This window comes from Ischnura elegans, chromosome 13, assembly GCF_921293095.1.
Source record: "Ischnura elegans chromosome 13, ioIscEleg1.1, whole genome shotgun sequence".
In the NCBI taxonomy this organism is placed as follows: Eukaryota; Metazoa; Arthropoda; class Insecta; order Odonata; family Coenagrionidae; genus Ischnura; species Ischnura elegans.
In genome coordinates, this window is record NC_060258.1 from 30857 (window position 1) to 168215 (window position 137359).

The 137359-nt window shown below is 40.0% G+C and overlaps 2 protein-coding genes and 1 long non-coding RNA gene across 3 annotated transcripts; 1 reads left to right on the top strand and 2 right to left on the bottom strand.

Annotated features, from left to right (window-relative positions):
• Positions 1 to 30641: 30641 nt before the first annotated feature.
• On the bottom strand, positions 30642 to 53112 carry LOC124170356 (zinc finger protein 37-like). The gene is made up of 8 exons (XM_046549079.1): positions 53020 to 53112; positions 49699 to 49830; positions 43957 to 44124; positions 38455 to 38574; positions 35409 to 35525; positions 34536 to 34608; positions 32058 to 33028; positions 30642 to 30779 (listed from the first exon to the last, which is right to left on the bottom strand). The coding sequence occupies exons 1-8, from the start codon at positions 53086 to 53088 to the stop codon at positions 30642 to 30644; spliced, it is 1788 nt and encodes a 595-aa protein (XP_046405035.1). The 5' UTR covers positions 53089 to 53112.
• Positions 53113 to 53994: 882 nt separating this feature from the next.
• On the bottom strand, positions 53995 to 58760 carry LOC124170276. Its single transcript, XR_006867407.1, has 3 exons — positions 58723 to 58760; positions 58467 to 58604; positions 53995 to 54032 (listed from the first exon to the last, which is right to left on the bottom strand). It is a non-coding gene; the product is annotated as an uncharacterized LOC124170276 (long non-coding RNA).
• Positions 58761 to 60063: 1303 nt separating this feature from the next.
• LOC124170346 lies at positions 60064 to 92030 on the top strand. Its single transcript, XM_046549069.1, has 8 exons — positions 60064 to 60105; positions 60499 to 60633; positions 68610 to 69371; positions 70282 to 70449; positions 74809 to 74916; positions 76275 to 76406; positions 77919 to 78038; positions 91929 to 92030. Exons 3-8 carry the CDS (start codon positions 68829 to 68831, stop codon positions 92013 to 92015), a joined length of 1158 nt encoding a protein of 385 aa, XP_046405025.1. The 5' UTR covers positions 60064 to 60105; positions 60499 to 60633; positions 68610 to 68828; the 3' UTR covers positions 92016 to 92030.
• Positions 92031 to 137359: the final 45329 nt, after the last annotated feature.

Below are 137359 nucleotides of genomic sequence, written 5' to 3' on the forward strand. Positions count from 1 at the left end.
GGAAACTCATCACCAAACAGAAGCAATAGTTTCCCCGGCTGATTAAAGAGGCTATCGAAATAGCCAAAATACCAAGTTTCAACAGGGACGACAGCTACTCGCTCTCCAACGCCTCGAAGAAACTCTTTCCCAAACCAGCCAATTGCAATAGATTGCCGCACCTTACCATAATCAAGCCTTATATAAGACTGCAAAACATCTGCATCCGACATTTCAAACCTGAAGACGCCTGCAGCATCGCTGGCGAAACTATCGTTGAAAGAGGAATCGGCGCTGAGGGAAACTCGGAATCCAAGCTGCACCAAGAGGCTAATATTACTTGGACTGTTCTCTCCCTGTTACGGAAGCGGCTTTCTCCGCTCCTTACTTGTTGGACCACAGCCAGTAAACTGGTGGGGGACTGCGCTTTCGGATCGCTGCCTGTTTATTACTTTTGTTTTACCGCTGACATTTAACGTGTATGATCTACGTATATGTATTACTAACATTCTACGGAAGAAAACTGTACATATCAATTTTCAATTGACCCCCCTGTGGTTGTTGACTTGTGTTGTGTTGGGTTGTGAAACCAATTGAATTGGTTTGGAAGTTAGCAGAGGTTTGCGTTGTATACAACACATCCGTTAATTTTAGTGGTAAAAACAGCTTGTTTTCGGCTAACTACTAGTGATAGATGTGGCTTCTCCATATCAAGATTATAGTTATAGGAACAAAAACTACGGTAATTCCAAGCGCTCAAATTAGGGAAACTTGATTTTGCGCGCATAAAACGGGTACTTTTGGGGAAAAAATATTAAGAACTGGAAATACTATGACGCCGAAGATTTTTTGTGACACGGCGACACAGAAATGAATTCTTTCGTATGCTTTTTGTTGCATTGCAGTTGATTGCTTCGTTTAGACGCTAGAGCTCCTCAAACTCGGGTATCTTGCTTTTATACAGACAGTACATGAGCTGGAAAATGATGCACGACTCTTTGAGAATAATGGTAATAGAATACACGGATCTGGAGATCACATTATCTCCAGGTCGCTCCGTGATTAGAAAGCGGAAACTTCTGGAGCTCCTGAAGGAGAATGAAGAATGTAGCCCGAGGATGTGCAAATGGAGCATTTTATCCCCGGAAACGGTAACGAGGAGGCTGATGAAGATACATTATTCGAATCGATTGATGCAAGAGGACCGCATTCTTTCAAACACAAATGAGACCTCCACTTCTACAGAAAAGGGGGCAAAAAATTGAATGAAGTATAAGAGCAAAAATAAGCAAAAAATGGCTGTTCTCGAGCGATTGCAACTCCTCTAATCAAAGTTGAAAATAAGTCTGTTGCTCTGCCCATCCCTGCCTGTTTGTGATAGTGCCTCCATTGAAAACTTGGATTTATCATTTTGAGGCAGTGTATGGAGAAATTCCTGAGAATATTCAGAGTATTGGTATATTTTTAGTGAAAAACATTGTACCTGGGTGTAATGTGCAATCTATCCAGACATTGTCCAAGTGTAATGTTGGCAGTTTTTTATTAATACCATATTTTAACACAGAAAAATTAATTAGTTCGACAAATAAATCTACAACAGAAAGATGCTGGAGAAATTTTGTGTCCTAGAAAATAAAGGCGAGGGACCCTCAAAAAAGATTATTTTTTCCCACTGTTGACCACTAACCTTGTCTTGTCCAAAAGCATTGATTATTCAAATGTTATTGTTTTCAAACCCTACCCTATTTGAGCATAAAAATTACGTGTAGAACCATGTGGATGATAGTGCAGAAGTGGGAGCAGCAGGCGAGTTCTCTTTAGGATTAGCTGATAATTCTTACGATGGAGGGTTTGCTGTAACTGATCATGCCTCCCCCTAGATCTGCCTATGATGAGAAGTTTCGAATCCACACGAAGTTTTATTTTTGGCTAAGGTTTCAAGCCAAATAGTTTTATTAACATTGCCACACCTCGCATACAGAAATCATCTTTGGATTTAATATGTTATTGTTTCCAAACCGAACCTTGAAAATTGGATAAATCGAACAGCAAGGGACCAGTTAAAAACTTTGAATCATCCAAAAATTCGATTACAAGAGGCCCTTCATAAAAAAATCCAAAAAATTAAATTCTTCTTCCCAATCATAACTCACTCACTTATTGCCCTAGGCTTCCTTGAAAATCAGTGGGCACACACTTTTCGACTCCGAAAATATTCTGGATGGAAGCCGCACTCTATGAACAGCACTTGTCCATAACACCATCATCTTCCTCATCACCCCTAAACAAATGAGATGCATATGTTCCAATGGAAACTGTCACCACCCTAATTCCAGGTATCCCAGGGAGGATTATAATTATGAATTAATATTCCTCAAGATTTTCTAAAATAATGTTGTTATTGTAAAACTAACTGCCGAAATGGAGTGAGTATGCCAAAAACACATTTGTGGTGCGATTTTCAAAACAATCCTACAAAAATCTGTTTTTTTGTTCTACTTTGTCGCAATCCGGACCACTGTGAGCCGTTTCTATTACGAGGTTGGGATAGGGAAGGGTAAGCTTCCAGAATAAAAGGATCAGGTGTTGAAGAGGTGGATTACGTGTGTGTGAGTGTACCTGCACAAAGGGAAGAATTATATTTCATTGAGAAAGAATCTGGAAACCAGAAGAGAATGGTCGCGTTGAATTCTTTTTAAAAGAATAATTCTCGCTGTGCTAAAATTTCCGAAATAGTTCTCAGAAATAAAGTCTCACGTTTTAAAACTCACTTTCACAGGTAATTAGATTTAAATTATACACCGTTCGAAGAGTTTCATTGTCCGAGATAACCCATAAAAGTACTGAATCAATCGCAAAATATTTTTTATATGAAATTGATGATAAAATTAAAAATAATGTATTTCGGAAGAACATAATATTGCATGAGGTTTGAAGTCATCATAAACGGGGAAGGAGTTTGAAATTTCAACTATTAAAGAACATAACTGTTTGCGTATCATTTTCTTTTACATTTGTAGCAGCAAATACTGTTTCATAAACTTTTATTCGTTGTTTTAAGGAAGGACCAAAGATTCAGTATTGTGTTATAGTTTGAATGCGTGTACCACCATAGATCTTTTATACAGTAGATGGCGCTTTCCCCTAGCCCCTTACGGCCGGAGCGCGTAGCCAACATACCGCCCCCCCTTTCGTTCTCGGAGTCACGTGGTTCGGGTCAAAATTAATGGCGGCGTTTGAATTCTCTGTTGTGAATATCGTTCCCGCTCGGGTAAAAGACATGTTACTTTTACTTACAGCGCTAAAGAAGTACGTGTCTATTTTGACATTTATTTTTATTTACGTTTTGCTGTATTATATGTGAACCTTATAGCAAAATAGAGTTCATTTTAATTCAGTTTTAGGAAGAACTATAGTAAAACTGAATTAGTTTCCCCAATTATGCGCAACTGAAGCAGCCTTCAGGAACACATGTTTGGTTTCGTTTGTGTCCTTTACAGAGGTACACCTGCATCCAAAGGCTCCGTTTTTTTCGTAAATAAAGTTAGCAATAACACAAAGGTAGATTACATGGTTTGAGAAAAATGTATACACAACCATAGGCTATGAATTTCAACCACCAATCCAGTACATTAATAAGTAATCTTTCACAAATGATAGGTACTATCTTTTTTTCAATAATACGCCATTAATAGAACGTCATCGTTAAAGGAAAGACACTTCCAATGTTGCATGACTTTCAAAGCCAGAGAAGAACATTAGGAGCTTTAACCAGCTGATTATTCCTCCTATCTGGTAATTATCTCTCGTTGCACTGGGCAAATTGATGAAAATATAATTTAAGATTCCTCAGAATTTTAATTAACAAAAGTACCCACAATAGTCACAGTGTTGCAGCCAGCATTGATTTTAAGAAATTTTATACGTGAACATCTCTCGTACGTAATTCAGTTCGCATAAAATGATTAAATATCCTTCAACATGTGCTAGTAATAAATCCTTGTTTATTAAAGAAACCATTAGCAATATACGTCCGCTGGAGGTGTGATGAAAACATCGCAGATAATAAAGATGTTTTGCCGACAATGGAAAACAAGGTTTGAATACAAAAGTGAAGCTCAATTTTCACTCCATCAAAGAAGACTATAAATTTTACATTTTAAATGACCACAGTGTGTATGTCCACATATTTGGTAGAACATAGGGGAACCCGGTGCGCAACAGGGTGGCGGGGCGGAACGGGGTAATGTATCAATTTCACAGAATTCCAAAATGAGGATAGAGAGCATCCATCAAACAGAATCTACAAGAAAAAAAGGGTTTAGAAATAACATAATAGTAATTAGAAACCACACAGTCTAAACGAGATTCAGTTAGCATAGGGCAATAGAAAAAAAGAGGAACCTGAAGAAATGATTGAGGGCCCAGCCTCAGCTCACACTCAAATAATGTAGCCTAAAAATAGTCTTTACAGTTACATGCATGGAATTGGAAGCCATACTGATTCCGTAAAATACATTTTGTTCAGGTAGCCGAGTGAGTTGGAAATAGATTGAAAATAAATCTTACTTGCTCTCAATCTTGATTGATTAATTAGGTGTTCGAATATTATTTCACGAACTAAGTTATTTGTTTGATTTTATTCAAAATCTAGCTCCAGAATATGGTCCCTTAAATGTAGAAATAGGGAAGTAATAGCTGTGAATACTTCCATCGTCAATACAAGGAAAATATACTTGTTCCGTAACTTGCCGGATGCCTGAGCTACCCTACTGTCTGTAAAAAAAAGCAAGATACTCAAGTTTGAAGAGCTCTAGCGTCTAAACGAAGCAATCGATTTCAATGCAACAAAAAGCATACGAAAGAGAATATAGTTCTACGTTATATCATGTACTTTAAAAATTCTTCGGCTAAGTAGTATTTCCTGTACTTAATTTTTTCTCAAAAAAGTACCCGTTTTTTGCGCGTAAAATCAAGTTGCCCAACTTTGAGCGCTTGGCATTCCCGTAGTTTTCGTTTCTACAACTTGAAATTTTTAAATGAAGAAGCTACATCTATTACTAGCAGTTTGCCGAAAACAAATTGTTTATACCACAAAAATTAACGGAGTTGTTGTAAACAACGCAAACCTCTGCTAACTTCGAAATCAGTGAGTCAATTGAAAATTGATTGGTACTGTTGTCTTCCGTAGAATGTTAGTAATGCAAGCACATATGAAATGTATATTAAATATCAATAATAACGTCGATATCACTTATTATTTATCTAGACGTTTCTATGCGCGTACGCACGTATGACTTCGATAGACTTTCTCTTTTCTGGTGCTTTGTTTAGGGCATCCTCGTCAGGCAGGGAGAAGACGACAACAAGAGCTAAAAACAAAAATAAATATAAAAAGATATTGAATATACTGCTGACATTTAACGTGTATTATCTACGTATATACATTACTAACATTCTACGGAAGACAACAGTACCAATCAATTTTCAATTGACTCACTGGTTTCGAAGTTAGCAGAGGTTTGCGTTGTTTACAACAACTCCGTTAATTTTTGTGGTATAAACAATTTGTTTTCGGTAAACTGCTAGTAATAGATGTTGCTTCTTGATATCAAAATTGCAAGTTAAAGGAACGAAAACTACGGGAATGCCAAGCGCTCAAAGTTGGGCAACTTGATTTTACGCGCAAAAAACGGGTACTTTTTTGAGAAAAAATTAGGTACAGGAAATACTAATTAGCCGAAGAATTTTTAAAGTACATGATATAACGTAGAACTATATTCTCTTTCGTATGCTTTTTGTTGCATTGAAATCGATTGCTTCGTTTAGACGCTAGAGCTCCTCAAACTCGAGTATCTTGCTTTTTTTACAGACAGTAAATGCTTTTATTTTCTTATTAAATAGCGCATGCATTGCATTACACGTATCTTTACTCAGTAATAAATATATCCATGGCTAACACGGCTTTAATTTTAACAGGGACAAACTTTGCAGTGAAAAGAAACACAAATTCCTTTCAGGAATCTCTCATCGCAACCGAAGGCACTACGCGTATTCACCATAACGCTGACCCGAGTCACGTGATACACGACCACGCTTATGTTGACCACGCTTGCGTGACGTCATGCGCCATCTACCTATATGAAAGATCTATGTGTACCACAGTCACAATGCAATTATTTGTACAAATGACAAAAAATGCGTCCTCTTGAAAACAATATATTGCCAGCCATGGTTTCTCAGGGCAATATTTTTGCTTTTCAACTGCTTTGTAACCCTTTTGAAACACCAAAATCTCTCATGGAAATGCTGAAGAACTCAATTATCACTCATTTATACCAAAAATTTACAATATGAAGACTTTTTAACTCATTTTTAATCACCTTTTCAACTTCTTTTTGCAAAGAGTATTCGTAAGGCACCGCTTATCTACACGTTTGGAAATCCTTTTTAACGATTCGACAGGATTTTCAGACGTCATCATTCGTATTGTAACTGCTGTGTACTGAGAAGATTCATGTGTAACTGCTTTTTATAGGTTTGCAGTTCTTGTTTAATGACTCCATGTGATTTATAAACGTCCTTTTTTGTTTTTAAACTGCCTTCTACGCGCCAACAGAACATGGACAGGTTCAGTTTGATTCGTTTGGTCAAGAAAGCGAAAATTCTTTAATATATGCAATAGAAATGCATAAGCGGTTAGAGAATTTTTAAGTCAGTTAATAGAAACAGAACTCTCAAATATTCACTCGAATGAGATTAAAGAATAATTATTCTATTTTCCTTGTAGCTTAAATCGAATTTTTGGGGCAGTTTTGAAATGCGACAAGGTTATCTTCACTACGTACCCAGAATCTTGGTTGCGTAGATTAAGGTATTCAACAGCAAATTCATTGCCAATGTCGTTAATAATGGTGTTTTTTGGCGTTTCCATGTTGAATTTATTATTGCAAAAACATCAATGCTTTCAAAGAACATTTCGCACCCAAATAAAGAATTTTACGGTACTTTTTGCAAATTTTTGTCAATGGTCTTTTATATTTTCGAAAAAGCAGCATTTTGACCGTCGGTATAGTAGACCGGTCGACGTATTGTATTCCCAATCCCCGGTCAATGGTTTATGTCCATCTTTTGTGCCGTATTTCAGGACTTTATTTACGCCAAAAATGAATCCCTCCTTCGAAAATCTGTTTCTATGTCGCGGTATGGTATTGAGACAATTTCAGATACCCTGAAAGGAATTTATTGGTATGCTGCATCGGATTTTCGGGTATTTAAAATGACGGTTTTTAAAAAAATCCAAAAATGGAGGTATTTCAATCAAAAATGAACACTGAATGATCCACGCCAACCAAATAAGACCGGAGTTAAGCTCTCGATGTGGACTTTCTTGACCACCAAATTAACTCTCCTTCTACTTCCGTAAGAGTACGTATTCTGCTTGGTACTATTAAAATAGGGAAGCCATTGCGCATGTAGACGGTCGCGTGACGTGAACCGGATTTCATTTCCAACGTGCATCTTGAGAAGACTACTGGATCTTGTGGCGAACAATTTTTGTTGACAGGAAATTGCACCCAAGAAACTTAGATGTCTTTTTGCTCGGTTTCTGGCTGCAGCAATAGCTATCGCAATTGCAAAGGAAGTGTGAAGTTTTTTCGTTTTCTCAAAAATTTGGAGATAAGGAGAATTAGGATCGATGCTTGCCGAAGACAGGACGTAGTGAACGCATAAACAGGTACCATATTAATGCAGATGGTTAAACACTATTTAAAAAAAACTTTCGTTTTCATGATAAAATAGTTTATCTTTTGTCAATATTCCGTTTTCAAGATTAGTGATTGTAAAATCAGCATAAAAGGAGCAGAGTATGGTTTTCAGTCATAACGTGGGCTGTGTGAGTCATGTGCTGAAGACATAAATTTGCATCTCCCATAGTATTGTAACTGTTGCAGCACTTAATGTGGTCATTCAGAGCATTCATGAAAAATAGGAAGAATGCATTTTTTGTGTAGCTAACGCTTGACGTAGGATTCCACAAAAGATAATAACTTTAAGTTCATTTCCGGCATTTAATTAACAAACAGCTAAACGCGCGAGTGATTCATTTGTTTGAATACAGAAGATTTCATAAAATAAAATATTTGCCTTTTGTAATCACTAAGTTTATAGGTTCGTAGAAGGCAGAATGAGATGACAAGTCTGGTTCCACACGTTTAATTGTCACTAGAACAGGTACACACTCCCCCTCCAAGATGCAGAGTAAGACTCCCTGTGTCTATTCCCTCCAAGAGACTTCCTTCCGTGTCGCGTCCGTCCCGTGACCCCCTCGGCGTCTTCCTATTGGCCGGGAAAGGCCGCATGATAATGCATTTCATACGCCTTCCCACACCAAGATACTGCAACGTGTTACGGCAAAAAGAGTCGGAGGAATACGCGGAGACCAATTCCCAGGCGAGAGCAAGTTGTTAATCGGATTAGGGTGCCAGAGTCATGCACGAGGATGGATCCCACGCAAGAGGTTGCAACGTGTTATGAGTTTCAGATACTGGACCCATCACTCGAACGTGACTCTTCGATTCTTCCATTATCCCGAGAACGAAACCGAGCTGACACGAGACGGCAAGCGACTCCCTTACACCGTTGAATTTTAGAATACTGGCACATTCCAACCGATTGCTCTCCCTACTACACCTTCCCACTCCCAGAATGCAATCCTAGACCAAACGCTCCACATAATATCACCTCTCCTCCCATCTGAATTCTCTCCATCCTTACATCGATCCTTTTTACCTGCCGTACAAAAAATTCACCTCACAAGTTCCGTGCCATCCATCCGCCAATTGAATGTTTTCCTTTCTCTACTTGTTAATGCTATGTTTGCTTTTATATCGCTATTGTGTTGTCTTATTCATGAAATTGTTAAAAATATTTTGCTGTAAATTGGCATCGTGTCTGTATGAGGAAAGTTTCTTAAATAAATAAATAAATAAAAAGAACAAGATCACAATGTGGAGGTTTTCGGGGTCACTACCGCGTGGTTTCATGTCTGCGGACGACAGTTTCGCTGGCATTGTAGCAGGCTTCTTCAGGTCAATGAAGTGGAGAGCAATGCCAAAGGTAAAGTCCCCGCAGGAAACGATTGTTGGGTGTAGCGAGTCAATTGCACCTGTGGCAGAGCATATATCGAACAAACTTGCAGACCCTCCTCAAGGTGCGGCTCCAAGAACACCGAAGAGCCACAAGGAATCAACAACTGCGCCTCTCGGCCATAGCTGAGCGTGGAGTGGACCGAATCACAATCCAGACTATGAGAATGCAAATGTCATTGCCAATGAAAAGAGACACTTCCCTCAGATCATTAGAGAAGCTATGGAGATAATGAAGACACCGAAGAACCTCAATGGGGAGAATGGATACCAGCACATCCCTAACACACAGAGAAGAGTCCTCAAGAGTAAACCCGGAGAGACAGGACAGATCCGGGAGGTGAGGACCAATGAGAAGCCACCTGGGCCTCATGAACCAGCCAATGAGAAGACACCGGCATCCGACGGGGTGTATAAGAGACGGGCGATACCACGAATCTCCACTTCATTGACCTGAAGAAGCCTGCTGCAATGCCGGAAGAACTGTCGTCCGCAAAGAAGAAACTACGCGGTATGACCCCGAAAACCTCCACGTTGTGATCCTGTTCTTTTTATTTATTAATTAAGTGACTTTTGACACACAGCCATGACGCCAATTAACGGTAATTTTTTAACAATTAAAAGAATTAGACACAACACAATAACAATACCAAAACTTACAAAGAATTAACCAGTAGATAAAGTAAAACATTCAACTGGCGGACGGATGGGACGATACTTGTGAGGTGAATTTCTTGAACGACGGGTAAAAAGGATTGATGTAAGGATGGAGATAATTCAGATGGGAGGAGAGGCGATATAAAAGCGAGCGCTTGGTCCAGGATTGCATTCTGGGAATAAGAAGGTGGAGTAGGGAGAGAAAGTGGGTGGAGGGAGTCCGTATTCTGAAATTCAACAGAAAGAGGAGTTCAGGACAGTCAGAAGTCGAATTTTGGCGGCCTCAGTGGGTTTCACACAGGGCCGCAATAGTTCGCTATGCAAAATTTCACCTTCAGTCTCTAAGTCTATTCTTTGTTTGGATGGGAGCGCAGAATTGATGGGAAGTCGGACTCTGCCTCCTCTCAAAATGGCGACTCTTTCCCCGCATATTATGCTGGTAAAGTCTTATCGGGTTTCCCACCAGGTGAGTTCATTGTAGCCCCATGTTTGAATGGCTGCCTCTGCCATCGAAACGTCAGCATACAATCATCTCACCAGATGGAAAACCCATGAAAACCTCAACAGCTATTCTACTATCAGTGAATATGTTGCACTCACCTTTTTCCTCTCTCATTCTGTCTACCTAATTTGTAGTTTCTTAAAACTGCCTTATGTTACCGTTATTTTACGTGTGATATTAGGGTAATTTTCATAAATATTGTATGATGCATTGACACATGGTCCTTGTAAGCAAGGTTTTGCGTTAAACCTCGTGCAGGCAAGCCTGATATTTTTACATGGCCAGGCACTTGGCGTACTTTGACCACGATTTTATATGATAACACTCATTTTTTGTTAAAATTTATCTTTCTTTGTAGAAATTACTTCAAGGTGGTACATTCATAGTTGAGACTGATATGTCGGTACAGATTTGATACACAGCCGGTTGTGAGGCATAATTTATAGGCCATAGGTGTTGAGTTCCTATTGTCGATCGTAAAAAAATCTGCTATAATACTTCGAGCTTTGAAAAATCACACTGTATACAGTTAAAGTAAAATATAGGAATACACGAGGCCAATTTAGACCAGAATGTAAGTACTATGATGAAATCCTTGGTTTTCGAAGACTGGCGAACTTTATTCGCCAACAAGCTACATAGCTCGAGTGTTAATAGTATGTATTTGCATCCTGCCGTATATGCAACACAAAAATTCACTATTGTATCACCGAGCAGTCTGGCGCACAGGAAAATGAAAAGTCAAAGCAGCAACCCCTTTTGTTTTGTGCAAGCCGGCCAAATTGCATTGAGGGAAAATAAATAATACTCGATAATACGAGCGAAAATTCCGCACTTTCAAGGTACGTATCACGGAATCAGTAAGTTAAGGAAACGGTGTAGTTGGGTTCCAAAGAGAGAAGACATCGTAACATAAAGTACTTTCCCTGTACTTTTCCTCTCTTGCAAAAATACACAAAATATATGAATACATTACAGACATGAGAGTTTTTTACCACTAGAATTGTTAATGGCATCTGTTAATGGGTACTGGCAAGCAATTCACAAAACGCTTTTAAAGATAATACTAGAAGTAACATTGTTGTTTAACATTTTTCATACTTCTTAGGTTTTATTTTTATTTTTTTGCTTGCTTATGTTAAGTTTCCTTTCTTTGGTTTAGTTATGGGATTCGTGGGTTTTTAAACTTTTTGTTGAAGTTTAGAATAGAAAAATGTGTGGAGTCGATATGCTTCCAAATGAAAATAATGGAAAATTTCAAGTGAAATTAAAAGTTAAATAGTGAAATTTAACACTTTGCGTGCCATGGACGTGATATTACGTCCTGTAATTCTTCTGAGGATTGCCATGGACGTAATATTACGTCTTTCCATTAAGTTGGCTTTGTATGAGTGAAGCCGTTATATTTCCCCCGTGGTACTTTCCGAGTTTACCGCTTAGTAGTTCTGTTTTTTTTTTAATTCAGCTGCTCGATAGAAAAAGAGTTCATTTTATGTCTTGAGGACGAAAAGCCCTGTATAGCCACCGGCATCTTCATCTTTGGCCACTTTGTGTGAGAATTCTTTGGGCCAATCGAATCGTTCGTTGAGGGTGCATTGACCCTTTTTTGTCATTCAGGATTTTAAATTGATTTGCTTGGAACAATGCTTTTTTATGATTTCCATGCTTAAAATAGTTCAAATTGATTGTATTAAAAAATTATTATGCATGTTAATGCGGTACATCATTATGTTGCATCTATTTTATTTTTCAAAAACAGTAGGTTTTCATTGCTAAATTATATATTTTAAAATTCAACTCATTCGTAAGTAAGAACAAAGTCCATTTTTATTTAAATGAACATCGATATAAACATATTTTTGATGCTAATGTTTTAAAAAATAGACGAATATAGTAGAAAATGGCTGGATATTTCTGTAGGGCTTTAACTTTAGCAGCCGGTACCAGAAGTGTTAAAGGGGAATACATATTTAACCCAAATATCAAGGAGTTATTCCGCTATTTTTGACATTTTTTCATTGAAAGTAGCGCAATGATAAAATATATCACTCCATCGCAAGTGGGCGAAGAATAGGGTAGTTTCCTTCATCAAAGAAAACGATAGGCATTGATTGCGATTCGTTACCCACCATTAGTGTATTCATAATACACAAATTATTTGGTTTTAGGAATACCGGTTTAGACGAATGGCAAGGGTCAAATTTTATCCTCAATTGAAAAAGGCCAGATTGGCGCCCATGCGATTCCACTCCGCGTGACGTCACAGGGACCTAGTTTCAACACGAGAGGATAGGAGTTATACATCGTCTGAGGTTACCAATGCATGCATGAGGCACAGAGCTCAGGGAAACATGTCTTAATAATCACCTATTAAAACTGGCTAAGGTCGGAAAGTTTTCTTCGTTTGATAAGGTATTAATAAACCTTTTTTAAGCCAAGCGCTACCATTCAGCAAGGTACTCTGCTATCCGCTAGCATCCTGCGTCCTATCAGCGCTCAGGGCCTCGATCAAGGTCACTTCACAAGGAGAGAGGGGGAACCAGAAATGCGTCACACGGACTTTCCTACTTACGCGTCGCGTTTTTCCGCGCTTGAAAATTTTCACTTTTCATTTAATCGCGAAAAATAGATATCGTCATTTAAATATCTAAAAGCGCGAAATACGTACTCCAAGAGTAATAATCTTTCGATTTAGCCAATAAAAAAATAATAGGAAACCACCCTATTGGAGTTATGGTTGAAAATATTTTGAGATGAACCAGCAAGACACCTAATAACCCTTCTAATTGGAAATGAAAGAAATAAATTACGCGCGAAGTTCGAAAAATGTGGGGCGAATTGATTGGTTCTGTGGTTGAGATAATTCTGTTCAATTCAAGCATCTGTTAGATTCAAGCATCTGGCAATTCATCTTGCGGTCAGACTTACATTCGGTCTTAAGTAGGGTTTGCAAGTCGAAGATGATTGCCATGAAAGTAGTTCAGAAACGATATCCCACGGCTAATGACAACACCGAAGTGTTCCAGTGTGTCAATACGCTTCCAGATTATTGATATATAAATACAGCAAAAGAAACGTCGCCGCGGACGAAGGAAATATATTTCAATTTCCAAACTTCAATATACTCCTATGGTAAAATCTTTTAATCCATCCAAATCTAATAAAAAATGCCTCATAGCAGATGCAAGTTTATACTCACATTATTTCGTATCATCTCAATAGAAGAAACTATTAATCACCAGCAAAGGCTTATCCATACATTTGGGAGCGCAACTTCCACCAATAGGATAGTTTACTTCATCAAAGAAAACGAAAGGCATTGATTGCGATTCGTTACCCACCATTAGTGATATTCATAATATACAAATTATTTCGTTTTAGGAATACCGGTTTATACGAATGGCAAGGGTCAATTTTATCCTCATTTGAAAAAGGCCAGATTGGCGCCCATGCGATGCCACTCCACGTGACGTCACATGGACCTAGTTTCTATACGAGTAGATAGGAGTTTTACATCGTCTGAGATTACCAATGCATGCATGAGGCACATAGCTCACGGAAACATCTCTTAATGATACATGGTTCAAAATGGTGAGCTTTACGGCTGTCTGGGGGACATTGTATTCGTCCTTTTAATAGTTATATCAATCCAATTAGGTAAAATGGATTAAACTTTTAAAAAATTCTTAGCTATGAAGGAGGTTTTATCCCGCAAAACCCCCCCTTGCTGCGCCACTGACTTTATCTATCATCATATCAATTTTTTGCTGATGCCTGTATTCCTTTATTTCCATTTATAACCATGTAAGGAGAACCCTGGCCCAGGGGAAGAGGGGATCGGATTGTGGCCTCATCTAGGCCAGGCAAAAGAAATAAATCAGATCAATGATAACTTGCCTGTTCACTCGCTAGCAGAACATTTCGTTCCTTAACTGTTTGCTGTATGTAATTTAGAAACAGACGAAATGGCGTACCCAGGATCAAACTAGGGGGGAGGGGTGCGAGCCATGGTTTTTCAAGTTGTAGTTAAGTTTTAAGAGGGCATCGGGAAGAGAATGAAGTTGTACACAAAGACCTCAAAACAAGCTTCTTATTGGAATATGCTTCTTCCCATTGTTGGTGACATTCCCTACAAAAAACATATCTAGCATTCTTACCTATAAGTTAGTTAACGCTATGAATACTGGACTTGACACCGATACCAGAACTACCTAATGGAGTCATTTTGACTCCTAACTTACAATTGTTTATTTTTGCGGTTCATATTTGCTTCAATTGTTACAGTTGAAATTATTTTTTCTCACATGTTACATTGCTTTAACAATCAGAGAGTGCCGGCCGCTAGTTTAAAGCCCAACTGAAAAATCCAGCCATTTTTACTAAATTCGCAATTTTTTAAAACAATGGCATCAAAAATATACTTATACCAATGTGTATTTCATTATAATGGACTTTTCTTTTCATTATGAATGAGTTGAGTAACATTAATTGCAAAATTTTAAATATATATTTAAACAAGGATATCCTATTGATTTTTTAAGTGAAAAAGTTGCAGCAAATGAAGTACCGCCATAAAATGCATAATATTGTTTTTATTACGCTCAATTTGAGCTATTTACACCAGGGAAATCATAAAAAAGCATTTCCCCAAGCAAATTATCCAAAAACCCAGATGATAAAAAGGGTCGTTGCACCCTCAACGAACGGTTCTTTCCTCCAAAGAATTTTCACACGAAGTAGGCTGAGAAAAGGGTGCCCGTAGCTGCAGAGGACTTTTTGTCCTCGAGACATGAAAAAAACTCTTTTTCCATTGAGCAGTTGATTTTCGAAATGAAGGAGCCACTAATCAGTAAACTTGAAAAGTACCACGGGCGAAATATTCCTGGTACACGCAAATAAAGTCAATAGATATAGATAGAGGTAATATAATGTCCATGGCAATCCTCACTTATAGGATAAGCAGGACGTAATATTACTCCCATGGCACGCACATCATGAGGTAAATGAGTGCATTCGGCCACACTGATCGCCAACCATTGTTCACTGTCCAGTGACTGGGAAAACTAAAGTGTGAAAATCATGCACAGATAGACCACAGCCGGATAGTCAGGAGCATGCCAAACATGACGAGCCAAACGAGTGCATTTAGCCACACGGAACGTTCACCTTTGCATACTGTCCAGTGACTGAGAAGAGTGATGTGTGAAACTCATACACGGATAGACCACAGCCGGATAATCAGGGGTCTGCGATACAATACGATAAAATAATTAATATATAATCTAATATGACTGGTCCGTGCCAGGTCACATTGGGTTTTGTTACAGCGTTTTCCAAGAGTTTTCGACAATATTACCTCACTTGAACGATTTGCAGTCATATCAGATTCCATTTTTTCAATTTCTAGTAAGTATGCATGGTAAAGTTGTGACAATTTTGGTTCCATTACATGAGTGCAAGCTTTCAGGCAGCTTGAGTGGTCTTGTACCCACAAGGATAAAGGAATCGCTTCAGACATACACCGGCAAGAAGCATAATTACAATAATTGTTTAAATGAATAAATGTGGAAATCAGAATGGCCAAATCAAATCCCAGCATCGACTTCTTCGCCTTGGGAAGCAGCTGAGGCATAGGGATGCATAATCCACAAATGATAAATCATTAACCTATCGTTACTGCCATATTTACCCAGTGGGCCACCTCTTGGTTCAATTTGCCACCGTTAAGCGTACTCAGTACGCGTCCTGAACTGCTGTATCTATGAATTTATCTCTTTCGAGTAGAGTATTTTAACTTAAAACTAGGGATGTTCGGATCGGATACCTCGGATCCAAATATCCGCGGATACTGACCTTCATCGGATCCAAAGACGCGGATGACATCGGATCTGGATCCGAAATTTTTAATAATCGCTTCAGTGCCCGTAATGGTGGATATAGATTCTTTTCACGATTATATCTTCGAATGCGCCGTCGCATTCGATTGTTGTCCTGCACATGAATCGTTTTGTTTGAAAGCTCTCGCAGACGCTACGTAGGAGAATTTCAGTCGTGGAAAATAAAAAAGGCAAAATACGACTGGCACATAGAGTGACTCTTCCCAAGAGGTTGAGCAATCATCGGGGGAATCTCAGCGACAGGGATTTAAAAATGCATTTAAATCCGAAAATATGAAATCCGAAAGCTCGGCTCCGAAAATCAAGGATCCGATTCGAATCCGATAAAAATCCTGGATCCGTCCATCCCTAAAAACTGATTTCTTCGTTTTTTCAAGGAATGTTTTTTCTTTCTAATAAAATCTCATTATTTTTATGTGTTCGGGTTAAAAAAAAAATTGATGAAATTCTGTTTCAAGCCGGCGAGTTTACCAAGTTGGTCTTCAAAATCACTGCCTTTCTTCAACTGCACTATCTTCTGAACGTCAGAAAGGGTCAGCTTCTTGAGTTTGAGGTACAATATCTTCCTTAGATGTTCAAAGCCTTATCTATCTTTTCCACGCTTCATAACCTAGAGCCAGCCCCATGTGAGTTTGGTCCACATCATTAGTTCACTCAAAGGGGCCATGCGCTTCGCTCAGCATCTTTTTCTTCTATCTTGGTCGGTAATTATCAAAGATGACAGATCCTCTAAACAATGACCATGTACCAGGACTCCTTCGAGATATTTTCTTGTCTGTAGAAGGGATTCAAATAATATGCATTTCAGTACGGGAGAGTGGTGCACCTTGAACCTACGTGTGTCTAGGAATTACGATGTTCTCAGCAATATGATGTTGGTAAAAGGGATCATCTGAGCAGCACAACATAACGTCGCCGCAAGAGGTGTCTGTGAGTTTGTGTTTGTCTGGCAAGTAACACTAGTTATTTTTTAAATCAAAGGAAGAATTTCATCCCCAAAAAGTATTTATGCTTCACGATTAATGTATTCTATTACAATGGTTCCCAGTAAGCACTGAAACATAAATTATGTCTTAATGCCACTCTTTTTGGTTATGATAACATGTGTATAAATGGATCTTCAGTTAACATATAAATTGTTGTCAATTAGTTTTGCAGAAAGGTGCAACGGTGAACCTCGGTCGGAGTCTGCACTTAGTCCGCACGGGGTACCCTCACAATTCCTTCCCGAAGACTCCGATGAACTCCCTCAGTAGCACTCACATTTTCACTCCAATCACTTTTTCAGGCCTTAAATCAATTTACTCATCAAAGAAATCATCCACACAGCACTCGTAAAAATTTACAAATCTCTTATAAATTTTCTGCATTGGAGTTTGTCGTGGAAATGATCGTTAAATATTTTGAACAAAATCACTTATCTCTAAATTCGTTCCAAGTCCCTTTTCGTGGATCCACGTTTTTCCCTTGTACCTCCTGTATTTTTTCCAGCAGTACTCTCCGCGATAAAATCAACGCCTAAAATCTCTTGTTCGCAAAGTCTACACAACAGCCTACACGCTAGGAAAATTTCATTTTTAATTAAAGGGAAAACTCGAACGATGTAGTATCTCTCCTCATCTCAACTATTTCTAAAAACGGATATAGATGACGCCAAAGTGCCAAATGAATAATTGTTGTTTCTGCGGTCGTTAGGTATTATTGAGTCACAGAACCACAAGATTTATAGTTATCCAAACTCATGAACTTCCTTGCGAGATAACTATAAATCACAAAATAGTATAACCAATAGAGTACTCGTTAATAAGTGGTGGGCATCGACAGAAAGCGTGCAACTGAAGGTTTCAAACGGTTTCGACCGAAATTTGTAAGAGTTAAAAAAGAGAAATAATCCATAGGGACCTGGGTCTTCCCCAGTATAACTTGGAGGGATATGGTTGGACCGCATTGTAAGAAATGTGATGTACGAATACAAGGATCAAGAACTTTGCTATTTCCACATCTTCAGTTCTTGATCCTTGTATTCGTGTTATTATGGATTTCCACCAAGTTGCGCCCTCTACGATTAATTAAATGTGACGCATTTAAATTTTGCGCGGATTTGCATTCTAGCGGCGGATCTGCAATCAAACCTATCCAAGTGGAAGTAGAGGGAGGGTAAAAACCACATCTGTTAACACTAAAATGACCGGAGGCGGTCAATTAACGCTTCGCGATTTTATTTCGCGCACCATTTTGTTATTTTCCGACCGATAACGCTGAGATTTTTGACTTCTGATATTTCGGAACACATAACCTGAAAATGAAGTATTTTGAGTGGAAAAAATTCATGTCCGGATTAATATCAGCTTTTACCTAGAATGACAATGAGCGGTCAATTGGCCGTTATTGTATTAAATACCGTAATTTAGCTGTCTTTGCCGATCATTGGTGTCAGTTTCATCAAATATCATAGCGTACACTTTAACACACACGAATGTTACTCAAGTTTGATTCTCATTTCCTTACGTATGATTTTACAGTTTAGGTGAAGGAGAGACACAAGCAATACCATAGCATGCGTCGTCGTAAAGAGTCACCACCAACTAGCCTATGGCATTCTATGGGTAGTGATAAACAATCATTCAGCTTAAATTCATTGTTGCGTTCGTGCCGCCTGTCACATGAACGATCATGGATATTTCCAACCACCTCTCCGTCAACTTGTTCGTTTTCACTCCGCCTCGCTTTCCCTTGATCGCTGCTTCTTCTGATGGTTTCCTTAAATATTCCTCCGCTCTGCACGTTCCATAGATATCTTCTTCAACGCTCTCATTGAACGTGTTTGAAAATATTTCTGGGTCGATCGGTTCTCTCATTGTCCCTTCGCGCTTGGTCTCTAGAAGACATCTTACTGAGAGGTTTCAGTTTAATCACAGACTCAAAGGATAGATAAAATGGAATACATTCCGAAGGCTTTCTTTTCTACCTCCTTGAGATTCAAATCCGGGATTTATATATATATATATATATATATATATATATATATATATATATATATATATATATATATATATATATATATATAATCCCGCTATCATTTGGCACCCGTTAATGAGCAAGTTGCATTCAATCTGGCGTCCGAGTGTAATTTGGCGGCCGTATACCGGAAGCCGGATTACAAACGTGTAAAAATAGCTGGAATCGACTAATTACATCACGTAGACCCTATTTCCGAAAATAAGTATGGACGCCAATTTGTTAGCAATATGTGCAAATTTCGTATATTATTAGTTCGGCATAATTCCGGGCCGAGCGGCGCTGACCGCGGTGAATACCGTGTCCCCGAATATCTCCGTACAGTCTAAGCAGCAAGTGGCGTCCACTGCTTGGCAACACCGCTCTGCCTGGTTCTGCTATGAATTTCTCTCTCCCAAGCCTCTTCGAGGAGTTTTGATCCCTCGGCTGACTGCGCGTCAGCCGAGTGCGCGTCATCCCGCGCTACCGCTCCAGTTTTTACTTGGTCCAAAGTCAGTTAAAAGGACTTGCGCTCCGATAACTTCAATAACAATATTACTGCTATCACGGTATTTTAATTGGAACTTAAATAATTCTTTGGGGGGATTTGAGTAAAATAAATAAGGATTAGTGTATCAGGAAAGCCGTCTTTTCAGTATTAATATTTTGCGCAAAAAATCAAGCGAAATAATAAACGCGACTGATGTTACTATCGCCTGAGAGTATAATTGGATACCTATGTTCTTAATCATATAACCACTCGCATATTTTCTTGATTACAATAAAATAAAAGAAGGCCTAATAGCAGAGAGAGGAGGCAGGGAAGGAGAGACTAACGTCCCCGCATGTCGTACGAATCGAAGAACTAACGCTATATTTTTGGGAACGCAAAATAAGAGCGATTATCAGACGAAGGGAAGGCAGGAAGCTTGAAAAAATAAATGAAAGTCAAAGAGCAAAGGAAGGGGGCAGGGGAGGAGTGACTCATGATTTTGAGGTTCCCGTATGTCGTATGCAGCGAAAAAGCAACGCTATATTCGTGGGAACGTGAAATATGAGCGGTTCGCAGACTAAGGGAAGGCAGGACGATTGAAAAATAAAAGAAGGCCTAAGAGCAGAGGGAGGGGGAAGTAGAGGAGAGACTCGAGAGCTCGGGGTTTCCGTAGGTCATATGCGTCGAAAAACAAATGCTATATTCGTGGGAACGTGAAATATGAGCGCTTCCCAGACGAAAGGAAAGCAGGACGATTAAAAAAAATAAAGCCAAAAAGCGAGGGAAGGTGGCAGAGGAGGAGTGACTCGGGATCTCAAATCTATTTTTGTTTCGTTGGAAGGGGGCAGAGCGGGAGGACGTAGGGGAATATGTGGGTGCGTGGAAGGGGTTCCCCTAGACTGGTACAAAATATTTATTTTATTTTATGCAATGGTTTTGAGGTTTATTGGGTTTTTCATGTCCATTTTGTACAAGTACCTACGCATAATACTCACGTGTTTTGAGTGAAAAGCAAATTGGGTGAATATCAATTTAAAAATTAATGAGATACGAGAACACATTTAACACGTCGACCTTAAAAAACATTAGTGATTCATTTTATTTATATGTCAGCGTCAGAAACATGGTCTGATTATGTAGCAATTCTATATGGCGCATCTACAGTTTTATCTACTACTCTACAGGTTTGGGTGTTAGACGATTTTCGTCAGATATTCTGGAATTATGCTCCAACGAAACCACTTGTTGAATGATCTCGTCACTAACGTCATATTTTCTCTCTTAGCATTTGTATTTCGATATAAAACAATTGGCGAGAATTACAAACATTCGCTTTTTTCACTGTAACAATGGTAGTAGATCTACAACCAAAAGTAATTCCAGGGTGGCTGTGAACCGAAGTGCTTTCTTCGTGAGGCATTGGTTCTTAGTCCTTTTACTAACTCGTTCTTTGCAATAGTTAAACATTTCTTCCCACGGCTCCGCAACCCTTTGGCCAAGACTAACGCATCATATACATAAGAGAACGGAATTTATTCAGCTGGAAATAGAAATATATTTGAAAATAAGAGCCTCATTCCCTGAGGATGTCATCCGCATTTGATGATGCATCTTATTTTATTATAAGAAAATGGATTATTTGGAAAATCAAGCTGGTCTTTTTTCTAGAGCATGGTACACCAAAGGTACTAATAATCTCACTTATAGCGGATTCAATTTATTGTCGAATTTAAAGAATTTATCGTGTATAAAAAGAACACATTAGCAACATTTCACTCGTAATAATGAAAGTACTCTTGAAGATGGAACTTAAATTAGTTTTTAATTGGTTTAAGATTCCAAAGGTATACTTCTACATAGGCCTGAAAAATTCAGAAAGAATAATTTTATTACGCACGTACGGCAAATTTGATTCATTTATTTCATTTTCCCGCAGAATGTCAGTTGCAACATTCATAAGAAACATAAGCAAATAATATCAAGTAGACCTCACTATTCACCATCAGGTATTATCAACAAACTTAAAAATAATGTATTTTTTATCACATCGTGATTTTAATTATAATCAATGTTGAAAAATTCATACAAAATTAGATAAAGGGATAAGTTAAACAATAGATTGAACTGGGGGAAAATAGGATAAAATTGTCACTTTAATCCTGCTAATAGTTCCAGTTTCAAAAATTCTTATTGACCAGGTTCTACGATTGAAGTTTCGATGGCATTTAAAATGCATCTTTTGTAATCCTAGCCGGCCTACCGAAATAATTTATCTCGTCACCTTAACAGAATAACAATAGTCAATTTACTTATATCATCAATTAAGCGAGGAACTAGTAGAAATGAGTTTTTAGAAAGTAATACGGATTGAGACGTAATTTTTTCCGTCATAGGTTATCGGGCGATTGACTTCCAGGTATAGGGTCTAAGCTCAAGACTTCAAGGTCATCGGTATTCACGGGGGAGAAATGGAGCGGTGCCCTCGTTCCCTATGAATAACATCAATACATAGAGGGGTCCGCTAGTGAGTCTCAAACACAATGGCTTCATTCCCTTCCAGCAGTCGTAGGCTCTCTGCGTCTCAGGAATACAGTTTATAGTGTGCAGCAGCAGTGCAGAAGGTGATTTTGAAAGAGCCGTACGGAGTAAAAACCAACAGAACAATGGCAAAAAAAATTGGAATTCGGGTAGAAAAGTCAAGAAGATATCAAGGAAAACCATAAACCTAGAAGATAAATTGAAAGAGGTAAATTGCTTTGAAAATGGAGAGCGTCAAAGCGATATTGCGCGGAAGGTTAAACTCGCGATGTCTTATTCTGAATAAATACGAAGTTAAAACATCAGTGACCTCAGCCCCACCCACTTTAACCAAGCGCTCAGTACATATGGAAAGTTCATTTTGAATTAGTACGAAAAGGCAAGGTTGGTAATCGCTCCGAGACATTTAGTGAAAACTCCGGTTGGTTTCAGTGGTTTACGCGGCAAGCAGGTATTTTCAGTGCGGCGATATCAGGTGAATCTGCGAGTGTTGATTGCGGAGTCGACGCAATATTTTCTGATTAACTTCAAGCTGTGATTGAAAGTGGCTCCTTTCTTCCTAAACTAGTTCTTAGTGCTGACGAGACGATATTGTTTCGGAAAAAATGCAATCTCGTTCATTCATTTTCAGGGAAGGACAACTGGGTCAGATTTCAAGGCATTTAAAGACAATTTCACGTAGCTGCTAATGCCTAATGGGACTTCAAATTAAAGCCAGCTCTAATTTTACATTCACAAACTCCGCGAGCAATGAAATGGTATTCAACTTAGCAATAGCGTGGTATTTGGATGTGCGAAAAAGGGGCCTAGATGAGTATTAATTGTTTCTAGGTTGGTTTGAAAATTTGTCAACTGCCGGCAATGCGTTACGAACCCCTGAGATAGCATAGGTTAGCTCACCCGAACATCGGGAGGGAATTTCTAAAGCTCGTACGAATTTTTTTACGTGAACAAAAGTCTTTGAATGCATGCCTACTATCTTTAAAGCTATTATAAATTATAAATGTTTTTAGTAAAAAGGTTTTCTAAGACTATTAATAGGAATATATATGGTTTAGAGGAAATTCAATACCCTACGCCTATGCCACCAGGAACGCATCTCTATCTTCCCATTGTTAAAACGCTATCATATAACGCAATTTCGTATAGCGCAAAGATCCCAAGGAACTCATCCCTTGCGCTATACGAGGCATGGGTGTAATGAAGGTTATTTTCGTTTCCTTCGCAGGTAAGGTTTAAAAGTGACTGCGACACAATAATCTGTTTTGCACAAATTTTAAAAATATCACTCAGCCACTTCCTTACCGAAAGAAATGCTCTTACAAGCAGGTGATGATCTGTACCCCTTTTCCCTCTCCTTTCTCAACGATTTTCGCCAATATATTAGGTGAACGCGATTTGTTCACTTTTTTTGCTAATGATGTCCAAAGCCATTTTTTCCATAACGTTTATTGCATTGACAAATTCCTTTTCCTCAGCAGCAGAGAAATAGGAAGTCAAACCCCATCACCCTTACTTGGGCGTTGAGGTGTGTGTCATTTCCCCAGGGTTCCAGAGACATGTCGTTGTACAGTACTCCTAGGAATGCGGTAAAACAAGGCTGCCCACGAGTAGTTTTGTTCCCGATTTTACATCGTTTAAAGAATTTTCAAGACCTTCAATTGAGTAGGTTAGTCCAGCGCCCTCCTGAGTTTTCCTTGTACTTACCGCCATTATCTACAGTTGAGCAAAAAGATTACGCCGAAGGAATATTTAAGCTATTGATTAGTGAGGTTAATTTATATAATAAGTATCTCCATGTCATTTTCATTCATATTAACTATTGGGGTAACTTGGTCCATGAAGCACCAGTTACTCCAGCTATTAAGAACTTTTGGGGTAACTTGAACTCCCCTATTACAAAACCCACAGAAAGTATAAGGGTGAGAACAACATATACGTGAACAGAATCAACCTTCACGTTTTTTCTAAAGTTGTTAATAGTTTGGAATTACACACAACATTACAAAGAAATCCAGAAAATCTAACAGAGACAACAGGTCGTTGTTATGAAAAATCTCCACACTAAAATTCCACAGCAGCCCAAAATCACAAAATAGCTGCAAATGAGGTAAGGCATTTTTTTCAAGGATCAAAAGAACAAGCAGGTGTGCCAACCTGATAAACTTAAAATTACCATAAATACGCAAATAATCTACCCATGCCCCAGTTAACCCGAAGCACCTTATATCCTGAACAATGGGTATCATTTTTGGCGTTTCGTTACTTTCTTTTTTTCTTACATAGGAGGCCGTCTACTTCCTGCCTTCTTAAATGATTATATCTGATATTTATACAAACGATACATGTGGCAAATTAATTTTTAGTAAAATACGTAGTAAAATCTAAAAGTCGTTTAATGCAATGAAAGAGTAATTTCAAAAAGCGCTGGATACTGTCGAAAGTATTAAATAATTACTAGCAAGACCCCTATAGGAGTAGCAAATTACAGCTGGAGCCAATAAAAAGTAAATAAAATGAGTGAAATACAGCTTGTGAAAGGCGTTAATTCAATCTATCTATAGCGGAATATAAATAAATAGTTGTTTTTTCATATAAAAGAATTATTTTAACTCGTCCTACTGAATGGATAACCATGAAGGCAATATCGCAAAACAAAATCAAAGGCACCACGCTAAAATACAAAAGCACTTTCATAAGATAGAAGCAGAATCATCAGTTACACGTGAATAGAATCGCTTTAAATATTGTCGCCACAAAAACGTTCTTTGGGTACGTCTGGGACATTTCCCAACGCCCAGGATACGATAAAGTCCATCTTTACGAAAGGAGCAAACGTGGTAAAATGCCGTCGACGCTGATATGCCAACGAACGTACCCATTGGAATAGCTATCCGTGCACATGAAATTATTGGAATCAGCCAGCAAAATGAGCGATTTGTGAAATTTGCTTTCATTTAAATGTAATAGGATATTTAAGGCCGTTTTATAGGAGGTACTTCCTCGCGACTCCGATGGATTAATATAAGAACGGGACATCAACGAGCCGAAACATACCTTTTTTGATAAACACTTGAACCTTGCAAATGGGAGATGGAGTTTTTTCTAGCCTCTATGCTAGCGAATACGCATCGTTCAAGATGGTGAAGCCATTATTTTTCTCGGGGTATAATTGTACGACCTGTCAGAAGGATACTATCAAAATTTTCTTTCGTGATAGCTTTCACTTACACCGATGACACTCCAAAAATTGAAATTCAACACTCAGTATTAACACAGGTAATAATATATCGGAGACCAAATGAAAACGAACAAATCCGAATTTAAAACCATGCCTAATTAAAAATACTCCTCCAGGCATTCCAAAACCGAAGATTTGACTGCATTACTTCCCTAGAGGGGAAATGACGAAACACTTCCACTATATCATTTCCATCCAAGAGAGAGGTATGAAATGGTCCGAGAATGGGAAAGAGGTTACAACAAAACAAAGAAGGAAAGGAAGGGAAATCCTCTGGAGACTAACGTAGCATTGCTGAAGGATAATCTGACAGATGGGGGACAACATCTGGAGAAATTGATCTAGCCTTAAATTATCGTGAGAAGTCACGGAATCTTTTGAAAGAACTTTGCATAAGTACACTCATTTATATAATAATTCCATTTAAATTGACGTTCAATCGACACTGCACTCATTTTAGCCTCACGTAGTCACTCTTCACTCATTATCTGGAGATTACTCTCGCAATTTCCTCAGAGTTCCTTATTCAATCGTTCAAATGGAATTATTGTTGAGTTGGTCAGTAATTAGTAATCCACAATACTAACACAGACTTGCGTAAAATCCCTTTTCAGGAATTTCTGAGTACCTAATTACCCCCCTTTTCTGTAATTTTGAAGGCCGTATCGGGTGGACTTAAAGTAAATGATACGGTTTTCTCAGCTTGTTGTCTGAAAACAGCTACATTCTTAGCTAAAATTCTATTTTTCCCTTGATATTTCCGTACCAGAAGGTCTATGTGCCCCTGGCGAGTTTGCTTCCCGCATCACCTTTGCCCATTTTTAATTGATATTGTCATCCTAAACAAGATTGTGGCATACATCATCCTAAATAAAATTGATTGCATCTTTACAACACACCGTTGATAAAACCTTCCTTAATTTAATAATACTTAAGAATGCTGATTTTTGGCCAGCTTTTTGCGATTTTAGCCCACTGTGCGTCGTGTCCTTGGCTTTATAAAAACCAAGGGCTTTGAAATGCTTCTTCCTAAATGGAGTTTAATTTACTCATTTAATGCCTAATTTTGGCAAACTTTTAGAATCCTAGTTTCACGAAGTTCACTCCTATGATGACTTTAATCTTTTTTCACAGTGATATTACGTTTAGCTAACAGTAGTTAATAGTTAATTGGAAATAATTAACCCATTTAATGCAATAACAGCTATATACTACAAAAATAACAGGCAAGAGCGAGGTTTCTAAGATAGACATATTTGGCAACAGCGCAGGAAGCCAAAAAGATACCGCGGTGGTGGTAAATATACAAAATGGATTTCAAAATGATGATCAAATGTAAAAAATATACTCCGGACGCCATAATGATTGGATATGAAATGATGCCAAAATGTAATATATATATATATATATATATATATATATATATATATATATATATATATATATATATATATATATATATATATATATATATATTTTTTAATCCAGAAAATTTCAGAAAATAACGTGTTCTAAAATGCTACTTTAGTTTTGAAACACATCATGGATTATTTTTTAACTATGCAAGTGACACACATTTTATTTTACAGAAATAGTTTTTCATGTAATTGATATTTTTGGTAAAGTAAACACTAAATCTGACCGTGAAACTAATCAAAACATGAAAAACTATTCAGAACACTTCTATCCTCGTTACGTAAAAATTTGAAAGGAAAGCGAATGAGAGAGCGCAAGAAACGGGCGAACGGTCAATTGACCGCTGGCGGTCATTATAGGTATGCGTGTTGCCCCGGTCATTCTAGTGCTAACACGTGTGTTTCACTTGCAGCCAAACTGCCTCTAGTCAAGTCAAGTCAAGTCAAGGTGGGTGGTGCACCATTGTGAAATAGCAGAATGTCCCGACTAAGGACCGCTTCCTACTTCCCTTGGGTGCAGCAGGTGTTCAAGTAAAGTGTCTCCTGCAACCTCAGGTTGTAAGGAAGGAAAGTCAATGGTGGGTTTTCCCGATAGAAGTGTAAGAAGCCTGTCGTCTTTACATGAAAAGATTAACCAAAATGCCATTGAAGTCGTGCATGCATGCGATAAAAGAAAATATTTTCCTCCTCCTCTCCATGCATCAGAAATCCGCTTAACATCGATCAACACAATTACTTCATCGTTACATTTAGAAAGTTTGGATAGTGATAAAATATAAAATAATATATAAAATGTTTAACTTCTTTTTTTAAGCGATTGAATGATCTACGGCTGTTGAACAGCTTAAAGAGAACAAATTCCCCAAGGCCGTACTCTTTGGTGGGCAAAGGGGGGGTTGGGAAGTATTTGTGTGTGTATATTCGCGGAAATTTGTTCCTTTGAGCAAATCTGCAAGTTGAGTGTGTGTGCTGCACGATGGTTTCACAGTGTTTTAGCTTTATTTCCGTGTTTTACCCCCTGTCAGCCTTTTAACTTCCCACCCCTATCCCCACTATGCCCACCAAAGAGTACGGCTTTGGGGAATTGGTTCTCTTTCAATTTAACTTCTTACTTTCTTAATCCTATTCAATGAAATATAGGAAGACACATTTGACCACGTGACTACTCTGCGCTGATGCTCGCCTGTAGACGCTAATGCGTACGGCGGATACGCACAAAAATCACTGTTATTCGTTCTCTTGCAAAAACTTGCAGCTGCTTTTTGAACTAATGTCTTTATAATACTCTACCTTCTTGGCACCAACTTAGGATTCCGCGCAAATCGACGTCACTTTTTTATAGCTCAACATTTATACGATTTTTTTTCGAAAACATTTTCTCCTCTTCACTCACTCCTGCAGCAGTCATCAACATCGCTAAAAGGTTTACATCTAGATTTTATGATAGTATATTGTCCAAAATAATATAGCACTAACTGTTTTTCCGAAATAATTGGCGGAGTAAGTAGAAAAATATAAAAAATACATGATTTTCTAAAAACAGAAAAGCACATTTCCGTTAAAAATAGTGCAACAGCGACGCAATATATCTAAGTTTAATTTCTTTCATAAAAAAATAAGCATGAATTGTGGTGCTCCAGACATATTGCAACATAACTCTCATAATAAAAGAGGGTTCCAAAAAAGTCCAAAAATTATATTTTTGTCTACTTTATTCCGGATCCACACCAACGTGCAGTGCTCTCTCACACAATTTGGATTTCCCGTTGTGTTTTGCATTCCTCTCCTTTCTACTCCCTGTTGAGCCCCACCTATCGCGTCGTTACCCAGTGTCGATTCCCGACCCTTTCTTTACCACCGACACTCGCTAATCCCTTAATGGGACACCGGCAGTCTCTAAACCATTCACGCTCTCTCCCATTTTTTCTTTTCCAAATTTATTAGGTTTTTGCCTGCCCTTTCATAACCTCGCCATCTATAACGACCTATCCGCCCTCCCCTATTCAGGAATATTAATATTTTGTCAATGAAACCTGTCCACGGATAATATTTAATTGCGTTCTTTAATTGTGCCCCTTTAAGTTTCACAATGTGACTCAGTACCACGTCTTCCGACAAAATACCATTGGCGATATTAAATCTCAATTACGCCTATTTTCCAGTACCGCATTGAGGGAGGCTGCAGTAATTTGTCAAACGAATCATTATGGACGCATATTATTGGACACATATATGGACGCATGCTGAATATGAAAACCCCACCAACCTCCATTCGGTATTCGAGCATATCTCTTCTCACAATTTCGTAATAATCCGTGGTGGTTGAGTGAAAATTTTCGTGACGCTATTAACTTGAAAGCCTATTCGTTTAGTTTATGAATATATATTTATAGGGCCCAAGGCCCCCCTGAAAGTTCCCTCCATCTTCTGCCAGGCATTCAGACTTCGATCTTTGACGTACATGTGACCGTTCCAACACTTGTTTACAGCTGCATGTTGTAAAACTGTTTAAGTGATAATGGGGAAAGCCAAGCAGAAGAGAACATCGATGGATTCGTGGAGGACGCAGCTCGCCAAGCGTAAAAGAACCCCTCTTATAGGACCCTGCCGCAAGGTCCTGATACCGCATGCTGGTAGGAGAGAGACTATTCTCTCGGTCCGAGGCGAAGATCGTCTTCCATCAGCCGGAGGCGATGGAGACGGACGGAGAGTTTGGAAGTGGTAAGGGAGTGAAGGAAAAGAAGAGAGGGAACTAGAACGACCTTGAACGATGGATCTCTCGCCTCTTCCTCGCAACTCCGGGGCCCTTTATCGGCTCTTTCAGAATTAAAAGTCACTACGATTCCCTCTTATGACGTTAGCCCTCTAGTATACTTACTATATACTTTAGATCTCTGTTAATCAATCGTACATCATCATTAACTTGACATTTTCATAAAAATTACATAGAAGCACTACATGAACAAACATCTATCAGACAAACAAACATTATTTAATCATACAATTAGAATTAATGCCACATAGAAAATTATTCTTGAGCCTAAGTGCCTCAAACTTCTATCAAAAGTGATGAAATGAATGGCTTTTATATAAATGTAGCGTTACGTCGTTAAATCTTGGAGATTGTCCACGTAAGCCCAGATATAGGGAACTCCAGTCGTCGGTCACAAGGTGGTTCAGGGAAAGACTCCACAAACAAGAAATCAGGAGTCAAGAAACAATTGTCAAAATATTTACGAGTTATTTTCAATCAATATCTATCGAAAGTAGAAGTATTCAAAATCAGAATAATTACAGAGAACAACAATGATAACTAATGATCCCATAGGAAACATTACCAAACTAAGTACCAGCTGTAAAAGTTTTCTAAAATCACCCATGTCAGTCGCGCCATCCACCACGAGCGCCCGAGCAAAAGAGAGGCTTGCATACTCCACGACGTGTCAGGGTGGAGGGGAGGGATTTTGCAAAGGAGTGGAGGGGTAAAAAGGGCGATGTTCAGTCAGCTGCGCATATGCCCCTGTTGACAAGCAGCTCCGCCAATCATTAGTCATCCTATCAGGGGTAGGAGGGGGGAACAGCGTGCAGGCCGGAATTTTCTCCTTAGTCTTTTGGGTTGGAGACATCACTCGAATCAGAGGGAAATTCATTGGAAAACATGGAGGGGAGAGAGATAGTGGGCTGAGGTGTTGAGGGGAGAGAGAGTAGAGATAGGACTATGGTAATACTTCTCACTCCAAACTCCATATTGGTGCCTCGGCACCCATTTCCCCTTAATAACCAAGGAGTAGGTATTCCTCCGCAGTAGTCCTATATACGTCTTGCTCTCCACGTATGGCTGGATTCGGGGCTGGTTTTCCGGGTGCTGGGTTTCCGGATGCAGGATTTCCGGAGGTAGCATTTTCCGGAGGCTGGATTTTTAAGAGACAAGAGTTTCCAATACTGCGAGTCTCCGTGCCTTTGAGTCGAAGGGCCTTTGCGCGAAAAGTCCTTAGCGGGAGAAGTTCTGTGGATAAGTTCGGATGAGGTGCGGAGAAATTTTTGGGGGGATACCATAAATTAAGGGGAGGGGTACACTGTAAAATGTAACATAAATTTAAACACTTTACCACCATTAAAAATAGCAGTGAAAGATAATTGAATAATTTATTGATCCTTGACAATATATTAGAGTAAATTTACTTGAACATTAAGAAATTAGGTCACAGACCTAATTGAATATTATTGCATTAAATGAACATTATGAGGCATTATTCAATTTTAAACATGCAGCTATCGTAGTAATGAGAATTATTTATCTTGATGACTAATTAACACCAATTAATTAGACTACTGAGACCTAACACTGTTTTAAATGAGAAAAAACATGAATAAATTGAGAGAATGTCTCCTCACAATCAATGCAACAATAAGGCTACTTTCCTATGTACACGCTAGTGTAAGACAACGTTTCGTTTGGTAGCATTAGACTTTTCAGATTCATTGCATGAATAAAATTACTCCGCATGAGTCTGCAAATGACGGACAAGGTCGCTCCTAGAAGGCAAAGACTTTTCACATTCACCGCAGGAATAAGGTTTCTCCTTTGTATGAATCATCATGTGAAGGACAAGGTTACCCTTTTGAGAGAGAGACTTTTCACACTCATTGCATGAATATGGTTTCTCCTTCGTATGAGTCCGAATGTGACGGATAAGGTCAGCCTTTTGAGAGAAAGACTTTTCACATTCACCGCCCGATTAAGGTTTCTCCTTCGTATGAGTCCGAATGTGATCGATAAGGTGAGTCTTTCGAGAGAAAGACTTCTCGCATTCACCGCAGGAATAAGGTTTCTCCTTCGTATGAGTCCGAATGTGAAGGACAAGGTGACTCTTTTGAGAGAAAGATTTTTCACATTTAACGCAGGAATAAGGTTTCTCATTCGTATGAGTGCGAATGTGTTTGACAAGGTTACTCTTTTGAGAGAAAGACTTTTCACATTCACTGCAGGAATAAGGTTTCTCCTTCGTATGAGTCCGAATGTGATAGATAAGGTGACTCTTTTGATAGAAAGACTTTTCACATTCACCGCAGGAATAAGGTTTATCCTTCGTATGAGTGCGAATGTGTTTGACAAGGTTACTCTTTTGAGAGAAAGACTTTTCACATTCACTGCAGGAATAAGGTTTCTCCTTCGTATGAGTGCGAACGTGATTGACAAGGTGACTCTTTCGAGAGAAAGACTTTTCACATTCACCGCAAGAATAAGGTTTCTCCTTCGTATGAGTCCGAATGTGTTGGACAAGGTTACTCTTTTTAGAGAAAGACTTCTCACATTCAATGCAGGAATAAGGTTTCTCCTTCGTATGAGTGCGTACGTGACGGACAAGGCAATGCTTATTAGAAAATGACTGCTCACATTCATTGCAGGAATAAGGTTTCTTTGCTGAGTGTGAACTATCTGTGCATGATGTCCCATCTACAGTGAAGCTTTTCCTCACTTCCCTCACTTTTTTCTTCTCCCTTGTTCCTCCAAAGTTTGCCTTAAATAGCCCATTTCCGTTTTGTCTCATCCCTTTTCTTTTACATATCAGCTTATTTAAACTCTTGGAGGAGGTGGGCCGATGAGAACAATTTGTTTCTCCTCCTGAACCAAGAGTTTTGAGGGCCAAATCATTCCCAATTGTCAAATTAGCATGAATATCCACATTGCTAGAACCAAAATGAATTTTGAGGTGCTTTATGAGATCATTCTCGGCATTGAATGCATCTCCACAGTCGAAGCAACGATTTGAATTGTCATTTGATATGGCACGCTTCCCAGGATTTTTTATCATGCTAGTACTCATCTCTTTGTTTTCTCGCATGACTGCCTCATTGGAAGTCTTTCTACTGTCAGTGACCCTGAAAAACTTTATGCTGTTTGGATTGTCACAACTACTCGTTTCCCCAGCAAGAGTCATTGTTGCTCTATTTCCTATGATTTTAGACACATGCTTAGATTTTGAATGAAGCTGTCCATCATCAGGAATTGAGCATGAAGTTATTTTATCAGAAAGATGGGCACCACATTTTTCAATGTCTTTGCCCATCACCTTCCTTTCTTTCTTTAAATTTGATGCTGTATTTTTTGGTTCAAGGAGAGCAAACGAAGCTGAAGCTCTTTCAGAAGCTGGGAGATCTAGAAAAGAAATTCACTTTTTAAAATAGGTTGAGTTAGACATGTAATCTATGATTCGTTGACCTAATTTATAAAAACCATTAGACAGATATCAAAGTTGCAACTTCAAACGATCTTCTGGTTCAATGCCATACACATAACCAATGTTGCAAATGATTTTTTATACCGTTTTCCAAACATTTCTTCACTAATTGAGTGGCACTGCAGCTCAGTAAATTAAGTAAGGTATTACATAATACCCTCAAATATCTACTCCAAAAAAAGCCCCAGTGCATAATTTCACGCAAAATGGCAGTAGAGCATCCTTATAGAAAATACACCAAGCAGTTATTTGTAAAATTACATCCAAATTATTCAAACCTCTCATATCCACCCTCAATGTGGGTGATGCCCTGTACATCACTGTACAACCATGAAAAGTTTGGATGAAACTACAGCCTTGAAATCTTAGCTAACAAAAATATGTAAGCAGGGGCTGGTCACTTACTGTCCTTAATCTCCAGAACCAGAACTTATGCACACAAGGCATTGAAATTGAGTTTTGCCTATTTTTAGGTAAATCAGTATTTTTCCAATTTCACTTCTTTCATGAATATGTAATTGACCTAATAAAGCACAGTTTACATGAGCACAACAAAGTAAATTGGAAGGGTTATGTATCAAAGCAAAATTTTCCCATTATTTCAAAACTGTACCAAACCTTTTGTCCTCATTTCAACAAGTTCCACATTAAATTTGTCTATCGATACCACACAATTGACATGGGAGTTGAAATCTCACACCTTTTATTCTTCACAAGTGATTTTTGGTAATTCTTTTCTATTGACCAATCTTAATGGCAAAATTGTAAGGTAAAGTAGGGGGTGTTCCCATAGGAATACACATGACTCCAAATATTGCTATATTTCACTGAAACACGATGAAATTTTACTAGAAATTGTCGACCTGATTAAATTATCCAGCAGAACTGTGAACATGTACTAAAGAAAGTATAGAAGGATGACAAATTCACATGCAACATCCTTCACAAGTGGAGTGTCCAAAAAGCTGATCTAAGAATTTAACCAAATTTTGTTATTGTAGTCCATTGTGAGTTGTCCACGAATCAGCCCCCATATGGGGTTACATGTATAACCAATATTTTAAACTACAAATCCAGTAAAACATTTGCAGGTCAAATGTATTAATAAATAAGAGCCACTCTACAAAGGGTGAGCATTAGTCTGGTGCTTCAAGCGCCCAGTTGTCACCCAGAGTGGTGACGGTGTCGAGCTGCTCATAAAAATAAAAATTTCATCAAATTTATGGAAATATTGATGAATAACAGGCTTCTGTAAAATAAAAAGTAAAATGAAAGTAAAAAAATTTCATCACAAAATTTGATTGAATTCTGGGATCACAAAACTTGATTAAATTCTGAGATCCAGTTTTGGAACATTTGCCTGGTCAGAATTTGTTACAAGTCTTTTCTGCGAAAAGTTATTTTAAAGCACTTAAGAGCACTCACCCACTGCCTTGGTCATGGAGTCCATGGCCATTGCCTGATTCTGAATCAGTTGTCCATTTTCCGTAGAAGTAGGCTGAAAGTAAGAATAAGAATATGAATGGACAGGGAATTGCAACTAACTTAGCTGGTGATTAAATACAAATAATTCTTTGACCATATAAACTCGCATACAAGCTTATATTTTCCATGTTAACAAGAAGTAAATCAATATTTATGATAAAATCCATATTCGCTATGGATTGACAGTAAATGTACAGGAATCTGATTTTCCATCTTTTCAAAATGAAAAAAAATCATAAACAGCACTGGATACATAAGCCAATTGAGTCTGTGGTCTACACCCATTGCATTCCATTGTACGCCTTCCTTATCGACTTCCATGCTAAAATTAGTATTTATTTATTGATACATGTTTGATAAATTAATTATTAATTTCTGTATCAAACATGTATCAATAAATATTATGACATTAATTAATAATTGTGATCACCATGTGAGAGTGTACCATATGCAAGAGTAGGTATCTTGACCCTGGCTTGTTTTCCTTCCTTCTGCTCTGTGCTGATCCAAAGTGAGCAAGGTGTTTCTACTCTCACTATAAGGCCAACTGTGCCATGAATTCAGAACACTCACTCACTTAGTGAGCAAATGTGAGCAGCTAGTGCAGTTTATTGCACCCGTTTTGCTGATTAAAATGAGTGATTCATTTCGAATAATTCATGAATTCACAACACACTCTTCTGAACTTGTTCCCTGTTAATGAAGTCAGGGAAAAGTTGTTTGTTTCTCCTAAGTGCGGTTGGGAATGTTCCACAAAGGGAGGGATTGCATCACAGCAAAACTGTGCTAGACAAGGAAAGAGTGTTGACTCACCAAGTCATCGATTGCCAATGGGTCTATGGCATCCCTTTCAATTCCATCGGGAGCTGTACCATGAAGCACTTCATTCTCTTCCTTTAGGGGGTCTATGTTCTCCTCTTTTACATGAAACTAGAAGAGAATGCTGTGTGTCACTCCACAAAATACAAATAATAATAATACAAATAATTTTTCCTGCTCGTGAGGAAGATCTTTCAGCTCAGAAGATCACAGAGGTAATTGATAAGTACTCCCAGCAACTGGCCGTCTACTCTAAATGGCTTAGGAGATACAAAAAATGTACAGAGGGGAAACGCCAAAATAATCTCTTCCAAAAAAACAAAAAGCAATTCTATAGAAATTTAATGAATGCAAAAAGTAAAACGCAAACCGAATATCCCCCATGGCACAATTAACAGAATATTGGTCTAATTTATGGGAAAATACAGTGACACACGACAACAATACCGAGAAACTCAGTGAAGAATGAAACAGACTCACTGGTGTAAAAGATATGCCATCAGTCAGAATAACAAAAAACGACCTTCAGGAGGCTATTAACAAAACACTAAACTGGAAATCACCTGGCCAAGACAAACTTCAGAACTTCTCAATTAAAAAAATTCACTGCTTTGCATGCCACTATAGCAAGAATATTTTGCCATATATTACAGAAACCAATAGATACTCCTGAGTTTTTGGTTAGAGGATGCACTTTTCTTCTTCCCAAAAACGATGCAAATACAGATCCTGCAAACTACCGACCAATAACCTGCCTACCAACCATGTACAAACTACTTACTTCAACACTCACCAATAAAATCCAAACTCACCTTGATGGGCAAAAAATAATGACAGAAGAGCAAAAAGGCTGCTACAAATATTCAAAAGGATGCAAAGACCAATTAATAATAGACTCCATACTAACGCAACAGGCCCTGAAGAAACAGCGAAACTTCAGCGTAACTTATATAGACTATAAAAAAGCTTTTGACTCGACACCTCACTCTTACCTACTGGAGATTCTTAAAATATAAAAATATTCCCCAAATGTATTAGCCTTCTTTGAACTGATTATGCAAAAATGGTCAACAACAATAAAATTGAACACAATAAATGGAACGCAGCAGTCTAGAACAATATACTTCCGCAAAGGGATATTCCAAGGAGACTCCCTCAGTGCTCTATGGTTTTGTATTTGTCTAACCCTCTGAGTAAAACACTGAACTATACAGACTATGGGTACAAGACAACTACAAGCCCGAAAAACAACTATACCCTAAACCATCTGTTATACATGGATGACTTGAAACTATATGTGAACTCGCCCATACAGTTACAAAAACTGCTAACCATAACTAACAATTTCACTAAAGGCGTAAGAATGGAATTTGGTATAGACTTATGCAAATCCATTCATCTAAAGAGGGGAAAACTAACAGCCACAGATGGTTATACCCTCGATGAAAATACTTTAATAGAAACCCTTAAGGAAACCGAAAATTACCGACACCTAGGCATTGCCCAACTAATGGGCATACCCCATAAACAGTTAAAAGCTAACATAAAGAAAGGACTTAGCAGAAGAATAGAAAATATCCTGAAAACGGAACTTAACCGGCGGAATAAGGTAAAAGCCATCAATACTTTTGCAATATCAATCCTTCTCTATACCTTTGGAATTATCAAATGGTCCTCGACCGATCTTAATGAAATAAACAGAATTGTGAGAACCCTTCTTACAAAACACCGTTTGCACCACCCAAAGAGCTCCACAGAAAGAGTAATACTTCCCATACATGAAGGAGGACCTGGTATTCTTGATTCTGTACAGCTTCACTATAAGCAAATTTCTGATCTAAGATAATACTTCTATGGCAAAGGAGTCAAATCAAGCTTTTTGATATAGTATGTAAAACAGACACTCACTACACACCACTACATCTAAGCAACCATGAACTAGACATCCCGATTCAAACTAAAGAACAACTAATCGATCAATGGAAAAGTAAAGAGCTTCATGGGCACCATTCTCATCAGTTGAACATGCCATACATAGATAAAGAGGCTTCGAATGTATGGTTGAAACAAGGGAATATATATGGGGAAACAATCGGATTTATGAGGACCATTCAAGATCGCATAATATTGACGAGGAACTACAGAGAGTTCATATTAAAAGAAAACGTAACCAGCAATCAGTGCAGAAGATGCAAGAACCAATCTGAGACAATAGAGCACATTATGGGAAGTTGCACGGCCCTAGCAGCAAATGAATATAATAGTAGACATGACAATGTAGCCAAAACCATGCACCAAGAACTGGCATGAAAATATAGAATCCTGGACACCAATGAACCATACTAAAAATACCATCCACCTGATGTTATGAAAAACGAAGAGTGCAAATTATACTGGAATGCAGAAATAAAAACTGACCGAGCAATTAAAAACAATAGACCAGACATAGTTACAATAGACAAAATAAAACGGCAAACCACCCTCATAGACGTGACAATTCCCTTAAACCATAATGTACAGAAAACACAATCCACCAAAATTAACAAATATGCAGAACTTGCAGCAGAGATCAAAGCCTTGTGGAAGATGCAGTCAGTAGATATATGCCCAATAGTGATAACAACAACAGGAATCACACCGTGCGAAGTTCTACACCAGCTAAAAAAGCTAAACTTGGAGAAAACTCTACCAAAAATGCAAATATCCGTCATCCTGGACACCTGTCATATTGTCCGATGGTTCCTTTCAATAGAATAATAACGGAAGTAATAACAAAACACAGTTGAACTTTACTTGGTCCGTTCACTGTGAACAATCCTTGAAGGATAGCAAGAGGGAAAAAGGAAAATAATAATAATGATAAAAGTAAAACCTCCTCTTTTATCGCAGAATACTCATCCTGATCAAATGCAACTATGCCTGAGATTTTCGTGACCAACTTCAATGAAATTTCTAACATGATAGCTCCTTTCTGTTCAACTGAGGAATGGATTTGTAACATAACTAAACTGCGCTAAACAAGGAAAGAGTGTTCACTTACCAAGTCATCCATTGCCAATGGGTCTATGGCATCACTTTCAATTCCATCTGGAGTTGTTCCATGCAGCATTTGATTATTCTCTTCTCTTTGAGATTCTTTATTCTCCAGTAGTACATGACACTGGAAAAGAATGCAGCACAACACTCAATAAAGTCCTAATATTAATAACATATTTTTGATAATATTTGATGTAGTAGAAGTATGTATGTCCTCAACAGACTCCTAAAATCAAAAAATTTATCCATCAGTACCAAACTTTAAATGCATGAAACCACAATAAGACCAATTCTTCTATATAGAGCTGAATCAAGGATCATCGACCAAAGAACAGAAAGTTTATTATGTACCTTTTAAAATGAAGTTTTTAGAGCAGATTTTTTGGGCCCATAAAATGAAATCTGGAAAATAAAACAAAAGGGAACTCAGGCAACATTTCAACTAGCCAAACATAGTTGCTGAAACTTAAGAACCGCAGATTGCGATGGGCAGGGCAATGCTAAGATAGATAGAGGCTTTAGCAAAAAAGACTGGGAAGAAAACCCTGATGGAAGACAACCTCCAGGAAGACCCAAAAAAAGATGGAAGGATGAGGTGATGATTGATATGGAGAACGGGAATCACTGAGGAGGAGGCAGAAGATAGAAGAAATTGGAGGCAGACAATTGGTGAGGCTAAATACCATTTTGGGTATCAATGGCTATGGGAGAAAGTAAGTAGTAGTACACCCAATAATTGTCACCAACCCTGGGGTTTAACCCTTTTGCGCCGAATGCCTCACCTGTGTGGCGAGGATTTTCTTCCATAAGCAACGAATGCCACACCAGTGCGTCCTGAATGTTCTTACCCTAACCATCGAATGCCGCGCCTGTGCGGCACAGGTCAAAAAAAGTGACCCTGGCGGACACAATAGACCCACGGACGCGGTCGCCCCTCACGATCCGCCTTAGCGCGAGCCCAGTCCCATCTTTGGCCGCTCAGGTCGACCCTCTCCTATCCTCTCCATGCGGTCAACTACTGTTATTTCCATTGTGTTTTCAAAAAATATTTGTTGCTTACTTTTGAAATTCAATGCTAGAAATATATTCATCTTTTTTTGCTGACCACATGGAAATTTCAAACAAAATTCTATTGTTAATATCAACGGAGTTATAGACCAACTAGTAAATATACTAAATCCGTCTATATCAACGTTAGAACTTCGTTTAAAATTTCTGCACGCTCAGTAAAAAAACACAAAATTCATTTTGAATGTAAAAAATCGATGCGAACAATAAGTATTTGCATATATTTTGCATTAACATTTTAGCCAGTTGACCGCGAACTCGTGCTAGGAAGGGGCTTTTAATCCTTCTAGGGTCTGGGACAGAGGCCGAGGAAAGGGATCGGCGCCCTCTGAGTTGGGTCCAAAAATGGTTAGGAAGGGAACCTCTGCCTTCAGTTGACGCGAAAACGCTTCGTACAAGGGAGTAAAGAAAACTTTCAACAGGCTTGTATTGAGGAAGAATTTCCCTGAACCAAGGTCCGGCGCGAAAGGGTTAATGTTCGAACCCCACCTTTTGTATCTAAAAAAAATGCAAGACACCCAAGTTTCAGAGCATCTATCGTCTTTTAAAATGACGCAATTAATTTCAATGCAACAAACAGCATATGAAAGAATTTATTTCTACATTGGATCATTTATGTCAAAAAAAATTCTCCCCATAATACTTACTGTACTTATTTTTTCTAAATATGTACCCACCATTTTTTGAGTGTAAAATCAAGTAGCCCAAATTAGCGCTCTACATATTCCTATATTTTTTCATTCCAATAACTAGGAATTTTGATGTAAGAAATCCAGATCTATTATGAACTGATTTTAAAATAAAACTTGCTTATATCACGAAAATTAACAGATTTATTTTGAACAATGCAACTAACATCTCTGTTAACTTTGAAAATTTATCGCTACTGTTGTTTGCTGTGGAATGTCAGCAATGTAAGTGTGAAGATCATACACATTAATTGGCAGCAGCATATTCAATACTGTTTGATTATTATTCTTTTTTTGCACTTTGGTTGTCGGTTTTGCTCTGCCTAGTGAGGAAGACCAAAACAAAACAACAGGAAAGAGAGTCTCTCAAAGCTGTGCAAAGTTGCTATATCGATGCATTGTACCCTGGTAGTATATGAATTGCCCACTTGCTGCATCAGCCGAGGCGGTGGCAACTATGCACCTATTTTCTCCTCCCTCTACCACGATGGAGCTACCAGTACATGCGTAGAAACATTTAGATAAATATTAAGCGACGTTGACTTTACCAGCAATATTCAACACAAGTGTTATCAATACTAGTATTAAAATCATTGTACAGCATACATCAGTACCAATCTATTTTCAATTTATCCATTAGTTTCGATGTTAGCAAAGATTTTCATTGTTTACAACAAATCTATCAATTTTTGTCGTATAAACAATTTTTTTCCTGCAAATTTTCAACAAAAGATATGGCTTTCCTCTACCAAAATACCACGTAACTGGATAGAAAACTGTGAGAATACCAGGTGCTCAAAGTTGGGCAACTTGATTTTACACACAAAAAAACATGCATTATTTTTAGGAAAAATTAAGTATAGGAAAAACCATGGGGTGGATTTTTTTAAGTAAATTATTTGAGATAGAAATAAATTCTCTTTCGTCATTTTTTTGCATTTAAATTGACTACCTCATTTAGACCATACAGCCCCTCAAACTCAGGTATCTTGCTTTTTTTTACAAACAGTATGTAGGTTCCTGTGTACGAATACATTTGCAAGTGCACCAACAGCACCATCACCACTTCTTGCTGCTAGAATTACATAGCTGATGAATAAAGACAAATATAAATTTTTAATGATTTTCTCAAAATAAAGGTTTTCTGGCTGACATAATCCATCATGATGGGAGCTAGCCAGTTCATATTGCATTTTGTTCCTGTGGTAGACTATGAGCTTATCAAACAATACCTCATGTCTTGAAAAATATGCAGGCATGTCAGATTCTAATTTTTGATGTGGTGGCACACATGTATAGTGAAGCAGTAAACTCCTTTGTTCCATTTCATGCGTGCATGCTTTCAGTTACCTTTAGAGTTCACCAGTAAGAGAGGATTTTCAGGAGCAGTTTCAACTGCTGGATCCTTCATTGGCATTCGGTTGCTACTAGAAAGGCTTTATTCCATTACAATCAAGTATATTTGCAACCCCCTCCAAAGATGCTTTTGTCACCCAATGGTGGATAGACACTCCTAGAAAAGGAGTTCTCTTTTGGTCTACGGTCGGCAATTTTACTTTCCATGTACCCTGCAATCTTAAATCTTTACATATCTGTGGAGTTCTCCGTCCTTACCTAAAAAAATTCCCCTTCCATCATCATTTTCAAATTTCCAATATGCCTAAATATCCATTTTATTATTATTTATCATGTCTTTACAAATAATCTAGAAAAAATGTGTCTAAAGGCCTGTTTACACGGTACATTAACATGTATGGGTTAATGTCTAAATGTATGAACGCGAGAATGAACGCCAAAATGCACCATGTAACCACCCAACTTGTGCAAATGCATGCACAGAAAATAGAACCTGTTCTAATTTGGTTCATGCATTCATACATGTTCCGTTCCAGTCCACAAAAATCATTCACGCAAACGTACATTAACTCGTATGTGTTAATGTATCGTGTAAACAGGCCTTAATTTTTCTCCATTACCCAATTTTTATTGTACTACAGCCATACTCTTATTTTTATTGTTTGAGCAGAAATGGATGATTGCATCTGTTTTTGAAAAACCAAGAGCATAAAGAAACTTCGTGCCTTCATTCAAATCTGCCAAGCGTTAAATGGTCTGCCAATAGGGCACCTAACCAATCCTCAGTAATGATACACCATTTGCCATGTAATTCACAATTTTTACATTTTATACGGTTCTTCAAGCCAAAAATAATGATATTAGGCCATGAATGAAAACATTTGCATTAAAATGATTATATAACTACACATAACCACTAAATAGAGTTTCATAGTGCTTAATTTATAAAGGGAGGAGCTTAATTTCTCTTCTCGACCTTGTTGGAGAATAACTCTCTTGATGCATATGATTGGCACATGTTTCAACAGGAGTGGTTGCCAGCTTCCCCTGTTCTACTATTATCTTATAGCGGTCCTCCTCTCTAAGATGGAGAATGAGGTATGGATGATAGGTAACAGTATTTTCAGTACTATTGGCAAAAGGACAACATGAAAGGGACATACCATTGTGTAAGCAACATTCCATTGTGCACAAGCTTCACTGATGTCGTCATGTTGTTACAAATTTTGAGCAGTTGATGGACAGAATTTCAACAAATCTAACATGAAATTGTCTTCTACTGTGAAGCTAAATACAACTTTAACATTTAATTAACCTAAAGCTATTTTTTCCTTCCTATAAGCAAATCAGGACATGCTCATGAAAACATTTGCGTCATCAAGTTTTAGTTCCTATTACAAATGAAATACACATGAATTTCAATGAGAAGAAACTCCCTTGGACTGCTGCAAATTAAACCATTGCTGGCAGACAGTGCAGATCACAATGCTGATTGCCAGGGCAGTTTATCAAAGCTCATGGTACTAGGTGTTAGGCCCCCGTTGTTTATCAAGGATGGAAACACGCGGGAGAAAAGACATTAATGAACCTGCAACCGGTTGAGAGCCTCACAAAACATACTTTTCTTCTTAAAACAAAATCAACGTCTCCCACAAAAAATTCTTTCCATCCAACATTTGTAACTGTAACAGACACTCCCACTGAACACTGCAGATATCATCCCAAAAGGTGCCATGGTAAGTGAAAGATGCATTTCAAACAGTATAATTTAAATTCTGTGCACCATAGGATGAATTTAATGTGACTATTTCACAGCCATCGACATCAATTAACCTTTATCATCCTTGCAGTCCCAAAGGGGACCACCTATGGTTTCCTTTATGACCCTCCTGTCCAGGGAAGGATCCAGGATTTTGCTCTGGGGGGGGCACAAGAATAGCTAGTACTAGAAAAAGGATGCAATGATAATGGGACCGTATTAAAAATCTTGCTTATTTTTAAGGGTCTGGGGAGGGGGCCCCCATTCCCCCCCCTAGATCCACCTATGCTCCAGTCCCTTTCGGGATCAATGAGACACACTTAATTTAAAATCAGCTTATAATGAGTTTCATCACTCGAGAGTTAACTGGAGAGCCACTTATATTTTAAACCAAGGCCATTTAACATTGGCCGTTTTGTGCAACTTAAATTGAATTATGAGTAAATGGATAAGCATTTTACCTTCTATCATACAACTTATGACGCAAATGTTAAAGAAGACTCCACATAGAAATGCATTTACGTATGCCAAGCAAACCTGTTTTCATCATACAAAGGATATATGTTGATATAACAAAAGCTAAAATAATAAATCTTCCAACACAGGTTTTACCATACATGAGAATAAAACTTACCAACATATTGGCTGTGGGCAGTTGGATGTCTTGCACAGGAATGAATATTTCATTTCGTTGGACTGAGCATGCTTTCTCTAAAGTGCTTACAATCGCATCAGGAACGCAGTCCTTAGTTTCAGTAGAAGACCTCAAATTGTCATGAACTGCCCCCTCTCCTCCAATACTCTGCAAAGAGATTAACACTGATACAGAAACTCACCTACTTCAAAAATCAACAATTAAGGAATGCTGATAATCTCGAGGAAACAGGATTTTTGTAATTTTATCAATGCAATTAAATAAAAATTGAAACCTGTCTGTAAATCAATCACCCATAAACTACATGGCTGTTAGAATCAACATTGGGCAAGGAGATTCTTGGTGAAACTCAGGTCATACTATTATGGCTTTATTATAGCACCACATGGGCCATGAGAAGGCCTTCAAATCGTGTCATTCACACCAAACTCATGTTACCCCTAGAATATCTAGGTCATGCAAAGTATCTTAACTACATTCTTTTAAAGTTGCAAGCTAGTACATAAAATAGAAATTTAGGGTGACGATTTTCACAGGTAAATTACATTTATGTGCACATTCATTCAAGTGTAATTTCATGGGTTCATTTATTTGGACAATAACTAGTAAGGTGAGGTGGTGTAAGTGCAACCTCACTCAAGAAGATCGTATTTCCGTTCTCGAGGCACGTGGCGGTCATACAACATATTCTATATATTTTAAGGGAACCAGAGCCGACTACTTTGAAATATTTACCCCTCAAATTCTTGTTCCACACTCTTACAAAATCTACCCTTCAGTTCATCTCGTAGTTGATGTTGGTTGTGAGGACAGGTAACACCACAGTTCCTTCAGCATCTGCGTATCAGAGGTGCTAGGTAAGAACTATATCTTGTTTTCTATTCTTCATGGATTAGTTTTCTTGGTTACTTTAAATTTTAGAACTCGGATCATTAAATTTAGTTTAGATGGGGGGGTCGCACATTTCCCACCATATCCAATCATTCTTTCCGTACAGGGCTACAGGATTGTAGTATGGCTTAAATTTTTAGTTTTTGTCTGGCAATTCTTGAGTTAAACTTTTTTTGTATACATATTACAAATCATTGTGGACTATAGAACTAGGTTGTTTAATGAGAGTTCTCACACCAACTTTTATTTTTATGGTTGTTTTGATAAAGAAGCTTTCTTTAGTTAGTTTTCATAAAATAGTTACATCGCATTTTGCTCTCACCATAACAATTGCATCTTTTTGATTGTCATAACCTAAGTTCGATTCAGGTGAAATTGTTTATGCAAAGTTAAACTTGAGACCTTTCCTGAAGCCCTACCAAAATCAAGCTTACATTTTTAGCAGACACATTGTGTGTATTTCCTTCACTGTGTTTAAGACCTGGTAGCATATATTCAATAATTTCGTGCATATTTTGGGGGTTGCTGTCATAATATGAGCAATAATTAATATTGCATGGTGAAATGGTGCACAATTATGTGAGAAAAACACAAAAGGGCTGCCAAATAGCAACGATGACCTTCAGAAGGCACTTGACGAATTTATAATTGGAAGAATGGGGAGTAAATGTGCTAGTATGAATAAATATGCATTTAAGTTGTCTAAAAAAGTGGATTTAGAAATGGTTGCTGATCATGCTCATAGAAATAGCATAAAATACCTTTCAAAGACGACAAAAATCCTGAAGATTGCTTTTTTGGTCTAATTTCATGGCACAAATTTTCAATTAAAAAACCTCAAAGGATAGAGTATGCAAGGAAAAAAAATTCTGACCTCTTGTGATAAATGCTCAATTTGATTTGTTGCAAAAGACAATCCATGAGCTGCACGATGATAATAAACCAGAATGTATGTATAGAATCTGGACAAAACTTCATTTTCTATGTACCCAGGGAAGACAAGAGTCGTTTTCAAGAGTGCATTTCTCTCGACTCATACAATTAGTTTATTAAGTCGTTTGAGCATCATTGTTAATGGTGGAAAGTGCAAATGAAATCAAAGCCCCTCCTTTGATAGTATTCGAAGGGAAATATGCTTGGGATAGTTGGTGCACTCCCAAAAATACAGGATTGTAGTGGAGATTGGATTCTGGCTATATTCAGAGGTAAAATGTCAGATGCTCACTATATTGGGAAAATTCTGGAGATCAATGAATCAGGTGATCCTGTGGTTTGCTTTCCAAGGACATGTTGCGGGACTGAAAAAAGTTTTACCTATCCACAGAATGAGGGTTCAAGCAAAATACCTAGAGAAGACATAAAAATATTACCTAAGCCTTCAGTTGGCTGTTGAGGATAAGTTAACCATTTGCCCATCTTTCTCGGGTTAAAACCCAAATTAAAATGAACAAATCAATATTCAATGCTGAATAGTTTGAGTTGTTCCTTTAAATCTAATTTACATAAAGATATCTTGTCACATAAAAACTTGGTGCTATTTTTATCGTTAATTATTCAGCTTCTAAACACATTTGCTACTTAATAAATTAATAAACTCATAAATTAATGTATGCAATTCGAATACTGTCACCATCATTAATAAAACCAATTTCACTTAAATTTCTTAGTGTAATATCTAATTAACCAGAAGATGAAAAAAGCCAATTCCAATACCTTGGAGAAGGTATTGGAAGTCATTGGGTATATTGTCAATAGAAATTATATTACACTGCAATTCTAAAGTTGTTTATATAAACTAAGACTTAAAAGATTATTACTTTCATTGGAAGCTTTGAAGGCTACTTGTTTTTTAACATAAGATCTTAACATAAATTAATTACCACAATTAGAGAAATTCCTACTATTGAAATCAATGGTGATATGAATATAATTGATTTATTGTTGTTCTGATTTATTAAAATTGTAGATATATTGTTCATAGTAAATGCAATATAAGTTATTCGTAGATAAAAATATAATGTAATTTTGGTAGCTATGATCATTACAATAATCAATAAAGTTCCTTTAAATACAGTGCAACCTCGATATAACGACACCCCACGGTGCATTAATAAACACTCGCTATAGCGAATTGTCACTTTACCGGAGGTGGAGCAAATAATAGCCAATATACCTGTTGCGAACAGATATACAGGAACAGGAGAGGTGCGGCGACAGATAATCATCTATCCGATAAACGTAAGCATAAATCCAGACGAAAGGCGATGTTTTTTTGCATCACTTATTTTCCTTACTCAAACAACGACTTACTATTCAAACAATTTATAAGCGCCGCACTGAATAAAAATCATGGAAAGCATTGTTTCGTCAATCATTATGCCAATGCGCAACCGAGGAAGCCATTTTTCTATGCACTTAATTAGTTCATTTACGTGATCATTCTATTATTTTGGTATTTTCCACTGAAAATTCAAAAATTAACTGATAAAACAGTACATATCGCGGTTATTTAATGCCTCAAATGTTTCCATTGGTGTATGTTTATTGTTTCTGTACGTTAAGCGGCAGTGAAGTGAAATAACGCATTAAATTTGTTTCTACACGCGAAAACGGTGGAAGGTTGTATAACGTTCCTGCCTTGGAAGACTTTTTCTATCAGATAATGTAATATCTACATCATCTACGGTAAAAAGTTTGCTAAGCTTAAAAAGTGATGTGACTTAAATTGCCGTTGTTGAAAAAAGTTTCTTTTTGAGTGTTACGCTCGCGACGTATTTGAAATAATACACAGAGTTTACCACGGCACTGCAAACGAGAATTAGTTGTTCTGTGAGTTCTTCCAGCGGCCACCAGGGGATGCTCGGCTACCCACGTTACAAAAGAGAGCGCCAGTACGACTCCGACCACTGACGCGAATAGTTCACCCTTGTTAATCCGCAACGGAGAATAAATACGTCCATCCTGACAATTCACGCTGAGTATCATTGCTTCGTACATCCTACATCATCGCTAAGGCGCACTACCTACCTTTGGAGGCATCATTGCGAGAAATACCTCATACTGCAAGGGTTTTGTCGGAAAGTTGTATGTAAAAAAAGTTCCGTTTCGTCTATGTTATATGACGCGGGGAGAACTTCTAAAGATTCTTATGATCGGAGTCCTTTCTTCTACGACTTCGGGTTTACACCGCAGGCATCACCAGCAATTATGAGGGGAGATAACGCTTTGGTGCTTCGCATTAGTATAATCAACCTTCCGAACTCTTAAAATTCTCGATTCGCAATCTATTCCTGAAATACTCCGCTTTAGGCTTAGGCGTAGCCCCTTTCTCGGAAGTTCCCGCAGATTTGAGTGGGCAAAACCACCCGAAAAAAGCTCCTTCTAAGTCTTCATGGTCTGCATTCCTTGGGCGCTTTTGCTTTTTTTATTGCGAAGAGCAAATAGGAAGATAAATTAATTTCGACACTCTCATATTACTCCTTTATTATTATTTTCTCGCTTAGACGTGTTTGGTGTTTTTTGGCCGTGGTGACTGCCATCAAATGCTTTCTATTCACGCAACTCACGGACGTGCGGATATGCTGCCGACTGCTTTCTGCCGGTCGAGGAACAAAAGAAGATGAAGCATTCGCGAATGCTAGTGCCACAATATTTTCACCAAAATTAACTACTTATTTTTCGAACGACAGTTTACCACATAAATTTGAGACTGAGCACTCCATTAACTTCATTTCTAACAGATCGCTAGCAATTACAGAGGTTAAGGAGTCTTGATGAAAGTCTTCCAGTGGTGAAACCCTCGCTATGGCGAGAGCCAGCACCAAAAGGGTCTCGTAAAAACAAATTTTTTTACACGCTTATTATAGGGTCAATTGACGGTGCATCGGCTATCTCTCGTTATAGCGGGAGTGTCGCTATAGCCCGTACTCGCTTTAACGAGGTTCCACTGTAATAGACAAAACTCCAATTCCTTGGATAAGGCATTGGAAGTGGTAAGTGAATTTTTCAAGAACGGATAAACATAAGTTGGTACCATAAAAAGCAATGTAAAGCTGAATATCTGGACCAATCGCACTTAGCCCATGCGTCATGTAATGTGGAAATATATTGCACATCAGCCATGGGACTCACTTGTCCCACACACGGGGAAGGGCAATCCCTTGAGAAGGCTTTAAGAAATAATTTATAAAATTACCGCTTTACAGAGAGAGGAATGTAAATCCTAAACTCTTGTTCGGTTATTAATACATGTGTCGCGGGACAAAAGGAACGAAGTTCCTTCAACCTTCACCCAAAGGACCAGAGAAACACAGTTTTTGAACGTTCCAAAAAATACATATATTCTCAAAAAAAAACAATATCAAAAGGGCAATGAATAACAATAACTTTCAATAGTCAGTATAATAATAGTGGGGCAACTTCACCCATCAGTCAGTCAGTAGATCCTCCTCTGTCGTTGCCAACACGTGCGCACACTTGGGGGGCGGGGGAGTGGTCGGGGCAACTGCTGGCACCACACACTTTCACCTTGGGTTCGGTTCGCTGACTGCCCACACTCAACACACACCGAGAACTCACGACGGCTTGTCGTAACACACACACACACACACACACACAAACACACAAAAAATGAGCATCAAAATACAAATACGCCCTCCAGTGGCAGTTGCATGAACTAAATACCTCTGTTTACGGAACAACATGTATTTTACAATGGATCTGAGGATTTTAACAAGCCTAGAAAATGTTCCTAAGTTAGTTTAAAGTTGATATATAGTTCATATGCAATTCAAGTTCAACAGACAATAAAAAGTTCATAAATAGTATTACCTGATCAGAAGAGTCTTGATGCAGCTGTTTGCTTGAGGTACCATCAGAGCAATCATTAAACACATATCCTTCTTCATCATCGCTAATCTCATCATTTTTAACAGAAGAGCACTTGTAAGTTACTGGATCACTCTATTGGAAAGAGGAACACACTTTGATACACATTTTATTCTATTGGTGCACCAGCAAAAGTGATCATAAATGAAGCTTGAATTACAGGGTGTCTGTAGTAAACAAGTAATCCCTGATGAAGTATTCTGGCCTATTTGTAAAAAACAGAATAACTTAACTGACGAACAAGATTCAGCCAGTTAGCTTATTCTTCCTTCTAATATACTCTAATAAAAGCCTTGAGAAAAGGGAGGAACAACTTCATTGGGCACATCATGAGAATGAATAGCTTTTAAAAGTGGGGACTTCCCTATCATTGTAGTTAACTTCCAAAAAAGAACAAAGCAAAGAGCACTGAGCTTTTAAGAAGAATGCCATTATCTTGCACAAAAATAACTGAAACCTTTACATACTTATTTGCTCAAAAGCTATGCAACAGTGCTTTCAAGCGTATGAAATTGTTTCAGGTGTAAATGCAATTATTACCTATGATAAAATATAAACAACAAATGATAACTTCAACACTTAAACATATATCTCCACTCCTGACCATGGTTTCAACACTATGTCATTTTCATGCCTCATAACCTTAAAGGCAGACCAGCTACTGGAGGCCTAGTTCTCAGTGATGGATGAAGCAAGAAGAAATAGTGAATAGAATAGCTTCGGCACAAAGAGCACTCTAGTGAAAAGAGGAATCTCCACACAGCTGAGAATACTTATACAAAAATATGGAAAATATTCACCGGACACTACATTTTGAGCATATTTAAAAATGATAGCAAGATTTTAAATCGACGGCCGCATGAAAGCCATAAGTGAAAGCATTGGAAATGTGTTGCTCATGAATAATGTAGAAGGTAAAAGGGATGGAATGAGGAAATACCAAGGAAGAAAAGAGAATAGTAGGAGAAGTCTTCAAAAAAACAAAACTTGATCAGCCACAGCATGAGATATGATAGACTTATAAAGACATTAGTCAAAAAGAGAAATGGAGAGATAGATGGGAAGAAGAGAAAAGATTGCTTCTAGATGTACATATATCATTAGTTAGATTAATAAGGATTTAAAACGGAAAAAGAAAGTAAATATCTAAAGATAAGAAAAACCAATTTTAGGAAGATGCCGATACAGTTTATATGTAACTCAAGGTCAACGGACAATAAATAGTTCATAAATAGCATTACCTGTCCAGAAATTTCTTGATGTATCAGTTTGCTTGAGGCACCATCAGTGCAATCACAGAGTCTATTTCCTTCTTTTTCATCGCTAATATCATCTTCTTTAAGAGATGGGCACTTGTATGTTACCAGATTACTCTATTGGAAAGAGGAACCTACATTGATACCTATTATAATCAATTGGTACAAGAAGCAAAAGTGATCATGAAGAATGCTTTAATCACAGGATGTCAGTCGAAAAAAAATTATTACCAATGAACGATTCCTGCCTCTAAGTAGAAATAGATTTACTTAATCAACCAACAACATTCTTATTGTTTCAATATAATCTAACAAAATTCTTGGTAAGAAGAAGGAACCTATTTATTGGGAAAATCTTGAGAATAAATAGCTCTTAAAATTGTGCAGTTTCCCTTGCATTATACTTAATCTTTCTAAAAGTATGAATTATTGAAACTATCCTTTAGAATGTAGTTTCTTTTTTTAAATATTGGTTCCATATAATGCTATTTATTCATGATTTGGTAATATAGTTGTCATTAAGTAAGTTCCGTCTAAATATTATCAACGGAAGGTTATGCCATTGGCACCGTAGCAGACGAAAATATCATACCATGGAACATGAACGTAGGATTCAAATGCAAATGTCATATTAGAGGAACAAGTTGGGAAATTGTAATAAAAGTATGGAGCTGGGTGTAATTAAAAGAAGTGTAATGACGAGGAAGTAAATAAATTGTGATTGGGTGAAATACATATGTATAAGTTGTGCATACCAAGTGAGAGAAAATGATAATATTGCGGAAAACCTCATACTTATTAACAAATATCTTCTTTTATCGTCAAGGGAATCAATGGCTGATGATGAACTGAAATATAGTTGCCTGTTACAAATGAAAGAAACTCATACAGTTGTGGCAAACTTCATACTTAAATAAAAAGATCTTATTTCTATGCCGAGAGAAACGCCAAATTGATGATTGAGTGAAATAACAGTCGCCTATTCAGAGTGATATAAAGTGATAACATTGTTGCAAAACTCATATTTAATCAAAAATATCATTTTCATGTCAAAGGAGCAAATAAATGATGATAGAGAGAAATAAAGCCTATTACAAGCGAGTGAAATTTCACTTAAGTGGTAACATAAATGAGAGAAAGTCATTATATGTTAGCAAACCTCATGTTTATTAACCATTATCTTATATTTCTGTCATGGTAATTAATATAGATGATGACACAGTGAATTATAGAGGTGTATTCGAAGGGGCAGAAATAGATAACATTGCAGAAAACCTCATTATTTACTAGGTGATGAGGTAAAAACAAAATAAAACGTACTATGTGCACCGGGGAGTTCATGAAACCCACTAGTCGGTGGCCGTATCGACACATAGTAGCTGTCGGTACGGCTACCGACGATCTTCCGTCCTCTCCTCGGTGCCGCACCAATCGGGTTGGTATAGAATCGCACGACTTCTTACCGGGAGTCGGTGTGACATCGCACCCGACGAATCGGTGCCGCACCGATCGGTTTGGAGTTATAGAATACGGCCCCTGATTCCTGTGAATATCAATCTCCCATAAGGAACGAGCTATGTTGTTCCACCGGGTTAGCAGCTGCATCATGATGTCATGGTCATTCTTTATCGTGTTCCAAACTCAACAGTACTCATCTTTACTCTCAATTCCTAATCACTCTTCCACTCTGTCATAACCAGATTTAAATACTCTGTTATATAATCAAAACATTAATAACTGCTCAGTGATGTGATGACAGTGCTCTCACTTGCTCAGCAAACAAATTTGAGCTGTCAGTTTTGCATAAAAAAAGCAAAAAAAAAGGTTCAATACAATAAATAATTCATTTATAATGATTCATTCAGGAAATGTATTCAGTAGCTGGTCATAATTGATCAGGAGTAGGAGAAAGCTTTACGTTTGTTCTAAGAGTTGTTGGGAATATTCCACTAAGGAATGACATTGTGCCGTAGAAAATTAGAGCTATAAAAGGCAAAAGTAAACTCACCAATTCATCAGTGGCCAATGGGTCTGACACATCAGTTGAAATTCCTGCTGGATCTGATGTGTGCTGCATAGGATAAATCCCTTCACTGAGGTTGCCTTCATCCTCGTCTTTCACTTGAAACTGGAAGATAGTAATGGGCTTCACTCAATTAAAGAAAAATCAATAATAAGCCCATTCGAAGATAAAAAATCCTCATTTCCTTGAGACCACTCCAGCTGGCCAATGTACTCATGATATTTTTGCGACTTCCGGATCAAACTCCAGAATATCAACATTAAACTAGGGAGGGAGAGTTATGTCACAAAGGGCAAGTGGTTTGAATGTGAGTTTCGGCCACTTTCACCAGAGGCAAAACAGCTGGAATGATGATAGATTGAGGTTCCACTGTACATTGAATTGTCTTAATATTTTCTTCACCCATGCTTGTAATGAGGTGTCACAACAGTTATAGCTGGATCCTTCATCGAATTTAAGGAGAAAGATGGCTTAAAACAAAGAGAGGGCAATAATGAGACAGCCCAGTTAAAGCCAAGACTAATGACTTAAACAGACATTTCACATCGTTATCCACAAGGCTACTCCATCAGATACAAGTAATTTCTATCAGAAGATTTCCAGTGTTGTACAAGTGATATTGACTAAAAAAGACTGGTGTGGTTCAGTTTTCTGCCTCATACGTTACAATTGGAAAAGCCCTCAACTGACGGTGGTATTACTTTGAGTGACTTCCCATAAATATACTTATATTTATGACAGACACACCATCTACCTTATTGCTACCAAGAAATTTGTATAGCTGAAGGTGGTTTAAATCAGGTTTCACTGTGTACTAGTACATAACTTACCAACTCATTGTCCCTGGACAGTACCAAGTCTGGCACAGGAATGTATATTTCAGTGGTTTGGGCTGAGCATGTGGGCTGTGAATTGTTTTCAATGACATCTTGAATGCAGCCCTTAGTCTCCACAGAAGGCCCTGAATTGTAATCAGCTGCCCCTCCTCCTTCAAAACTCTGCAGGAAAAGTAATAGAGAAAAAAACACTCTTCTCCTTAAAAATACATATATGGGATGCTCTAAAGCAATACGAAAAAGGATGTTCAACATATTGTCTATGCTTTCATATACAAATGGAGTGGTGTCAGCATACCTGTTAATCAAGTTTTGGGTGTGGTAGATATGGATCTCTATGGTTGAATAAGTGATGTCTCAGTTGGTGGGGCAAAATTCATGTTTGAGCTCGTTGATGATTATTCCAGGAAGCCATTTTTTTATTTTTTGAAATCCAATAGTCAAACATTTGATAGATTCAATGAATTTAAAGCTTGGGCTGAGAACAGGACAGGTATAAGGATTAAGGTTGTAAGATCTGACAATGGTCTTGAATTACCTAATTAGAAGTTTGATTCTTTTTAAGGGTACATGGAATAGAGCATCAGACTAGCACCCCATATACCCCTGAACAGAATGGTGTGGCAGAGCGTGCTAATCGCACACAATTCGTAAGGACTAGATGCACGTTGTTTGATACAGGCTTACCAAAGAGTTGTTGGGTGATGACCTGTAACACTGCAGTCTACATTAAAAACCGTGTACCACATAGAGCTATTCAAGGTAAGACTCCACAAGACTTGTGGGGAGGAAAAATGTCATCATTGAAACATTTAAGGGTTTATCGGTGTCCTGCATACGATCATGTTCTTGATCAGAAAAGAAGTAAGTGGGATGCTAAGGGGAAAAGGTTAATTTTGTTGGGTATTGTGAAACAAGAATAGGTTATAGACAAATTGATCAAAATAATCCCTCCAGAGTCATTAAGGCAAAAAATGATTTCTTAGAAAAATATGCGAGGCCTAATGTAAGAGATGAAAGTGTATCCAATAAGGGTAAGAATGATGCAGTGCACCACTTTTTATCACTTTTTCCTAGGAATGAATCTAGTTTGCCTTTAAATAATGTTAAGTCAATTGGGTTTAATGAGAGTAGAATGAAAGGACCAATGACAGAAAGTCAAGGTTGTGTTTTGGATGGGGAAGTAGACTCCAATAACGATGTCCCATGTATTGAAAATTGTGGTGAATCTATTGAAGTCAGGGAATCCAGTATTGAGAGGGAGAGAAAATACCCTTTAAAAAATAGGACCCCTAAACTTTACCCTGACTTTGCACCTTCATTTTAGCTTTGGGTAGTTTTTTTAGTGGCAAGGATCCTATTTCAGTCGATGAGGCCTTGGCTCATGACTGAAATAGGCCTGAAGAAAATTGATAATAAACAACAATAACTCCTTCCTTGAAAAACGAAACTACCAAAAAATATAATGATTTGGATAGAGACCATAAACCAGTTCCTAGTTTCATACACAGATCTACCTACTCAGGAGAGCGTTTAATTCATTTAAAAATCGTAACTAATGTATTCTTATATGAATACAGCATTACGTTTCCTTAGATTTCTCTAATGAAATGAATCAAGCAAGAGTTCCTTTACATTACTCAAATACACTTTGCTCCATTGAAGTAAAATCACTTCTTATAACTGTATGAAACTGAATTTAATCATTAAAATCCATTGAGATAAATAGGAGATAACAATGCAGATTACAATTTTGAGGAAAGAAGATTCGTAAAAATAATTTTATGATAATGTCGACTATGGCTGTTTAATGAAAGCATAGATAATTGATTTCAAATAAAAAATGGAATCCCCTGAGGCAACCTGATATCACCATGAAGTATGTCTTACAGTCTCATGGAGACTTTGTGCAAGTGATGTCAAGAAAGAAGATGAAACTCTATTTACTTGAAAGTAGGCAATTAGATATGAATACTGTTAAAGGGTTTTGTCCATATACACCTAGGTTTGAGGGGTAAAAGCATTTAAAATTTAAAAATATAATCACATTGAATTTAATTAAATAATTTGGCTCATTGTTTCAATGCCAGTTTGGCCTAGTGGTAGCGTACCGCACTTTCATTTTGAAAGACCAGGGTTTGACACTCGCAGAGAGTAAATTTTTTCCAGTCTGCCACCTCCAGTTTTTGTAATCTGTTCCATCTTCTTCAGAATACTTGATTTCAGACATTTCACATTTTTTTACTTGACTGCTTCTTGAGAATAAGCCCTATATAGACACTGATGTCGGCAAGATTCATCCAAGAAGGAGTGGTAAAACTGTGGTGCTGGCATCAAAATGAAGGAAACTTATTTTAGGAGCAAAAGCTTTTAAACACACTGTCTTTGAAGAGTTACTCAGGTTCCGTGTGGGAGAAAGATATAAGATCAGGGACAACAAAAATTGACAAGCTTGAAATGATCGACAGATGGGTATACGATCGCTTTGTGGAAGCCAGGAACAGGAATGCACAGGTGATGATGCGAACTTCATAAGAATAGGCTATTTCAGGGTGATTTCAGCACATATCTTAAAATTCTAAGCCAGTGCTTTATGGGTTGCATCTTTCAAGAAGAGACATCGAATTGTGCAATGCAAAAATATGTGACAGCGAGCGAGCGTCTGCTGAAGAAATATTGCACAAAGCAAAGTAACACACTCATACACAACACAGTATGATATTATGGCCTCAGGAAAGCTGCTTCCTAAAGTTTTTATTGAGCATGTCATAACCTGGTGGTGATTTTGGAAAGACAGCCATTATAATTAAAATGCTATATATCCCAAAATTATACAAGAAAAGAAGATCTTCCCATTCATGTAGTTCATTCCAATCTCTACTCCAACAATTTTTCCATGCAGTTCAAATTCATTAAACAAAATAGATCTATAAAATGAAATACATCCCATTCCCTATGCCATGAAGATATTTGCAAAAAACTTATCTGTACAAATAATAAACATTTTCAAAAAAGTTGACCGAAAAAATATATCATGAGAATCAAAATCATCACCTCATATTTTTAAGACTTGTTTACGCCACACAATAACATATGCAGTTGATGTGTGAATGCATGAAAGATGAATGCAAGGACCAAATCACACTGGTTCTATTTTCTATTCATGTATTCACGCAAGTTGGGTGTGTTACACAATGCACTCTTGTGTACATTTCTGGATTCATTTATTTAGACAATAACTAGCACAGGTAAATTCATGGAGTAAACAGACCTTTAACCATGAACGGTAATGCAACAACCCCTACCGATTTAAAAAGAAATAGTGTTTAATATCCCCAGCCACAACTATTACGATTCTCACATGGGAAAAACATCTCAATACATAAACAATAGTATTTTACAAGGAAAAACATATCTTAAAATTAGGATACCTATAGAAATGTGCCCATTTTTACAGAGTAATAACTAAAATTCAAACTCTCAATAAATAAAAATCACACTCAATAAATAAAAAACACACTTTTGTGTACATGATTTTTGATAGCACCAAAATCATGTACACAAAATATTATTATTGAAGAATTGTTTCATTAACGCTTTGTATAAGCAAAGACGTAAAACATTTGATAAACAACTGACAAAGATAATTTTAGCAAATAATATTGTTATCAAATCAATCAGATATGTTACAAATAAAAAAATTGCATGTACTTAATATTGTAACATTGCAACGAACAAGTACACTAAATAGCCAGGTATGTACAATACATTTTCTTAACCTGTCCTAAACATTTTAGATCGATTTGTTGAAAAATTTCATTGGATATATCTTCGTGCATTTCCACTTCAAAATGGTAAATAAACTTCTTAAAGCCCGCAAGTACGATTCTGTGAATTATCTACACTGTAAGTGCTGGATTTTAAAACCAAACAGGATGTAAAAAGCAAAAGAAATACATCGAAAACATATTCCACAAAAATTTTCATGCTCATTGATATCTTATTTGAGTTGGTCATTCATGAATTCAAATGATTCACTTTTTCGGCTATGATTGAATTGTAAACACTTAGTTATACCAAAATAAAAAAACGACTTCACTCTTCACCATTGAGTAACCAGTTGCTAGTTAACTAATGCCTCGTCAGGATTAACTAATTCGGAAACACTATGTGGGACATCGGACTCTTTTCACTGTTCAGTCGATCATGCACAAGGGCTTTTAGTAACATCTTATGCTGTTCATTAACAAATTTAATACCCCATTAACTTTTGATGCCTAATCAAAGCGATTTTTAACAAACGTTGCACGTACCAGTTTGCTACAGTCATAAAGCATTATACTTACCCCGTCGTAGCAAGTGATTCATCAAATACACAATTTAGTAACTTTTTAAAGTAACTGTTATAACCAGTTCAACCAACAAATACAAACATCTTGCAACATTTTTCATTCTCGTCGATATGAAATTGAAACTACCATAACCGGGCTACACGGTACATAATCACGAACAAGTTTATATATGTTTGCGAGAATGATTTAACATCATGTGGATGTTACACGAGGCTTCCAATGAAAAAAAATAAGAAGCACTCACCCTGAAGTTATTTCTGGACGAAATTTTTCTCAGTTCTGCATCCGATTCATGACAAATATTTCTGAAATCGTAGAATTCGATGATCTTTTTCAGGCACAGTGGACATAAAGTGGCAGGCAGGCCATCTCCCACAGCAACCTAAGAAAGGAATGAAAACATATGCAAGAGATTTCAGACGTACCAAGGAAAATATGTACTCATAGAACGGAATAAAAACAGAACTCAGGAAATCCATAAAATGTAAACCGTCACTTACTTTTAAGTCGACTAAATCATATAAGGCATCCTCTACAGTTATCTGGCTTGCTACAATTGAAGTGAATATGTTATAATAATAATCATTTTTCTTCATGCAAAGTCTGCACGGGGTGCCCTCAGAATTCCTGTCTAAAGACTCTGAGTAATTCCCAGTGGTAGCACTCATGGTTTCACATCAATAACTAATTCAGTCTCTAAACCAGTTCACTCCTCAAGAAAAGCATCCACACAGCACTCAGTGATTACTAAATTCCTAATAAATTACGATCATTTCCATGAAGTACAACAATGCAATAACATGAGACTTAATAAGAAAAAGGGCGTGTTAGGCTCACATTTAAATGTGACCTCAAAAATAAATCACATCGCTGCAGAGTAATCAGCAAATACTAACAAATTCCATGTTTATTGACGTTCTACAATATAACAGACCAGGATAGAAAGGTTTAGTTCAGGTAACAGACTTTAGTTGCGTTTCTGACCACTAGAGAATAACGTACGCAATAGGCCTACAATCGATAAATGAGGTATTTGCAACGATGAGATATATCTAATTGAGCTTAATTGCATTATTTTAAACATGAATATTTAAAAACTCTTTAAATTCAGCCGTAAATGTAACCGTTTTCATATTTAAGGGCCGTAAATGAACTGTGAGCGTGTGGAAGCTGAAGTCGGCCTTAAATTCAGTTTCTGGCCTAAGCATTGAATAATAATTAAACATAAATTATAATACTACCAAAAATTGAAAGAAAATTGACGAATATAAATTAAATGTCCCTTTATTTTTTCAAATGGAAAGAAATTGTCTCGAAACGCGGATGTTTGGCCTGTTCTATAGGTGGGCTGTTTGCGGATAAAATGGGAACTAGATATCATCGATTCTAATGTGAGGCTTGATTGCATGTTCTTGTATTAACAAGTACGTTGCGGATTGATCGTTGTCGTGCATGTTGTGTTCTGAAGATTTACAATCATGTCATAAATTGTTGAAAATATTCTCAGCCCTTGCTATTGAGTCGTGAAATGTCTCTCAGGCGATTGTTGTTCGTTGTTGGCGTCGTTGGTCCTATCGTTGAGCATAATAATCATAAGTATTTACATTTTCAAACGTCAACGTACTGAATGTAGTTTCTTTGTGTGATTTTGAGATCTTTGTTAGTGAGTAGATGATGTCTTTGACGATATACCTGATTTAAACAGTGAATGAGATTTTGAAGTTGAAGCATGAGTCGCGCCAGCGGGACTTTCACGGAATCTTCAGGAAGGAATTGCTGACTTTGTAGGAAAAATCATGATTATTATTACAACATATTCACTTCGGATGTAGCATGCAATAGTAACTGTGAAGGATGCCCTACATGATTTAGTCGGCTTACATGTGAGTGGCACATTAAATGCTATCGATTTTCTTTAAAATGGTGCTTCCTTCATTTTGTTTTATCCAAGATAATTACGAGATCTGTTGATGCATAATGATGCATGTGCCTTTATGACCAAAATCACTTCTGTAAATGCTTAGTTTATTTTCTGTTTTTAAGTTCATTTGTTGTTTTGTTTATTTGTGAGCATGTTTGTTTTTATTTTGATTTCTTTTATTTCTTTGTTTGAGACGATGCTATGGTGATAAAAGATAAATAATAATTCGTTAATGAGAGAGCCATCTTGAAGTGGGTGTAATAAAAGTGTATTGAGAACAAAACAGAGTGTCAAGTGATATTTACATGAATTTAATCGCTGTGATACGTTAATAATTTGTTTAATAATATCTCAGATTGCAGTGGGAGATGGCCTGCCCACTACCAGACCAGTGTGCTTGAAGTAACTTACGGAATGCAGTGTTTTCAAAAAGATTTTATCATCATCGGACGCAGTTCTGACAGAAAGTTTGCCGAGTAGTTGCTGCAGGGTGAGTACTTTCCCTTTTTTCTTATTTGATGACTGACGTGGTGTAAGTATGGCAGAGTTAAGGGTAACACTCTTCGGTTTTTGTCGATAACAGTAGGAATCTTGAAAGATAAATTTTGCGGACTGAAATATTTGTTGTATAAAGTTGTGAGGATTAACTCTATATTTTAATGGATTAAATTCTTGATGACACAATTGGAGAAATATAATGTTGAACTACTACCGGTGGCCATTAATTGGAATGCTAACAAAAAAGGCGCTTCGATTATCGGTCAAAAGATAATTTAGCATACCTTTTGGTAATCTACAATAATAGGGCACATGAAAGGTCCTCGTCCATGGTCTATGGAAAAAATATAACAAGTCCAAATTCCCATAAACTGTTTTTCCTTATCTCTGAGCACTTGGCAGGATGCTATTTATGTTGCAGTTGGTTTTTCAGTGCCAAAGACTGAAGACATTTCATCTTCTGGTAAAACTTAGTGTTTAATAGGCAATGATATACAGGAAAGTACCCAGATAGCACACACTTCTGTAATACAGCTGTAAGAATACACCAGTTATACATATGTATCTATACAGCTGTATTACACATGTATTACTCGCGTATTTTTACATGTGGAAATGATACACATGTAATACAGCTGTAAGAATACACCAGTTATACATATGTATCTCTACAGCTGTATTACACCTGTATTTTTCGTGTATTTCTACATGTGGAAATAATAAGCTTATGTAATACAGCTGTACGTATACACCAATTATACATATGTATTTATACAGCTGTATTACAGTTGTATTAAATGTGTATTTTTACATATGTACAAATACAGCTGAATTACACGAGTATGAAGTCATCATCGCCTCTAATATTCTTGAACAAATATTCAGGTAATAATCATTTCATAATAGGATTTATTTTCGATCTATAATTGTATTTATAATGCCGGTACCCTATTTGGAACCCATATTTAAATATGAACGCTGATGGTAATGTTTTGTTGTTAATTAATATGCTTAACGTACTATGCTGGCCTCCTGCGCTCAATCGCCATATTATTAGACAGAGTCCTCTTTTTTTTCTCCGCACTCCACCGCACTCGTTGTTTACGTTGTGAAAGTTAATGTGGCCGGCTGTTGCTCGGCAAGATTTTCCGTTAATTGTAGAAGAAATACGGCACAATATGTTGTAGCTCGGCTCCTAATTGCTCCATTAGCACCAAGGACGTGTTTAAAAATTTTATTTTCCCTCAAAATGCTGAGAGAAGAGCGAAATGGCTTCAAATATGCCGAAGGGACAAGTGGCACCCGACAACGTCTTCCCGCTTGCGTGAGGTAAGTTTTTCTACACATAATGGTTCCTTGAATACAATTACCTTACATTTTAAATAGTGTAGATCCACGTATTTCAATCATTTGGTTTGAACTATGCACAAGTAGTAATTAAAAAAAATGTATTCCGGTTCAGATAATCCGGCGAGGTTCTTGACGAGTGTTTTAATGCTTCTTTGTTTTCTATTCATCAATGGAATGTGTGAAATTTTGTGATTAAAATACAATATTTAGTCTGGGTTGCTGAGATGATTGTCGTAGTGTTTACTAAGTACCAGAAAGTGTAACAATAACTTTTTAATGATGCTACTTTTGTATTCAATAAAAATATTTGTTTGTGTCAATGCCGGTATGAAGTAATCTTACGGTCATTTACAACAAATAAAGGCAATTACGTTTTTTGACTAGAATCTGCATATCCCGATACATATTAATGGATGAAACTTCGCTTTTCATTGCTTCATTTGTGTGTTGTTCATGAGAAGATTGACTATCATATTTCGAAGTAGTATGAATGCTAATATTTTAAGATGCAATTAAAATCTCGACGAGTCGCTTTTGCGACGAATCTTTTCCTTAATTCATTCCGAATTTTTTAATTCCAGTTTTGTATTAATAGGATTACATTCCTTCGGCTGGTTAAAACTGAAAAATACATCAACACCGAAATTTTGTCGTGGCCCAGGGCTGATGCTGCTTTCTGCTCCTACGTACTTGAAATTTCAACATCTTTGGCCGAATAATTACTTGTGGTACGTATTCGAGCTTAGTAACTAATTGTAAGATTTGAAATTTTACAGTTAATTAGGTTTTTTTTAAATGGTTTCAGTGATTATCAAAGAGGACGGTGCCATTCATGCCTTAAAATTTAGAGTCATTAAAAAAATATGGCTTTGGAAAACTAGGAGATTTTCATTATTTCTTCGTACATCATTTCAATTTCAAAACGTTATTGTCAGTGTATATTTTTCATATACATTCTTCTAGGACTTATTGTTTTACTTATAGATTTCCTTTTATTAAGCCTATGTGTTTAAGTGTGCTTTTATAAATGTCATGTAAATAGTGATTGTGAAGAGTGGAAGCTTATTGTTAATGGTTAGATATAACTTATTCAGGACCTGATGTGGTGTTGTGTGAAAATATTATGGTTGTAATGATATTTTGGAGATTTCATGTGCAATTAAAACTTCTTAAGGCATTTCTTAGCGATAAACCTTTGATATTGTACTCCTAAATCCCTTTATGGTGTTTATCCTTCCTTGTAGGGGGATTTTCTGCCATTTCATTTTGCATTGATCCTATATTCTAGTGATTAGTTATGTTTACCATTTGTATACATTAATAAATTTGATTTGCATGATCACTTGCATGTTGTTGCTGCGAATGCAGGTTCCCAATTTTATGCATTGCTACTTCTGACCTGAAGATGCCAGCAGGATGGCTGGAGAAACTGTCGTCACCTATGGACAACTCAATGTGGAGGAATGCCCGGAAGCCAAGACTCTTATGATGTACCTACTTCAGTATATAATGAACTTTAAATTAATTGAAAAATTTCGAACGACAGAATATGCACAATTTGTGTGATATTTAATAATGCATACATTGTACATTAAATGATAATTTTATATGAAAGAATTGGTATAGTTCCTTTTATATTTAATGATGTACATATTGTGCATTAAATGATAATTTTAAATGAAGGGATTTTTTGTCTTCACTATATTCTTAATTTGCATTACAAATGGTTATTGGATGCATTCCTTTCTCATGGAATTCAGGATTCCCAGCATGACATTCACTTTGTCATTGGTCAGGAATGGCTAGGATTGACTACTTCATTGTCCTAACCTCCACTCTTCCCTGTGCTAGTCCTCACTGCTTGATAACTCATCCTACGTACTTCCCTTTCTTTTATCCGTGAACTTCATCAAATGTTTTCCATTGAGAACTGTTCCATTTTCCCTTCAATCTTGCTCTTCATGCACTCAGTGTTTGTCCAATCCATTTTATTCCTCTCTAGTATCCTATATGGCCTTCCTTTTTTACTACTCTGTAAAATTTATTGTTTCTGGCTGTCCATTTTATATTCTCAATGATGTTTGATCTTCAGGTTTTGAGGGCCATCACGTTTTATCAAGGAAGATTGAGGTCCTCTGCATTTGAACTGGTACAGCTGCTACTTACAATTAGAGTAGCTATGGTAAGATGATGTGTGATCAAGTGAAATTAGAAATACAGAGCATAAGTAAGGTTTAGTCAGATTAGTAATTTTTCCATTGACTGCATTTATAAGTCAGAGAAAATTCTTCTATTAATTCCCAGAGCAGCTAATATTAGAGGAATCAGCATGTTTAAGATAATGAGGTCAGCTAATGAATACTATTGAGCAAGAAACATAATTTAGATGTATCCATACATAGGATATACAGCTACATACATGTGTATATGTACATGTACAGCTGTAATACACGTGTATATGTACATATACAGCTGTAATACACGTGTATATGTACATATACAGCTGTAATACCTGTGTATATGTACATATACAGCTGTAATACACATGTATTTTTGCTGTATATGTACATATACAGCTGTAATACACTTGTATTACACCTGTATTTCCAGAAAAATACAGCTGTAATACATTTGTATTACAGCTGTATGGCAGGACTTTTGAGCTACTTTTACAGGTGTAATACTGCTGTATTACAGATGTATACATCAGCTATACATAATGTATAATGCTTGTAATACAGCTGTATTACAGGTGTATTACATGTTTTGTGTTATCTGGGTATGGGATTCAAATTCACCCTTTATCAACTTAGCAAGGCAATTCACACACATGGCTCTTCCATACTCCATTTTTTTCAGAACAAAGAAACCTCTGACCATATTGTGATAAATAATGAAATGTGAGAGATCTTGAAAATAGTTTGTTGATCGGTTGTCAATTTTAGTTCCAAGTGCATGTAAACTTATTATATTTCTTTTTTCTGTGCCAGAAAAGTTTAGAGGGCAATGCATAATTGATGCATGATTGGTTTTGCAAGTTTTAAGGATATGAATATCAGGGTTATTTAAAAAAAATATTTTCATGAAATAATTTTGTAAGAGAAGATGACTTTGAGGTTTCTTTTTTCTTAAATAATGTTCTTGGTGCAACGGTAAAGGCCTGTTTACATGGTACTTACCTGTACTAGTTAATGTCTTCATGTAGGAATGCATAAATGGACACGAAAATGCACAGTTTGACCACCCAAGTCGTATAAATGCATGAAGAAAAAATAGAACCTGTTCTAATATGGTTCATAAATGTGTACTTGTTCCATTCTGGTCTACTATAATCGCCCACACATATCTTGTTCAAGTGTATGCATGGTGTGCACAGGCCAGAAAAGAACGGTGGTTATTTGGTGGTGGTTAGCCAGGCATACTAAAATTGTAATGATAGAACTCACAATGCTGGTTTAAGTAAAATCTATGATAATCTGGATAGTCGAAGTTGATGTAAATATAATAAACGTGATTATGATGTCACAAATTAGCAACTTGCATACAAATGGAACAAGTACATGAAGGTATGTCAGATATATTTTGTTAATTTGTTTATAGAATTTTAATTTCATTTTTTAGAATTCAATGTTGGACATTTTTTACTACGTAAAATAAGTTTTTAGTGCTTGACCACTTTTAATTTTTAATGCTCTAATCAATTCACATGCATAATAGAAAGTAGAAAATAAATTTCTGTAAGCCAGCAAGTATGTTTTTCATAATGATGTAAGTCCCAGAGATAATCTTTAAACATAAAGAAGACATCAAGAATGAAAGAAGTATATCGAAAGCATATGCTATGTCAATGGTTTCTATGGTAAGACTTGGGCTTAAATAAAATATATTAAGTGATATTGATAGTTTATAACTCTTTACTCAGAAATTCCTGATTTTCTAATTGAGTGCAGGAATAAAATGTTTCTTTTCATTCACTTAAATGTGAAAATGACAACCTTCATCAACATTGTTGTTAAGAATATAATTACAATTAAATTAAGGGAATAAAACCACACCTGCATGACGTCTAATACTCTAATCCAAATGCATAATACATTTTTCTGTGAAAGGGCCCACTTTAAGGCCTTTGAGGGCTCAAAGGTTGTTGCATTGCCTGAATTAGAATCAAGTTTACCTAGTTTCTTCCTGCCAAATTTAATTTCATTTGGTTTGGTCGTTTTCAAGCCATTTTGCAACAGATGGACAAAACTCAATATTAAGTTAACCGTGTATATAGAATATTTAATAATCCTGATTCATCAAGATTAGGAGCATCTCTTCCTTTTTTACTTTGATGGAGGTGAGTTGCTTATCACAGGTACTTTCTCTGAAAGGAAATGAGGCGGAAATGGTGACGTTGGATTTTTCTTCAGAGACAAAGGACTGCATGGTGGCTGTGAAGTGCCTTCTGCATTCGAAATGTGGTTGGAGGCACTTCACAGCTCACATGCTTTGTCCTTACAACTGTGACACACATTCCTGTACCGGACTGTAATCTACTGAGAGCCAATGTGTTGGTTAGTTTCTTTCTCATCTATTGTGAAACCTGAGATAAATAACCTCCAGATGCACTAAGTTCTTGGTGAAAGAAAGGAAGTGTGTTCGCCTAGTGGAAATATTTCTGCGGGAAGTCACTGTCAATTGTGCGAACTTCAGGGGTATGACTTGTATGATATGAGGCAAAAAGCATAACCGTAATTATTTTAATTTAAGTCACTTTAAGTTTTAAATCACTAAAACACTGCTTATCTCCTAGGAGAAATGTCTTGTATCTAATGTAGTAGGCCAATGGTAAACAATCTCAATTCTATTATTACGGCAATAGTATTTGGTAAAACATGGCTGGAATGAAAGATTGTTCTGTAAATGTTCAAGCAAAATTCATGCTTAACTCAGCTAAAGCACTAACTCTAAACCTACTGTCACCTCTTAATTAGAATGAGAAAAGCAAAGGAGAACACAATCCAATGTATTAATGACGTAAATGGTTCTACAAAAGATAATAATTACCTGGATTTTGTTATCACTGTGCATTAGCAACTTTGCTCTAAAATCTAAAATAGCCCCAGAAAAGTCATCTTTTGGTGCACAGGATATAAGTTGTATTGTTATGCATTAAAAACACCTCACTTAGCATGAAATGTGCTAGTATGACACTCTTTAGGAACATGTTTATAGTTAAGTGAGGGGTACCTGAAATAGAAACAAAAATATTATGGGAGGAATTTTTTTATTTGCATGTTCTGATTTACTCACAAGAAGGCAAAAAATTAAAATGAGAAGACAGACTTAATTGTAAATGTTTCATTTTTTGCTATGAAATTTGAAGACTAATTCATGATGGAGTTTTTGAAATTCCTTTCATCTACAGCTCAAATCCACACTCAGATATTTGGGAGATTACTTTACTCGGTTGCAAATACTTTGGGTACTGTTTGTTAGAAAACTTGTATGTTTACTCAGTGTGGCCCGATGGTGTGCTGTCTATGGCGTGAAATGCAGCCAGTGCTACATTAAGGCAGCTTTCAGACGAAACAACTTTTCACCGGCCATCATTCACAGCATGATATGCTCAGTGGTACGAAATGGTGACATGCTCAGTTCCAGTTTAGATTGACCAAATGCTTAAGTCTGCTCCTGAATCATTGAAATTAAGCCAAATGATTAAGCCTTAATTTTTCAACATTCTTTCTGTAGCAGGCATTGGGGTTTATTTTTGGCCTCTCTGTTTATGCCTCAGCATGCCTGATGTTAAAGGAGATTCCATGGGTGATGGTGTGATCAGCAACAGCACTAGTTTTTTTTACCTAAAATAATTGAAGGTTAAGGTTGACTGATTCTCTCTTTTATAAACTCTTACCAGCTGCATTGAAGACATTATGCATTGCATAACAGTACCAATAGGTATTCAATTGAGCCATTGGTTCGTAAACTAGCAGATATTTGCATCGTTAAAGCATCATCTTCAATTTTCATGGTTTTTAAAATTTGTCACTCTCAAACAGATGGGAATAATTTTAGCATCCTTGCATCCAAACAGTGAGTCATTGGAATGAAAAATAAGGGATATTAAGGCTCGCAAACTTGGGAAACATGAATTTAAGTGCAATAATTATAATGAGAATAGACTAACATGTAATGAATGAAGCACTATGGAACAGGGGATTTTTATGACCTATCAGAACTGTGTACTCTCTCTCATGCTTCTGGTGGCATTGAAATTGATTGCTTTGTTCAGGCAAAAGAGCTCCTCAGAATTGGTTTTCTTGTTTAGTTATACACTTTGAATTAAATTTATCACATTGGTATGTACAATGTAATCTTCAATTCTTTGAATGAGGACCTTTTTCCTAGTGACCTTTAGTCATTAACCTCGTCGTTTGATATCCACTCATTGCATTGGAAGGTTTCCCACTTCTTAATTTTTTAATTGTTCACAATGGATAAGCAAGATATAATAACATGTATCATAATAAGATAACAGTGTCTCTATGGGTTTCCATTTCTATGTTGGGCAGTGTCTTTTACTGTTGTGAATTTATTTGATCTAAATGTGTATAATAACATTTATTTTTTCAGGGTCTGTCAGCCTGCTGCTATTAAAATACAAGCCATGGACGTTTAATGATACCCTTACTGGGAAGTGATGCACAGCTGTTGATGTTCATATTTTACATTGCAACTAGTGGAAGGTTGATCTGACATTATCCCAAATTTTATGCAAATTATTTGTTGACTAAAAAGCAGATAGTTCTGTTTGATTTGTCTATAGTGTTTATAAATTTGTATTAGGATATCATGAATCAATGTAAATCACCATTACACTCCAAAACTGATAATGTGGTAGTGCATCTGGGAAGACTTCCTGAATGGATCAGTGAACAAAAAACGGTGAAAGTGTTGATAAAATCTCAGGAATGTGTAATTACCTCTCTACCATCTTCTATAACATGGAAGGAGTATCGATTTAAGAACAGCTTTTGTGGGAAAAACTTGTTGCCGTCACAAAACCAAGATTTGGTCAATGGTCAGAGGTTAACTCACTCTACTGGTGGGAACGTGATAGTGAATTTCATGGCCAAGTTACCTGATGACATAAATTGTTGTTGTAAAATGATAGGGGTTTGCATTAACCCTTTCCTTGGATTTGATTGGTGTCATCATGCAATCGACTTACTGAACAATGAGGCCTTCCAGTGTCTTAGAAAAGTACAGGAGAACATGGATTTTGTGCTTAGCATGGCCATCACTGAAGCTCAGTGTTCTGATGTAGAGTGCAAAGAATGTTCATTGCTGATGGATTCACCCTGGCTAGCAGCATCAAATCCTGGAGGCAGCCTGGTAAGTTTTTGAGAGCACCAGGGAAAAGGTGGGAGTGAAGTTAAGTGGAATACATGTGGTCAAGTTATTAAAGAGTGAGGAGACATAATTTTGTTCTGGTAATGGTCCACTGAGTAATAGGAAAGCAGAATGTGGCAAAGACTTTTGTGGTCTGGGATGCATGGGTTGCAGATATAAAGTTAAGGGGAAGTGCGTGCATTGTGGCCATGCTGATTGCATGTTTTCAAAATCTTCTTTAACTGCTTCTAATTTTACCGCAAGAGACTCCATTTTCTTAACAGATTTTAGTGCTGAGAGGTCATCTGAGAAGGGAGGGATCCTTTTGATGGCAGTCAATAGTGCATAGTATTGGGGAAATATTAAGATTCTTTATTGCTAGCCTATTAAGTGTTCAGGGAGTGTGTTGTTCTCCAATATGTATCCTGTTACCTGGTCGGTGGGAAAAGCTGGTTTGCTTAAAAAGTGTTAAATCTCTTTCTCTCTCCCAATGTTGAAATTTCCTTTGCTGCTTGGCAATTCATTGAAGAGGCTCAGGTAATCAGCCAAAATGACCCTTCTCTGCTTCACATCTCTTTTTTCCAGCAGTTATTTGGGTAGAATTCTTAAATAAACCAAAGAATAAAATGTTAGCTGAAGAGTACACCTTAATAACCATTCCTCTGTACGTGTACTATTGTCACCCTGAAATATCCTCACCACCGCCTCGTGACAGTGTTTTCTAGGTCTTTGTCCTTAAATGCAGTTGAAGTGGAGTGGCTTAGCAAGGCATGCTTGGTCCTTCAATCTAACATAATCTTTTCTAGTATTAGAGGTAAGATTTCAATAATCCTGTTTCATTATATCTAGGTGTGCCCCTAATTTGTTGACTTTGAAGAAGGTGAGTTGTTTATCTCCATTACTTTCTCTGCAGAGTATCAAAGAAGAGGAGACAGGTGATGACAATTTACGGTCTTCTACTGACTCACAGGACTGCTTGCAAAGTGCGAATGAAGGCACTTCACAGCTCCCATGTGCATTCCAAACTACTGAAATATACATTCCTGTGTCAGACTGCCAAGAAACGAGACCAGATGCTTTGGTAAGTTTTATTCTCACCTGCAGTAAAACCTGAGTTTTACGACCTTGTGTTGTGTAAATTTCTCATCTGTATAATGAAAATGGGTGTGCCTGACATGAATAGATACTATTCTCAATTCTATTCTACAACTCTCAGTTGTACGGAACAGCAAGTTTATGCGAGTCAAATAGCCTAATCAGTACTATCTATTTACACCTGTGGCGATGTTTGTTGCGGAACAGTGTTAATCTTATGGCAGAGATTTTGCTTATCCAATGTAGGCCAGAACTGAGATAGCTTGAGTCTGCTTGCAAGCTATTCTTATGTATAACACTGATTGGTCTCAAGATAGTGGCCTGTTTGTTCAATCTTCCCGCTTTACCTTGATTAAGAAACGGGCGCAAACTCTCATGTTACCTCTTTATAGGCATAGGAAAAGCAAAGTAGAACACAGTTCTATGTATATCTACTGATATGAAGTAATAATCTCTATAAAATTCAATCCCTACCCATCCTTTTCCCCTATTCTGGTGTCAATTTTAAAATTCATGGAGTAACAAGGAAAAAATAATAAGATAAACAAATCATAATTTGCACCTGAAGGTGATGATAATCTGTTGAAACCCAGGTTGCGCTCTGTAAAAAAGGCAGTATAAGTAATTGTGTGATATCAAGGAAAACTGATACGTAGTTTCTCATCTTCCTGCTTTGCCTCAACTAAGGAACTGGCAAAAACTCATGGCACCTCTTTTTAAGCACGAAAAAGGTAAGAAGAACACAATTCAATGTATTTATGAAGTGATGTGCTATAAACATATTATGATCACTTGGATTTTGGATCACTGTGCCGTAACAAGTGTGTTGATGGCTATGGATGTGGATTAGCCTCCAGAAAAGCCAGCCAATGGCTCAGAAAATGTAAGTCATACTGCTATGTTTGTGTTATGTGTTGGATACCGGTATTAGGTACACAATATAATTTCAAGGGATTTTTTTTTCATGGGTATCTCCTCATTTGCTTGTAAATGGTAAAATATTAAAAAGAGAGAGCATGTGTGTAAAGGAGTCATTTACCATCACTATAGATGACAGTTTCATGGTAGATTGTTTGAAATTCCATCCATAAGCAGCTTCAAAAATGTGCATGGATAATTCATAGTTTCCTTTCCTAATGAGCAAATATTTAGATAAAAGTGATCTCTTTGCACTTATTGCTATGCTGTGCACATTTTGAAAACCCTTTAAAATGCATGCTAATGAAAACAAATCAAGGTTTTACAGGATGGAATGGGGCCTTTCTTTATGCTTTCCTAATGACTATCTATGGAATATTGAAGGTTTTCTCTTCCTCATTGGAAAATATTTCCTTTCTGTGGAAACAGCTAATTATGGTTTTCCTAATAGTGACCCCCATTGCCCCTAAGATGGGTTTCTGTTTCCACATCCCCTCCCTTCCATCCCTATCCTATCCCTCGAGGCATTGTCAGGCTCTTATCGAGGTGGCTCCTCCTATTCTTTTTCCTTCACTGTCCTTCTGCTCCCGCGGTGGGCAGGTGAAAAGGAAAGGCATACAGACCTGGCCTTTGGAAGAGTAACCACGCAAGCCCATCCTGAGTCCTCATTTCAATTGTCCTGATGTTAATCTTACTATAAATCCCATTCATTGCTACCATCCAAGCCTCAAACGTATTGTTAAGAGTAAGGATAGAATTATATGACAGGTGACAGTACTACCAAGATCCCAGCACAACTGGAGTGTCTCAATCGTAGTGTTGTATTGTTTCACATGACATCTGTGAGATTAGCAAACAATACACTATTGGTGTGCAATGTGAGTGGCAAGTATAATCATCTAAGGGAAGCTAAGTGGCCATTCATAGGCGATTAATGTTAAAAATAATTTTAGTGCTAATGTAAAGTTAAATATTTAATTCATTGATTTTCATTTTGACATGTGCATAATATTTCCTCCTGGGCTCAATGATTCGTACATATTTCACATCATGAGATGAATATGATTGGTAAATCTCCTAAACCCTCTTATTAATTTACAAATTTAGCTATGTCGTTGGATTTACACTGCTGCTGCAGCACTGCATTATTTTTGTTAATATAGTGTCTTTCATAGCTAACCTTAATTTACATGTTTTCTGGTAGATAATGATGGCGACACCTGTTATTTTCATTTCTTGCCATGTTTTGCTAGATTTAACCTGTTATTGTGGAAGTTGTAGCAAAAAATCTTGAACACTGCATTCTCTTCCATTTGCTGCCAAAATGCTCTCTATTTTTGTTCCCTTTGTCTGTTATTTTCAAATGAAAGTTTTAATTTTGTGTGTAATGGTTGTTTGGAATACTTTTTCTGATATGCAGTGCTGGAAAAAATCCGCTTTTTAATGTTTACATTGGCTTATTTTTTTGTACCTTAATGCTAAAAATGAGGAACGAATAAGTCTTAGGTAACCATATGATATATAATTTTGCTTCACTGTGTCCCCTTATATGTTATATCTTTGCAGTGTACATAGAAGGCTAAGTTCTTAAACGTTAATAATCTAACAGGTGTAGGTGAAGTGAGAAGAGACAAGTGTTACTTTTGTGATTTTTGCAGTGATTCTGGCAATCAAGACAAATCTCATGAATATTCTTGGAGCTTATATCCTGCAATTTAAAAAAAGTAAGTCTTATGGGTTTGGAAATATAAAGAATATGGGATAATAAGGAATGTGTCAAAGAACCCAATGCCACTTTGGAGACGGAGCTAGAAGATCCAGTATTTTTTTCCTACCGAGGAGCCCCATTTCCTCACTAAGGACGTTTCTCTAGAGATGGATGGGTAAATGTGACGTGGTAGAGTGCGGCAGATGAGGGTTCACTCCTGGATTGGTGGGAAATAAAAAAGTATGGGTTGTAGAGGGTAAGGAATAAGGAAAACTACGAGCTCTACTAGGGTGCAGAGATTTCATTGGAGAGTTATGGAATATTGTTAGGTTCTTACCCTCTTTAAAAACTACAGGGTGCATTTCAAAGGTAATTCAATTCATAGCTTTTCTATGCTTTCTCTAGCAACCTCGAATACTCTATTGCCAATATTGAGTAGAAATTGTACAATCTACACTTACTGCAGTGTTACCTAAAATGCTGGTCTCAGAAGAGGCGGGAGAATAAGGTACTTGCCTGCCAAACTGACTAAATGCACTGTTTTTGGGGTGGTGAAGATAAATATATGGATTACTCACACTTTATTCATTCATTATTGTAGGGAAGCTCAAATTTCTGTTGAAATTTGCACATAGCAAGGAATTAGGTTTGTGTTTCAAGAGCCAGGTGTAAAACTGTGATTGAAGGTGGATATCATTATATTAAGTACCTATTGTCACTTGTCAGAAGTATCCTAGAATACTTAAGGATTTGGTGGATTTTGCCCACAGGAATTTTGTGTGTATGGCCTTCAACAAGCTTCCCTCTTTTGAACCGTGTGCACCATTTGTAGAGTATATGCCTCTTTTTACAGATTTAAGTATATATTGGAATGGCTAGTAAGATATATCATAGAAGACTTAAGTATTTGGAGAAATCTGCCATCAGGTATATTAACTTCATTTTACAGATCTATAAGCAGCTCGGATCAAACAATAATTAATGTTCAATATGTGTTATTAACACCTTAATATTAAAAATTGCACTGGTTAGAGCCTGAATTAAATATTTCGTTTGTTATGGAATTCCAATTAAAAAACTCCTTAAAATTATTGGAAAAAATGCTTAAGCGCCTCCTAAAGGTCATGCTGTAAATTAAAAAAAGTGTATCAAAATTTGAAAAGTATTAACTCATTCTCTCACCCATTGAATTTTTATGACCTCATAATTTTGATTGAAAGAAGAAATGACATTGGGCACAATTATTTATATGAAATAACAAATAATGGAAAGGATGGTAAAATTATTGCAAAGGTTTAACTAGGTGTTCCTGAGTATGAAGTGGGAGTGACAAGAATCTCATGATTACATGCATTTGGTCGGCTTGACTGGTCTTAGGTGAAAAGGAACACATTCAGCACAGAGCACGTCAATTGACATGCTCTGCTGGTAGGGCTGGGAGCCTTTTCTCCATACGTTACTAATATCCGCTTCCGAGTCTTCGGATTGTGTGAATGGCCTTCAACAAGCTTCCCTCTTTTTAACCATGTGCACCGTTTGTAAAAAGCAATATTTCAATAGAAATTATGTCACAGAAACTCCTGCTATGTTTCTTTCATTTATTATATCGGCCAATTTTGATGACTTAAATGAAAATCAGGCCTGCATTGAATGTGTTAAATAGGGTCTCAGTACTATTTATTTTGCCTTAATTTAATGACACCTAGCATTCTATTCTAGTTTCATGTGAAAGAGGAGAAAGAAGACCCTCTCAGTGAAGGAATGTATCCAGCGATGTACACACCAGATCCACCAGATGTCGCAGATCCATTGGCAACTGATGAATTGGTGAGTGTACTCTTGCATGGGTCAGTGAAGTTGCACTATCATACAAATTCATTCCATGGTTGAATATTCCCAGTGCCACTCAGCAGGAAAACACAAATTTTTCCTTAAGTTGATGAAAGTTGAATCATAGAGTTCAGAGGTATCATTCATGACTGTACCCTTCAAAGCGAACTATGCATTGTGATGAAAAGAATAGGTGTGTTCTGCCTCTCAACTTGGCTCACTGCGGGTGCGATCCAATGAATTCCACATTCACTCTAAGACACTTCAGACTGAAGTGTTGTGCAGCACCACGCAGGGGCTATTTTCTCTACAAGAATTTCTTTTCAGATGGGTCAGGAGCATAGTCAAAATGTAGAATGAATGAGGGGGCTAAAAATGTTAAGAGATGGTTTTGAATGCAAATTGAGGTAATAATTATCATTGAATATTAATGATTATGGTCAAATATCTTTAAATTCCAATGTCCTGGTTTCACAAAGTAGAGCAAGTAACTTAAGACAGAATTTGTCACACCTACCCCACATGCCATGAATGTTGATGAAACTCATTACCCTGGACAGTAAAAAGTATTTAATTGCTTAAAAAATGTAGAAGTTGGCACTTTTTTCTGGTTTTCCAACAATGGGAGCAAATGTATTTCCCAACCAATTGAAGTTTCAACTTCTTTGATAATATTTCCAGAAATTAAGAATCAATTGATCTTTTACAAGAAACTTCCAACATGATAGTGCAAAAATTAAAAACCAGTGAAAACTGACTTTTTTCCCTGGGATCAAAGAAATAGGCTATTTTTAGAATTTTATTCAATGGCCATTGTGAAATAATGACATGGAATTATGAAAATGAATATTATTTTTATTTGCCAAAGTTGATGTTAATAAAACGAAGTATAACCCGAAATGCACTAAATCTCTAACTAAATTCTCTGATATTGAATGTATATGTTTTCTGTAAATATGTTTTAATGCATGGGTACTGAAATCATATGCCAGGTACTCCCTACAGATAAGTCATCATTACAAATAATATGGTATCAGGAGGTAGACATCTCCAGAATATTGCTCTGAGGATCATTTTTGGCTTTTCACAAATTTTGCAGTGCAAAAAAGAGGCGTTATGAGTATGGCAAAGATAACCATGCAAATGGCAAACATGCAAACCAATTTTTAAGCAGTTAAATTTCCTTACCATTACTTCCTTGAGACAGCTTGTAGAGTAGACTGTAGATTTAGACAAACACTATACATAAAAATCAACCTCTAATTTTATTTCTGTGACTAACTCAACAAGGTGTTTCCTCATTTTTCTAACTCTCTCATTATTTGTGCACTTATTATATGTGGATTCTTGTGCAGCCTTTGACCTCTACTCCTTTCCAAGAAGAATGGTTGGAATGTATGGCTGAAAGCACAGGAGCCATCGTGACAGACTTTGACTGGAAGCTAGTTGGGGCTAAGGAAGAACCATCCCCAGAGGATGCTGCCAAGGTATGCCAGACATTCATCTAATCTATTGATATTTGGGTGTAGGTGATCCATATAAGGAGACATGGTGACTGATGTTCATGACTTGAATGCCAATCAGAGGTGATAAATTTTAATGTAGTAAACCGTAATGCACAAACTGTAGGAATGTTTTCTCTTTGGATTTTTTGCAATTTGTGCTTTATGGGTGACTCCTGCTACAGTTATTGCCGTGGCTAATCCCGGTGTACTTAAAAGTATTCAAGACCGAATGCCTCTGTGTGTTCAAAGTTCAGACTTTGCTCTCCGGCTGTGGTGCCATGTGCACGACTTGGAGTGCTTTTGGCATCATATGCTCAGCATTCCAGCATCACCTTGTGCAGTATAGTCCACAAATATCCAGAGGGGACCGCTTGGAATGTTCACTGGCTAAAAACACTCAGGTGGAAATCGAGGGATTGGAGCTCGAATCCAGGTGTAGGTGAATGACTTTTTCCCTCTGTGGATTTTTTCACGCAATAGGGTGGTTTCCTATTATTATTTTATTGCCTAAATCGAAAGGTTATTACTCCTGGAGTACGTATTTCACGCTTTTAGATTTTTAAATGACAGTATCTATTTTTCGCGATTAAATGAAAAGTGAAAATTTTCAAGCGAGCGAAAACGCGACTCATAAGTATGAATGCCGGGAAATCTGTCCGTGCGTCGTATTTCTGGTTCCCCCTCCCGCCCGGTGAGGTGACCTTGAGGTGAGGCTTAGCGCTGATACGTCGCAGTATGCTAGCAGGTAGCTGAGTACCCTTCTTGCAGGTAGCGCTTTGCTCAATTAAGGATTATTAATACCTCATCAAACGAAGAAAACTTTCCGACCCTATCCAGTTTTAATAAGTGACTATTAAGTTATGCTTTCCTGAGCTCTGTGCCTCATGCATGCATTGGTAACCTCAGACGATGTATAACTCCTATCTTCTCCTATAGAAACTAGGTCCCTGTGACGTCACGTGGAGTGGCATTGCATGGACGCCAATCTGGTCCTTTTCAAATGAGGATAAAAATGAACCATTGCCACTCGTCTAAACCGGCATTTCTAAAACGAAATAATTTGTATATGTATTGTGAATACGTTAATGGTGGGTAACGAATCGCAATTATTTCCTTTTGTTTTCTTTGATGAAGGAAACTACCCTATTTACAACTTTCATTCAGTTGAGAGCCAATTGTGGTGTTACAATCACTGTTAGAGGCTATGCATTGTGATTGGCTGAAAGAAAATACTAGCAACAGAAAAAGAGATGGGATTTCCATCCCTCAAGCTGTTGAGATAATTATCTGTAAGAAATAATAAATAATGGAAATAGCAGTTAAATACTACTGGAGTTGAACTGCAAGCAAGGAGTCATAAAAAACTTATGAGTACATACATGCTTTTGGCTAGCTGAAGTGGTCTCAGCTAGTAGAGGAGGTTTTATTATTATTTCATAGAGGTTATTTTTATTGTTTGACCTATATTTAGTGACACTCAGCATTCTCTTATAGTGTCATGTGAAAGAGGAGAACAGAGACCATCTTATGGAAGAGAGTTATCCCATGCTGCACGTACGAAACCTTGCCGGAATTTCGACTGATGTCACGGATCCATTGGCAACGGATGACGTGGTGAGTGTACTTTTGCATTGTTTAGCTCAGTTATGCGATGACACAAATCCATTCTCGGGTGGAACATCCCCAGCACCACTTAGCAGAAAGGCAAGACATTTTTCCTCCCTTGACCTAACAGGAGCAGAAATGCTGTGTTTTTCATGAACGAATCATTTAAAATGAATGAATCGTTGCGACAAATAATTAGCTGTATTTTACTATACTGGTAGCTTATCTTACTGTTATTTTTAGGTTTGAAACTATTTCATTGATTTTCATCAACTTTTATTAGAAAATCACAAGGAATTTTTATAATTAAGTGGGCATGGGCCATGAGAGGCGGAGATACCAGGAATTGACCCACTGGATGTAACAAATCATTCACTTTCAGGGCCACCAGATCACACCAGGGTAGTATAAGTCTTTGGCTCAATGTAGGCAGACTCAGGCTGTGATTCCTCCAAAGAGCTCTCCTCACCCATATCCTTCTCCTCATGCTCTTCTTCTTACTCTGGTGACGAAGTCATCTGTGGGTTGAAATACGCCATTCGCTGCATTATAAGGTGTCCCTCAACAGAAGTCATATGATCAGTCTCAACATCTCCTTCAACTGAGCGGCAAGCATTGAAAGTTTTACCCTAGTCGCGACATGTACCATTAATCACATAATACTTCTGGGGAAACTGAGGATCAATGTCACCCCTAAATCCCTCAGATGCCAATGTGCACTGCATCTCAGCTGCTTGTATTTTCTCCATTCCATTACAGCCATGAAAAGGGGCCAAGCGATTGAAATGGACTACTCTTGGCTTCCCTCTTGGAGGTTTCTTGATCGTGTACACCACATCATTGATCCAGGTAACTACCTCATGCAGTCCTTCCCACTGTTTCTGGAGCTTTGCAGAGTACCCACAAATCCTTTTTGGGTTGTAGAGCCACACCAAATCCCCTGCCTGGTAGCCACCCTGGTCAGTCTTGATATCATACCTCTCCTTCATTTTGCCACTTGTATCCTCAAGATTGGAATGCACTCTTTGATGGGTTTCATCCATACTCTTCCTGAGCTTTGTGATGTAGTCTTCTATCTCAACATCCTCCCCAGACCTGCACCCAAATTGGAGATCACAAGGCAAACGCAGATCTCTCCCAAAAATGATGCGAGTGGGTGTCTCTTTGGTTGTCTCATTGAGAGAACTTTGGTAGGCCACGAGGAAGAAATGGAGATGCAGGTCCCAATCATGTTGATTGTCTGGAACCATTTTCATTAGGTATCTACCTAGGGTTCCGTTCATACGCTCAACCATGCAATCAGACTGTGGCTGAAGTGTTGATGTCCTGGTTTTCCTGATACCCATCAACTCACACACTCGGGTGAATACTTCTAACTCAAAGTTTCTTCCCTGATCAGAGTGAAGCTCTAATGGGACACCAAAGCGACTAAAGAATTGTTTCACAAACACATCAGATCAGCTTAAGGTTGGAAGGCGATATTTGGTGGAACTTGTTCACAGGAAACATAATGAAATACACTTTTGTATGTTCCACAATAGTTTTTTATCCCGACCCAGGTTTCGGCAGTACACACTGTCATTACCTTGATAATGACAGTGTGTACTGCCGAAACCTGGGTCAGGATTAAAAACTATTGTGGAACATACAAAAGTGTATTTCATTAAACACATCAGACACTGTAGTAGCCTCTTGATTTGGAGAGGCATATGCTTCAACCCACTTACTGAAAGGGTCCATGGCTACAAGGATGTATTTGTTCCCATCCTTTGTCAGAGGAAAAGGTCCAGCTATATCAATAGCCACATGCTCAAAAGGTGCCCTTACATTGTTGGTTGGTGCCCTCATTGGTGCTCTACTCTTTTTCAGTGGACCATTTGCCGGTGAACACACTACACTTCCTACACCGTTCTCTGACGTCCTTCTTCAAATTTGGCCAGTAGAATCTCTCCCGGACTTTTTCTAGTGTCTTGTGTAGACGAAGATGTCCTCCAGAAGCACCATCGTGCAGACTCCTCAAAACCTCAGATATGGGGTTTTGTGGAACAATAACCTGATTCCTCTTTATGCCTCCAGTTGAATTTTCAATCACCCTTTTCAGCACACCAGCATCTTCCACAATCGAGTTCCACTGAGCCCAGTATGTCTTAACACATGGTGAGAGAGGAGCCACTTCCTGCCTAGCTGGTCTTCCTTCGCGAGAAAATTTCCATCTCCAGAGATATTTGAGGTTAGGATCTTCCTCCTAGTGTTCCCGAAGTGTGTCACTTTCCCAAAGATCAGCAACCACAGTAGTTCTTCTCAAGGTGCCTTCCTTGTTGTCATGATGTTAGCAAAAGGATGCTACTTTTTTTATTGTTTTCGGGGTCTTCTTGTCGCGGGTAGACAGCTGCCCCTCCCTATCAACCCTATTTAGTTTACCTGCACCTTATCAACTGATTTCGCAGTGCACTTATTCCTTTTGTGCCCAACCTCACCACAAGCCCAGCATCGAATTTTCCTCTTCTTATTTTTTAAAATTTCCAACAACATCTTCAATATCTCTTGAATACTACAAGCTCCAATGGCGTCAGCTTCCATAGCTCGTACTTGGAAATGTCCTGTCACTGATTGCCCAGACGATTGAGAAACTCCAATGGATTCGGTCACCTTTCCTTGATTAGTGGAAATTCCGGCCCCTCACTCAAGCCGCCTTAGTCGATCCCCAATGGCTTTCAAATCATCTTTGATTTTATTCAATTCTTCATTCTTAACATCTCCAAGTCCTGCAATTTTTTTGTCCAAAGAGTCTTGCAATACATTCATATCCCCTTGGAGAGCTGAAATACTTTCATGAACTATCTCCTGCCAATTTTTCAAGGAAGTGAGCAATTGGCTTATGTCTGCTGTCTTGAACAGAAAACTTAAAGGGTCCTTTCCTTCCTCCAATAAGGCTTCTCTAAGTTGGTCTTGTAACGCAGACTTCTTGCCCGAAGTATCCAAATCGCGTTCCTCCAACGTTTTAGGTCGGCCACTTTTAATTGACTGAGTGTAATTTTTCCAGCCATTTCAATTTAATCAAAAAAATATCCCGCTTCTAACACCAATTGTTACAGGTTTTCAACTAAATAAGCTGGTTACACTAGGGAATAATGCCTTACTTTAATTAAAACACTTTAAAACAGCACGATATAATATCACAACCATTTACTTCCATCACAGGAATCAATCCATGTCCATAAACAACTCGTTACCGAGCGATGCCACAGTGCACACAGGCGCCGCTACACTATATTAATTGCTAAAGTTATCTATGTCAGTTGTTTATAAAAAAAAATTTAAGTGCTTGCTTACTTAAATTACTTGCTTATTCAAATAATTTTTTGATAAATGTAATTTTGTGTACATAACTTTGGTGCTAACAAAGATGGAAGTATGGTTTTTATTTATTTCATGGTAAAAGTGGAACATTCCTATAGGTATGATATTTCTAATAGATTCTTTTGTTTGGAAGTACTATTTTATATGTACATATTGAGTACTTTGTCCCATATAAGAGTCCTCATTATTGTAGGAGTGGATATTAACCTCTTCCGTACGTAGGGCGTGATTTCACGGCCTGAATTTTCTGATGCTAAAGAAGGAAGGCCGGATTTTCACTGCTTGAATTTTTTGAAGCAAAAGGGAAAAAGCTGTGTTTTCACGGTTTCGCGGTCAAGCATGCCAAGTGAGTCCAAACTGCCATTAGGGTCCCTCGGCGCGAGAGGTTTGACCCTTTCCTATTGTCCGTGTGGAGATTACCTCCTCCCATTCCGGCTCTCAGTGTCCCACTCAAGGAAGGTACTCATGGTCACTTATTTGCTTATAAGTTAAAATAACTAAAAACGTTCATGTTGCATTTATTGAAAATCAATGTGAGGAATTACATTCTGTATGTTCTGCTGATTGGTTCCAAATTTTAAATGGAATTCTAGCGTTCATTTTAACGGAGTTGATCATCACCTAGAACAATTTTTGGAGACGCTAAGATTAGATGTTTAATTGTTATTTTTATAACTTACCAGCAAGTTTAAGGGACGATATTGTAATGATTTACATCTAAAAATATACATTACTCTGTTAGCTACATTCTAAGTGTTCATTTGCGATGAAATTCGATAGAATATCCGATTTAACTTCTATGAAAAAAAGCCCTCGTAATGTAATAAAATATTATTCTCTCAGTTCTTTGTCGTGAGCCAAAATTACAGCGGCTATTTTTAATAACCTCTTGCCAACCTTTGAATACAAAGGTATTATAAACGAATTTCGCTATAAGTACTGATTAATGCATATCCTAAAAATTCGAAAATTTAATGTAACTATAGGGAATGTTTTACGTAGACATTCGTTTGGTGTCTTCTCCTACTGAAATATGTACGTGGAAGATGATAACCTCACGCTTCTCGGAAAAGCTCATTTGGCTATGATATAGTGACGTTTTGCTGAAAACCCTAAAAATAACCGTAGAACTTTGTTTAAAAGTTCTACAGGCATTGCAAAATGAAAGGAATACATTGATGAACTGACATTTAATGCAACAGTTACAATTATAAAAAATTAAAATTGCACTGGCAACAATAAACTAACTGCAAAAGTACGCCGGAATGGGCTGTCTTCAGGGAAAAGGGTCGAGGATAATATTTGCCCAGTTTCCAAGGAAAGGGTCTGGAACTCCGCCAGGAAAGGTCATTAAGGGGACGAAGCGACTATCTGCACAGTCCCAAGTCAAGAAAAAACTTTGTACGGGGCGAAAAAGAATTTCTCAAACCCTTTGCACAGCCAAAAGCAACTTCCCTGGAAGGAGCTCGGTGCGAAAATGTTAAACTCTGCATTGCTTTTTAAATAGGTAGGAGTTGTTGCTTTACTGTTCTTGTTCAAAGGTTTGTTTACACCATACTTTTACCTGTAAGGTGGGATGATTGTAACCCCTAAATAGCATATATCAACTTTAACTAGCCTAGGAAATTTTTCTAGGTATGGTAAAATCCTGAGATTCAACGGAAAATATGTATTAATGACCAAAAAAGAAAATTATATTTACGTTCCTCTCTCAGTGAAGTCGTAATTTTTATAAATCATTTATTAAAATCTTGTCAAGGGATTGCACTTGCCCTGTGTATGGAGCACGTGCATCCCATGGCTGATGTGTCATATATTTCCACATGAAGTGGCACATGGGGTAAGTGTGATTTGCCCAGAAATTCAACATTACATTGCTTTTTAAGATACCAAATTATGTTACACCATTCTTGAGAAATTGGCTTTTATCTAAGGTAATGGAAGTAGTTTTTTTGCATCTTCTTGTTAATTAGGTATTACACTAAGGAATTTAGTCATCGATCGATGGTGACAGTATTCCAATTTCATAAATTAATTTACAAGCATATTACAAATAGCTAATGTGTATATAAGCTGAATAAATAGTAGGAAAAATAGCATAGAATTTGTATATGACAATATACCTGAATGTAAACTAGGTTGAAAGAAACAAAAAATTCATTCTATAATGTAGCTTGCATTATCAGTATAAAGAAACAAAATGAAGAAAAACTCATGGTCTTCCAACAATTGAGCCTTCAATATTGATTAATTTTTAACTCAGGTTTTAACCCGAGAAAGATAGGGAAAATGTTAACTTATCCTCCACAGCCAACCAAAGGATTAGGCAATATTTTTACAGCGTCTTCCCTTGGTATTTCGCTTGAATTCTTAATCTGTGGATAGGTGATACTTATTTCAGTCCCACAACATGTTCTCAGAAAGCAAACCACGGGATAACCTGATTCATTGTTCTCCAGAATTCTCCCTATATAGTGAGCAACTGACTTTTTACCACTGAATATAGCCAGAAACCAATCTCCACTACTATCCTGTATTTTCTGGAGGGCACCAACTATCCCAAATGTATTTTTCTCTGAACTCTAGGGATGTGGAACGAGAATTCAAGGGAAAAATATTGTTGGCCCGTGTTCCATTACAATGTGTGGAATATGTTGTACGACCACCACGTGCTTCAAGAACGGAAATACCATCTTACATGAGGGAGGTAACATTTACCCCACCTCACCTTACTAGTTATTGTCCAATAAATTAACCCATGAAAGCATACTTGAATAAATGTACACATTAATGTAATTTACCTGTGAAAATTGTCACCCTAAATTTCTAGTTTAAGAACTAGCTTGTAACTTAAAAAGAAGGGAGTTAAGATACTTTGCATGACCTTGATATTCCAGGGGTTACATGAATTTGCAGTGAATGGCATGGTTTGAAGGCATTCTCATGACCCCAATGTTGCTGTAATAAAGCCATAATAGTATGAACTGAATTTCACCAAGAATCTTCTTGCCCGATTTGGTTTCTAGCGGCCATGTAGTTTTTGAGTAATTTATTTACAAACACGTTTCAATTTTTATTTGATGACATAGATACCATTTCTAAAATACTGTGTCATAAATATTAGCAGCAGTCCTTAGTTGTTGATTTTGAAGTAGGTGAGTTGTTATATCAGCGTTACTCTGTTTGCAGAGTGTTGCAGGAGAGGGGGCAGTTGATGACAATTTTAAGTCTTCTCCTGATACAAAGGACTGCGTTCAAGATGCAGTTGTAGGCACTGCACTGGTAGCATGCTCAGTCCAACCTGCTGAAATATTCATTCCTGTGCCAGACATCCAACGGCCCACAGCCAATATGTTGGTAAGTTTTATTCTCATATACAGTGAAACCTGTGTTGTAAGATTCATTATTTTAGCTTTTTTTATATTAATGCATCGTGTGTATGATGAAAATAGGTTTGCCTAGCATATGTATATGCATTTCTATGGGAGTCTTCTTTAACATTTGGATCATAAGTTGTATGATAGGAGGTAAATTGCCTATCCGTTTACTCATAATTCAATCTTAGTTGCGCAACGCGGCTAATGGGATGAAATAAATGTTGCACGTCCCATGTAGTAAGTCTATAGTGAATTCTCTCAATTCTACTTACAAGCCAGTAGTCTTGGCTGTTACACAGCTATTTGTTTAACCAATATCCCTTCATAAAGTCAGTAAGGGAACTTGCCTTAATATAAGCATGGAAGAGCAAAGGAGAATACAGTTACCGATATACATAAATATATATACTTCTCATGCAAGTAATTATCTCCAAGTTTATTACAGCTAGGATTTTCAACCACTTTGCAATATCAGCTTAACCTTTAAGGGACAGCTTTAAATCCCAGATGTATCACAGCATGGCAGGGCATTTAAATGGCCTTGCTTTAACATATAAGCAGCTCTCCAGTCAACTCTTGAGCGATAAAACTCATTATATGCCGATTTTATACAAAGTGTGTCTCATTGATCCCAAAAAGGACTGGAGCATAGGTGGATCTAGGGGGGGACATGCCATCCTTGATAAATGGTGAGGGCCTAAAATGTGGTAACGTTAGCATTGGTGCAGTAGCCGTAGGAATCTGCATTGTGATCTGCACAGTTGCCTGGTTAACCATGGTCGATTTGCAGTATAGGGGAATTTTTTCTCATTGCAATTCATGTGTATTCCTTTGTAATTGTAACTGAAACACGAATAGGAAACTGTTTCAGTGAACATGCCCTGATTTCCTCATTTGAAAGAGAAAAAATTAACATAAGTGTACCTAAGTGTTAACTGTGCATTAAGATTCACTGTAGAAGACAATTTTATGTTAGATTTGGTGAAATTCTGTTCATCAACAACTCAAAGTCTATGAACAAGTAATAGGAAGTTTATTCTGTGACGAATATCAGGAGGGAATGCAACTCTCTTCTCTCATTTCCATGCTGCAGAAGTTTCTGTGAACCATTTATAATATATTGTGACGGTACGACTAGCACCGTCGTTTTTTTTCAATGATTTCATCGCGGCCAAATCCAGGTGTGAGCCACCGCTCATTTAAATTTAGCGGGCACAGCACTGTTAGAGCGGCGTCCCCATCAAGTACAAGGGTTTTTCGAGTGTCATTTTTTGTGTTATGTCACGTGAACGCCACTATATAACGGGTGTTCACGAGGAGACGGAAGGACATTTGTGTTTGGAAGTGCGCGGAAGCAGAGAGACCTTCCGAGCCGAGATAAGGCCAGCGCACAAGGAACGAGAGTCAACGGGAGATAAGGAGTCAGTCGGAGTTCACGACTCAACGTGGGAACCGCCCGCCGTGCTTCGAAGCCGCAGGCGGAGAGTAGCCTGTTGGGCTCAACCAGCCGAGACGGTGATTCGACAGAGAACCACACCATTGACGCGGTAAAATACTCAGACCCATCTCCCCGGATAGTGTATTATCCACTCTCCCTGCTCGATTCAACATAATTCCTCAAGAAGAGACCCCGAGTGCTGTTCACTCGAAATTAGTGATTTGTGGAACGATATCACGCAACCCTTTGCCAAGCTTTTTCAACATTCAAAGAGAAAAGTTGTATCACTAATCTCCCGTCCACGAGGTTTGCATATTCAAAGCGATAGTGCTGGACATTTCGCAGAACTGGACGAGGAGCCTGTACATTCTTTGGCATTTGTAAATTCATCATTCATCCATTCATCCTATTATTTTTTGTATTAGAATTAAGTAATTTTGGTGGGGTAGTGTTCTTCGTCTTTTGATTCATTTATTTTTCATTTATGTTTCATCACAAAAGCAAATCATTCATCCCTCATTAGAACTAGGAAAGGGTATTTCTCTGATTTTTTGCTTTCTTGTACGGTCAATTTTTGCAAATAAATGTGTAAACCCGATCATTTTGTAAGAGGTCGTTTCTATCTTGTGCTGTGCTCTGCACTGAGGTCAATCCATCCCCAGTATTTAGATACCTTTATCGCGAACGCGCGCCGCAGAACTTCCACGATATTATTGTATAGACCCGTGATCTATCACAATATCTTATATGACAACATCAGTTAAGTTTGTACGCATTGGAATGGGGTCCCTTTTACGTTGTCACTTCGCCAATAATGCTGTATATACTCCTGTCACTGCGAGCATCCAAGCCTAATTCTAATTCTCAGAGTAAGGATATCAGTAGAAGAGGGGAAGCTGGCAACCGCTCTGGTAGACACATGTGCCATTCATATCAATCAAGTGAGTTTGGGGAATGTCCTCACCAATGAGCCCCAAAGGAATAGTACTGAAAGTATAGAAAAATAGCACCAATAGCACTGAAAATACTCTTATCTCTGCTCTCATTCATACCTCGTTCTCAATCTTAGAGAGGAGGACCATAATAAGATTAGAATAGGGGAATCTGGCAATCACTCCCGTTAAAACATATGCCAATCATTTGCATCAAGTAAGTTACTGTGAGAGAATATTTATTCACCAACGAGCCCTATAGGAAAAATTAAGCAACTCCCCTAAGAAATAATGTACTATAAAACTGTATTTAGTGGTTATGTGTAGTTACATACTCACTTTAATTCAAATATTTGCATTCATTGCCTAATATCATTATTTTATGGCTTGAAGAAGCATATAAAATGTAAATGTTGTGAATTACATGGCAAATGGTGTATCAAAACTGAGGGTTTGTTAGGTCCCCTAGTGATAGAACATCAAACAATTGGCAGATATGAGTGAAGGGTTAAAATTTATTTATACTCTGTGTTTTTCAACAACAAATACATCCATCCATATCTGATTATAACAATTAAAATAAGAGTGTGACTGTAGTACTGTAAAAATTGGGTAATGGAGAAAAATTAAAATGCATTTTTTCTAGATTATTTGTAAAGACGTGATAAATAATACATAAAATAGATATAAGGGCTTACTGGAAATTTCGAAATGAGGAGGGAAGGGGAATTTTTATGGGTAAGGACAGGGAACTCCAGAGATTACAACCAGAGATAAGTAAAGGTTAAGATTGCAGGCTGTGAAATATTTCGTGACTTTTAATCACTTTTAGGGCTTGATAAAACAACAGTATTAGGGATACCCTGCTCTCCTTTTTCGGTCTTAAATATTCAAATATACCTTGAATGTCGGAGGATGTCATTTTGACACCCAGTATATTTTATGATTTCTTCGTTCGGTTTAGGTGTTTCATGGGATGCAGTTTGATTATTACTAGCCAAATTAGTATTTTAAAATAATATATTACCTTCACGATTGTTTATGTTTTACATAATTTCAATAAATAACAGCTGTTATCATATTTTCGAAAATTTATTGGATCGTAAGATAAGTATATTCCGCTTTATTTGCCAATGATTTTCCTTGAAACCAGCCAAATTTTACCGCGATGACACTTATTTGCCGTGAAACATAAGTGTAGTGACGGGTGCAACAATGCACTTCACTTCTTCCGTGCCTCTGTGTTCGGCTGCCTGGCGCGGAATTTGACAAACTGGCTCGCTGGCGTGTCACGACCAGTCAAGACATGCTTCTTGACTTGCATCAGCAGTTTGGTCTTGATAATGGCACTGTATAGACGTGTTACGTCAGAGAAAATTATTGCAATACTAAATGATATTCTTGTCTTAGATGCCATGAATTGCATGTATGGACATCTAGTTTTGTTTGGAAACAGCAGTTCGTCAATGGTTGTGTGTGGTCCAGACTATGGTAAGGGCATTTTAGTACTTCAGTTACGAAGGAAAAACATCTTAGCATGTACACAAGGCTATCGGACTGACACATGACTATCTTGAGGTTGTGTGCCGACGTGGAAGGGGTGCTCGCCAGGCTTCAAAGCGACGACACCTTCTCGTTCAAGATCCTACCTGAGAAGGAGATGGCCATTCTGTGGAACCATAGCCTGGGCCACACATAACCTTTGACGAACAGCTGTTTCCAAACAAAGCTAGATGTCCATTCACGCATTTCATGGCATCACAGCCTCATAAATATGGGCAAAAATACTGGCTTGTAGCGGAAAAGGATAGTAATTATCTGATTAACGGATTTCATTACCTTGGCAAGGACGACTCTCGTCAAGCTGGGAATCGCTTTACAGATCATGCTGTATTGCTTGTCCAAAGGCAGAGATATTACTAATGGTCAATTTCTCATCACTTGGCTTGGTTTTGCTTGAAAGAAAGGGTACAAACCTTTTGGGTGCCATAAAGAAGAGAAAGAAAGATATCTCTGCTGGAAAAAAAGCCCTTGTATTTAAATAATAATAATATTTTCGTACATCTTCTTATTCTGCATATACTCAAAGAATACTTCTTGAAACAGCTCATCACCATTGCCCAAGTTCATGGGAAACTAACTCGACATGGTGAGGATGTAATCATGCTCTCCAATTACTCAGTAGTGTACAACAAGGTACCCTTTCTTATGGCCACAAAAGTAAAGAACCTTTTGCCTCTGAACATCATATATATTCCTTTCAGACATGAGTTCAAGCATAAAATGAAACTTCTTCGTGTAATTTAAGCTACTGCAGCCTTAAAAAGTTCTTCGATGTGTATTCATATCACAGGGCTAGTAGATTGTTTCCTTATGTTGCTGCATGCATGCATGCATTGTATTTGACTTATATTTTACTAAGTAAAAAAAGGACCTATAAATCATATCTGATAATGGTATAGATTTAAATCGAGTGTAATATTAATATAATTGATAGTAGTACTGACACTTGGTGGAAATCCTTTATTGTGGGAGTTGAAGAAATAAAATCTTGGCTTTTTCTTTTAAGTGATTTATTGTGATGATGAACTTGCAAGCATGCTCTCACAACAACTTTTACAACATAGTTGCTTATTAGTTTGATTTTAACGTAGTGAATCTATTGCCAAGTATCCCAAGAAAGTACATAGCACTTTTAGTGGAAATCACCCTAACCGAGTCAGATACACTGCATCCAGTGATAAGTGAAGTTTGTTAACTCATGAATTTGTGCACAAATCAACACAGTTTTTTTCTTCATTGGCAGGCATTACAAACAGTTAGATAGCCTAGCTATGGGATCACCTTTTTCCCCTGTCCTAGCCAAAATTTATATGGATAATTTTGATATACTTAAGTTCTCTATTATAGTTCCCTACTTCAAAAAGCATAAAATAATATCGATATGTAGTCAATGTGTACTGTGATTGACAGGGGTATGTCATGAAATTTAACCTTTTCGCGCCGAGCTCCTTTACAGGAAGTTGCTTGTGGCTATATGAAGGGTTTGAGAATTTCTTTTTTGCCCCATACGGAGTTTTTTTCTCGGCTTGGGACTGTCCAGGTAGTCGCTTCCTCCCCTTAATGACCTTTCCTAGCGGAGTGCCGGACCCTTTCCTCGGGAACTGGGCAAATATAATCCTCGACCCTTTTCCCCAAAGGTAACCCATCCCAGCGTACTTTTGCGGTCAGTTTATTGTTGCCAGTGCAATTTTAATTTTTTTAATTGTTACTGTTGCATTAAATGTCAGTTTATACATGTATTCCTTTCATTTTGCTATGCCTGTAGAACTTTTAAACGAAGTTCTACGGTTATTTTTAGGTTTTTCAGCTAAACGGCACTATATCGTAGCCAAATGAGCTTTCCCGAGAGGAGTGAGGTTATCGTCTTCCACGTACATATTTGAGTAGGAGAATACTTACACCAATATACTCTTGGATGTTCCACTTGGAGGATAATAAGTTTTTCAAAGAAAACATTAACGCTCTAATGTATCCCGAAATAAGCCCGTGAGGGGCACAGGGCAGACCACCTGGATCCTGACCAGAGAACCAAGATATGAGAGTAATTACCTGGGTAGAGAAGTTTTTATTCTTGCAATGGTATGGAATGCTTCTCACAGCATGTGTCTACGTAAAACATTCCTTATCATACATTATCGTACATTAAATTTACGAATTTTTAGGATATGCATTAATAAGTATTTATAGCGAAATTCGTTTATAATACCTTTGTATTCAAAGGTTGGTAAGAGGTTATTAAAGTAAGCCGCTGTAAGTTTGGCTCACGACAAAGAACTAAGAGAATCATATTTTATTACATTACGGGGGCTTTTTTTTCATGGAAGTTAAATCGGATGTTCTATCGAATTTCACCGCAAATGTACTCTTAGAATGTAGCTAACAGAGTAACTTAAATTTTAGATGTACATCATTAAAATATCGCTCCTATAAACTTGATAGTAAGATAAAAAGATAACAACTAAACATCTAACCTTAGCGTCTTCAAAAAACGTTCTAGGTTATGATCAACTCCGTTAATATGAACGCTAGAATTCCGTTTAAAATTTGGAACCAATCAGCAGAACATACAGAATGTAATTCCTCGCATTGATTTTCAATAAATACAACATTTATATGTTTAGTTATTCCACCATATAAACAAATAAGTGACCATGAGCACCTTCCTTGAGTGGGTCACTAAGTGCCGGAATGGGCCGAGGTGTTCCCCACACGGACAATAGGAAACGGTCGGACCTCTCTTGCCGAGGGACCCACTTGGCATTCTTGACCGAGAAATCGTAAAAAAACGGCCTTTGCCCTTTTGCTTCGAAAAATTCAAGCCATGAAATCATGCCCTGCGTAGGGAAGAGGTTAATGCGATTTCTTAGAGTGCTCAATTCACAGGATAAATACGTGTATGAATAAATAAATACAATTTTTGGTACAGAAGTCGAGGAGGAAGGCATACAATGGAATGTAATGGGTGTAGACCGCAGACTCAATTGGAATACGTTTCCACTGCTGTTTATGATTTTTTTATCGTTCTGAAAGGTGGAAATCAGATTTCTTTACATTTGCTGTCATCCATAGATTATTCATATTTTATCATAAATATTATTGATTTACTTCTTGTTCACATGGAAAATATAAGCTAATATGCGAGTTTATATGGTTTAAGAATTAGTTGTGCGTAATCACCTGCTAAGTTAGTTTTAATTCCCTGTCCATTCATATTTTTTCCTACTTTCAGCCTACTTCTATGGAAAATGGAGAGCTGATTCAGAATCAGACAATGGCCATGGAGTCTATGACGGAGGCAGTAGGTGAGTGCTCATAAGTGCTTGAAAATAACTTTTCGCATAAAAGACTTGTAACGAATTCTGACCAGGCAAATGTTCCAATACTGGATCTCAGAATTCAATCAAATTTTGTGATCCCAGAATTCAATCAAATTTTGTGATCCCAGAATAGGGTAGTTTCCTTCATCAAAGAAAACAAAAGGCAATAATTGCGATTCGTTATCCACCATTAGTGTATTCATAATATACAAATTATTTCGTTTTATAAATGCCGGTTTAGACGAATGGCAATGGTCCATTTTTATCCTCATTTGAAAAGGGCCGGATTGGCGCCCATGCGATGCCACTCCACGTGACGTCACAGGGACCTAGTTTCTATAGGAGAAGATAGGAGTTATACATCGTCTGAGGTTACCAATGCATGCATGAGTCACAGATCTCAGGAAAACATGTCTTAATAATCACTTATTAAAACTGGCTAAGGTCGGAAAGTTTTCCTCGTTTGATAAGGTATTAATAATCCTTATTTAAGCCAAGCGCTACCAGGCGGCAGGGCACTAGGCTACACGCTGGCAGCCTGCGACGTATCAGCGCTAAGCCTCGTCTCAAGGTCACCTCACCGGGCGGAGGGGGAACCAGAAATACGACGTACGGAGAGATTTCCCATCATTCCTACTTACGCGTCGCGTTTTCGCGCGCTTGTAAATTTTCACTTTTCATTTAATCGCGAAAAATAGATATTGTCATTTAAAAATCTAAAAGCGTGAAATACGTACTCCAGGAGTAATAATCTTTCGATTTAGGCAATAAAAAAATTATAGGAAACCACCCTATTTGATCAAATTTTGTGATGAAATTTGTCGTAATTTCATTTTACTTTTTATTTTACAGAAGCCTGTTGTTCCATAAATTTGAAGAAATTTTTATTTTTATGAGTGGGTCGAAACTGTGGCCGCTCTGGGTGACAACTGGGCACTTTAAGCACGGGGCTAATGCTAACCCTTTGCAGAGTGTCTCTTATTTATTAATATGTTTGACCCTGAAATGTTTAACTGGATTTGTAGTTTAAAATATTGGTTGTACATGTTACCCCATATGGGGGCTGATTCGGGGACAACTCACAATGGACTGCAAAAAAAAATTTGGTTAAATTCTTAGATCAGCTTTTTGGACACTCCACTTGTGAAGGATGTAGCATGTGAATGTTTCATCCTGCTATACTTTCTTTAGTTTATGTTGACGGTTCTGCTGGATAATTTAATCAGGTCGGTAAATTTCTAGTAAAATTTTCTTCGTGTTTCAGTGAAATATATTAATATTTCACTGAAATATTGCTATGTAGAAAAATTCATAGCCTTCTATTTCTTGATAGTCATGGTAGCGATAGATAAAGTTAACATGGAACTTGTTAAAATGAGGACAAAAGGTTTGGTTCAGTTTTGAAATAATAGAAAAAATTTAATTTGATACATAACGCTTCCAATTCACTCTGTTGTGCTCATGGAAGCAGTGCTTTATTAGGTCAATTACATATTCATGGAAGAAGTGAGATATGGAAAAATACTGATTTGGCTAAAAATAGGCAAAACACAATTTCAATGCCTTGTGTGCCGAAGTTCTGGTTCTGGAGATAAAGGACAGTAAGTGACCAGTCCATGCTTACTTATTCTTGTTAGCTAAGATTTCAAGGCTATAGTTTCATCCAAATTTTTCATGGTTGTACAATGATGTACAGGGCATCACCCACATTGAGGGTGGTTATGAGAGGTTTGAATAATTTGGATGTAGTTTTACAAATAACTTCATGGTATATTTTTTAATATGGATGCTCTACTGCCATTTTGCGTGAAATGGTGCACTGGGGTGTTTTTTGGAGTAGATGTTTGAGGTTATTATGTAATGCCTTACTTAATTTCTCTGAGCTGCAGTGCCACTCAATTTGTGAAGAAATGTTTTGACCCCAGTATAATAAGTAAATTGCAACATTGTTTGTGTGTATGGCATTGAAACGAAAGATCGTTTGAAGTTGCAACTTTGATATCTGTCTTATGGTTGTTATAAATTTGGTCAACGAATGATATATTACATGTATAAATTTACTCATTTTAAATGTGAAATACTTTTCTAGATCACCCTACTTCTGAAAGAGCCTCAGCTATGTTTACTCTCCTTGAACAAAAAACTAGAGCATCAAATTCGAGGAAAGGAAGGAAGGTGATGGATGAAGACATTGAAAGCTGTGGTACCCTGGTTGCTGATAAAATAACTTCGTGCTCAATTCCTGGTGATGGACAGTTTCATTCGAAATCTAGGCATGTGTCTAAAATCAGAGGAAATAGAGAAACAATGACTGTTGCTGGACAAACAAATGGTTGTGATAATCGAGACACCATAGAGTTTTTCAGGGTCACTGACAGTAGAAAGAGTGGCCATGAGGCAGCCATGCGAGAAAACAAAGAGATGAGTACTAGCATGATCAAAAATCCTCGGAAGCTTGCCAAATCAAAGGACAATTCTTTTCGTTGCTTCAACTGTGGAGATGCATTCAATGCCAAGAATGATCTTATCGAACACCTCAAAATTCATTTTGGTTCTGGCATTTTGGATATTGATGCTAATTTGACAATCAGAAAAGATTTGGCCCTCAAACCTCTTGTTTCAAGAGGAGAAACTAATAGTTCTTATCAGTCCACCTCCTCCAAGAGTTTAAATAAGCTGATATGTAAAAGACAAGGGATGAGACAAAACGGAAATGGGGTTTTTAAGGCAAACTTTGGAGGAACCAGGGAGAAAAATGTGAGGGAAGTGAGGAAAAGCTTCACTGCAGATGGGGCATCATGCAGAGATAGTCCACACAGTGCAAAGAAACATTATTCCTGCAATGAATGTGAACAGCCATTCTCTAATAAGAGTTGCCATCTCCGTAACAATTGTATTCATGCGAAGGAGAAACCTCATTCCTGCGGTGAATGTGAAAAGTCTTTCTCTCGAAAGAGTCACCTTATAGATCACATTCGGACACATACTAAGGAGAAACCTTACAGCTGTGGTGAATGTGAAAAGTCTTTTTCTCTTGGGAGCAGCCTTGTCTGTCACATGAGGATGCATACAAAGGAGAAACCTTATTCCTGCGGTGAATGTGAAAAGTCTTTCTCTCAAAAGGGTCACCTTGTTCAACACGTTCGGACTCATACGAAGGAGAAGCCTTATTCATGCAGTGAATGTGAAAAGTCTTTCTCTCAAAAGAGTATCCTTGTCCGTCACGTTCGGACCCATACAAAGGAGAAACCGTATTCTTGCGGTGAATGTGAAAAGTCTTTCTCTGTCAGGAGCAACCTTGTCTGTCACATGAGGATTCATACAAAGGAGAAACCGTATTCCTGCGGTGAATGTGTAAAGTCTTTCTCTCTAAAGAGTCACCTAATTTATCACATTCAGACTCATACAAAGGAGAAACCTTATTTCTGCAGTGAATGTGAAAAGTCTTTCTCTCAAAAGAGTATCCTTGTCCGTCACGTTCGGACTCATACGAAGGAGAAACCTTACTCCTGCGGAGAATGTGAAAAGTCTTTTTCTCATAAGGGTCACCTAATCTATCACATTCGGACTCATACGAAGGAGAAACCTTATTCCTGCTGTGAATGTGAAAAGTCTTTCTCTCAAAAGAGTATCCTTGTCCGTCACGTTCGGACTCATACAAAGGAGAAACCTTATTCCTGCAGAGAATGTGAAAAGTCTTTCTCTCAAAAGAGTGACCTTGTCCGTCACATTCTGACTCATACGAAGGAGAAACCTTACTCTTGCCGTTAATTATAAATGTCTTTCTCTAAATAGATTCATTTTTTCGCTCATTTAAAAACAGTGATTGGTCTAAGTAGTCTAATTAGTGTTCACTAGCCGCTAAGGTAAAAATTTCTTACTGTTATGATAACTGCATTGTTGAAATGAACGAAATGCCTCGTAATAATTGAATAATGCAATATTATTCAACTAAGTCTGTGACCTAATTTCTAAATGTTTTTGTAAATGTACTCTACTTTATTCTTAAGGATAAATAAATTATTCTTTTATCTTTAAATGCTGTTCTTAACCCTTTCGCGCCGGACCTTCGTTGAAGGAAATTCTTCCTCAATACGAGTCTCTTGAAAGTTTTCCTTACTCCTCTGTACGAAGCCTTTCCGCATCGACTAAAGGCAGTGGGTCCCTCCCGAAACATTTTTGGACCCAACTCGGTGGGGCGCCGATCCTTTTCCTCGGCCTCTGTCCCGGACCCCAGAGGGATTATAAGCCCCTTCCAAGCACAAGTCCGCGGTCAACTAGCTAAAATATTAACGCAGAATATATGCAAATACTTGTTGTTCGTATCGATTTTTTTCAATTCAAAATGAATTTCGTGTTATTTTCTGAGCGTGCAGAAATTTTAAACGAAGTTCTAACGTTTATATAGACGGATTTAGTATATTTAGTAGTTGTTTTATAACTCTGTTGATATTAACGTTAGAATTTCGTTTGAAATTTCCATGTGGTCAGCAAAAAAAGATAATTTCATTTCTAGCATTGGATTTCAAAAGTAAGTAACAAATATTTATTTGGAAAACACACTGCAAATAACAGTAGTTGACCGCGTGGAGCGGATATGAGAGGGTCGACCTGAGCGGCCGAAGAAGGGGCTGGGCTCGCGCTAAGGCGTATCACAAGGGGCGACCGCGTCCGTGGGTCTATTGTGTCCGCCACGGTCCCTTTTTTCAACCTGTGCCGCACAGGCGCGGCATTCGTTGGTTAGGGTAAGAACATTCTGAACGCACTGGTGTGGCATTCGTAGTTGAAGAAAAAAAATCCTCGCCGCACAGGTGCGGGATTCGGCGCGAAAGGGTTAAATGGTAAAAAAGTGTTTAAATTAAAATGTAAGCCATACATTTCAACGCTTTTGATAATAGTTTGAGGCACTTAGGGCAGTATTTTAAGACGTTCCTAGTGGAACGACTCTTCCTGTACGACTCGTTACTAGGGGGAAGTCCACCTCTAAGCGTTTTTGAAACGTACCTCTCCGTTTGTAGGACCAACTCTATCGACAAGCATACCGATTGTCTCCCTACTATTTTGAGCATGGCTCAGGCCATGCTACTAAATTGTAGGAACGGTTCCCAGGTCTAATATGGCGGAATGCGTTGATCACCTCCGGATTTTGGCATTTTTTTATAGACACATGTTGCAATGTGCGATCAAAATCTGTAGTTAAGATGTCGCTTTTTTAACCTCACGATATTTATTTAATCATCATACATGCCTGTTATAAGAAAACGTATAAAAAGAACGAAAAAAGTGAAGTCCGTAATAGCAATGAAGTGAACAACCATTGCAATAACATAGATGCAGAATTTGCTAGGTATGTGATGGAAGAGCCGTGTATTTATGTTGGAAGAATGCACCTTAGGGATAGGCAGAATTGCATATTGTATTATTCAGGGGCGGAATTCCTCCAGAGTTATCGCTTCTCTAAGAGAACAGTCACAGACGTTTTATTAGCCTGTGTGAGGAGTGAGAGTTCAAGCAACCGTGCTCAAGTAAAAATTTCTCACTTGAAACCGAGCTGATTCTTGGCTGAAACTCCCCTGAATGTGTTAAAACTGCCTTGAAACAACCTTGTAGCTGCACTGCACTGCCTTGTCCTCAACAAGAAAAAGAGCACTCAACTGAAACTCTGATACCATTCTCCCGTGCAAGTCTATGCATTTGAACTGCTTCTCCCTTGCTGCATGTGTGCCCCACTGGACAATAGGCTCACCCAGGTAAAAATATTTGCTCTGTAACTAATCTGGATCTGGTCTGTAACTGGTCTGAAAGGCTAAATTTATCTGTAACTGGTCTGTAACAGAACTAGGCTGGTCTGGATTTCAGAGAGGCAAAGGAAAATGGTCTGCAACTAGACTGGAATTCTTGTCTGTAACTGTGCTGTAAGATTAGATGGTGTGTAACTGATCTGAATCAATTGCCTGTAGCTGCACTGGAATTTTCGATTGTCTGCAACTAGTCTGGATCAATTCTGTAACTCAGCTGAAATATTCCATGGGTTTCAACTGGTCCGGAACTCTACTGAAATGGGTACCAACTGGTCTGGAGCTATTCTGAAAAATCAAAGGGGGGCAACTGGTCTGGATAAGATATGAGCTCTGATATTTTATTCAGTGATCTTTAACCGTTCTTAAATTTATTTCTAACTGTTCAATCACTAGAATATATTTTAGGCATGGACAATTAGTGGAATTTGGAATCCTAGTCAATGTAATAATACTGATAATGCGTATGTACTCTACATAGATGTTTATTAGGCGCGAGGCAAGCGAACACTGCTGTAGACCACACTGGTTTGGACTGGCGGACAATGACAAATGACATGCGATATACATATGTTACAGTCTATGGAGTGGTAAATTTTTATGCACATTACTTTTTTCAAGAAGAGATAAAATTTATACATGTGTAACTGATTAAATCAAGCTTAACTCTGTGAAAACTCTCCATATTGGAAATAATGGAGTGAAACTTTGTCAGGTTCACTATTATATTAATATTAAGTTACGATGAAGAAGTTAATATAATAGAGAACCTGAGAAAGTTTTACTCCTTTATTTCCTTCATACATGTTATCTCATATATAAATTGCACATAGGTTCAAGGGTACCCACTGCACATAACCATACAACATGGGGAGTTGCTTTCTTTTGACGGCATTACAAAGGGGGACAAAATAAATTTAGACTGATATCAAAAGTAGGTTCAAAGATTTTCGCTGCGTTGATAAGATGATATTTGCATTCCCTTCGGGTTTTCACCGCGTCCGTTGGGTTTTCGCGATAACAGTTTCTCTGACATTGCAGTCAGCGTCTTCAGGTCGAAGGTCTGACACTGTTGGAAACTGTTGTCGCCAAAACCCACAAACGCGGTGAAAACCCGAAGAGAATGCTGAGATCACCTGATAACAAAAGTATTTTACATAAAAGAATCTAGCAGAGGTGGGTAGTAAAAAATGTACAGGAGGAAAAAATATATATTACATGAAATTATAACAGAAGAAATGAAGGTTGAAATATCAAATAGGACTCGGGCAAATAGTTAGCAATCAATGAAAGAATTTGCAATGATTTATTCGAATTTATTTACCCGTTCCACACAAAATGTTTTATTGCCAACTTCCACCATAACACATATATCAGCAATACGATTAATGGCAATACTTTTTACTTTTGATGTTACTAATACGTCATTAATGAAGATATTTTCTGGCAAGGTACTAGAAGTATAGATTTTGTCTTCTCTAACAATAGCTATGAATTCCCCTTCACAAATGCATTTGATGGGGCAACAACAAGATTTTAGTTTAATAGATGACTCAATGACACAAAACGAGCCATCATCTAACACAACAAAAGAGGAGTAATGCTTTCCTTTTATAGAATATATTTATGTGACATAATCCACTACATCCTTATAAAGTCTATCAAACACCCATAGTTTTCAAATATCACAGAAGGGCATTTCTTCTATTTTTTCTATAGCTTTTTACATGAATGCCGACACCGAAAAAACAGGTTTTAGAGCACCAACGACAAAATTTTTGGGGTCAATCTCTTCTGTGCAGATAATCTTGGCACTTAGATTTTCAGCATAACCTTTAGCACTGCAGTCATGTGGCAAGGAACCAACATGCATAGGAAATGACCGCAAAAGCAAAAACATATCTGCTATTTTCATAGCAACGTGAGTTTTCCCAGACACAAACTTTTTCAATTGTCCAAGAATAGGCTCCGATGGGAAACAACTTGAATGAAATAACCAATAATGGACCAAGTTTCCTCACATGATCGGCTAAATGCTAAATTGAGTGACATTTGCTGATATAAAGCGATCACCAAAAATTTTGCTAAAGCCTTTTACAAAATCTATCAATAAGGTTTAAGCCACACCAATGTCAGACACAGATAGAGAGTTTAATAAGAATATTGCATGAACAACTTTCAAATAATTCTGGAGCATTCTATTTGTTAGAACATCATGCAAAATTGGTATTGAAAAATAAAAAAACCGTTTTTATATCAGCTGTTTTGTAGTATGCTTAGTGTGGAGTGCATGGAGTGCTATGCATGGAGTGCAAGACAGGAAATTAGGGGGTTTGACAATAGCAAGTCTCATAGACACCAAATCAGTATGACCATGCAGTGAAAATGACTCAGATTTAAAATTTGGGCTAAACCAAAGCTTCATGAGAAGTTTTCCTCCAGTGCCACCAAAAACAGAGTGCATTACATCTATTCCACAACCATTTACATAGTCAGGCATGATTTTCGAGAGTAGGCTCACACCCTTAAACCCGAAAAATGCCTTCCCAGAATTCTCAGCCTCTTCTGCATGCCTTACTGAAGCACTTCGCCTCCACTTCCTCCACCTCCTTCTTCCACTTCATTCTGCCTCCTCCCTTTCCTTCTACTTCCTAAACTTCCTTCTGCCTTCTCCCCTCCCTTCTACTTCCTCCACTTCCTTCTACGTCTTCCACTTCCTTCAACCTCCTCCCCATCCTTCTCCCTCCTCCCGTTCCTTCCCCCTTTTCCCCTTCCTTCTACCTCCTCCCTTTCCTTCACACTCCGCGACTTCCTTCTATTTCCTTCATTTCCTTCTCCCTCCTCCCCTTATTTCTCTCGCCTCCACTTCCTTCTACCTCCTCCACTTCGTTCTACGTCCTCCACTTCGTTCTACCTCCTCCACTTCCTTCTACATCCTACAATTTCTTATACGTCCACCACTTCCTTCTTCCTCATGCACTTCCTTCTACCTCCTCAACTTCCTTCTAATTCCTCCCCTTCCTTCTCCTTCCTACATTTCTCCGACCTCCTCCCCTTCCTTATCCCTCCCCTCCTTCATACTCCATTCTCCACTTCCTTTTACCTCTTCCACTTCCTTCTACCTCCTCCCCTTCCTTTACCTCCTCCACTTTGTTCTACCTCCTCTACCTCCTTCAACCTGCTCAACTTCCTTATACCTCCTCCACTTCCTTCTACCTGCTCCACATCCTTCCAACTCCTCCATTTCCTTCTACCTCCTCCACTTCTTTCTACCACCTTCATATTATTCTACCTGCTCAATTTCCTTCTACCTCCTCATCTTCCTTCGACCTCCTCCACTTCCTTCTACCTCCTCTCCTTCCTTGCCCCTCCTTCACTTCATTCTCCCCCCTCCCCTTCCTTCTCCCTCCTCCACTTTCTTTTACCTCCTCCACTTCATTCACACTCTTCCACTTCCTTCTACCTCCTCCATCTCCTTCTACTTCCTCTATTTCCTTCTACCTCCTACCCTTCCTTCACCTCCTCCTTTTTCTTCTACCTCCGCCGCTTTGTTCTACCTCCTCCACCTCTTTATACCTCCTCCAATTCCTTTAACCTACTCTTATTCCTCCTTTCTCCTCCACTTCCTTCCCCTTCTCCACCAACTTTTCCCTTCTTCACTTTCTTCTACCTCCTCAACTTCCTTCTACCTCCTTCACTTCGTTCTGCCTTCTCTCCTTCCTTCTACCTCCTCCACATCCTTCTATGTCCTCCACTTCCTTCTTCCTCCTCCAATTTCTTTTAACTCCTCCTCCTTCTTCTACCTCCTCCCATTCCTTCACCCCCCTCCACTTCCTGCACATTCATCCTCCTCTTCCTTCTACCTCCTCCACTTCCTTCACCCTCTTCCTCTTCCTTCTCTTTCCTCCATTTCCTTATTCCTCCTCCCCTTCCTTCTGTGACATCCCCTTCCTTTCCCAACTTACCTTCCTACTCAATCCTACACTTCCAACTCTCTCCTCTACTTCCATCTACCTCCTCAACTTCCTTCGCCCTCCTCCACTTACTTCTACCTCCTTCACTTCCTTCTACCTTCTCCACTTCCTTCTACCCCCTCCACTTCCTTCTCCCTCCTCCACTTACTTCTACCTCCTCCACTTCATCCTACCTCCTCCACTTCCTTCAACGTCCTCCACACCCTTCTAACGCCTGCACTTCCTTCTATCTCCTCCACTTCCTTCTACTTCCGCCACTTTCTTCTACCTTCCCCAATTCCTTCTGCCTCCTCAACTTTCTTCTGCCTCCTCCACTTCCTTCCACTTCCACACTTTCTTCTACCTCCTAAACTTCCTGCTATGTCCTACACATCCTTCTACCTCCTCCACCTCCCTCTACCTCCTCCTTTTTCTTCTAACTCCTCCACTTCTTATTCCTCCTCCACTTCCTTTCTGCCACCTCCACTTCCGTGTATCTCCTCCACCTTTCTTCTCTCTCCTCCATCTCCTTCCACCTCATTCACTTAGTCCTACCTTGTCCACTACCTTCTACCTCCTCCACTTCCTTCTACCTTCTCCACTTCCTTCTGTGGCTTCAACTTCCTTCTACCGCCTACACTTTCTTTTACCTCCACAACTTATTATTGACTTCTTCCCTTCCTTCTCCGACCTCCCCTTTTTTTCCTCCTCCCCTTACTTCTCCATGTTCCCCTTCCTCCTCCCTCCTCCCCTTCCTTCTCTTTCTTCTTCTTTCTCCCTACTTCCCTTCCTACTCTATCCTCCACTTTCGTCTCTCTTCTCTACTTCCTCCTACATCGTCAACTTCCTCCAACCTCCTCCCCTTCCTTTCACCTCTTCCACTTCCTTCTACGTGCTCCACTACCTTCTACCTCCCAAATTTCCTTTTACCTCCTTCACTTCCATCTGCGTCCTCCCACTCCTTCTACCTCCTCCACTTCATTCTGCCTGCTCCACTTGCTTCTACCTCCTCCACTTCCTTCTACCACCACCACTTCTTTCTACCTCTTCACCTTCCTTTTACCTCTTCCCCTTCCTTCACCCTCCTTCACTACTTTATTCCTCCTTACCTTTCTTCCCCGACTTCCCCTTCTTCTCCCTAGTCCCCTTCCTTCTCTTTCCTCTATTTTCTTCTACCTCCTCCACTTTCTTCTCTCTCCTCCCCTTCCATCTCCCTCCCCTTCTTCCTCCTACCTTCTCCACTTCCGCCTACCTCCTCCACTTCCGCCTACCTCCTCCACTTCCTTCTACCTTCTCCACGTCCTACTGAGTCCTCCATTTCCTTCTACCTTTTCCACTTCCTTCTGCATCATCCCCTTTCTTCTCCCTCCTCCCCTTCCTTCTACCTCCTCCACTTACTTCTACCTCTTCCCCTTCCTTCTCCCTCCTCCCCTTCTTCTCCCTCCTCCCATTAATTCTCTTTCTTCCACTTCCTTCTACCTCCTTCACTTCCTTCTACCTCCTCCACTTCCTTCTATCTCCTTCGCATCCTTCTACCCCCTCCACTTCCTCGTGATCGGACGTGTCCGTAATCGCTCCGCGAGAAAGTGCTTTATTTGTGGTAAATCGGTGGTTTACCTGTGTGTTTTGCAGTTTATCTACCTTGTGAAGTGTTCTTGTTTATATTCGTGTTGAAAAATTCCAAATTGATTGATATTTGGAGTTTTTGTGCTGTTTTTTGTGTTTTACGAACTCCGACCAGCAGCACCAGCTGTAGGTCCACGCCTCGGTCAGGGGGTGGCATTTGCCCACTTCTCTGGCTTTGATTCCTATTGCTCATGCATTCCCTTTCCCCTGGTGCAATTCTCGGAGTTCCTCCTCATGATTTTTAGTGAAATATCAGTGTGTCTGTGTTCTTCAATTTCGGAGTGTATATGCCCAGTTTATATATTTCGTAAGGGAATATCGGTGTGTATCGCTGTCGATCAGGACTGTATTGGAAATTTCCTTTCCTTTTATATGACTTAATTCGTATTCTGTGCCTTGTTTTTCGATATTTTTAAGTTTTTTGGTTTTCAAGAGTGAGCACATGGTGAAGGACGTACGTGTGTCAATATTGAGCTAATATTGTCCCTAGTGCATATGTTTGGGGTTTGAAATACGCGTAGTATTATACTTATAAGTGTTTGATACATAAAAGTCCTCAAGAGCTGTTAATTTTTGTGTTTTTTCAACATTTTCGTATTCGTTTACGTTTAGTGGCGATCGTGTTTTTTTTATCATCAATCCCTTATAAGCCGTGTACCTCTTTGCCCGACTACTTTTCTGAACGTTTCCTCTCCCGATTAGGGCTAACCCGAGCGAACAGTGACATATTTTGACTGTGCTCTTGAATTTTGAAAAGTTAGGGAGTTTTTGCTCCTTCGTAGTGATTTCACAATCTCTTATAAGCCGTGTTTTTCTTAACGTGGCATCCTTGCTGATCCTTTTTTCTCCTGAACAGTGCAAACCAGAACGTTCTGCGTCGTTTTTTGGCTGTGTAATCGAATTTTTCATAGTTAAGGCAGTTGGTGCGTAAAGGTTGTTTCCATCTCCCGGCGATTGCTTTTAACTTTTATCTGTTATTTCGGTTTTCACTGGGAATTTCATCGGTGTTGGGGGCTGCGGCCCCAGGGGACCTGGGGATATGGCGTCCCCCCCTCGGTCCCCGAATCGGGGGCGTAGGCTCACTAGGGTGGGCTCATCGCCCTCTCTCCTGGCCATTATTGTCCGCACCGTTGGCGTCGCCTCCGTGACTCATCGCGAAGAAAGCGGTCGTAACCCTGCTATTAGCAGGCAAGGGGCATCTACTGTGTGCCCTCCCTCTCCTGTCAACTCCCAACAATCTTCCTCATGCAATACTACCAGCCTTAAGGGAAAGAAAAACCACTTCGACCCATCTTCCGTTTTTTATCTCATCGAACTCCCCATCTCCTCTCACCAAGTTGCCCATGTCTTCTCACCCTTCATCACCTACAATAACTAGCCAGGAGCGCCCTGCTACTACCGTCATCTCGTCCGCAAAACCGTCCACAGTGCTTAAGCACTGCAACCGCGCCCCTGAGGAAAGTTTGCTCCTCTCTTCTGGAGTACCCTCCGGCGGGGGCACGCGGCCGATCTCTCAAGATTCTGAAGTTTCTCTGCTGACTCCGGGTCAGACATATGCGAGAGCCGCATCGAGTGCGGCAAATAACAGCAATCACAGCCCGGAACCCCTAGATGAACCCCTCCCGGATAGGAATGCAGCTATTTTGTGTGAGGTCGTTGAGGGTTTCACACCTGACGATCATCTCCGGGCTCTCCTTCCGCTGGTAGGTGCAAGGGATATATTATACGCATCTAAAATTAGTCATCAGCGGATCTGCGTGTACCTGAAAGAGCCCTGGATGGCCGATAGGATAGCATGCTCCCCCCCGCTCTTATACAAGGACAAGCAAGTCTCCTACCGTAAATATGTTTCCGGGGCCCTGAGAGTGTTCCTGTCCAATGTACAGCCGGATATTCCTGCCCGAGTGCTGAATAATGTACTGTCCCGTTACGGGAAAGTTGTCGGGAGGATTAAATGCCTCAAGGCAGCGTGCCACGACCCTGAGTTTGCCCATGTTCAGGGGTTCCGTAGGATCGCGAACCTGGTGGTGGACAGTATTGAAAGCCTGCCTTTAAGTGTTCCTCTGGTCCATCTCGGGACTACGTATAACATATTTCTCAATCTGGAGGACATCACTTGTTCATCCTGTCACAACCAGGGGCACCATTTTTCAAAATGCCGAGAAAGTGTCGATCCTGTTCAGATGAGTGTGGCGGGGGGTGGCGAACCGCAGACAGTGCGGGAACCTCAGCTAGGGTCCACATCACCCCGGGGCCCAAGTACAGAGAATGCTGCTGACGACGTCGTACACACTGCGGTCGAGGACATGGAGCTCGGACCTTCTACTTCAACCCTCAAACGAATGCGTGATTCCCCGCCGCGTGAAACTGTTAAGAAACAATCTAAACGCGAGGCCGGGTCTACGATGGCCAGTGATGATGCTTACGACGACTCGGAGCTGACTTCCATCGCTTCCGACACGGAGAACGGTCGTGACCGGTCCCCCTCCCCATCTCTCTCACCATCCCGTGGCCTCACAGATAAACTTTTTACCCAAATCATGCGTGACTGCCGCGGCATACACGATCTGGACGCCTACCTTGAGAGGCTCGGTGTTGACCGTTTTGCGCTCGTGGCAAGGATTAGGAAGAACTTAGAGACGATGCCTAAGAGCAGTAAACGCAAGCGAGATAGGCATCGTTACGCCAAACTTCTGGAGCGCCTCAAAAAAGACAGTACGGAGCAGTGATGGCGGGTAATAATACGAGATCTAACGACTCTTATCTTCAGTTCACCGTTGCCCATGTCAATTCAGAATCTTTGAGATGCCATTGGGCGGACTTTGTCAACGTGTTTGACACTCGGCGGGACTCAATAATTGCCGTGTCAGAAACCCATCTCTCGAGTGCTTTCAGTGACTATACTTTCTTGTTACCAGGATATAAACTCATATGAAATGACCGACCGTATGGGCCCGGGGGCGGAGTGGCACTTTACGTGCGCGACGATTTTACAGCCAAGGTCATCGAGAGGTCGCATGCCTCGCGGACTGACCGTAAGGAATATCTCTTCGTAGAAGTGCGCGCAGGTGAAGTGAGTGTCTTGATTGGTGTTGCCTACTGTCCTCCTAAAATGAGGTCACCGCAAGATGTTATGGCGCGATTTTCTGTTAATGCTGCAGATACCCGCTACTCCTCCGCCATACTTGCAGGGGATTTTAATTTCCCCATCAACAAGTGTGACTGTACAGCTCGTGGGTTTGTGAAAGCGACGGAGGACATTGGGCTATATATAATCTCCCGGCGGCCTACTTTTCATACGCTCACCTCCCACAATACCCTCGACCTCATGGTTGTCCCTGATCCTCGATCAGTGACATCCAATGGCCAGTTTGCGGTGCCAGGGATATCGAGGCACGACTTAATTCATTGTACCCTCCGCGTTGAGGTTCCCGCCCCTCCCCAGAAAACGGTGAAGTTTCGCGCAATTAAGGAGATAAATCTCCAGGAGCTTCTCACTGACCCTCTCTTTGATGTCCTCGAATCCATCACGGAGGACCGGGATGTGAATGCCAACGCGGCTCTCCTTAGGGACGTCATTACCGCCGCGTTGGACAAGTATGCCCCCATAAAGACGAAAACAGTGAAGCGCTCTCCTGCACCATGGCTTAATGCTGACCTACGGCAGGCAATGAAATCCAGGGACGAGGCCTATAGACGGTTTACCAAGAACAAGTGCCCCTTCACCTGGGAGGCCTACAAACGGCTGAGGAACAGCACAAAGCAGCTCATCCGAAACGCCAAGGGGAGATACTTCAAACGACGGCTCCAAGAGGGGCCGAGTGGATTCTGGAGGGCTGTGCGGGAGCAGGGTGGGGGGAGGAAGGAGCATCTGGATGACCCTACTGTTCCCTGCGAGGCTCTCCTTGAGGCCTTTGCTTCGTCCCCGACGGACGATGTCGCCCTCCCTCCGCGGCCCCCCTTCCCTTCCTTCCCCTACCCGGAGTTTTCTTTTTCTGCCATCACCGTAAAGGATGTCGAAAGGGCCGTAGCCAAGATACAGTCGCGGACCCCCGGACCTGACGGGATCACACCAGCTATGATCCGCATCCAACTTCCCGCCCTCCGACGACCTTTGGCTCACCTGTTCAATGCCAGCATCCTCTGCTCCCAATATCCCGACGTATGGAAGGTGTCCCGTATTATCCCCCTCCCCAAAGTTAAGACGCCTACGGCACCTGGACACTACCGGCCGATTGCAGTCGGCAACTGCTTGGGGAAGGTCTTCGACATGATTATGCTGGAGCAGCTTACCAAGCACATCGGGGACAACGAGATGCTGAGTTCGGCGCAGTCGGCGTTCCGGCCTCACCATTCCACCCAGCTAGCCCTCGTCGGAGTCTTGGACCCCATCAGGGAGGCAATCGACCGGAGAAGACTCGCCCTCGCCGTGTCCATCGACCTGTCCAGAGCCTACGACTCCGTGCGCCACGACCTGCTGCTGGAGGTGATGAGAAGCATGCGGTTCGGGCGGGAAGCGGTGGCGTGGGTCGAGAGCTACCTGTCGGGGCGGCGAGCAGCCATCTCATCGCGGGATGGGACCTTTTCCTCCTGGCGGGTTTTCCCGACGGGAGTGCCTCAGGGGTCATGTCTTTCTCCGCTCCTGTTTAATCTTTTTATTGACGGCGTTTCTAGGTTACCTACGTACAGCAGGGTAATGCTGTACGCGGACGACATCCTGCTGCTACTCGACTCTAAAGGGGACGAACTGGACGAGTGCGTGAGATGCATGAATGTTGATGTAGCATGTGTGAGTGAATGGATTGCTAGTATGGGTATGTGTGTAAATGTGGATAAATGTTCCTCCATGATTGTTGGTAACAAGAGGCTACGCGAGAAGTACATCACTACGGCCACACCGTCCGTAATAGTCCAATCCCGTAGAATTCCATTTTCATCCTACATAAGGTACCTGGGGATCACTATCTCTGGCGATTTGTCGTGGGAGAGGCAAGTTTCCCAGGTTGTGTCTAGGGTGCACTGGGGCTTAAAGAGACTTAAGGGGATGCAGTTCAAGCCGGGAAACAGGGAAAGACTGGTGCTCATGAAGACCATGCTACAACCTATTCTGGACTACTGTCTTATCCCATGTAGTGATCTGACATCACGTGACGTTGACAGACTGCAGGTTGCTCAAAACGCATGCTTACGGTACGCGCTGCGGCCGGGAACCTGGGAGCACATGACACCGCTCTACCGCAAGGAGGGCCTCCTTAAAATAAGGGACAGAAAAAAGTATTTCATTGTGACTGCTGGCCAGAAGGTGTGGGCAAGGAAGCTCCCAAGATTCATTTACCTCAATCTTACACTTTTGGGAGGGACCCATGTTTTCAGCACGCGGTACGGACCTCAATCTTTCCTAATCCCGTTTCACCGTTCTGCCAGGATGGCAGGCTCCTTTGCAGCTACTTTTGCTAGAGAATTCAACACCCTTCCCATGCCCCTAAAAGAAACTTTTTCCAAAGGAAAACTTTTAAAACATTTTAAAAATTTTCAGGCAGACGCAATGTGTTTGAATAGTCAATCCTTATTTGTTGTCTCTTCAAATATGTATTGAACAGAATATCATCGTTTATTGTTCATCAGTTATTACTATAAAGCACAAATTAAATAATCATTACGAACTTTGATATGAAATTGTTAAATAATTTCTTGAATTAATTCTTCTCTTTTTATAACATTTTCAACTATAATAGGCTTTTCATTGTAAAATATATATTATTTATTCAGTTTCAATCGTACCCATAGCGTAACTAAAACCGCTTAAATTTCCAATTTCATGTATTCATTAAAAAAAACCATACTCTGTAAAAAAGCCCAGGCCCGGGGGAAGAGGGGGCCGGATTGTGGCCTCACCCGGACCAGGTTAAACACATAAAAAGTCTAAAGTCTAAAAGTCCTCCTACCTCCTCCCCTTACTTCCACCTCTTTCCCTTCCTTTTCCCTCCCCCTCTTCCTTCACCAACCTCCCCTCCTTCTACCTCCCCCCCTCACCCCTCTTTTCTCTACTTCCTTCTACCTCCTTCACTTACTTCTACCTCCATCACTTCCTTCTACCTTCTCCACTTCCATCTACCTTCTTCACTTCTTTCTACCTCCTCCACTTCCTTCTACCTCCTCCACTTCCTTCTACCTCCTCCACTTCCCTCTACGTCCTCCACTTGCTTCTACCTCCTTTACGTCCTACTAACTCTGCCACTTCCTCCTTCCTCCTCCACTTCCTTCTACGTCCAACACTTCTTTCTACCTCCTCTACTTCCTTCAACCTCCTCCTCTTCCTTCTTCCTTGCCTACTTTCTTCTACCTCCTCCACTTCCTTCGGCCTACTCAACTTCCTTCTGCCTCCTTCACTTCCTTCTATCTTCTCACTTTCTTCTACCTCCTCCACTTCCTGCTACGTACTACACTTCTTTCTACCTCGTCCACTTCCTCCTACCTTCTCCACTTCCTTCTACCTCCGAAACTTCCTTTTACCTCCTCCAGTTCCTTCTAGCATCTCCACTTCTTTCAACCTCCTCCACTTCCTTCTACCTCCTCCAATTCCTTCTACCACCACTACTTCCCTTTACCTCCTCTTCTTCCTTCAACCTCCTACACTTCCTTCTACTTCCACACTTTTTTCTACCTCTTCCACTTCCTGCTACGTCCTACACTTCCTTCTACCTCCTCCACTTCCTTCTACCTCCTCCACTTCCTTTTACTGCCTCCACTTCCTTCTCCCTCATCCACTTCCTGCTACCTTCCCCACTTCCTTTTCCCTCCTCCACTTCCTTCTACCTCCTCCACTTCCTTCTACCTCATCTACTTACTTCTACCACCTCCACTTCCTTCATCCTCCTCCACTTCCTTCAACCTCCTCCACTTCCTTCAACCTCTTTAACTTCCTTTTGCTTCCTCCACTTCCTTCTACCTCCTGCATTTCCTTCTATCTGCGCCAATTCCTTCTACCTCCTAAATTTCGTTCAACCTCCTCCACTTTCTTCTTCCTCCTCCACTTTTTTTTGCCTCCTCCACTTTCTTTTTCCTCCTCCACATTCTTTTGCCTACTCCGCTTCCTTCTACCTCCTGCACTTCCTGCTACTTACACCACTTCCCTCTACCTCATCTTCTTCCTTCAACCTCCTCTTCTTCCTTCTTCCTCGTCCACTTTCTCCTACCTCCTCCACTTCCTTCTTTCTCCTCAACTTCCATCTGCCTCCTCCACTTCCTTCTACTTCCACACTTTCTTCTACCTCCTCCACTCCCTGCTACGTCATACATTTGCATCTACCTTCTCCACCTACTTCTACCTCGTGGTGGTCGGACGTGTTTTCCGTCGCTCCGCAAGTTTGAGTGTTTTCGAGTGGTTTTCAATTGACTCACTGCTTTCGAAGCTAGCAGAGGTTTGCGTTGTTTACAACAACTCCGTTAATTTTTGTGGTATAAACAATTTGTTTTCAGCAAACTGCTAGTAATAGATGTGGCTTCTATGTTTCAAAATTGCAAGTTATAGGAACGAAAACTACGGGAATGCCAAGCGCTCAAAGTTCGGCACCTTGATTTTACGCGCAAAAAACGGGTACTTTTTCGAGAAAAAATTAAGTACAGGAAATACTATTGAGTCGAAGAATTTTGAAAGTACATGATATAACGTAAAACTAAATTCTCTTTCGTATGCATTTTATTTCATTGAAATCGATTGCTTCATTTAGACGCTAGAGCTCCTCAAACTCGAGTATCTTGCTTTTTTTTACAGACAGTAGTTTTCATTATTTTTTACATTATAGATTTCGGTCGTAAGCACATGTTCACGATCGCTTGGTGTATAAATTTGAGCTAATATATCACTAAGTGTCTTCCAAGTGCCTTACAGAAGTGCGTGTATACTCCTCTGACAATGTGTGACAATCAAAACTGCTTATTTTCCTATATTCTTCGTTAATTTCGTATATTTTAGGGTTTGTTTACATCTGGGAGCGATCGTCTTTTGTTTCGAGTGACTCCATCTCCATAGAAGGGTGTATTTTAGGACACCTTAATCAATTGTGCATTAATTTTGTGTGGTTAGGTGCAAACCCGACTGCTGTGTATTGGTTAGAGGGTGAGTTATGCAATTTTAAAAATTTCAAGTTACTTTCGTCCGGCTCTACAGTGCAGTCAGTCGGATTTCGGTTGTTAGTCCCCCTATGTCCAGGGGGGGCTTTAGCCCCTTACACTTTGTAAGATTCCCATAGTGCTTTTCTTTATGCACCCCTGGTGCAAATCCCACGTTTCTGTGCACCTGTGTTGAGTTTCTACAAGTGGTCTTCTTTGTGCTCATCTGGGTCTTTGTTTCGTTTATTTTGTGATTCCCCGTTGGAATTTACTCTTGATCGAGTGCACAGAGAGGGTGCCAGGCTTCCCCCGGTCAGCACCATGGCGGACCCGGGTGTTAAGCCGGCGGACGCGGGGTGCTCGCGCCCGCCATCGAGGGACCACCCAGCGACAGCTTCCGACGGCGTCGGGAACAACTCCCCATCTACTTCTGCTGCTCCTCCGGCAGCAGGCCCCAGTAAAGTCAACCACAACACCACCATCGCCAAGCCCCCAACACCCTCCACACCCCAACCACCAATGCCCCCTGCCCTCATGGCCGTTCAGATCCCCAAGCCACCAACTCCTCCTGCCCCTTCCACGCATGGCCCCGCCACTTCTTCTGCCTCCACCAACGACTCTAACTCCACCACCACCACCACAGAAGCTTCACGGTCGTACTCGGCCGTTGTTCAGAGCGAGTCGATCTCCCAACACGAGACTCCGCAACCGGATGGATACCTACCGGATAAACGTTCAGCGGTGATATGCGACATCATCGAAGGGCTTCCTCTCGATGACTATCTATTATCCATGCTATCGGTGGTGGAGCCGTCGGATATTACTCACGCCGCGCGCATCAGCCACGGGAGGGTGTGTATTTATCTAAAGGGAATAGCATTGGCTGAACGGGTAGTGAATTCCTCTCCTCTACATTATGGTGGGCGTCAGTTCGCGTTCCGGAAGTACGTTTCTGGGGCTACGCGAATCTTCCTTTCGAACCTAATACCTGACATACCAGCGTCCACTTTGCACCTAATGCTGTCACAGTATGGCAGAGTAGTCGGGTCCATTTCCGCAGTCAAGTCCTCCTGCCGCGACCATCGCCTGGTTCACGTGAAAGGATTCCGTCGCCTTGCAAACGTGGTTGTGGAAAATTTAGCGGTGCTTCCCTACGCCGTACCCATTCACCATGCTGGTACAACTCACATGGTATTCCTCAACTTGGACGACCACACCTGTTCCATCTGTCGACAGACGGGGCACCATGAATCTCGGTGTCATGCCGCACGCAATGTGGATCGTCATAGTGTGCCTACGGCCACCGGCGCCGGGAATCCCAGTGTGGTACCAGATAACGCCCCAGTCAATGTTACGATGCCAGAACCGGAAAAACCCGCAGAAGCTGAAACGGAAAGTAAAGGATCCCCCGAATCTTCCCCAACTAAACAGATCTCCGTGCAGGAGGAATCCCGGGCGGAGACGAAGACCCCCAATGCTGATTCGCCTACCATGGAGATCGCAGAGACTGCCCATAGGGCTCCAAAGCGTGGCATACAAACTCCCCCCCCGTGAAGCGTCAAAGAAGATGGCAACGGAGCACAAGCCTGACAGCTACGACGACGATCGATTGTCAGTAACGACCGCTGGGTCCGATCGATCGGCCCCCGACATCAGTCAGGACGAGACGAACGACCCCTTCGAGCAGCAAGTCTTCGCCCGCATCATGCGGGATATTGGTAGCCGAAAAGATAACCTTGCCTATCTCCGGTCGCTTAAGGTTCAACCGATGGCATTCTTTCGCAAGCTGGAGGACACCCTGGTGGACATGCCCCCAAAGGAGCAGCGAGGTAAGAGAGGAATCCGCTACCGTAGCCTTTTCCAGAAGCTCCGTGGGGAACTAAAATTATAATGGCGGGTCCCCGAGACGGAGAGATAACACCTCCAGCCGTCGAATACCTCCGTATAGCCCACGTCAATGCAGAGTCCCTCAGGGCGCACTGGGCGGACTTCACTTCCATCATGTTGAGGAGATCGGACGACATCATGGTCATCAGCGAAACCCACTTACATCCGGATCACAGCGATCTCTCCTATATGATTCCCGGCTACTCCATCTTCCGCAACGACCGCACTTATAGGGCTGGAGGGGGAGTGGCGGTGTACGTGCGTGACGGTCTTCGGGCCGGGGTGGTTTATGCATCGAATGCTACTCACGAGGCCCGCGGGGAATTCCTATTTCTCCAAGTCGGCGAAAAGAGACACAAATTCCTGCTCGGGGTAGTCTACTGCCCACCAAAAATGCGAACACCTGAAATGGCTCTACAGAAGTTCTCTGAGCTAGCAGTGCCGTTCGAGCGTGGGTTGGTACTGGGCGACTTCAATGTTGCAGTCAACCGGGACGATCATCGCTCGCGCGCTTTCCTCCGGGCCACAAGAGATTACGGGCTCCGTCTGGTCTCCCGGGAACCAACTTTTCATACCGAGACGTCCCACAATGCACTCGATTTGATGTTCGCTGCCGGCGATGCTGGTGTGTTGAGGTTCGGCCAGGAGGCCGCACCGGGGTTATCGAGGCACGACCTCATCTACTGTTCCGTTCCAGGCCGAGTATTATGTACCCCTCCCAGGACTTTCCTCACCAGGAATCTACATTTAGTGGATAATGCTGCTATTCTGACCGACCCTGCTCTGGAGAGACTTGACGCGATAACGGCTGAGGATGATCCGGAGGCCTCAGCGGTCCTCGTCAGGAATGTAATACTGGACATATTTGACCGACACGCCCCAGTAAAGCTGGTCAAAGTTAAGAAACCACCGGCACCTTGGCTGAACAAAGACATTAGGATGTGTATGGCCGAGAGGGATAAGCTATTTAAAGAGTTTGTGGCTAATGAAACCCCCGATAATTGGGAGGCTTTTCGAGTGTGTAGGAACTCCACCAAACAAAAAATCCGGAACGCAAAAAATAGATATTTCACCGGAAAAGTTACGGGTGGTTCGGCGGATCTGTGGAAAATCATACGGTCCCAGGGTGGGCTCCGAAGAGGCCCGCTGGAAGACGTAACTATCCCTCCGGAGCGCCTTTTAGTCTGGTTTACGGCTGATGGTGGACAAGTAGGGGATAGACCTCGTCCGGACTTTACGCCTACTCAGTACCCCACCTTTGTGTTTTCCCCTATTACAGAGTCGGATGTGGAGTCAGCGGTGACCTCCATCCGATCTCATACGCCGGGTCCCGACCAGATAACCCCCGTGATGGTGCGCCTCCTTCTCACAGCTCTGAAGAAGCCCCTTACCAACATGTATAATGCCAGCTTACGGACAAGGACATATCCAGGCGAATGGAAGAAATCAGCCATCATTCCCCTCCCCAAGGTGCGATCCCCTTCTTCACCCAAGGATTACCGTCCCATAGCCATCGGAAACTGCCTGGGCAAATTTTTCGATTCGATTGTGTTAAAGCAGATTTCTGACCATGTGCTACAGAACGAAATGCTGAGTGCGTCGCAGTCGGCGTTCCGACCATTTCACAGTACTCAACTAGCACTCGTAGGTGTCCTTGACCCCATCCGGGAGGCTATAGATGGAAGGCGCTTGGCTCTGGTGACGACCCTGGACGTCTCCAGGGCGTACGATTCGGTGGACCACGGTATCCTGATTGGCGTGCTGCGGGCGCTGGGGTTTGCTCCTAAGGTGATCGACTGGATGTCACAGTATCTGGAGGGGAGGACGGCAGCCATCCGGGGTCCTGAGGGCATGCGGACCACCTGGCGCGCTTTCCCGACTGGAGTGCCACAGGGTTCCTGTCTGTCTCCCATGCTTTTTAATCTTTTTATTGATGGGGTGTCACGACTGCACACTCAATGCAGAATCATGCTCTATGCTGACGACGTCCTCTTGGTAACCGACTCCGATGCCTCATCCCTGAATGAATGCGTGCTGAGTATGAATGAAGATATTGCTCGTGTGAATGAATGGTTTCGAGGGATGGGGCTTACCATTAATGTAAAAAAGTGTAATGCCATGGTACTCGGTCAGAAAAGAATCAGGGCAAGATACTTTGGTCCACGTACTCCCCCTGTTAAGCTTAATGGTATTGGTATCCCGTATGTCTCTACTCTCAAATACCTTGGTATTTTAATCAGCTGTGACTTCTCTTGGACACCTATGGTATCTTCAACCGTATCACGGGTACACTGTGGTCTTCGGCGACTTCGCGGTATGCAGGACAAACCTGGTATGAGAACTAAAATAAGTTTAATCAAATCTTTGTTATTCCCCATATTGGACTATGCCATGGTCCCTTGCAGCGATCTCTCGGGAAATGTCGTCCACAGACTCCAAGTGGCGCAGAATGCGTGCATGAGATACGCGCTGCGTCCAGGTTGGGCAGAGCATATGACACCCTATTACTCCAGGGAAAAAATTCTTAAAATCCAGGAAAGGAAAATACTGACCATGGTAACGACAGGTTATAAGGTATGGAGTAATAAGACTCCGAAATACGTTTACATCAATATGCGACTCCTCGGGCAAATCCACCAAGCCAACACCAGACACTCTCTGTCGTCTTTCCGGATCCCCCACCACAGGTCCTCACGGATGGCGGGATCATTCTTGGTTACCTTTGCCAGGGAATATAACTCGTTGCCCGAGGAGATAAAGAGAAACCTTACCAAACCTAGCCTGACAAGGTACCTTCTAAAAAGATACAGTTTATAGAGAACATATGTATCAATATTTCCAATCCTTTTAATTGTACACTTTCTTTCCCTAGTAGTACCTGTATTCATCCATCGGTGCTAATTCCAACTTCTATCATCGTGTGACTGTTCATGTTTTCACTATGCCTTATGTCCTTATACTAATTTCCTCATAATCAGTATCTATCAATAAATCAGATTATCTATTACGAGACATACGGGTAATAGTATAGTAACTAGGGCTGTTTTATGGTACATCAATTCAAATTTTCTTCGTAATGCAATTATTTATAAATATTTAATCCTATCAATACCTATTTATTCCTATTTATACCTATTTATTCCCATAATAGCTATTTATTCCTTTTATTTATTGCAATATTACTGTTCATATTCACTCTTTATTCAAACCTTGTAAGCCTTTTGCATTCCTTCATCTTCTTATGGCTTATAGAATTTTAACTTAAAATGTTTTAACTTGAGAGTAATTTTTTTTTGTCATAACCAAACTCAAATATCATTGTTAATATCTTTCATTTTAATTGTTTTACCAAAATTTAAGTAGTACACTCAGTTTTATACTTCAACATTTTTCTAACATTTATGAATTGACCACATTTTTAAATTGTTTTGACTGAAATAAACTAATGAGTATTTGTTTCTATGATAATTTTTCAAGTACAACAGCACTGGTGGCCTGAAATATATCTGACAACGGTGACGGATGGGAGTTACCATTTTCACCAGCTACCACCTCCTGACTTGGCTCATCAGCAGAACACATGAAATAAAACCTGGCCTGCGTGCCGGTTACCAAAGCTGCTGCTATATATTAAATGACTGAAACTCTGTAAAAGAGCCCTGGCCCGGGGGAAGAGGGGGCCGGATTGTGGCCTCACCCGGGCCAGGTTAAATAAAAAGCAAGTCAAGTCCTTTCCGCTCCCTTTCCCCTCCCTTTCCGCTCCGTTTCCGCTCCATTTCCGCTTTTTTTTGCTCTCTTTCCGCTCCCTTTTCGCTACCTTTCCGCTCCCTTTCCTCTTTGTTTACCCTCCCTTTCCGCTCCGTTTCCGCTCCGTTTCCGCTTCTTTTTTGCTCTCATTCCGCTCCCTTTTCGCTCCCTTTCCGCTCCCTTTCCCTTTTGTTTCCGCTCCGTTTCCGCTCCCTTTCCGCTCCGTTTCCGCTCCCTTTTCGATCCGTTACCGCTCCCTTTCCGCTCCGTTTCCGCTCCGTTTCCGCTTCCTTCCCGCTTCGTTTCGGCTCCGTTTCCGCTCCGTTTCCGCTCCATTTTTATTCCCTTTCCGCTCCCTATCCGCTCCGTTTCCGCTCCCTTTCCGTTCCCTTTCCGCTCTCTTTCCGCTCCCTTTCCGCTCTCTTTCCGCTCCCTTTCCGCTCCGTTACCGCTCCGTTTCCGCTCCCTTTCCGCTCCCTTTCCGCTCCCTTTCCGCTCCGTTTCCGCTCACTCTCCGCTCTGATTCCGCTCCGATTCCGTTTCGTTCCCGGTTCCTTCCCGCTCTCTTTCCGTTTATTTTCCCTTAAAAAAAGGGTATCTCAAAGCAGCAACAAATGAATGTTTTTTCTTTAAAAGCGATAGTATAACATTGAAATAAGTTCTGTATATGAACTTATTTCAATGTCATACAAGGATTCAAACAAAATTTCTTTAAAAATTGAACAAGGCGTTTACGATTAAACGTTGAAAATGAATTATCTCCACAAAATAAAAAAAACATGGTTTTTCCTTGACAGCTTATAGGGAACGTAACAAAACGGGATTAAATGCTTCATCATTCCGTTTATAATCGTACTTTCATGATTTACGCGTGTCCAAAAAAATGGAATTTAGCTTTAAAAAATGCGTTATCAATTAAACCTGGAATATGAGGCTCTCTCCAAATATCTACAAATAAATATTGTTTCTATGTTGAAAAGATGGTACCACGGTCCCACTCATTTCCGTTTCGATCAAGTTGTATTTCAACTCCATTTCCGCTCCGTTTCCGCTCCCTTTTCGCTCCCTTTCCGATCTTTTTCCGCTCCGTTTCCGCTCTGATTCCGCTCCATATCCGTTCCGTTTCCGCTCCATTTCCGTTCCGTTTCCGTTCTCTTTCCGCCCCGTTTCCGCTCCCTTTCCGCTCCGTTTCCGCTCCCTTTCCGCTCCCCTCCCTTTCCGCTCCGTTTCCGCTCCGTTTCCGGTTTTTTTTGCTCTCTTTCCGATCCCTTTCCGCTCCCTTTCCGTTCCATTTCCGCTCCCTTCCCGCTCCGTATCAGCTCCATTTCCGCTCCGTTTCCGCTCCCTTCCAGCTCCCTTTCCGCTCCCTTTCCCCACCCTTTCCGCTCCCTTTCCGCTCCGTTTTCGCTCCGTTTTCGCTCCGTTTCCGTACCCTTTCCGCTCCGTTTCCGCTCCGTTTTCGCTCCCTTACCGTTCCCTTTCCGCTCCTTTCCCGCTCCATTTCAGCTCCATTTCCGCTCCGTTTCCGTGTTGTTCCCGGTTCCTTTCCGCTCTCTTTCCGTTTGCTTTCCTTTAAAAAAAGGTTATCTCAAAGCAGCAACAAATGAATGTTTTTTCTTTAATAGCGAATAGGGAATGTCACAAAATAAGAAATCAATGATATTTTTTCTGTATATGAACTTATTTTAATGTCTTACACGGATTAAACAAAATTTCTTTAAAAATTGAACAAGGCGTTTACGATGAAACGTTGGAAATGAATTATCTCCAAAAAAAAAGAACATCGTTTTTCCTTGACGGGTAATAGGGAACGTAACAAAACGGAGATTAAATGCTACATCATACCGTTTATAATCGTATATTCATGTTTTACGCGTGTCCAAATAATGGAATTTAGCGATAAAAAATGCGTTATCAATAAACCTGGAAAATGAGGCTCTCTCCAAATATCTACAAATGAATATTGTTTCCCTGTTTGTGGAAAAGTCGGTACCACGGTCCCACTCATTTTCGTTTAATTCTAGTATCATTTCCACTCCATTTTCGCTCCGTTTCCGCTCCCTTCCCGCTCCATTTCCGCTCCGTTTCCGCTCCGTTTCCGTTTTTTTTTGCTCTCTTTACGCTCCCTTTCCGCTCCTTTTCCGTTCCGTCTCCGCTCCCTTTCCGCCCCGTTTCCGATCCGTTTTCGTTCCCTTTTCGCTCCCTTTTGCTTTCTTTCCGCTCTGTTTCCGCTCCGTTTCCGCTTTCTTTTCCGCTCCGTTTCACTCCCTTTCCGCTCCGTTTTCGCTCCCTTTCCGCTCCCTTCCCGCTCCTTTTCAGCTCAATTTTCCGCTTAGTTCCGCTCCCTTCTAGCTCCCTTTCCGCTCCCTTTCCGCACCCTTTCCGCTCCCTTTTCGCACCCTTTCGAATTTTTTTTCCGTACCCTTTCCGCTCCGTTTCCGCTCCGTTTCCGCTCCCTTTTCGCTTTATTTCCGCTCCTTTTCCGCCCCGTTTCCCCTTCCGTTTCCGCTCCCTGTCCGCTCTCTTTCCGCTCCGTTTCCACTCCCATTCCGCTCTGTTTCCGCTCCGTTTCCGCTCCCTTTTCGCTCTTTTTCCGCTCCGTTTCCACTCCGTTTTCGCACCCTTTCCGCTCCCTTTACGCTTCGTTTCCGCTCCTTTTCCCCTCTCTTTTCGCTCCGTTTCCGCTCCGTTTCAGCTCCCTTTCCGCTCCCTTTCCGCTCCCTTTTCGCACCCTTCCCGCTCCTTTTCAGCTCAATTTTCCGCTTAGTTCCGCTCCCTTCTAGCTCCCTTTCCGCTCCCTTTCCGCACCCTTTCCGCTCCCTTTTCGCACCCTTTCGAATTTTTTTTCCGTACCCTTTCCGCTCCGTTTCCGCTCCGTTTCCGCTCCCTTTTCGCTTTATTTCCGCTCCTTTTCCGCCCCGTTTCCCCTTCCGTTTCCGCTCCCTGTCCGCTCTCTTTCCGCTCCGTTTCCACTCCCTTTCCGCTCTGTTTCCGCTCGGTTTCCGCTCCCTTTTCGCTCCTTTTCCGCTCCGTTTCCACTCCGTTTTCGCACCCTTTCCGCTCCCTTTACGCTTCGTTTCCGCTCCTTTTCCCCTCTCTTTTCGCTCCGTTTCCGCTCCGTTTCAGCTCCCTTTCCGCTCCCTTTCCGCTCCCTTTTCGCACCCTTTCGACTTTTTTCCCGCTCCCTTTCCGCTCCGTTTCCGATCCCTTTCCGCTCCGTTTCCGCTCTTTTTCCGCTCCGTTAATGCTCCCTTTCCGCTCCGTTTCCGCTCCGATTCCGCTCCGTTTCCGCTCCGTTTCCGCTCCGTTTCTGCTCCTTTTCCGCTCCCTTTCCGCTCTGTTTCCGCTCCGTTTCCGCTCCCTTTTCGCTCCTTTTCAGCTCCGTTTCCACTCCGTTTCCGCACCCTTTCCGCTCCATTTACGCTCCGTTTCCGCTCCTTTTCCGCTCTCTTTTCGCTCAGTTTCCGCTCCGTTTCAGCTCCCTTTCCGCTCCCTTTCCGCTCCCTTTCCGCTCCCTTTTCGCACCCTTTCGACTTTTTTCCCGCTCCCTTTCCGCTCCGTTTCCGATCCCTTTCCGCTCCGTTTCCGCTCCCTTTCCGCTCCGTTAATGCTCCCTTTCCGCTCCGTTTCCGCTCCCTTCCCGCTCCATTTCCGCTCCGTTTCCGCTCCGTTTCCGTTTTTTTTGCTCTCTTTACGCTCCCTTTCCGCTCCTTTTCCGTTCCGTCTCCGCTCCCTTTCCGCCCCGTTTCCGATCCGTTTCCGCTCACTTTCCGCTCCGTTTCCGCTCCGTTTCCGTTCCCTTTTCGCTCCCTATTGCTTTCTTTCCGCTCTTTTTCCGCTCCGTTTCCGCTTTCTTTTCCGCTCCGTTTCACTCCCTTTAAGCTCCGTTTTCGCTCCCTTTTAGCTCCCTTCTCGCTCCTTTTCAGCTCAATTTCCGCTTCGTTCCGCTCCCTTCCAGCTCCCTTTCCGCTCCCTTTCCGCACCCTTTCCGCTACCTTTTCGCACCCTTTCGACTTTTTTTCCGCTCACTTTCCGCTCCGTTTCTGCTACGTTTCCGCTCCATTTCCGCTCCGTTTCCGCTCCCATTTCGCATATTTCCGCTCCTTTTCCGCCCCGTTTCCCCTTCTGTTTCCGCTCCCATTCCGCTCTGTTTCCGCTCCGTTTCCGCTCCCTCTCCCCTCTGTTTCCGCTCCGTTTCCGCTCCCTTTTCGCTCCTTTTCCGCTCCGTTTCCACTCCGTTTCCGCACCCTTTCCGCTCCCTTTACGCTCCGTTTCCGCTCCTTTTCCGCTCTCTTTTCGCTCCGTTTCCGCTCGGTTTCAGCTCCCTTTCCGCTCCCTTTCCGCTCCCTTTCCGCTCCCTTTTCGCACACCTTCGACTTTTTTCCCGGTCCTTTTCCGCTCCGTTTCCGATCCCTTTCCGCTCCGTATCCGCTCTCTTTCCGCTCCGTTAATGCTCCCTTTCCGCTCCGTTTCCGCTCCGATTCCGCTCCGTTTCCGCTCCGTTTCCGCTCCTTTTCCGCTCCCTTTCCGCACCGTTTATGCTCCCTTTCCGCTCCGTTTCCGCTCCGTTTCCGCTCCGTTTTCGCTCCTTTTCCGCTCCGTTTCCGCTCAATTTCCGCTCCGTTTCCGCTTCCTTTCCGCTCCCTTTCCGCTCCGTTTCCGCTCCGTTTCCGCTCCCTTCCCGCTCCGTTTCCGCTCCCTTTCATCTCCGTTTCCGCTCCGTTTCTGCTCGCTTTCCGCTCCCTTCCCGCTCCGTTTCAGCTCAATTTCCGCTCCGTTTCCGCTCCCTTCCAGCTCCCTTTCCGCTCCCTTTCCGCTCCGCTTCCGTTCCGTTTCCCGTCCGTTTCCACTCCGTTTCCGCTTCGTTTCCGCTCCCTTTCCGCTCTGTTTCGTCTCCATTTCCGCACCATTTCCGTTCTCTTCCCGCTCCGTATCTGCTCCATTTCCGCTCCGTTTCCGCTCCCTTCCAGCTCCCTTTCCGCTCCCTTTCCCCACCCTTTCCGCTCCGTTTTCGCTCCGTTTTCGCTCCCTTTCCGCTACGTTTCCGCTCCGTTTCTGCTCCGTTTTCGCTTCGTTTCCGCTCCCTTTCCGCTCCGTATCCGGTTTTTTTTGCTCTCTTTACGCTCCCTTTCCGCTCCTTTTCGGTTCCGTCTCCGCTCTCTTTCCGCCCCGTTTCCGATCCGTTTCCGCTCACTTTCCGCTCCGTTTTCGCTCCGTTTCCGTTCCCCTTTGCTCCCTTTGCTTTCTTTCCGCTCCGTTTTCGATCCGTATCCGCTCCCTTTCCGCTCCCTTTCCGTTCTGTCTCCGCTCAGTTTCTGTTCCTTTTCGGCTCCGTTTCCGCTCCTTTTATGCTCCGTTTTTGCTCCGTTTCCGCTCCCTTTCCGTTTCGTTTCCGCTCCGTTTTCACTCCGTTTCCCCTACGTCTCCGCTCCGCTTTCCGCTCCGTTTCCGCTCCCGTTCCCCTCCCTTTCCGCTCCGTTTCCACTCCGTTTTCTCTCCGTTCCCGCTCCCTTTCCGCTCCGTTTCCGCTCCGTTTCTGCTCCGTTTCCGCATTTTTTTTCTCTCTTTCCACTCCCTTTCCGCTCTACTTCCTCTTTTTTTTGCTCCGTTTCCGCTCCCTTTCCGCTCCGTTTCCGCTCCGTTTCTGCAACCTTTCCGCTCCCATTTCCCTTCCGTTTTCGCTCAGTTTCCTCTCCGTTTTCGCTCAGGTTTCGCTCCGTTTTCGATCAGTTTCCGCTCCCTTTCCACTCCGTTTCCTCTCCCATTCCGCTCCGTTTCCGCTCCGTTCCCGCTCCGTTTCCGCTCCGTTTCCGCTCCCACCCGCTCCGTTTCCGCTCCGTTTCTGCTCCGTTTTCGCTCCCTTTTTGCTCCCTTTCCGCTCCATTTTTGCTCCGTTTCCGCTCCCTTTCGTCTCCCTTTCCGCTCCCTTTCCGATCCCTTTCCGCTCACTTTCCGCTCCCTTTCATCTCCCTTTCCGCTCCTTTCCGCTCCCTTTGCGCTCCGCTTCCGCTCCTTTTCCGCTCCGCTTCCACTCCCTTTCCGCTCCTTTTCCACACCGTTTTCGCTCCCTTTTTGCTCCCATTCCACTCCGTTTCCGCTCCCTTCCCGCTTCGTGTCGGCTCCGTTTCCGCTCCGTTTCCGCTCCGTTTCCGATCCCTTTCCACTCCGTTTCCTCTCCCTTTCCGCTCCCTCTTCGCTCCCTTTCCGCTCCGTTTCCGCTCCGTTTCCGCTTTTTTTGCTCTCTTTCCGCTCCCTTTCCGCTCCCTTTCATCTTTTTTTCCGCTCCGTTTCCGCTCCCCTTTCATTTTGTTTCCGCTCCGATTCCACTCCCTTTTCCTCTCCGTTTCCGCTCCGTTTTTGCTCCCTTTCCGCTCCCTTACCGCTCCGTTTTTTCTCCGTTTCCGCTCCCTTTCCGCTCCCTATCCGCTCCGTTTTTGCTCAGTTTCCGCTCCGTTTCCGCTCCGTTTCTGCTCCGTTTCCGCTCCGTTTCCGCTTCCTTTTGCGCTCCCTTTTCATTCCCTTTCCGCTCCGTTTCCGCTTCGTTACCGCTCCGTTTCGCCTCCGATTCCGCTCCTTTTCCGCTCCATTTTTGCTCCGTTTCCGCTCCCTTTTGTCTCCCTTTCTGCTCCCTTTCCCATCCATTTTTCGCTCCCTTTCCATTCCCTTTCCGCTCCTTTTCCGCTCCCTTTCCGCTCCCTTTCCGCTCCCTTTCCTCTCCGTTTCCGCTCCCTTTCCGCTCCCTTCCCGCTCCGTTTCAGCTCAATTTCCGCTTTGTTCCGCTCCCTTCCAGGTCTCTTTCCGCTCCCTTTCCGCACCCTTTCCGCTCCCTTTTCGCACCCTTTCGTCTTTTTATCGCTCCCTTTCCGCTCCGTTTCCACTCCGTTTCCGCTCCGTTTCTGTTCAGTTTCCACTCTTTTTTCGCTTTCTTTCCGCTCCTTTTCCGCCCCGTTTCTCCTTCCGTTTCTGCTCCCTTTTTGCACCTTTACCGCTCCATTTCCGATCCCTCTCTGCTCCCTTTCCATTCCGTTTCCGCTCCCTTTCCGCTCCCTTTCCGCTCCGTTTCGCTCCCTTTCCGCTCTGTTTCCGCTCCGTTTCCGCTTCCTTTTCGCTCCTTTTCCGCTCCGTTTCCACTCCGTTTCCGCACCATTTCCGCTCCTTTACGCTCCGTTTCCGCTCTTTTTCCGCTCCCTTTTCGCACACTTTCGACATTTTTTCCGCTATCTTTCCGCTCCGTTTCCGTTCTCTTCCCGCTCCGTATCAGCTCCATTTCCGCTCCATTTCCGCTCCCTTCCAGCTCCCTTTCCGCTCCCTTTCCCCACCCTTTCCGCTCCGTTTTCGCTCCGTTTTCGCTCCCTTTCCGCTACGTTTCCGCTCCGTTTCTGCACCGTTTTTGCTTCGTTTCCGCTCCCTTTCCGCTCCGTTTCCGGTTTTTTTTGCTCTCTTTACGCTCCCTTTCCGCTCCTTTTCGGTTCCGTATCCGCTCTCTTTCCGCCCCGTTTCCGATCCGTTTCCGCTCACTTTCTGCTCTGTTTTCGCTCCGTTTCCGTTCCCCTTTGCTCCCTTTTGCTTTCTTTCCGCTCCGTTTTCGCTCCGTATCCGCTCCCTTTCCGCTCCCTTTCCGTTCTGTCTCCGCTCCGTTTCGCTTCCTTTCTGTTCCTTTTCCGCACCGTTTTTGCTCCTTTTATGCTCCGTTTTTGCTCCGTTTCCACTCCCTTTCCGCTCCGTTTCCACTCCGTTTTCTCTCCCTTTCCGCTCCCTTTCCGCTCCGTTTCCGCTCCATTTCTGCTCCGTTTCCGCATTTTTTTCTCTCTTTCCACTCCCTTTCCGCTCTACTTCCTCTTTTTTTTGCTCCGTTTCCGCTCCCTTTCCGCTCCGTTTCCGCTCCGTTTCTGCAACATTTCCGCTCCCATTTCCGTTCCGTTTTCGCTCAGTTTCCTCTCCGTTTTCGCTCAGGTTTTTCTCCGTTTTCGATCAGTTTCCGCTCCGTTTCCGCTCCGTTTCCTCTCCCATTCCGCTCCGTTTCCGCTCCGTTCCCGCTCCGTTTCCGCTCCGTTTCCGCTCCCACCCGCTCCGTTTCTGCTCCGTTTTCGCTCCCTTTTTGCTCCCTTTACGCTCCATTTTTGCTCCGTTTCCGCTCCCTTTCGTCTCCCTTTCCGCTCCCTTTCAGATCCCTTTCCGCTCACTTTCCGCTCCCTTTCATCTCCCTTTCCGCTGCTTTCCGCTCCCTTTGCGCTCTGCTTCCGCTCCTTTTCCGCTCCGTTTCCGCTCCGCTTCCACTCCCTTTCCGCTCCTTTTCCACACCGTTTTCGCTCCCTTTTTGCTCCCATTCCACTCCGTTTCCGCTCCCTTCCCGCTTCGTGTCGGCTCCGTTTCCGCTCCGTTTCCGCTCCGTTTCCGATCCCTTTCCACTCCGTTTCCTCTCCCTTTCCGCTACCTTTCCGCTCACTTTCCGCTCCGTTTCCGCTCCGTTTCCGCTTTTTTTGCTCTCTTTCCGCTCCCTTTCCGCTCCCTTTCCGCTCCCTTTCATCTTTTTTTCCGCTCCGTTTCCGCTCCCTTTTCATTTTGTTTCCGCTCCGATTCCACTCCCTTTCCTCTCCGTTTCCCCTCCGTTTTTGCTCCCTTTCCGCTCCCTTACCGCTCCGTTTTTTCTCCGTTTCCGCTCCCTTTCCGCTCCCTTTCCGCTCCGTTTTTGCTCAGTTTCCGCTCCGTTTCCGCTCCGTTTCGGCTCCGTTTCCGCTCCGTTTCCGCTTCCTTTTGCGCTCCCTTTTCATTCCCTTTCCGCTCCGTTTCCGCTTCGTTACCGCTCCGTTTCTGCTCCGTTTCCGCTCCTTTTCCGCTCCATTTTTGCTCCGTTTCCGCTCCCTTTTGTCTCCCTTTCTGCTCCTATTCCGATCCATTTTTCGCTCCCTTTCAACTCCCTTTCCGCTCCTTTTCCGCTCCCTTTCCGCTCCCTTTCCGCTTCCTTTCCTCTCCGTTTCCGCTCCTTTTCCGCTCCCTTCCCGCTTCGTTTCAGCTCAATTTCCGCTTTGTTCCGCTCCCTTCCAGCTCTCTTTCCGCTCCCTTTCCGCACCCTTTCCGCTCCCTTTTCGCACCCTTTCGTCTTTTTATCGCTCCCTTTCCGCTCCGTTTCCACTCCGTTTCCGCTCCGTTTCTGTTCAGTTTCCACTCTTTTTTCGCTTTCTTTCCGCTCCTTTTCCGCCCCGTTTCTCCTTCCGTTTCTGCTCCCTTTTTGCACCTTTACCGCTCCATTTCCGATCCCTCTCTGCTCCCTTTCCATTCCGTTTCCGCTCCCTTTCCGCTCCCTTTCCGCTCCCTTTCCGCTCCGTTTCGCTCCCTTTCCGCTCTGTTTCCGCTCCGTTTCCGCTTCCTTTTCGCTCCTTTTCCGCTCCGTTTCCGCACCATTTCCGCTCCTTTACGCTCCGTTTCCGCTCTTTTTCCGCTCCCTTTTCGCACACTTTCGACATTTTTTCCGCTCTCTTTCCGCTCCGTTTCCGCTCTCTTTCCGCTCCGTTTCCGCTCCCTTTCCGCTCCGTTTATGCTCCCTTTCCGCTCCGTTTCCGCTCCGATTCCGCTCCGTTTCCGCTCCGTTTTCGCTCCGTTTCCGCTCCATTTCCGCTCCGTTTCCGCTTCCTTTCCGCTCCCTTTCCGCTCCGTTTCCGCTCCGTTTCCACTCCCTTTCCGCTCCCTTCCCGCTCCGTTTCAGCTCAATTTCCGCTCCGTTTCCGCTCTCTTCACGCTCCCTTTCCGCTCCCTTTCCGCTCCGTTTCCGTTCCGTTTCCGTTCCGTTTCCGCTTTGTTTCCGCTCCCTTTTTGCTCTTTTTCCGCTCCGTTTCTGCTCCATTTCCGCTCACTTCCCGCCCCGTATCAGCTTCATTTCCGCTCCGTTTCCACTCCCTTCCAGCTCCCTTTCCCCTCCCTTTCCACCTCCCTTTACGCTCCCTTCTTGCTCCGTTTACGCTCCGTTTTTGCTCCGTTTCCGCTCCGTTTTCGCTCCGTTTCCGCTCCCCTTCCGCTCCGTTTTCGCTCCCTTACCGTTCCCTTTCCGCTCCGTTTCCGCTCCGTTTCCGTTTCGTTCCCGGTTCCTTTCCGCTCTCTTTCCGTTTCCTTTCCCTTAAAAATAGGGTATCTAAAAGCAGCAACAAATGAATGTTTTTTCTTTAATAGCGAATACGGAATGTCACAAAATAAGAAATCAATGATTTTTTTTCTGTATATGTACTTATTTCAATGTCATACACGGTATAAACAAAATTAATTAAAAAATTTAACAAGGCGTTTACGATTAAACGTTGAAAATGAGGCTTTCTCAAAAATATAAACATGGTTATCCGTGACAGCTTATAGGTTACTTAGCAAAACGGGTATGAAATGCTATATCATTCCGTATATAAACGTATTTCCATGTTTAACGCTTGTTCAAAAAAAAATAATTTAGCGTTAAAAAATGCGTTCTTAATTAAACCTGAAAATGAGGCTATCTCTAAATATAAAAAAAATTTCTTTCCCTGGTTGCGGCACAGGTGGTACAACGGTCCTACTCATTTCCGTTTCGTTCAAGTTGTATTTCTGCTCCATTTCCGCTTGCTATCCGCTCCCTTTCCTTTCCCTTTCCGCTCCCTTTCCGCTCCGTTTCCTCTCCCGTTCCGCTCCCTTTCCGCTGCATTTCGGCTCCCTTTTCGCTCCGTTTCTTCTCCCTTTCCGCTCTCTTTCCGCTCCCTTTCCGCTCCGTTTCCGTTTCGTTCCCGGTTCCTTGTTGCTCTCTTTCCGTTTACTTTCCCTAAAAAAAAGGGTATCTAAAAGCAGCAACAAATGAATGTTTTTTCTTTAAAAGCAAATACGAAAAGTCATCAAATAAGAATTCAATGATATTTTTTCTGTATATGAACTTATTTTAATGTCTTACACGGATTAAACAAAATTTCTTTAAAAATTGAACAAGGCGTTTACGATGAAACGTTGGAAATGAATTATCTCCAAAAAAAAGAACATCGTTTTTCCTTGACGGGTTATAGGGAACGTAACAAAACGGAGATTAAATGCTACATCATACCGTTTATAATCGTATATTCTAGTTTTACGCGTGTCCAAATAATGGAATTTAGCGTTAAAAAATGCGTTATCAATTAAACCTGGAAAATGAGGATCTCTCCAAATATCTACAAATGAATATTGTTTCCCTGTTTGTGGAAAAGTCGGTACCACGGTCCCACTCATTTCCGTTTCGATCAAGTTGTATTTCCACTCCATTTCCGATCCGTTTCCGCTCCCTTTCCGCTTCGTGATCGGACGTGTCCGTAATCGCTCCGCGAGAAAGTGCTTTATTTGTGGTAAATCGGTGGTTTACCTGTGTGTTTTGCAGTTTATCTGCTTTGTGAAGTGTTCTTGTTTATATTCGTGTTGGAAAATTCCAAATTGATTGATATTTGGAGTTTTTGTGCTGTTTTTTGAGTTTCACGAACTTCGACCAGCAGCACCAGCTGTAGGTCCACCCCTCGGTCAGGGGGTGGCATTTGCCCACTTCTTTGGCTCTGAGTCCTATTGCTCATGCATTCCCTCTCCCCTGGTGCTATTCTCCTCCCTGGTGCTGCTCCTCTTCATGATTTTTAGTGAAATATCAGTGTGTTTGTGTTCTTCAATTTCGGAGTGTATATGCCCAGTTTATATATTCCCTAAGGGAATATCGGTGTGTATCGCAGTCGATCAGGACTGTATTGGAAATTTCCTTTCCTTTTATATGACTACATTCGTATTCTGTGCCTTGTTTTTCGATATTTTTAAGTTTTTTGGTTTTCATTAGTGAGCACATGGTGTAGGACGTACGTGTGTCAATATCGAGCTAATTTTGCTCCTAGTGCATATGTTTGGGGTTTGAAATACGCGTAGTATTATACTTATAAGTGTTTGATACTTAGAAGTCCTCAAGAGTGTTTAATTTCTGTGTTTTTTCAACATTTTCGTATTTGTTTACGTTCAGTGGCGATCGTGTTTTGTTTTTTTTTATCATCAATCCCTTATAAGCCGTGTATTTCTTTGCCTGACTACTTTTCTGAACGTTTCCTCTTCCGATTAGGGCTAACCCGAGCGAACAGTGACATATTTTGACTGTGCTATTGAATTTTGAAAAGTTAGGGAGTTTTTGCTCCTTCGTAGTGATTTCACAATTTCTTATAAGCCGTGTTTTTCTTAACGTGGCTTCCTTGCTGATCCCTTTTTCTCCTGAACAGTATACCACTTTATTATGATGAATATTTCTCAGATTTGCACCCAGGTTAATACTTTAATACAAGCCTTAACCTGGCTGCAAACCCCAGAAGTATTCTTCAGTAGTATTCACCAGGTAAGACTTAAATCGTTTATCGCCTTATTATGATTTAAGTAGATAATATGTAGCTCCAATACATAACTTGATTTCAATCGATGCCGCTTTAACACTACAACTACCGATTGAGTCATTTTGACTCCTTCTGACTTCATTTCTCTGCTCTGACTAATATTTTACGAAATCCGCCCTGAAATTCCGTGGTTTTTATTTATTTTTACACAAAATAAAGCTTTGCGGAAATAAAAATGGTTTTTAAAAAATAATTCACATTTATCAAAATTTACCTTTGACAACCAAAGATAGAAGGTGCCAACTGTAATACTAATCTTTTTTATTTTATTAAAATTATTATCGCCCCGCCTTCGATCTATCCTACGTAATATTTTTTTCATTTAAACATGAAAATAAATATAGTGAAAGGTTTAAGTTTGCTTTTTAATGCAATTCCTTTGTGATAATCCCATTAACATTTTGCGTGCCATGGGAGTAGGTAATATTACGTCCTGCTAATCCTAGTGAGGATCGCCATGGATGTAATATTACGTCTATCTATTTCATTAACTTAATTTGCGTGTAGCAGTAATATTTCGCCCATGGTACTTTTCTAGTTTACTGCTTAGTGGTTCTGTTATTTTGAAAATGAACTGCTCAATGGAAAAAGAGTTCTTTTAATGTCTTGAGGACGTAAAGTCCTATGTAGCTACCGGCACCCTTATCTCAGCCTACTTTGTGTGAAAATTCTTTGGAGGAAAGAATCGTTCGTTGAGAGTGGAGTGACCCTTTTTGTCATCCAGGATTTTGAATGATTTGCTTGGAACAATGCTTTTGTATGATTTCTATGGTTAAAATAGCTCAAATGGAGCGTGATAAAATATTATTTATTTTATGGCGGTAAACCATTTGCTGCAAATTTTTTATTTTTCAAAAAAGCAGGTTATCATTATTAAAATATATATTTAGAAGTTAGAAATAAATGTTACTTAATTCAATCATAATCAATTCATCTGAGCAAAGTCCATTTTATTGAAATACACATCGATATAAGTATATTTTTGATGCCATTGTTTTAAAAAATGCGAATTTAGTAAAAATGGCTGGATTTTTCAGTGGAACTTTAAAATTAGCGGCCGGCGCTCTAAGTGTTAAACCAATGTAATATGTAAGAAAAAAATTTTTTTAATGTAACAATTAAATCAAATATGAACTGCAAAAATAAACAATTGTAAGTTACGAGTCGAAATGACTCCATTAATTAGTTCTGGTATGGGTGTCAAGTCCAGTATTCATAGCGTTAACTAACTAATAGGTAAGAATGGTAGATGTTTTTTTGTAGAGAATATCACCAACAATTGGAAGAAGCATATTCCTATACTAAGTTTGTTTTGAGGTCTTTGGGTACAACTGCATTCTCTTCCCGATGCCCTATTAAAACTTAACTACAGCTTGAACAACCATGGCACGCACCCCTCCCCCCTAGTTTGATCCTGGTTATGCCCTTTCGTCTGGTACTAAATTACATACAGCAAACAGGAAATGAACAAAATGTTCTGCTAGAGAGTTAATCCGTGTCCCTCCTTCCTCTGGGCCAGGGCTCTCCTTACATGGTTATAAATATGGAAATAAAGGAATACAGGCATCAGTAAAAAATTAATACGATGGTAGATAAAGTCAGTGGCGCAGCGAGAGGGGATTTTGGGGGATAAAACCCCCTCCAGAGCTCAGAGAATTTTTGAAGTTTAATCCAATATACGTAATTGGATTGATATTACTAATACAATAGGGTAGGGATTAATAAAATATCCCTCAGAAAGTCGCAAAACTCATCATTTTGAACCATATACTATCTTTAAAATTCGGCACTTTATTAATCTCGCACCTACCGCTTATCCTGGTTGGTATACTATACTTCCACGCCCTCCGGTATTAGTTGCACTTAAACCCCCCTAACCAGCCTTAATTCTTAGCTGCGCCCCCGCATAAAGTTACCTTATAACTGTGGTTGGGCCACGTTGTAATTTTGAGCAATGGGTGTCACATGATCTTCATCAGTCGTGTCTCTGGTCATCCGACAGTGCGTTAAATGAGGGGGCAAAGGTTCTTACCATATGCCATGAAGCAGGGGCGCAGCTATAAATTAGGGCCAGGGGGGGTTTCGGGTGTAAAACACTGGGCTCCTGAGGGTGTGGAATACCCGCCAGGGTAGGCGGGAGGTGCGTGGGCCCTCCCTTACAAAATTACTCTTATAAATGGTTCAAATTGGTGAGTTTTACAGCCTTCTGATGGGTATTTAATTAATATTTACACTATTCTATAAGTACCCATGTAAATTATAGCTCAAATTTAAAATGGGAATATTCTATTTATACATTTATTACTTCAGGAAGTCACAGCTACAGTTAATAAGTGATACTTAATGTTCTAAGGTATCAAGCCTTTTCCGTAATTCATTTCGTACTCTGGATTTTAAAGGAAAAAATCATTAAGATGTGGCTCGTATGTGCCATTATCATAGACTGACACTATTTCAATAATGGGGAGATCCCACCATTTTATTGTTTGTTACTCGTTCAATGCTCTAGTTTCCATACTTTGCCTTCCATTCAATTAAGACATCAACGAAACATAGCGGGGGCTTTATTCATGTTCAGTTTCTGACCTTTAATTCCATTGATGAAGCTAATTGCCTCCATAACTGAGAAAAATACCACTCTTCCCCATCTGTGGATTGTCTGACAAATTGGTAAGATCCTTCACTTTTGGTTCCTTTTTCACCACATTATGTAAAAACATTGAAACATAAATACATAAGGCCGGTCGTCTCCCCATATCAGACTTATATGCACTACCACAACTAGGCATAATATGCTGTCCTGCGATTTAAAATCAGCCATTAAATATGAGTTTAATTCTCCTTGGATTACAAGGAAATGCCTTATAATAACAATATTATTGTGTTATGCCCGATAATTATTATTTTTACTCTTAAACATTTATACCTTATGCAAACAGAATTGAAAAATTTAGCACCAGCTATATATTATTGCTAATAAAACAATAAAATTACAGAAATTAACGAGTAACCATTAACATTGCCATAAATAAAAAAATGCTGTAAAGTCGTGAAACAATATATACTTTAAAAAACCCAAATCCTCCTTGGATTAGGGTTCAATCCAATGAAAGACTTGATGAATAAACAGCCTTCGTAAACAATAGGCCCTACAATTACAAGGAATCCCAAAGAATGATGGTATCACAAATGCATGAAACAAAAATAGCTACATTTCATATGAAATGAACAGGTTAAATGTTTTACCATTATATTTGCTTTGACTAGAAGTTAGAAATAAATGGTACTTAATGCATTCATAAGGAAGAGCAAAGTCGATTTTGAAACGAAATGAAATGAAAATGAAAATGAAAGTGAAATACACATCGATATTAGTATATCCGGTGTGACACAGCAGAAATATTGGCTATTTAAAATGCAAAAGGCCAAAATCTTTTCGGTGGTGTAGTGGATAAAGTATCATTCAATTGAAAAGACCAGGTCTTCGGATCAAGTCGCAGCGACGGGTGACTTGTTGCTGCACACACTATATTGGCAGTTTTCTGGTCAGTAATACTTCACAGAATCGAGCAGGAGATGTAGGGGATGTCCCATGAATGTATTAATTCTTAATGTACTTATTAATTTGTTGAAATTCAACTCCCACTTGGCATAGTCATTTGGGCAATTGACTGTATAGTGAATTTTGACCGATAATTCTCGTCTAGCCCTGATTCATTGCAACTAACCATTGACTTCGTGTGCAAAGAATCACGGAATATTCTTCTTCCCTCATTGCAAGGGAAAACTCGTTAAAGTTTACCAAAGTAGAGTGAAATGAAATTTTTGACCTACATTGATACCTGAGAGAAATAGGTTTTTTGTTTAAAATTCAGTATTGCAGTGGACTGCTCAATAATATCGAGCAGGATAGAATATCCATTATCTAAGAATGACATTCTCAGGATTGCATTGAAATCACTCAACATATTCCAATTGTAAGGAAACGCAAATCCGAAGGGAGATAAGTTATGGAAATTTTTGACGCTCAATATGACTTTTAATTATTTTATCTTATACATATATTGCCCAAAGCACTTCATCAATTTTGCCATCGTCCAACTTCCCTTTTGCTTGAATGTAAGGAGTAAATAGACCAAGCAGTGAACATCATACATATTTCAAGAGGACTTGATTTTTTTATCCCATGCATGATCTCAACATTAACCCCTCATTGAATTAGCACGGAAAAATGATATTAGACATCATAATAGATTCATCTGACCTCAGCATTAAATGCCGCTTACATTCTACACCAGACAAAATGGGAATCAGAAAAAGTAATTAGTTTGATCTTTATTTGTTGTCAAGTTATTTATAATATCTCAAATTGCAGACATTTTATCAGTAGGATAGCAAATTCATTGAAAAAAATTTCATGATTGAGAAAATAAGAGAATATTAGCATATTAGTAACGGATTTCGGGCATTCCACCTCGTAGCCACAATGTTGTGTATTGGTTCCATATTGTAGCATGCATGGACATATTTAAAAAATACAGATAATTGCAAAGACAATTTCACGCAAAAGAAATGAAAACAGAAAATACCACAAGTGAGGATATATTGCCATTCAAATACAGAGATAAACCAACAGGTATGAATGGGAATAATTCAGACATTAATAGTTTTTCTCATAAATATGTGTTCATTATCCAATATTATTATATACATGTAATAATCAGTAAGGAATTAACATGTTATATTTGTACCTCCACTATAAAATCTTTTTTAAAATCCAGTTATAATTAGACTATTTCAGATAAGATGAAATAATTATATTCTATTCATACATAACGGGAAAAAGTTAAAAAATCTGGATGGTTAATCTGGTTGTACCAACTGACATGGTGTGGTAAAGTTATAATTATTTTCCCTTAAGAAATACACTAAAAAATCCATTACTAAGAGCATCAAGTAAATATTTTTAATACCATATTACCAACATAAAAATATATATTTTAGAAAAAAAATGTCAGTAGAACCAAATGTCTGTTACCACTAGGTAGCAGAAATACAATAGATATTGGTCATCTAAAAATAAAATTACAGAAATGAATAACTAACAATTAATAATCCCTGTTAAAAAGTCCCCATTGAAAATACCCATTAAAATTCCTTATAGGGAATTGGCAATGGGGACTACCATTCCCTATAGCAGTGGTTCCCAACCGGTGTGCCGCGGCATTAAGGGGTGCCGTGAGATCTTTTGAGGGTGCCGCCAAAATTTCGGGGAAAAAATTGCACTAACGTCATTCTCTCTTGGCGGGAGAGGGGGGGGGAGGGAGGGGACTACCGAGGTAGCGGAGAGTCCTTCTCCACCCCACCCGTTCCTCAGTGAGGGTTGTGGATTGACGCGTATAAACTACTACAGTAAAACTTGTCACAATTACATATTTGTATCGTAATACTATTTTTTTATTAAGGCAGAATCAGTGTAAACAGTATTCTCATATCATCTAGGACTAGGTATAAGGTGTTGTTGCATGCAAACTCTCGAAATGAAACAAATAAATAAATAATAATAAAAAAGCTACGGAGATTTTAAATATCTATTTCCTTATAAGGGTGCCGGGAACTTTTGAAAGGCTTTCCAAGGGTGCCTCAAACAAGAAAAGGTTGGGAACCACTGCCTTATAGGGACACCCATTCCCTATAGGGACACCCATTCCCTATAGAGACACCAATTCCCTATAGGGACAGTTATTCCCTATAGGGAATGTAATTCCCCATTGAAAATACCCATTAAAATTCCTTATAGGGAATTGGCAATGGGGACTACCATTCCCTATAGGGACACCCATTCCCTATAGGGACAGTTATTCCCTATAGGGAATGTAATTCCCCATTGAAAATACCCATTAAAATTCCTTATAGGGAATTGGCAATGGGGACTACCATTCCCTATAGGGACACGCATTCCCTATAGGGACACCCATTCCCTATAGGGACACCCACTCCCTATAGGGACACCCATTCCCTATAGGGATAGCTATTCCCTATAGGGACTGTAATTCCCTAATAAAACCGAATGAATAAAAACAATTGTTCCATTGATATGAATTTAATGCTAAATTAAACATTTTTACATTGTATAACATAAATTTGTTGACAGGCTTGCTACTCTTTAACAATACAAAAGGTTAAAGAGGGCAAGATTTGGGGTAAAACTGTACAAATTATGCAATTCCAGCTACGGTTATACACATAACTTTAAAATGTACGTTGGAAATGATGAAGTAAACAATATTCCTGTTAATACAAAGGTAGTATTGGATTTGATGGCCGCGTATAATCTTCTAAACAAAGGATATTAATTGTATGTTGATAATTGGAATAATTCGCCAGATTTGTTTCACAAGTTACACACCTTAGGAACTAATGTACTGTACTTTGTGATCTAAATGCAAAAATATGCCTCAAGATACAGACGAATTAAAACTCCAAAAAGGTGAAGCCATATCATATTGCAGTAATAACATTAATGCAAATGGAAGGACAAGAAGGATATGTTACAATAATGAACACCAGGCATTCCTTGGAGTGTACAGATACCAAAAAAGTAAAGGTAAAAGGATGGCAAAACGTGTAGTGTGCTTGGAGAAAAAGATAAGAAGAGAATCCACATGGTAGTATATACGTCAGAGTGGCTTTTTGCACACATCATATGATGTGTGCAAAAAGCCACTATGTTTGGAACATTTCAAGCCCTAAAGAATTATCTCCAATTATGTAAAGTATTTAATTAAATTTTTAATGCTTTTATTTTTGCACACAGTAAACCATAGTTGGTATAGCATATACTTCAAGCAAATGAAATAGCAAGTAACTATTAACAAAATATCAAAATTTGGACCGAATTGGTTAACAAATACCACTTCAAATGTCTCATACAAACCAATATTACAATTGTGTTCAAATTCTTTCAAAGTTCGTGGTGTTTGGGGTCGATCAGGGGATTGATGTGAATGGTATGCGAGTATTACAAAGACTGACAGGGAATGAACAATCAATATCTTAGCTGGTAGCATTTGCATCCATCATCACTCTGGATAGAGATGTGAAGTATTATTTGCTACTTTTCAGTAGCTTCTTCCTTTGGTATTTAACCATGTCACAACTTTTGGTGGCAAATGCCTTTGTGATAACTTGCTTTAGTTTAGTTGGTATATCCCTTTTCAGGTTGTCATCCTGACTCCAGACTCTCTCCATTGTCCCTGCAAATAAATATAGAATATTAGTAATAAAAACAAGGTTATATCATTTGCTATTAACCTATCCTGCAGGAAATCTACCTATTTATTACATTTACACATCGCATCTTGCAAGCCTATTTATGCACTCCCACTCTAACGCATTCATATTTATGTGCATGCATCAACGTGGCGAACAAAATGCTAGGCTCAACTTCCTAACAAGTATCTATTCTGTGCTCAACAAACAGGTTATTTTTTTATAAATATTTATATATACCCGTTAACTGCGTAAGGAACACCGGGGTAAGTGGAACCCCTAACATAAATAGTTGAAATTTCAATAGAATTGAATTGACATTCAATTTTAGTAACATTCTATAGCAATTGATAACAATATAACTCTTTAAGACTTTCATTGCAATTTAGGCATTTGTGAAAAATGTACTCAAGTACAAATCAATACCTAAATGATGATGATCGGAGAGATTTAAATTGCGATGGCAATGTTTTGAACAGCTTATTAATTACTATAATTCTTCGACATAATATCTTCCCGATGGTTATTCATTTTTCAAGAAAATACCCTTCGTATA

Coding starts and splice junctions, on each gene's coding strand:
- LOC124170356 (XM_046549079.1), bottom strand. CDS start 53,088: ATGCAGCACACATCAGATCCAGCAGGAATTTCAACTGATGTGTCAGAC. Junction 38,575..43,956: donor TGCCCACAGCCAATATGTTG/GTAAGTTTTATT, acceptor ATTCTTTTCCAG/TGTCATGTACTACTGGAGAA. Junction 34,609..35,408: donor CATTGGCAATCGATGACTTG/GTGAGTCAACAC, acceptor TCTTACTTTCAG/CCTACTTCTACGGAAAATGG.
- LOC124170346 (XM_046549069.1), top strand. CDS start 68,829: ATGAATCAATGTAAATCACCATTACACTCCAAAACTGATAATGTGGTA. Junction 69,372..70,281: donor CAAATCCTGGAGGCAGCCTG/GTAAGTTTTTGA, acceptor CTTTCTCTGCAG/AGTATCAAAGAAGAGGAGAC. Junction 78,039..91,928: donor CATTGGCAACGGATGACGTG/GTGAGTGTACTT, acceptor TCCTACTTTCAG/CCTACTTCTATGGAAAATGG.